At 39.5% G+C, this 110,000-nt stretch overlaps 4 protein-coding genes across 5 annotated transcripts in view; 3 read left to right on the plus strand and 1 right to left on the minus strand.

Moving 5' to 3' along the window:
- cspg4 (chondroitin sulfate proteoglycan 4) overlaps positions 1–25,092 on the plus strand; it is an 82,464-nt gene extending 57,372 nt beyond the window's left edge. The window contains exons 2-11 of the mRNA XM_008119175.3: positions 3,276–3,439; positions 4,068–4,700; positions 5,465–8,395; positions 8,946–9,425; positions 9,724–9,900; positions 15,901–16,099; positions 17,009–17,143; positions 17,332–17,498; positions 18,210–18,393; positions 19,306–25,092. Of these exons, the coding sequence (XP_008117382.2) occupies positions 3,276–3,439; positions 4,068–4,700; positions 5,465–8,395; positions 8,946–9,425; positions 9,724–9,900; positions 15,901–16,099; positions 17,009–17,143; positions 17,332–17,498; positions 18,210–18,393; positions 19,306–21,272 (7,037 nt within the window). The 3' untranslated portion in view covers positions 21,273–25,092. The remainder of the gene's footprint in view (positions 1–3,275; positions 3,440–4,067; positions 4,701–5,464; positions 8,396–8,945; positions 9,426–9,723; positions 9,901–15,900; positions 16,100–17,008; positions 17,144–17,331; positions 17,499–18,209; positions 18,394–19,305) is intronic.
- Positions 25,093–46,617: 21,525 nt separating this feature from the next.
- On the minus strand, positions 46,618–67,824 carry snx33 (sorting nexin 33). The gene is made up of 3 exons (XM_008119174.3): positions 67,608–67,824; positions 61,356–63,319; positions 46,618–47,536 (listed from the first exon to the last, which is right to left on the minus strand). Exons 2-3 carry the CDS (start codon positions 62,797–62,799, stop codon positions 47,283–47,285), a joined length of 1,698 nt encoding a protein of 565 aa, XP_008117381.2. The 5' UTR covers positions 62,800–63,319; positions 67,608–67,824; the 3' UTR covers positions 46,618–47,282.
- A 2,392-nt stretch (positions 67,825–70,216) lies between these two features.
- snupn (snurportin 1) lies at positions 70,217–94,253 on the plus strand. Of its 2 annotated transcripts, XM_062963632.1 has the most exons (9): positions 70,217–70,373; positions 72,065–72,230; positions 75,255–75,408; positions 80,213–80,317; positions 81,668–81,764; positions 83,697–83,794; positions 84,060–84,137; positions 84,783–84,863; positions 92,472–94,253. In XM_062963632.1, exons 2-9 carry the CDS (start codon positions 72,073–72,075, stop codon positions 92,784–92,786), a joined length of 1,086 nt encoding a protein of 361 aa, XP_062819702.1. In that variant the 5' UTR covers positions 70,217–70,373; positions 72,065–72,072; the 3' UTR covers positions 92,787–94,253. The 2 variants fall into 2 exon arrangements, with proteins under 2 accessions (XP_062819702.1, XP_062819703.1); XM_062963633.1 differs by lacking the exon at positions 70,217–70,373 and having other exon boundaries at positions 72,091–72,230; positions 75,259–75,408.
- Positions 94,254–97,968: 3,715 nt separating this feature from the next.
- The window catches only part of ptpn9 (protein tyrosine phosphatase non-receptor type 9), a 26,794-nt gene continuing 14,762 nt past the window's right edge, over positions 97,969–110,000 (plus strand). The window contains exons 1-3 of the mRNA XM_062963631.1: positions 97,969–98,764; positions 107,111–107,254; positions 107,465–107,554. Of these exons, the coding sequence (XP_062819701.1) occupies positions 98,732–98,764; positions 107,111–107,254; positions 107,465–107,554 (267 nt within the window). The 5' untranslated portion in view covers positions 97,969–98,731. The remainder of the gene's footprint in view (positions 98,765–107,110; positions 107,255–107,464; positions 107,555–110,000) is intronic.

Consider the following 110,000-nt stretch of genomic DNA (forward strand, 5'->3'; position numbering starts at 1 on the left):
GGTTGTGAGGTATGGATAAACTAAGTAAGGAAAGGAAAGAATATATATCTGTGGTGAGTCCAGGGTGTGGCAAGAGTCCTTTGTCACTGGGAAGCCAGCATTAATGTTTCAGTTAATCACCCAAATTAGCATTGGAAAGGTTTTGTCTCTTGCCTGGGGGCATCCTTTGTTCAGTCATTAGCTGTCCTCTGCCCTCAGAGTGTTGGTTCCCATCTACTGTTTTTTAATAGTGGGAGCCGGATTTTGTTCATTTTCATGGTTTCTTCCTTTCTGTTGAAGTTGTCCACATACTTGTGGATTTCAATGGCTTCTCTGTGTAGTCTGACATGATAGTTATTGGAATGGTCGAGCATTTCTGTGTTCTCAAATAATATCCTGTGTCCAGGCTGGTTAGACTTTGCCACAGCAACGTGTGGCCGGGCACAGCTAGTGTAATATATAGTCTGATGGAGACTGGGAGAGTTTGGGTTGTATGTTTTTACAAAGCAGAAGAGGGATGGACTAGATGGCCTTTGGGGGCCTCTTCTGAGTCTTGTTTCAAAGCCAAGCTGGTGAAGAAACCCTCCCAGTTGGCATGCCAGTATGCAGACCCGCCCGGCTCTTTGTGTCATGGGGAGATTAGTTGCAAATTGCTGCTGCTTTTATCTGCGAAGGACGTGAAAGGTTTGGGTACAGAGACAGCTGTTGCCATGCAAAGTCTCCCAGGACTGGCATTTCCCAAAGAGGACCGGGATGGGTTTTCTGTTCTATTTTATTATTATTACGAATACATTTATTATTTCACTCTGATCTTATTATTTTTATTTATTTATTTATTTATTTATTTATTTATTTTTCAAACTTATATGCCGCCACTCCCCTAGGGCTCGGAGCGGCTTACAAGAACCGGCTAAAATCAACAATTTAAAAAACATTTTAAAAACATCATTTAAAAAAAAATCTTTAAAACATCCTAAAAGCACCTTTTAAACATCAGCAACAGAACTCAAAAGCCTGCCGAAACAGGTGTGTCTTACATGCAATTATTATTGCATATATATTTTACTCTATTATTGTTGCTACTATTACATTTATTTTACATTATTATTATTATTACATTTATTATTTCACTCTGATGTTATTATGATTGCATTTATTATTTTACTCTATTTATTATTAAATGTATTATTTTCCTGTATTTATTATTATTACAGTAGAGTCTCACTTATCCAACATAAATGGGCCGGCAGAATGTTGGATAAGCGAATATGTTGGATAATAAGGAGGCATTAAGGAAAAGCCTATTAAACATCAAATTAGGTTATGATTTTACAAATGAAGCACCAAAACATCATGTTAGACAACAAATTTGGCAGAAAAAAATAGTTCAATACACAGTAATGCTATGTCGCAATTACTGTATTTACGAATTTAGCACCAAAATATCATGCTATATTGAAAACATTGACTACAAAAATGCGTTGGATAATCCAGAACGTTGGATAAGCGAGACTCTACTGTATTATTATTACATGTATTATTTTACTCTATTATTATTAAAAGGATACATAAGCACATTGACATTGAAGAAGATGAGAGTCATGGTTTGATCAGAGCTGGACAGTCTTATCTTAAATTTGAGCTTAATGTAAATATTCAAAAACATTTAAACCTACTGATGCCTCAATTAATGTAATTTTATTGGTATCTGTTTTTATTTCTGAAATTTACCACCCTCGGCTTATACTGGAGTCAACGTTTTCCCAGTTTTTTTTTTGTGGTAAAATTAGGTTCCTCGGCTTATATTCAGGTCGGCTTATACTCGAGTATATACGGTATCTGCTTTGGACTGTGCTGTATGAGTCTCTAGTGGCGCAATGGGTGAAACCCTTGTGCCGGCAGGACTGCTGACCAACAGGTTGGCGGTTCGAATCTGGGGAGATCGGGTGAGCTCCCTCTGTCAGCTCCAGCTTCCCATGCGGGGACAGGAGAGAAGCCTACATCCATGTTGCAATTTATTTTGTTAGACCGGGCTCTGGCACCGATTAAGCCAATGCTGTGTTTGGCAATGCACAAATATATCCAGCTCATAAATACATTTCATCACCAGCTGAACTGCTCCTGGAGATGATACAGGTGGTGGCTGCAAAAAATAGTTTTCTGTATAGAGAGTTAATTTCCCCATCTAGTGTTAGTGACTGGTATCGCAAACATTTGGGATCTTTTAAATTTCTGTTCCTTTTTTAAAAAAATCTCCAACCCATAAGGAGACTTAATAAAGAGTCAGAATGGGATAAATTATTATTATTATTATTATTATTATTATTATTGACACAAAGACATAGTATGACACAGCAAACGAGATCTAGATGCTGGATTTCGTATTATAAAATCACAAGTAGAACACTTCCCAAGTGTTTAGGACTGTGTGATGTATTATTATTTATTATTATGACACAGCAAACAAGATGGATATGCTGGATTTATTATTATTATTATTATTATTATTGACACAATGACATAGTATGACACAGCAAACAAGAAAGATATCACAAGTAGAACACTTCCCAAGTGTTTAGGATTGTGTGATTATTATTATTATTATTATTATTATTATTATTATTATTAAACTTTATTTATATACCGCCCTATCTCCCGGATGGGACTCAGGGCGGTTTACAGTCATAAAAGCAACACAAACATTACATAACAACATAATACACATTATTAAACAAAGTAAAATAATACAATTATAACAATAAACAATAAATAATAATTATTATTATATTGATGTTGGTTGTGTGCCTTCAAGTCATTTCCAATTTATGGAGAACCTATCACAAGGTTTTCTCGACCAAATTTGTGCAAAGCAGGTTTGCCTCCCACTTACCTGAGTGTGACTTACCTAAGGTCACTCAATGTGTTTCTATGGCTGAGTGGGGATTTGGACCCTGGTCTCCAGAATTGTAGGCCCATTGTTCCAACCATGATGTTGTACTGTCTCTATAGATGTAAATTTAGCCCAGTATCAGCCATCCATAGGACCCCTGGTGTAGAGTCACCTAGGCAATCATGCCTAGTGGTTTGTACATCAACAGGGCTTTGAATACACTCATAATCTGAACCAAACTGAGCTGGCTAATGCTATGTTGCTGAATTCTCTTTCTGAACTAGGTTCAGCACCAAGGAAAGCTCCTTCAAAGTTCAAGCACATGGGTTCACTACTATGGGATTCACCAGTCACTATTTACCGGAAGGGTCTTGATATGTCTAACCTGTGGACCTCTTCCTTTCAGCATCCTTCTTTGGAGATGGCTACCTAGAAATGCCCTTGGCAAGCACCTACAACACTGTCCAGCTTCACATCCAGTTCTACACCAGTCAGCGCAATGGACTTCTTTTCCTGGCTGCAGGGCAAACCAATTATCTCCTGCTGGAGCTCAGTGCTGGCGTCCTACAGGTTGGTCAGATGTTATAAGTCCATTGATCCAATTTGTTGAACAACTATATGCAATCATTCCCAAAAACAGTGAGAGTTAATTCCAAATAGAGGGTGTATGAACTCTCCCAGTTTGGGTTAACTTGGGGTGCTGAATTCCATTTCCAAATTTGGGGACTTTGTTGTCATTACATGCCTTTGAGACATTCTCAATGTATTGCAATCCTAGAGTAAATCTGCAATTGAGTTTCATGGCTGAGTGAGGATTCCAACCCTGGTCTCCATAATCCTGATCCTGGTTCTTGTTGGGTGCTTTCAAATGGACACCCAAAGGCAGAACTCTATGGGGTTTTATAGGGATGAGAATATATGATTCGCCCATAGTAGTGCCGTGGTTTTCCATGTCCACGTTGAAGGTACCCAACAGCAACTGATTTAGATGGGTGGGATCCATGCGCTCTGCTTCAGGCAACAAAACGTTTTAGGAGTGAAACTGGTTCCAACTGGGCCTCCACAGGGCACCATAATGGAGAAGGCCCTGAACCCATGTCCTCATATAGTGTGGTGGGATAGAGATAACAAAATGGGAACCTTCAGAACTTGCTCCATAAATGGTTGCTCCAACAATGATGATGGTTTGACTTTTCAGGCCAGAATGGACCTGGGCTCAGAAGAACTGACCATCAAGTCTCCAGCAGGTCCTTATCTCAACGACCTTGTGATCCATGATGCCGACCTCTTGGTGGCAGACAGGCAGATGACCCTGATGGTGGACGGCCTCTTCAATGCATCCGTAGAAATCCCTGGACCTCTGCAAGAGCTGGACGTTGAGTATGGTCTCTATGTGGGTGGAACTGGGAGCCTGGAGCTTCCATACCTTGTAGGTGTAAGCACGCCATTCAGAGGATGTCTCCACGCGGTGACCTTCAATGACCGCGATGTCCTCTCTGCACTTGGGTCTGCTGCCCAGAAATCCCGTGGCGTCCAAGAAGGTTGCAGCGTTGAGTTCTCCGCCGGCCCTGATGACCCGCTTGGCTTTCTTGGACCAAACTCTTACATTGCATTCCCTGGTTGGAGTGCGAGAAACGAAGGGTCCATTGAGTTTGTGATCACCACGAGCGTCAAGCAAGCCCCGCTGATCTACCAGTCAGGCCTGGAGAATGACTTCTTCTACCTGGATATCGTTGACGGGCGTCTCAGAGGGATCGTGGAGAAAGGCAACGGCCAAGTGGTGCTCCACAACAATGTCTACCTCAGCAACGAGCAGGACCACTATGTCAAGGTCAGTGTTAGGAAGGAACAAAAGTCAACGAAGTTGGCTAGTAATCTGTATCAGCTATGAGTTGAGTAGAGTTGATCCTCTACATTTGTGGGTTTAACTTCTGCAGATTTGATCATTCACAGATTTGGTTAATTAATATGCTTTTGGTAATGTTGGGATTTTTTAGTTAACATTTCCCCCTACTTCTACTATAAATGTAATTGGTTTGGATCAGGGGTCCCCAAACTACGGCCCGCGGGCCACATGCAGCCCATCAAAGCCATTTATCCGGCCCCCACGGCAGCAGCTCCCGCCTTCTCTTCCGAGGAAGGCGCATGTGGTGCAAAGGATGCGTGCATTCCAAAGCTTTGCTTGTGTTTATAATGGTATTTTAATTATTATTTAATTATTAATTAATTATTAAGGGGTGCTTTGCTAGTGCTTTTGGTGCACAAAGGCCAGGAGGGAGTTGGACTAAATGGCCCAAAGGGTCTCTTCCAATTATTATTATTATTATTATTATTATTATTATTATTATTATTATTATTATTAACATTGAGGCTGTATTTGTTCCGGTTTTGTTTTTTTACTTCAAAATTAAACATGTGCAGTGTGCATAGGAATTTGTTCATAGTTTTTTTTTTAAATGATAGTCCGGCCCTCCAACCGTCTGAGGGATGGTTTAAAAAGTTTGGGGACTCCTGGTTTGGATGTTTTTGCTAGGATATGAATGATGACTTCAATGCATTAACTCTTTTCTACTAACGTGCCTCTCTTTGGTCAAGGTCTACATGGATGTCCGGAAGTTTGAGATCCTTGTCGACTACTACGCCTCCCAGACCTCCAACAAGGGGATTCACAGCCACCTCAATCTCCAAGGACCCCTCTTTGTTGGAGGTCTGAACGAGAAGGCCGCTGCCCGGATGAGAGAGCGTGGGTTGGCACGTATGTCTGGAAACAACTTCTCCAACAGCTCTTTCGTTGGCTGCATTGAAGACTTGAGGGTCAACCAGGAGAAGAGAAGCCTTCAAGATGCTCTCGTCACGAGGAACATAACCGCTGGATGTGGGAAGCTAGAGGAATATTCGGACTACAGTGATAGCTATGAGCAGGATGAGGCCACCACAAGTTCCCCTCTGGACGACTGGCAGGGCCCAGTCATGGAGCCCTGCCACCCTGACCCAAATCTTCCCCCCATCTTTGCCAACTTCACCAAACTTCTCCATGTCAGTCCTTTGGTGGTTGCCGAAGGTGGGACGGCTTTTCTGGAGTGGCGTCATGCCCAACCGACGATTGATCTAAGCAGCGCCAACATCCGTCAGTCTCAGGTCCTCTTCAGCGTGACCACTGACCCCCGGCATGGAGAGCTTCAACTGGACATCTCCCGGGCCAGAAACAGAAGGAAGTTCACTCTGTTGGACATCGTGAACCGGAAAGTCAAGTATGTCCATGACGGTTCAGAGAGTCCGATGGATCAGCTGCTTCTGGAGGTCACTGTCACCGCTCGAGGAGAAATCCCAGAGTGTTTGTGGCAAGGGCAGATATATCTGCTGCCTATCAAGGTCAACCCGGTCAACGATGCTCCGGAAATCATCTTCCCACATGGAGACCGCATAGTCATCCTGGAGCACACGCGGAAGCAACTCAACCCTGACATTCTCCAAGCCCTTGATGATGATACCCCCTGTGACAGCTTGAGGTTCCAGCTCCTTGGTGGGAAAAGAGTGGAAGAAGGTTTCGTGGAAAATGATTTCCACCCTGGAGTTCCCATTGAGGAATTTTCCTGCAGGGATCTGGAAGCAGGTCACGTGGCCTACATCCACCAGAATGGACCAACGTCATCACTCATGATCCAAGTCAATGACGGCATGGTCATGAGCCCAGTGGCTACCTTGAGGATCGTTGCTGTGGAGCCAGATATCCAGGTTCGAAACAACACAGGGCTCCATGTTGCTCAGGGAGGTGTGGTTCCGATCACCACGGCCAACCTCTCTGTGGAGACCAACGCAGTCCAGCAAAAGGTGCCCGTCCTGTATCGCTTGACTATGCCCCTCCAGTATGGAGAAATCCAAAAGCAAAGTGGAGAATGGAAGAAAGTAGAGTCTTTCCACCAGCAAGATGTGGAGCAAGGTCGCATTCAATACGTCAGCACCGATGAGGAGCAGCATACAGAAGACATGATTGATAAGCTGGAGTTCATTGTCCAAGTTGGCCAGAAGATACTGAGAAACAACACCTTCCTCATCAGGATCACGAGAGCCACCATCAAGATGAAGACCATGGTCCCTCTCCAGATGAAACATGAGAAAGAGATGAACATCACCACGGTGGAAATGGAGGCAGCTTTGGAAGAGCCAAGTTCTAGCCTGGAGTCCTACCACTACACAATCATTCAGCCACCCAAAAAGGGCAACCTCGAGCTATGTGGTATGAGGCTGGTGGAAGGCTTTGGCTTTACACAGGAGGATCTCCAAAATCACCAGCTGAGATACAGTGTGACCATCAGAGACTCCAAGGAGACTGAAGATTCCTTCCAGTTCCGCATCATGTCTGGAGCCCACTATTCTCCCATCTATACCTACAAGATACAGATCGGGGGAGATCCAGAAGCTCCAGTTCTGACCAATACCCTGTTGTCCATTCTAGAAGGAGGACAGGCCATCATTTCCAAGGACCACTTGTTCATCAAGAGTGCCAACAATGCCAATTACCTGTATGAAGTGATAGATGGTCCAACCAATGGGAAGCTGATGTGGAGAACGTCAAAGAGTTCACCATCCAGTGAAGAAGTGATCACAAAATTTACCAATGAAGATATCCTCCAGGGCCGTCTTGTGTACCAACATGATGATTCAGAGACTCTGGAGGACGATATCCCATTTGTGGCCATCAAGCAGATGGAAGGAAGTTCTGACTTGGATGCAGAGGACGTGAGAGGCGTCTTCCGGGTCTCCATCCAGCCTGTCAATGACCACACCCCGGTCCAGGCGGTCAACAAGGTCTTCAATGTGGTGCGGAATGGGCAGCGTCTGATGACCACCAATGACATTGCCTTTCTTGATGAGGATTCGGGCTTCTCAGACACACAGCTGGTGTTTGTAAGGAAGGACATCCTCTTTGGTAGCATCATCGCTGCTGATGACAGAAGTCGACAGGTCTACCGCTTCACCCAAGATGACCTAAGGATGAAAAGGATCCTCTTTGTCCACTCTGGAGCTGACCGAGGCTGGATCCAGTTCCAGGTTTCTGACGGCCTGCACCAGGTTGCCACCCTTCTGGAAGTCCAAGCTTCAGACCCTTACATCAAAATCCATAATCGCAGTGACCTAATCGTTCACCAAGGTAGTCAAGCAACCCTTGACTCTTCCATCCTCAGCTTGGAAACCAACATGGACATCAGGAACGATGAAGACATCCTCTTCCGCATCATAGCCCCACCCAAGTGGGGCGTGGTGTTGCGAGATGGACAGGAAGTGTCTTCTTTCACCCAGAAGGACCTGCTTGCGGGAGATGTTCTTTACCATCACCATAATGGGAGCAAGAATCCCCAGGATAAAATCCACGTCTCTGTCGAGGCAAACCAGGTGACCGTGGAGGAGGTACTTGAAATCACAGTCCATCCCAATTCTCAACCAGACCCTTTGAAGATCGTTCACAATGAAAGGATCCACATCCTCCAAGGAGAAGCTGTGGAAATCAAGAGCGACTACTTGCTGGTAAGTCACGCCAAGGCGTTAGTTTTCTTGCAGATGGGCGGCCAGGACTGGGATGGGTGGAGTTACGAGCTCTGAGGCAGGGCTGAGCTTCTATCCCTGTCCTACAGCACCTTCCAGGGCACAGGAGGCGGGGCTAGAGGAGAGGGCGGGGCCTCTTCCCGAGTGCCTGACAGGGCTGAACCTCTATACCCCACCCCTGTGTTCTAACGAGCACCTCAGGGGAGGTATAGAGGCTCAGCCCTGTCTCCGGCTCTTGGAAAGAGACCCCGCCCCCTTCCCTAGCTCCGCCCTTTAGTCCTAAAAGGCCTCTCAGGAGAGGTATAGAGGCTCAGCCCTGTCTCAGGCTCTTGGAAGGAGGCCCCGCCCCCTTCCCTTGCTCCGCCCTTTAGTCCTAAAAAGGCCTCTCAGGAGAGGTATAGAGGCTCAGCCCTGTCTCGGGCTCTTGGGAAGAATCACTGCATTATATCCACAACACATTGATAGTCTCATTTGTTCCTCTCTTGTTGCCTGCTGTGACTCTCTTTGCTGTCCTCCCACATGTGTCTTCCAGGTGGAGCATGAAGATATACCTCCCCATGAGATCCTCTACACTGTCACCATTCCTCCCCTCTCGGGGTTCTTGGTGGCCTTGTCTCAGGGCCACACTCCAGATGAACCCATCACCTTGGACCCGATCCAGACGTTCACCCAAGAAGACATCAACGAAGGCAAGGTCCTCTACTTGCAATCCAGCCCAGAGATAGATGGCGACCAGTTCACCGTGGACATCACAGCCAACGGAGTGGATGCTCTGGACGGGGTCGTGGTGGGCCTGGACATCCTTCCGATCTCCATCCCATTGGAGGTTCACAACTTCACCGTGACTGAAGGGAGCAGCCAGGTGCTCTCCATGGATGTCCTAAATATACCCGGCACTTATTTTACAACTCTTCATGTGGAGTTTGTCGTCCTTGAAGCACCGGAGCATGGCGTTTTCCAGAATGTAGAGAGACCAGACGAAGATGACTTGAATGTCTTCTCCTGGTACGAGGTAGGAATCAACCCACCACATTTGCTAATTAGATTATTCATGGATTTGATAGATATGTTCATTCTAGGGTTAAGGTATAAGTCCTCGAACACGATTCTGTGGTCAATGTCTACTGGAAATTGACGATGGTGTCATGTTGGAGGATCTAGAGATTCCTAGATAGCTCCTTTAAAGTTCAGAGCTTATTCAGTGCACCCTTAGATGGTACAATTTGGTGGTTTCATGTGAGCGACAACTGGTAGTAGCAATGTCTTTTTCGAAAGAGAGGCCCTTATGGTGATCTTCTCCTGACCTTCAGGTGGAGCATCAGCTTATCCGATACATCCATGATGGGAGCGAATCCTTGACTGACCGCTTCACAGTGGTGGCCAACATCTCCAAGGTCAACCAGCAGAGCCGACCCAAGACGGTCAACATCAACATCATCCCAACCAACGACGAAGCCCCAATTCTGGTGGTCAACTTGGGACTACAGGTACTTCCTTCTCCCTGGTGTGGTGATGGGGATGCTGGGAGGGATAGACAGAAGGAGGACACAAGAGGAATCATTCCAGTTGGATTCAGGGCTTGATGTTTTCCATCATCATTCAGTTTGGTGTTGACTTCAAAATTGAGTGATGATGGAGAACCTCAAGTCTTGAACCCAACAAGGCCTCGCTTGGAATAATTCTTATGGTGTCCTTGTTTTGTCCCAGAAATGATATCCTCAGACAGAAGGAGGACACAAGAGGAATCATTCCAGTTAGAATCAGGGCTTGATGTTCTCCATCATCATTCAGTTTGGTGTTGACTTCAAAATTGGGTGATGATGGAGAACCTCAAGTCGTTTTTGTCCCAGAAATGATATCCTTAGACAGAAGGAGGACACAAGAGGAATCATTCCAGTTGGATTCAGGGCTTGATGTTCTCCATCATCATTCAGTTTGGTGTTGACTTCAAAATTGGGTGATGATGGAGAACCTCAAGTTGTTTTTGTCCCAGAAAAGATATCCTCAGACAGAAGGAGGACACAAGAGGAATCATTCCAGTTGGATTCAGGGCTTGATGTTCTCCATCATCATTCAGTTTGGTGTTGACTTCAAAATTGAGTGATGATGGAGAACCTCAAGTCGTTTTTGTCCCAGAAATGATATCCTCAGACAGAAGGAGGACACAAGAGGAATCATTCCAGTTGGATTCAGGGCTTGATGTTCTCCATCATCATTCAGTTTGGTGTTGACTTCAAAATTGGGTGATGATGGAGAACCTCAAGTCGTTTTTGTCCCAGAAAAGATATCCTCAGACAGAAGGAGGACACGAGGAATCATTCCAGTTGGATTCAGGGCTTGATGTTCTCCATCGTCATTCAGTTTGGTGTTGACTTCATAATTGGGTGATGATGGAGAAACTCAAGTTGTTTTTGTCCCAGAAAAGATATCCTCAGACAGAAGGAGGACACGAGGAATCATACCAGTTGGATTCAGGGCTTGATGTTCTCCATCATCATTCAGTTTGGTGTTGACTTCAAAATTGGGTGATGATGGAGAACCTCAAGTTGTTTTTGTCCCAGAAAAGATATCCTCAGACAGAAGGAGGACACGAGGAATCATACCAGTTGGATTCAGGGCTTGATGTTCTTCATCATCATTCAGTTTGGTGTTGACTTCAAAATTGAGTGATGATGGAGAACCTCAAGTCGTGAACCCAACAAGGCCTTTAGCCTCACTTGGAATAATTCTTAATGTGTCCTTGTTTTTGTCCCAGAAACGATGCTGTGATAGTCCGAACCCCAGCTGCTATCGCCATCAGCGGCTGGCAGTGCCAAAGATGAACGAAAAGTGAGGCCAAATGAGAGCAGAACATGCCATATTTGTGTGTGTTTTTCCACACAGAAGGTGGAAAGAAACACCATCTGTGTTGACTGGTCCCATCTTCTGCCTTGCTATGGCGTGACAGAGCCACAGGGTGGCGGTATATCCCCATACTACAATTTCCAGGTTGTCGGAAGAGAAGCTGTGAAAAAAAATAATAATAATAGACTTTTTATGTAACACAGAAATGTGAATGAGATTGCCATCTTAACACGCTCTGTTTTCCTCATTCCGCCTCATTCCGCTGTCAATCTGTATTTCAAAATACAGATCCTCAATTTTCTATTAAATATTGCTGCTGTGGTTCCCAAGCTCTGATCCTTCAAAGAACTACAAATCCCAGCTTGGCCAACAATGAATTAGAGTCTCACTTATCCAACATTCGCTTATCCAACATTCTGGATTATCCAACACAGTTTGCCTTTTAGTAATCAGTGTTTTTTGTAGTCAATGTTCTCAATACATTGCGATGTTTTGGTGCTAAATTTGTAAATACAATAATTAAAGTAGAGTCTTACTTATCCAACATTCTGGATTATCCAACACAGTTTGCCTTTTAGTAATCAGTGTTTTTTTGTAGTCAATGTTCTCAATATATTGCGATGTTTTGGTGCTAAATTTGTAAATACAATAATTAAGTAGAGTCTCGCTCATCCTACATTCGCTTATCCTACATTCTGGATTATCCAACGCAGTTTGCCTTTCAGTAATCCATGTTTTTTTTTGTAGTCAATGTTCTCAATACATTGCGATGTTTGGGTGCTAAATTTGTAAATACAATAATTAAGTAGAGTCTCGCTCATCCTACATTCGCTTATCCTACATTCTGGATTATCCAACGCAGTTTGCCTTTCAGTAATCCATGTTTTTTTTTGTAGTCAATGTTCTCAATACATTGCGATGTTTGGGTGCTAAATTTGTAAATACAATAATTAAGTAGAGTCTCGCTCATCCTACATTCGCTTATCCTACATTCTGGATTATCCAACGCAGTTTGCCTTTCAGTAATCCATGTTTTTTTTGTAGTCAATGTTCTCAATATATTGCGATGTTTTGGTGCTAAATTTGTAAATACAATAATTAAAGTAGAGTCTCGCTCATCCTACATTCGCTTATCCTACATTCTGGATTATCCAACGCAGTTTGCCTTTCAGTAATCCATGTTTTTTTTTTTTGTAGTCAATGTTCTCAATACATTGCGATGTTTGGGTGCTAATTTCGTAAATACATTAATTACGACATCCCTCCTTATTATCCAACATTTTCGCTTATCCAACATTCTACCGGCCCGTTTATGTTGGATAAGCGAGACTCTACTGTAGTTGTAGTAGTAGTAGTACAGTATTATTATTATTACTAGTAGTAGTAGTAGTAGTAGTATATCACAGCAACCCAGAATTATTATTATTATTATTATTATTATTATTATTGACACAATTATGTATGACACAGCAAACAAGATAGATATGCTGGATTTCGTATCACAAAATCACAAGTTGAACACTATTGTTATTATTATTATTGTGTTGTTGAAGACTTTCATGGCCGGAATCACGGGGTTGCTGTGAGTTTTCTGGGCTGTATGGCCATGTTCCAGAAGCATTCTCTCCTGACGTTTTGCCCACATCTATGGCAGGCATCCTCAGGGGTTGTGCGGTCACAGCAACTCAGTGATTCCGGCCATGAAAACCTTCGACAACACAATCAAAGCTATGAGAACTTCCATGACTCTGGTTCTTGTCCTCATCCTGCAAGGTCGAAATTATTCTTCCAAAACTAAAAAAAAAAACATACAGCAAAATGGGAAAGTTCTTTGGCATTTCCATTCAGCTTTACCATCCCAAGGGATCCAGTTAATTCATCCCATCTGGCTGACCGTTTATCAGGGACACATCAATCCAAAGGGCAGCTGAAAGACGGGGATGATGGAGATGTTTCAAGAGGAAAGAGCCGAATCCCACGTGCAAACTGGACAAAAACAAAGCAAAGGCAAAACACGATGATGAAAGACCAGGATCCACAGCAACAAGCTGAGCCAATGTCCTCATCACCCATGATCTCACTTGTTTAACAGATGCGCCTCGGGATCACATCGGGTTCAGGGTTTTGTGACTTTCGGGAAGTTTTGGTGTCCTCGTTCAAGGACTTGTTTAAAAAAAATAACAAGATATACAGCATTCCCAGTTTGGGAGACGAGAAGATATTTATTTGGAGGACAGAGAGCCAACAATGCTTTTCATCTTGCTAAATTATATACAGTAGAGTCTCACTTATCCAAGCTAAACGGGCCAGCAGAAGCTTGGATAAGCAAATATCTTGGATAATACGGAGGGATTAAGGGAAAGACTATTAAACATCAAATCAGGTTATGATTTTACAAATTAAGCACCAAAACATCATGTTATACAACAAATTTGACAGAAAAAAGTAGTTCAATACGCAGTAATGTTATGCTGTAATTACTGTATTTATGAATTTAGCACCAAAATATCACGATATATTGAAAACATTGACTACAAAAATGGCTTGGATAATCCAGAAGCTTGGATAAGTAAGGCTTGGATAAGTGAGAATCTACTGTAATGACATTCACTGCTACTTAGGTTTTTTTTTTTTTTTGGACTAGCCAGCTCTTTGGACTACAAAGCCCATCATCCTTGACCTTTGGCCACATTTCTAGGACTGAGGTGACTAACTGTGTAAGTCAAAGGGAAGGCATTAGCTCTCTAAGACATCTTGAAGAACCATATAGTATATAAAGAAGAACACTCAGAAAATGGGAATTCCAGACAAGAAACAATCTGGGCTAGCTAACACCTCCCAACAAAGGATTTCCCCCTGGTAGAAAGCAGCCAGGCTTTGAAGCTGCAAGGCTTTTCAGTGCTAATCAAGATGATTAATTGCAACATTCACACTTGTTTCCAACAGACAAAAGTTCTTTCTCCCACTCTGGACATTATTCCACAGATATATAAACCCCACTTGCCTAGTTTCCAACAGACCTCACAACCTCTGAGGATGCCTGCCATAGATGTGGGTGAAACGTCAGGAGAGAATGCTTCTGGAACATGGCCAGACAGCCCAAAACACTCACAGCAAACCAGTGATTCTGGTCATGAAAGCCTTCAAAAACACATAATCATCATCATCACTATGTAATAAAAGTTGAAAATAAATCTGGTTTGAAAGTATTATTTCCTGTTTCATTGTGCGATCCTTACTTTGTAAGTAGTTGTTCTACTCCAGAAACTTCGTTTTTGTGGCTGCCACAAACTCTGTTGAATTGGTTGAGACTCGATGAGCTATTCATTGAAAAACTGTAGCAAAACGTGTTGTAGTTTGTCCCTCAAAAGGAAAGTTTTGACAGTTTGATGAACTTTTCCTATGTTTTCATGATAGAAGCAATTAGGAAATGCCGTATATAACCCAGGAACAAAAATCACATTACATAGCGATAGAATGCAATCCGGTTTGGTGTTTTGGACACCGAAGACACCAGCCCCAGGGCGTTGGCATGTAAGGGATTAAAAGGAAATATGAGAAATAAAGCAAAGGATAATCCAACACATCAACACTTGTTTCCAGCACGACATGGAAGCAATTTCTGGCCGAGCGAGGCAGAAGGAGCCGTCGCCGTGTCCCAAGATCACAGGCGGCACGGAGCATGGGCAAACATAATAAAAACCAACATCTAAGAGCAGAGATGAAGCATAAAGCTTGAATAATTCAGCGCCGGCGTGGGCTACAGAAAAAGCAACGCTCTAGCCCCTCCCTTGGAGGATATGCTTTTGCAACCAAAACAGTGCCTTTGCTTTTATTTTACTCTATTATTATTAAAAGGATACATAAGCACATTTACATTGAAGAAGATGAGAATCATGATTGGATCAGAGTTGGACAGTCTTATCTTAAATTTGAGCTTTATGTAAATATTCAAAAACATTTAACCTACTGATGCCTCAATTAATGTAATATTATTGGTAATTATTTTTATTTCTGAAATTTACCACCCTCGGCTTATACTGGAGTCAATGTTTTCCCAGTTTTTTGTGTTAAAATTAGGTGCCTCGGCTTATATTCGGATCAGCTTATACTCAAGTATATACAGTACCTATAATCTATATATAGCACTGAATAGCCATGCAGCATCACAATCTGGCTGCCTCCTGCCAAGGGAATCCTTTACTGGCCAACTAGAATAGCACAAAACAGCCTTGCAGCATCAAAGCCTGACTGCTTCCTACCTAGGGGAATCCTTTGTTGACCAGCATGAATACCACTGCTATTCCACCTGGCCAACAAAGGATTCCCATAAGCCACGGCAACGCGTGGCCGGGCACAGCTAGTCCTCTCTAAAGATTTGCTTTAGATAGATAGCTTCTGGTGGAAGCACACCATAGAATTACCTGGGATGTCTATATCTAAACCAGTCGTTCTGAACCTGTGGGTCTCCAGGTGTTTTGGCCTACAACTCCCAGAAATCCCAGCCCGTTGAAGGCCAAAACACCTGGGACCCAGAGGTTGAGAACCACTGGTCTAAGCCTTCAGCAAGATAAGAAGAGCAGTGAGAAGGTGGATGCAAACCTGGTGGTGAACCTCTTTGGTTTCTTGACTCTTCCCTCCAGATCCAAGAAGATGCCATGGCAGAGATTACTCCTGAGCTCCTTCTGAGCAAAGATGAAGACAGTCCTCCCGAGGAAGTGGTCTACTCCATCAGGAGACCCATCAATGGGAAGGTGGTGTTGAAGTCGTCGCCCAACGACACAACCCAGCGCTTCACCCAGGCCCAGATCAACAGCCGACTTGTTGAGTTTGTCCACAAAGGTCTGTAGCCGAAAGAAGGAGAACGTGAATGGTAGAATGGGTGGGCAGAGTTTAGGTAGGATCTCATTTCCTGCAATTTGAATCCATGTCTCCATTGTGTCCTAGTATCCAGAGCAGAAGAACAACAAGCTGGGTCCATCTACAATATGTTCTCCTTTCAAACATGTCCCCTCTTGATCTTCTCTTCTCCAAGATAGACATACCCAGCTCCTTAAGCTGCTCCTCAGAGAGATTCATGGTTTCCAAAGCTTTAACCATTTTGGTTGTCCTTCTCTGGACACCATCTGGTCCATATTCTTCTTGAATCTAGGTGAGATCTGTTAATGTGGCCAAAACAAAATACAATTGGACTATGACTTCCGTTGATCTATACCAGGCATGGACAAACTTAGGTTCTCCTGGTGTTTTGGACTTCAACTCCTGGGAGGCTGTTAGGAATCGTTGGAGTTGAAGTCCAAAACACCAGGTGGACCTAAGTTTGTCCATGCCTGGTATAGATCAACGGAAGTCATCATCCAATTGTATTTCGTTTTGGTCAGATCTCACCTAGATTCAAGAAGGATATGGACCAGATATTGTCCAGAGAAGGACAACCAAGATGATTCAAGGTTTGGAAACCATGAATCTCTCTGAGGAGCATCTTAAGGAGCTGGGTATGTCTAGCTTGGAGAAGAGAAGATCAAGAGAGGACATGTTTGAAAGGAGACCATATTGTAGATGGAGCCAGCTTGTTGTTCTTCTGCTCTGGAGACTAGGACACAATGGAGACATGGGTTCAAATTGCAGGAAACGAGATCCCACCTAAACTCTGATCACTGCCATTTAAGAGGAGGATATGTGGACTCCGTGATGGTCATGTTCATCCAGATAGTCCTATGCTTCACCCTCTTTTCTCAACCTCTTCCTTAGGAGCCCTGGATGGAGGATTCTCCTTTGATCTATCGGATGGAGAGAACATGTCTCCAGGGCATTTCTTCGCTGTGAGGGCCCAAAAGAAGCTGACTCTCATTCTGGAAAATAAGGAAGATCTGGCCGTCTGTCCAGGTATTTATTTGATTATTTGATTAGTTGATTTACTTTAAAATATATACAGTGGGCGCTCAGTATCCTCTGGGGACACAAAACGGACCACAAAATTATACCAAACTCCCCAGAATTAAGTAAAACCCTGGGCCAGATATGTTCCATCTCCAACCCAAGTCAGTGACCCTTGCAAACCATTTCTTTTTAAGGTACTTTTCAGCCAATAAGAAGCCAGAATCTGAAAGCGGTGACCAACGATGACAAAGGAACCCAGTCTTGGTTATATATCGTAGACCAGCCCCCACAATTTGGCCGGTTGCTCAACAACCAGAAGGACAACAACGGAGAGCAGTTGAGGAATTTCACCCAATCTGAGGTAAGTCAACAGCTCCAGTAGTTGTGGTCCCAAAAGTAACATTCCCGGTCTCCAAGATGGGCCATTCCAGAAGGAGGTACTGCATATCTCCTTACGCAATGCCTGAGAAAGTACCGTATATACTTAAGCCGAGTTTTTCAGCCCTTATTTATGAGCGGAAAAAGCCTCCCCGGCTTATAATTGGATCAAAGTCAAGGCCGGCAACGGAGCCTGGAGGCTATTGGTTGCAAAATGTGATCTATTTCTCTCTTCTCTTCCCTTATCAGTGTGTTTTCTTTTGCAAAGCCTCCCTCGCTCTTAATCAAGATAATGTTTTGAAAAGAGAAAGACGCCCTTGCAAGTCAGGAAGAAGAAATATAGAACTAGTTTATTGTTTTTCTTTGAAATACGGTAAATATTCAAAAACATTTAACCTACTGATGCCTCAATTAATGAACATTTATTGGTATCTATTTTTGTTTTGAAATTTACCCGTAGCTGCTGCATTTCCCACCCTCGGCTTATACTTGAGTCAATAAGTTATTCCAATTTTTTGTGGTAAAATTAGGTGCCTCGACTTATATTTGGGACGGCTTATACTCAAGTATATATGGTAGTTATGTTAGCATTGTATTCCATAATGGCCAGACAAGCCACCGACAGGATTCTGAGAATGGGTAGTTTTTTTCATCCGGACTAACCCAACCCTCCTCTTTCCACACATCCATCCAGGTAGACAATGGAGTGATATCGTACCATCACGAAATGCCGTCTGAGCCTTTTTGGAGCCTTGAAGATGCCTTCCACTTCCGCCTTTCTTCTCCATCCACAACAACGGATCCATACGTCCTCGGCGTGTCGGTATCATTCGAGAACGGTTGTCCCCAGGGCTCCACTCGGTTGTGGAGGAACAAAGGTAAAGCCAATGTCCACATTCACAACATATAGACCTTTTGAGCATAGAATAGGGCACAGAAATGACTTGAAGGCACATAACACCAATCTCACAATCCTGTGAGATTGCTGCTGTGTGCCTTCAAGTCATTTCTGACCAGGGGCGGTTCAACCATTAGGCGAAGTAAGCAGTTGCTGAAGGCACCTGTAACGAATTTGTAACGACTGCCACCAATTTGGGGCGATGCAACCACCAAAGACGTAGGGAGATGTTTACTTTTGCTTTAAAAGGTAGCGTAACTTATCTTAGAATGTATGTAACAGAGGCTTGGATGTTGAAAAACAGTAACAAGTTTATTCAGGGACATAAGCTTAGTGGTTTCAATGTTGCTTCTCACTTAGAGGTACACTTCTTCAGCAGTTACAATGATAACATGTAATGAAACAACTCTCAAAAGGATTATTTCTTCCCTTGAGCAGTTTAAACTTTTTTCTTCTAACTGACGTTCTTAATTTAACTGATCACTACAGATCTAACTGGGATTTCTTCTCTTTATCACTCAGACTTCACTACTAACTCAAATAAGTAATTTGACCTATCCAAAATGATTCAAACTAGAGATCTGAACTTCCCTGGTTCTCAGTTCCTTAGAACCAGTCTTTCCCTGTGATTCCTTGATCACAGACTGAGATTTGAACTTCCCTGTGATTCCCCTGATCACAGACTGAACTCTTTTTCAAAATCTCTTTTTTACCAAACGGCAGTTGGCTCCGCCTATGTTTTTATGGTTTTGGGGTGGCAAAATTCTGTTCGCTTACACTTAAAAATTACCTAGGGCCAGCCCTGCTTCCGACCTATGACTGACCACAAGGTTGTGAAGGCATATACTGAGATAGATCATACCATGACCTATCCCTTCCTCCTCTTTTTCAGGTCTTACTCTTCCAGAAGCTCAAAGCAAAGTGATAGACATCTCATTGTTGGATGCTTCCAACCTCCTAGTCTTTAAAGAACCGGGTGCCAAGAGACGGTCCTATGATGTGTTGTTTCTGGTCACCCAACTACCTGCTCATGGAACCCTGTCTGTACCAGATGGTCCGGTCAATAGGGAGCACCCCTATTTCCTGCAATCTGACCTTGCTGCAGGTGGGTTGGAGTATGCTCACCATGGACCCGGCACCATGGATGACCATTTCCGGTTTAGCGCCTGGCTCCGGCCTCTTGGTGTGAAATCAATCCAGCCTCCACAAAAGGAAGAAGGGCCTGTCATTTCTGGAATATTCAACATCACGGTGAAGGATAGTAATGAGGTCCCTCCACGGCTGGTCAGCCAAGAACACGTTCTGCGAGTCCTTCACGGCTCGTCTTTGGTGATCTCCCAAGACCACTTGAATGTCAAGGATCCTGACAGCTCCCCAGAGGAAATCAAATACGACATCCTTTCTGGATCATCCAGTGGGTTTGTGACCCATGTCCACAATAAGCAGGTGCCTGTTTCCCAGTTTACTCAAGCAGACATCAACACAGGGCGCATAATGTTCATCGCCAATGGAACTAGCTCTTCTGGGACCTTAGACTTTGCCATCTCCGATGGACATAATCCAACCATTTTTACTTCCTTGGAAATTATGGTTGTTCCAGCAATCACCTGGGCAACCAATCAGACACTCTTGGAGATTCCACAGGACATTAACGTGGCCCCGTTGTCCCATGACCATCTTCTAGGGACTTTGGATGAAGGGGAGCACAATGCTCTCTATAGAATCATCGGAGACCCACAGTTTGGCCAAATCGAGGTCAACCAAAAACCCGTGAAGGAATTTTCACAGAAGCAAGTGGATGATGGAGAAGTGTTGTTTACTTTCACTGATTTTGTCTCCTCCGAGGATGGTTTCCAGTTCCTTGCCACTTCAGGAGAGGTCAACATATCAGGTGTGGTGAGCGTCGCAGTGAAGGCCTTGGTCAAAACTCAACAAGACGCCCTCTGGCCAAGAGGAACCACGATCCAGCTTGACACCAGCATCCTTGACGCAAGTGAGCTGGCCAACAGGACCAAGAGTAATCCCGAATTCAAAATCCTTCAAGGTCCCCAAAGAAGCCAGTTTGTGAAGGTCTCCAGAGATCCTACAAACCAAATTGTCCCCATCGATACCTTCACTCAGCATGATCTTGAGCAAGGTCTGGTCGGCTTAGAAATCTGGGAGGTGGGAGACCCTGAGGAAAGGCAAGAACAAGACAGTTTCCAGTTTGAGTTGGCTGCTGAGGGAGTTCCTCCAGCTCTGGAGTCTTTGGGGTACATCACCGAGGCCTTCAACTCCACAAAGCCCTATGGAGTGACGCTTTTGAAGGTGCCCAGTTTACGAGAGAAGGACTCCAGCTCCACCCACCAAGACAGGACCTCTTCTCCCCAAACATTCACCAACAGTCCCTTTGAGTCCAAACCGTCCAGCCCGAATCCCAGTGAGCAACCAGTCCATCCGACAGCATTGCTGGACCAAGGGATATTAACCACCGTGTCCTCTCCAGGAGAAAGGGGCACGCTTCTCAGTTTCATTGAAGCCAACATGTTCAGCATCATCCTGCCCATCTGCCTCATCCTTCTTCTCCTGGCCTTGATCCTGCCCTTGCTCTTCTACCTCCACAAGCGGAACAAGACGGGCAAGCACAACGTCCAAGGGACGCCCCCCAAATACAAGAACGGGACCGTGGTTGACCAAGAGACCTTCCGGAAGACCGAGCCCAACCAAGGCATTCCTTTATCAACAGTCAGCACACTGGAGGCCAAAGAAGCGGGACTCAACTCTAAAGGTTTAGGGCCAGGTGGACAACAGGAGCCTGAACTTCTACAGTATTGTAGGACATCTAATCCAGCCTTAAAGAACAGCCAATACTGGGTCTGAGGGTTGGGAACAAAGACTTAACAGTGTCACTGTCTCCAAGTAGAGGTCCTCCTGCCTCTTCCTTCTTCTCCTTGTCCTCCTCTTTGTTGATACATACAAGAGACATGAATTCCATGCTTGGCCCAAAACCTTCTAGGATTGTCCTCAAGGACGTTCGTTGCCTTCATCATGGGAAATTTCCAAGGAAAACAAGCAAAACTCTTTAATTTCAGAGGGCGTATTGAAAAGCACAATTGATCTTCTAGAGAACCAAAGATTCCTTCTTTTTTTCAAAGAGCCGAGGACTCTGAATTTTCAAGACCATGCTCGTAGAACTAAAAGAAGGACATTATTCAGATGTTCGGAGTGGTGGGGTTGCAATGCCTTGCTCTGCCGTATGACGAGCAAAAAGTCCAAAGGACGATAAAGCACAATAATAGGAACCAATTGTACAAATGCATGTCTGGTGGTCTAACTTATGCAGGTTGCAGAATTTTTTGTTGCAGAATAGAAAGTGAGCCTGGTGCTGAATTTTGACCCGATTTAGAAGCTAAATGAAGCAACTTCTGAACATGAGTCAGACATGCTGGGCAATGCTTACAAAATGCCATTTTGCCTTGTAGGTTTTGGGTTTTTTTAAATATAATTTTCCAGGCAAATGTTTGGGGCATCGAAGCGATGAAACGGTCTGGTGACGTTGAGGCGGAAAGGCTGAGATTCGGGTAGGTTTTGTTTCGACAAGCCAAACGTTGAGCTGTCCTTGGGATCATTCTGAATCATCCGTTTCCAGCCCTCGGAGTAAAGATTTCTCCAAAGTCGGGACGACGAGGATGAACTTGCATTATGTTCCAGTGGGAGATGCAATGTCTTCTCTAAGGTTGGGCAACCCAGCAAAAAAAAAGAGAGAAAAACTGGGCCCAAAAACATACAAGAAAGCATTCCTTGGTCTTCTCTCCACAAGGAATGAACTCATGGGACCAGAATGTCAACAAACCAGGGAAGACATCTCATAAAGTGTTTGAATCGGGTCCATATCTCCTAAAAATGGGTCTGGAAAGGGACGAGGTTGCATCAACGTTGTAGAAAGAATGCAGTTTGATACCACTTGAATTGACAAGTCATCGCTGTAGAGCAGGCATGAGCAAACTCCAGCCCTCTGGGTGTTTTGGACTCCAACTCCCATCATCCCTAGCAGTCTCAGGCCCCTTCCTTTTTCCCCTCAGCCACTTAAGCGGAGTGAAGAATAGATTAAGCAGATGTTCAGAAAGATTCTGTGAGAAGTTGGTGAAACCCAGGTGTGTGTGACATGATTTCATGGCTTCTTGGTCGGGCCTGGGTTTAAATTAAGTGATGTTTACTTGGTGCATACATAACTTTTTTTTAATATATATATTTTATTGAAGTTTTACCTTATAAGATAGAGTAAATTAACTTTATTACGGTCTATGGACCCACAGCTGTTAAGTGAATAACATACAAGAGTTTACAGAACAGTCAAACCGGGGAAATTGCTTAACAAACACAAACTACACAAAGTCAGGTAATTCCCTAGGCTCATCCACCATGGATCAGAGCTTAATTCTCCTACATCTAGCGGAGAAATACCATAAAATACTAAATTCTTCGTGGCCTTCATGGATTGAAAAGCAGCATTTGATTCCGTCTCCAGACCCAAATTATGGTCTAAGCTAGATAAGTGAAACGCAAAAAGGAAAGTATGGTATGTAATGTGTGAGTACTACGTTAGTAATGTAATACTATCTTCTATATCAAGAGAGCAGTAGATTCTGCTTGTTTTTCATTTATTTGATTGGACAAGATTGTAACCAATCTACAGACTACAACAGTTTTATGTTAAGACTTATGTGAAGGGTTGTCTTGTTGTACATATATATGTTAAGAACTGTTTATTTACCTCGATTCAACGCTGCGACAACTATTTTGATTGTTATTAAGTCAACAATAAGACTTTATCTGGTTTTGATTTCTATTTGAGAGAACTGACACTGAAACTATAAAGAGGAATAGTTTTTCCTTAATACCTTTGTAAGTGTTGCTGAGTATATTCCTTTATGTTAAGAACCATACTAATGTAGTTAAAGTGAATACAGGTAGTGGATACCTAAAGTAAAGTATTCATTGTAATATATACTATTAGTAAATGTAAGAGATTCTAGAGGGCTCTGATCTACCACTGTTTCTAATCGAATCCAATTTTGGTTGATGTTAATAAGATACCATAATCCCCTTCTTTGGCAGCTTGCATAACAAGTGCCACTAAAAGTTGTTTATATAGAAGATAGTATTACATTACTAACATAGTACTCACACATTACATACCATACTTTCCTTTTTACGTTTCACTGTAGATTATAGACATCTGCGTTTTGAGTTACTAAACTAGATAAGTGTCTAACCGACAGAAGACTATTCTTCCTCATCAAAGAGCTATACAGGGACACTCTTTTACAGGTGTCCTCAGGGCCAAATTTCAAAGCCAATTCAAATGATCAGAGGAGTCAGGCAGGGTTGTATCTTAGCCCTGACCCTGTTTAACATATTTTAAAATGACCTAGAAGAAATCATCATGATGGACACCTTCCCAGTTTGGGCACGAGGAGAGTCCCCATTCTGCTTTATGCAGACGACACAGCCATCCTGTCCAGATCCAGACCAGGGCTCCTACATCAACTCAAGATACAGTAGAGTCTCACTTATCCAAGCTAAACGGGCCGGCAGAAGCTTGGATAAGCGAATAACTTGGATAACAAGGAGGGATTAAGGAAAAGCCTATTAAACATCAAATTAGGTTATGAGTTTACAAATTAAGCACCAAAACGTCATGTTATACAACAAATTTGACAGAAAAAGTAGTTCAATACACGGTAATATTATGTTGTAATTACTGTATTTACGAATTTGGCACCAAAATATCACGATATATTGAAAACATTGACTACAAAAAATGGCTTGGATTATCCAGAGGCTTGGATAAGCGAGGCTTGGATTAGTGAGACTCTACTGTATTTACAGACTATTGCAAAACAAATGAGCTAATTATCCATTTTAGCAAATCAAAAGTCCTTGTTTTTGAACGCAAATACACAAAATACAAATGTGTTGTCGAAGGCTTTCATGGCCGGGATCACAGGGTTGTTGTATGTCTTTCGGGCTGTGTGGCCATGTTCCAGAAGCATTCTCTCCTGACGTTTCGCGTCACAACCTCTGAGGATGCCTGCCATAGATGTGGGCGAAACGTCAGGAGAGAATGCTTCTGGAACATGGCCACACAGCCCGAAAGACATACAACAACCCCAAAATACAAATGGTCTACTGGAAAATTCCCTTTAGAGCAGGTAAAAAGCTTCGAGTACCTGGGACTGACTTTCCACCATACATTATCATGGAAAGAACATAGAGAAACTGTGACCCAAAAAGCCGAGACTAAGATTTTACTACTTGGTGTCTCAAGTCTATGTCACTTAAGCAGCGGAGGGGGGAAAGGAAGGAGCCCGAGGCTGTTAGGAATGGTGGGAGTTGGAGTCCAAAACACCTGGAAGGAGGGCCCAAGTTTGCCCATGCCTACTCTAACTACAACTCCCAAGATCCCACAACATTGAGCCAGGACAGTGAACGTGCTGCCAAACTGCATCCATTCAACAGAGTTGATGCTCCCCAAGGTGTCAATTAAAGGTCTATGTCCAAAGTAACCCAAACGAGGTGTAAACCCAGGCCTGAATATTTAGAAGAGTTTTTTTAAATGTCTATCTGATTGAATAATTTATAACAGAGATGGCCAACTTTGTCAAGATGGTTGAAATAAAGCAGGTTATTTTTCACAGACGTCGTCCTTTGAGAAATTCTTACCGAGGTGGGCCGACATTTTCAGAGAATTGAAACAAGGAATGCATCTCCAAACACATTTTGGCATTCCTTATCTGGGGTGTTTCTGCAAATGTGAGTAGATCAATAGGTACTGCTCTAGTGGGAAGGTAACAGTGCTCCATGGAGTCATGCTGGCCACATAACCTAGGAGGTGTCTACGGACAACGCCGGCTCCTCAATGCTATGGGATCTATATAATGCAATTTCTGTGCTGTCGAAAGCTTTCGTGGCAGTAATTGCTGGTTTGCTGTGAGTTTTCTGGGCTATACGGCCATGTTCCAGAAGCATTCTCTCCTGAAGTTTCGCCCACATCTATGGCAGGCATCCTCAGAGGTTGTGAGGTATATGTCAGGAGAGAATGCTTCTGGAACATGGGCATACAGACCAGAAAATAAACAACAACCCAGTTGGGAGGTCTGTTGGAAACTAGGCAGCCAGGCTTTGATGCTGCAAGGCTAGTCGATGCTAATGCTTCTGGAACAAGGCCATACAGCCCAGAAAACTCACAGCAACCCAATCCAATTTCTGAACCCATATTTGCACTGGATTATATTGCAATCTGAGATTATAATCTGAGATTATATTGAATTATAATTCAAGATAATCTGGGATCAGATACTGGATTATACGGCAGTGTAGATCCAGCCTGGGAGAAAAGATGAAATACCTTGGGAAACTATAAATCCCAGGAATCTACAGCAATGAGCCATAGCTGTTAAAGTGTATTCAAACTACAATTTAGATCAGGGGTCCCCAAACTAAGGCCCGGGGGCCGGATGCGGCCCATCGAAGCCATTTATCCGGCCCCCACGGCACAAGGTCATAAGGGGGTTGGGCTAAATGACCCAAGGGGTCTCTTCTTCTCTTACAACCATTATTATTATTATTATTATTATTATTATTATTATTATTATTATTATTATTATTATTAAGGCTGGGTGGCCATCTGTCAGGGGTGCTTTGCTTGTGCTTTTGGTGTGCAGAGGCAGAAGGGGGTTGGACTCTGGCCCAAGAGGTCTCTTCCAATTCTCCTTATTATTATTATTATTATTATTATTATTATTAACATTGAAGCTGGGTGGCCATCTGTCAGCGGTGCTTTGCTTGTGCTTTTGGTGCCAGAGGCAAAAGGGGGTTGGACTTAATGGCCCAAGGGGTCTCTTCCAACCCTCTTTTTTTATTATTGCTGTTATTATTATTATTATTAATATTGAGGCTGGGTGGCCATCTGTCAGGGGTGCTTTGCTTGTGTTTTCAGTGCACAAAGGCAGAAGGGGATTGGACTCAATGGCCCAAAGGGTCTCTTCCAACCCTCTTTTTATTATTATTTCTATTATTATTAATTATTATTGCTCAGTGGCTAACTATAGTCCGGCCCTCCAACGGTCTGAAGGATTGTGAACTGGCCCCCTGTTTAAAAAGTTTGGGGACCCCTGATTTAGATGAACCCAAAGAAAGCATACAAGAAAGCCTGTTTGCCCCCCTCCGTGTTTTTGCATGAGATCTTTGGTTAAAATGATTGTTTTCTGTGCTTGATGAGTTTATTTAGAGGCTGGATTTTTCCTCTGCTCGAAGCCCGGGGCTGGAGTGGGTGGGTGGGCATGCAAACATGGCAGGGATAAATGCAAAACAACAAGCCACGGCTCTCTCTCTCTTTCGAAAGGCCTTCCCAAGGTTACTGGAGCATAGCTCGCATTCCTGCTGCCGGCCGGCCGGAGCCAAGAGCAGAGATGCAGCACCGGCGTCAGGCACGAAATGAGTGATGGGAGGGCTGGAAGTCTCCAGAAAGGAAATAATCCCCTAATGATTTCTTCAAGATGCATCCGCCGGATCCAGAGGGACAACATGCTTTTGCCAGAGGCTGGGTCTGCATTATATGGTTGGGATAGATCCATATAGTGCACTTTATGGGTCTACGCTGACCATATAATACATCCCCTCTCCCATGTTGATTCCGACATATAATGCAGTTTGGAACTGCACTAGATGTTCAATGTAGCACCATATAATGCAGTTTAGTAAACATCAAGGTTTTCCCCTGACATTAAGTCCCGTCGTGTCCGACTCTGTGTGTTGGTGCTCATCTCCATTTCTAAGCCGAAGAGCCGGCGTTGTCCGTAGACACCTCTAAGGTTATGATTGCATGGAGTGCCGTTACCTTCCCACCAGAGCGGTACTTATTGATCTACTCACATTTGCATGTTTTCAAACTGCTAGGTTGGCAGAAGGAGCCCTGGTGGCTCAGTGTGTTAAAGCACTAGTGAAAAACTCGGGGCTATGTCTGTTTTTATTGTTGTTTTTATTGTTATTTTAAAGCTAAGTGTATTGTTTTAATCTATTTCTGTAAACCGCTCCAAGCCAAACTGGGAGTAGCGGTATACAAGTCTAATAAATAAATAAACAAACAAACTTGCAGACCAAAAGGTCGCAGGTTCAAATCCCGGGAGCGGAATGAGCGCCCGCTGTCAGCTCCAGCTTCTGCCAACCTAGTAGTTCGAAAACATGCCAATGTGAGTAGATCAATAGGTACCACTCCAGCAGGAAGGTAACGGCGCTCCATGCAGTCATGCCTATGGCCACATGACCTTGGAGGTGTCTATGGACAACGCAGGCTCTTCGGCTTAGAAATTGAGATGAGCCCCAACCCCCAGAGTCTGGATTTAACGTCAGGGGAAACCTTTACCTTTACCTTATGTTGGAAGAAGCTGGGGCTAACAGAGGGAGCTCACCCCACTCCCCGGATTCGAACCTGGCAACCTTTCGGTCAGCAAGTTCAGCAGCAGTTTAACCCACTGCGCCACCGAGGACTCCTAGGATTGCTGGAATTTATTGCCATTCCTGTCCATTTGGCACTCACCCAGTTGGCAGAAGCTGGGGCTAATAGTGGGAGCTCACCCTGCTCCCAGGATTTGAACCAGTGACCTATCTGTCGGCAAGTTCAGCAGCTCAGCGATTTAATCCGCTGCGCCACCGAGGCCTCCAAATAATGCAGTTTAAGAACTGAGTTATATGGGTCTGGTGCGGATTCAAAGACACTCAGTCCAAAGGTGTGTCTACACTGCAGAATAAATGCAGTTTGCTCTCCCTTGAACAGCCATGGCCTTTTTATAAGGTCTTCACTTATAAGTGAACTCCAAGGGCACCATAGCATTCAGCCAGGGTGGTTAAAATGGCACCAAACTGCATTAATCCCATAGTGTAGATGGACACTTCATGTGCTTTCTTCTCACCACGGTAGCACCTTTTGCCATAGACCTGCCAACTTGACCTGATTTGAACCCAAAGCCACGTGGAAGGAGAGGAAAGCCGGAGAGAATGAATAGCCACAGCCAGGTGTCTTTTGTTCTGCCCAAGTTCCCTTGGCGGGTTCTAATGAATGCGTTTTTAATTATCTTGCGAGTTCCCTTGTCAAGGCAACCACCTGTCGGTAACCCAGGAAGGGGTGTTATTTGGCGGCTCCAGGCTGCAAGGTGTGGCCTGGCCTATGGGAGAAGCCAGCACAGGTAACCAGACACCTGGTTTCATAACCTGCCTTGGAATAGCAAAGGTCGCTTGTAATTTGCTTCCTGATCCAGGTAATACATCAACCGTGTGTTTTCTCAGTTCAGCTCCCTTCCATTGCAGCCAGAGTTTGCAAAGGGCCCTTTGGGGGACTACAACTTCCTCCAAATAATAATAGTAATCATCATCACCATCATCATCACCATCATCATCATCATCATCATCCAGCATATATATCTCATTTGCTGTGCCATCTATATATATAAAAGAGTGATGGCATCACGGCGACCCACAAAACAACAAAACTACAGGCCCCCCAACCTCGAAATTTGACAACACAACCCATCATCCACGCCTCTAGGTTGATACAACAAAAAGAAAAGAAAAATAAAGTCCTAATTAGAGAGAGAGGAATAATTGCTTTTATCCAATTGCTGCCAGTTAGAAGGCTAAGCTCCTCCAACTTGGTCTCCTAGCAACCCAATAAAAAATAATTAAAAACACTAAAAAATAATTAAAAACACTAAAAAAATTAATACAATAAAATACTATAATAACAGAAAATAACTAAAAATAATACAAGAAAATAATAAAATATAATAAATAAAAATATAACTTACAATAAAAATAATTTAAAAATACAAATAACGTCAAATAAAAATTACACAACCATTTTTAACCAATACCACCACCACTTTGCCACAGCAACGCGTGGCCGGGCACAGCTAGTACTATACTATAATGATAATAATAAGTACTATTCTTTGAGGAGATAGGGTGGTATATAAATAAAATATTATTATTATTTTATTTTATGAAACAGCAAACAAGATAGATATGCTGGATTTCGTGTCACAAAACCACAAGTCGAACACTTCCCAAGTGTCTAGGACTGTGTGATGTATTATTATTATTATTATTATTATTATTATTTTATTATGACACAGCAAACAAGATAGACATGCTGGATTTCGTGTCACAAAATCACAAGTCGAACACTTCCCAAGTGTCTAGGACTGTGTGATGTATTATTATTATTATTATTATTATTATTATTATTGTTATTATTATATGACACAGCAAACAAGATCGATATGCTGGATTTCGTGTCACAAAATCACAAGTCGAACACTTCCCAAGTGTCTAGGACTGTGTGATGTATTTTCGGATGATGCGTGCAGATCCCAGCAGGGTGGCCTTTTGCAGTTGGCAGATCGCGACTTTGTCAATGTCTATAATAATAATAATAATAATAATCCAGCATATATATCTCATTTGCTGTGTCATACTATACTATAATAATACTAAGTACTATTCTTTGAGGAGATATGGCGGTATATAAATAAAATATTATTATTATTATTATTATTATTATTATTATTATTATTATTATTATTATTATTGACACAAAGACAGTATGACACAGCAAACAAGATATATATGCTGGATTATTATTATTATATTATGACACAGCAAGCAAGATAGATATGCTGGATTTCGTATCACAAAATCACAAGTCGAACACTTCCCAAGTGTTTTTGTCAATGTCTATTGTTTCCAAATGCCGGCTGAGATCTTTTGTCACGGCACCCAGTGTGCCCATCACCACCGGGACCACCTGCACTGGTTTCTGCCAGAGTCTTTGAAGTTCAATCTTGAGGTCCTGAGAGCGGCTGAGTTTTTCCTGTTGTTTTTCGTCAATGCGACTGTCACCTGGGATGGCGACATCAATGATCCAAACCTTGTTCTTTTCCACAACTGTGATGTCTGGTGTGTTGTGTTCCAGAACTTTGTCAGCCTGGATCCGGAAGTCCCACAGTATCTTTGTGTGCTCATTTTCCAATACTTTTGCAGGTTTGTGATCCCACCAGTTCCAGCCATACAGCCTGGAATACATACCACAACCCTGTGATCCCGGCCATGAAAGCCTTCGACAACACATTCCAAATTAATGCTCTTTCGGGGCTTTCGGTCTGGTGTGTTGTGCCAAACCTGGGCATTCGTTGCTCCACTTTCCTGTTTTGGCTCTTTGCTTCTGGAGCCATGACTCATCTCCAGGCAGCGGGATCGTGTCAAAGCCCAGAGGCGCCACATCAGAGCCGGCCTGCGCAAGTTGCCCCAGCCGGGAGGATGTGGAAGGCATGGTTTTTGCATCACGGCATTCATAGACTCATCACATCTTTCCCTCCTCCTTCCCCGGCTCAGGCCAGTTCCACGGTCCCATTCCTCTTGAGATTCGAGTCCAAGAATGCACCCCCTCCTGAGATGCTTTTCTTGCCTGGAATCGGAGGAATGTGATCTCTCACCCCGGGGAGATGTTTCAAAACACACAGAGCCGTGGCACAAAGCATGTGGACAACTTCAACAGAAAGGAGGAAACCATGAAAAATGAACAAAATCTGGCTACCAGTATTAAAAAAAACCTCAAAAATCAGAACAGTAAATAAGAAGCAACACTCTGAAAACAGAGGAGTTCCAGGGACAGCTAATGACTCTGAACAAAGGATGCCCCCAGGCAGGAAAAGCCAGGAGATAAACCTTTCCAATGCTAATTAAGGTGACGTTCACACTGGCCTCCAACTGACAAAAAACTCAAAAATCAGAACAGTAAATAAGAAGCAACACTCTGAAGACAGAGGAGTTCCAGACATGGGAACCAGGGGCAGCTAATGACTCTGAACAAAGGATGCCCCCAGGCAGGAAAAGCCAGGAGATAAACCTTTCCAATGCTAATTAAGGTGACGTTCACACTGGCTTCCAACTGACAAAAAAACCTCAAAAATCAGAACAGTAAATAAGAAGCAACACTCTGAAAACAGAGGAGTTCCAGGGACAGCTAATGACTCTGAACAAAGGATGCCCCCAGGCAGGAAAAGCCAGGAGATAAACCTTTCCAATGCTAATTAAGGTGACGTTCACACTGGCTTCCAACTGACAAAAAAACCTCAAAAATCAGAACAGTAAATAAGAAGCAACACTCTGAAGACAGAGGAGTTCCAGACATGGGAACCAGGGGCAAGCTAACGACTCTGAACAAAGGATGCCCCCAGGCAGAAAGAGCCAGGAGATGAAGCTTGTCAATGCTAATCAAGGTGATTAACTACAACATTCACACTGGCCTCCAACTGACAAAAGAGTTCTTCTCTCACCCTGGACTTTCCACAGATATATATAAATGTTCCTTGCTTAGTTTCTCCATCCCTCACAACCTCTGAGGATGCCTGCCATAGATGTGGGCGAAATGTCAGGAGAGAATGCTTCTGGAACATGGCCGTACAGACATGAAAAAAAAAATCTGGGCCTTTCTGAATCTGGCTCCCACCATTAAAAAAAAAACCTCCAAAACCAGGACAGTAAATAAAGAACAACACTCTGAAAACAGGGGAAGTCCAGACAGGAAACAATCAGGCCCAGCTAACACCTCCCAACAAAGGATTTTTCCAGGGAGGAATCAAGCCACAAGGCCATTAAATGCTAATCAAGGTGGCCAATTGACTACACCACAGCAACACGTGGCCGGTTGGTATAGTGCTATGCATTAGTTGCATTATAATGCTATGGAATCCTCCTTGTTGATAATTTAGCCCCCTAATTTTTGTATCTTGCAGTCTTCTCGCACACTGATATCGTAGTTATCCATACATTTCTCCAAGCACTGGAAACCTGGAAAACTGGAACTCTTTTCCTCTACATTGGAGGAAAGTTAATACCCTAAATAAACTACCGACCCAAGCGAACATTTGGTTGGCTGTGTTCGGGAGGAACACAACACCGCAACCCATGCCATCAATGATTTATAACCAAAGAGGAAAGCAGATCCTGCAAGGTCTGATACACGTTCCTCTGTGTTTGTCTGTGTTTGCCTCTCTGCGTTTGGTCCGATACACGTTCCTCTGTGTTTGTCTGTGTTTGCCTCTCTGCGTTTGGTCCGATACACGTTCCTCTGTGTTTGTCTGTGTTTGCCTCTCTGCGTTTGGTCCGATACACGTTCCTCTGTGTTTGTCTGTGTTTGCCTCTCTGCGTTTGGTCCGATACACGTTCCTCTGTGTTTGTCTGTGTTTGCCTCTCTGCGTTTGGTCCGATACACGTTCCTCTGTGTTTGTCTGTGTTTGCCTCTCTGCGTTTGGTCCGATACACGTTCCTCTGTGTTTGTCTGTGTTTGCCTCTCTGCGTTTGGTCCGATACACGTTCCTCTGTGTTTGTCTGTGTTTGCCTCTCTGCGCTTTGAGCTATAACTGAAGGATAGGCTCTTTGCACATGCTCAGAGGCAACGTTTCTCCTGGCAAATGAGTTCAACGGCACATATTTCTCTCTAGGGAGATTTTACAAGGTCTGTTGATGTTTTTCTCATTCCGAGATTGGGCTCGAGATTGGGTCCCAATCTGGTAATGTGGAATCTGGGCCCAGATATGAAACGGGGAGGGGAGAGGACATTCCTGCGCGTGTTGTGGAGATCATGCATTCCCCCGTGTGGGTTTTGGTGTGGCTGGAGCCGAGACCGCATGCCGTTTTCATATTCTCAGAGCCTTTGTATTTCGCAGACCCGAGCTGACGCTTCACACTAAAAGAGATAACAGATGTTGCATTCGCCGAGCGACAAAAACATCTCGAGTAACATGATACATGTGCCATCAAAAGCTTTCATGGCTGGAATCACTGTAAGTTTTCCGTGCACTATGGCTGTGCAGTATGTCCATGAGACAGGGTGAGCTCCTGTCTATTAGCTCTAGCTTGTGGGGACACGAAAGAATCCTCCCAACAGGAGAATCCACCCAACCCGGGTGTCCCACTGGGCAACGTCTCTGCAGATGGCCAATTCTCTCACGCCAGAAGCAACTTGCAGCAGAGCTGGTCCAACAATGAAGCGAATTAAGCCGTTGCTTGGGGCGCAAAACGTATGGGGGCGCAGTAGAGACTGCTTTTTCTGTACATAATAATACATGTAATAATAATAATAATATATACAGGAAAATAATACAAGTAATAATAAATAGAGTAAAATAATAAATGCAATAATAATAATAAAAATAGAGTAAAATAAATGTAAAAGTAGCAACAATAATAGAGAAAAATAATAAATGTAATACAGTAGGGCCTCACTTATCCAACACTCGCTTATTCAATGATCTGGATTATCCAACACATTTTTGTAGTCAATGTTTTCAATACATCATGATATTTTGGTGCTAAATTCACAAATACAGTAATTACTACATAGTATTACTGTGTATTGAACTACTTTTTCTGTCAAATTTGTTGTATAACATGTTTTGGTGCTAAATTTGTAAAATCTTAATGTAATTTGGTGTTTAATAGGCTTTTCCTTAATCCCTCCTTATTATCCAACATTTTCGCTTATCCGACACTTTTATTTTTCAGTGATTGGTTTGGTGGGGGGGGGGGTGCCAAAATTCTGTTCGCCTACACTTGAAAATTACCTAGCGCCGGCTCTGACTTGCAGTATGGGTTGTTGTACATTTTCCAGGCTGTCTGGCCATGTTCCAGAAGCATTCTCTCCTGACGTTTCTCGCCCACATCCACGGCAAGCATCCTTAGAGGTTTGTCAGGTCTGTTATTTATCTCAATCCCAGGCGAAAGGAGGCCTGCTGCTAGGGATGTCAACAACATCTACGCAACACATCAGGTTTCCCAATCAAATGCAATTTTTATGAACTTCTCCTTCAGCTTTGGCACAGAGGGGAAGGCAAGGGAAAGGGAGGAAACGGAGGAAAGTCGGAGCAGAAATTCCAGGAAGGTGGCCAAGCCTCGGGCCCGGGATTCGGGCCGGAAACAATCAGCCGGAGCAACAGGGCTTGTGTTATACCCGGTCGATAACGCTAATGGAGACCAGGTGCGGAGGATATATTCCTTTTATTGCAGAAGGCGATATTATCCTGTTCCTGAAAGAGGAATGTCTATGGTTAATGCAAGGGAAAACAGAGGATTGAAAGGATGGAAAGAAAAAAGGTTGCATTGACTTGTTCCGTAAGAGAAAGAGGCCCCTTTTGCACTGCAATATATACAATCCAGATTATCGGCTTTGAAGTGGACTATATGGCAGTGTAGACTCATATCTGCTTTGAAGTGGATTATATGGCAGTGTAAGACTCATATAATCCAGTTCCAAGCAGATCTGGAGTTGGGCCGAAATACCCCCAAAGGAGCCTAATCTCGGATGCTAAGCAGGGCCAGCTTTGGTTAGGAATTGGATGGGAGACCGGGTTATATTTTGGAGGACAGAACTGGCCAAACCACCTCTGGGTATTCCTGGGTTGGCCTAAAGATAGCCACAAATAGGGCTGAAATATCCCAAAGGAGCCTAATCTCGGATGCTAAGCAGGGACAGCCTGGGTTAGTCCTTGGATGGGAGACCAGGATATATTTCCGAGGACAGAACTGGCCAAACCACCTCTGAGTGTTTCTTGCCTATGAAAATCAACACAATAAATTGATGCACAAACATATATAAATACCCAGCTCCCTGTTTTACCCCCATGACTCTGAAAGCAACAATCTGCTTTTATTCGAGTCCTTTCTCTCCCTTTCTTTTCAAGCGGTTGCATGTCTCAGCTTGTGGCTCTGTGCAGTTTTCTTGCTGGGTCACATATCTTCTTCCTGATGTCATTCAGGCCTGGAGAGATTTGCACTGAGCGCCTTTCTTTCTTTCTTTCTTTCGTATGTATCTTTCTTTGCTTTCTGTGCTAATGACAAAGAGAGGCCAGGCTGCCCTGACGTTCTGCGTCCTTGATTTTTTCCCCCTTTTATTTGAAAACCTTCCTTCGGGCAGATTCATTATAGAGAGAAACACAACGAAGCTTGACCGAGTGAGTGCCTAATGGACAGGATTTGCAATGAATTCCAGCAATCCTAGGAATTAAACCGCTGCTGAACTTGCAGACCGAAAGGTTGCCCGGTTCGAATCCGGGGAGTGGGGCGAGCTCCCACTATTAGCCCCAGTTTCTGTCAACCTAACAGTTCAAAAACATGTTAATGTGAGTAGATCAATAGGTACAGCTCGGGCGGGAAGGTAACGGCGCTCCATGCAGTCATGCCATTAGCCACATGACCCTGGAGGTGTCTATGAACAACGCCGGCTCTTTGGCTTAGAAATGGAGATGAGCACCAACCCCCAAAGTTGGACACGACTGGACTTAATATCAGGAGAAAACCTTTACCTTTACCTATTCTATGTGTATGTTGATTTGCTAGTGTAACTACCTCTTTGGTTTGGGAAGGGTAACAGACATTTGATTGTACTGAGCATGTGCAGGCACAGGACTCCGTTTTGTATTTAGTCTTGCATCAGACCTCAGTGGAAGTGGGTCCATGGTAGGCTGGGTTCAGGGTGCTCTTGGATTGTAGGTGAACTATAAATCCCTTTCCATTTCCCTCTTTCATCCTCCCACGGTACCTTTGATTAGATGCTTATCAAAACAGTTCAGGAAAGTACAATTTCCCAATTAATGTACAGCCATTCAATAGATCAATATAGCATCTGGGCCTTTTTGAAGCTTCATTTTGGCCCAGGCTTAATGTTTACTTTTGCAGTTTGCAAACTCCCCTCACTCTTGTCCAAAATGCTTGAGACCAGATTGTTTGGGATACTGGGTATTTTCAGATTTTGGAATAACTATTTTTTCATGAGAGAGAAAGAGATGTTGGGAAATAGGATCCTAGTCTATACATGACATTCATACATCCATAGACACCTTCTATGCAAAGTCCAAATGTCATGTTTTGCACAAGATTTTCAATAATTTTGTGCAGTTTGAGAGTGCCCGATCTACACTGTAGAATGAATATAGTCTGGCATCACTTGAAACACCGAAGCAAATTGCTATGGAATTTTGGATGTTGTAGTTATTGTGACACCAGTACTCTTTGGCAAAGGATAATAAATTGTAAAACTACAGCTCCCAGCATTGCATGGCATTGAGCCATGATTCTTCAACTCTTATGTTTTTCACTGCTTTCGAGCTGCTGTTTTTTCTGGTTCGGAATGACCTTCTGGACCAAGTCCAAGCCTGGTTTCCTTTCTGCGCTTTCAATTGATTCCCAACGTTTCCCTGTGAAAACAAACCCCACACTCTCGGCCCATTTATGACCCAGAGGGTGTTGACAGCAACGGCTCCTTTCTCCCCATCAAGGCTGAAAACAATTCATGTTAAAGGACGTGGCCTTGCTCCGGACGCCTTTCCAAAAATTCCTTCCTTTGGTTAAGGAGCTCGAAGAAACAAAACAACAGAAGGAAAGACATTATGCTCCACACACTTACTTCTCTCCAAAAGTGCCTTCCTGAACTGCAACCTGGAGAGCATACACAAATATACACACACACATATCTATATATATAAAAGAGTGATGGAATCCTGGCGACCGCCAAAACAACAAAACTAAACACCCCACAACCTTGAAAATTGACAACACAACCCACCATCCATGCCTCTAGGTTGATACAACAAAAAGAAAAGAAAAATAAAGTCCTAATTAGAGGGAGAGGAATAATTGTTTTTATCCAATTGCTGTCAGTTAGAAGGCTAAGCTCCACCCACTTGGTCTCCTAGCAACCCACTCAGTCCAGGGGACTGTACATAAAAACGTAATGTGATGTTTTACTATGGAGTACACAACAAAACCACTGAACCAAATCACACCAAATTTGGCCACAAAAGTCATCCAATCTATGTCTTTCAATCAAAAAACCTAGAAAAATAAAGTCCAAATAAAAGAAAACCCCCAATTGCTTACCAACTTGAATACCACTAAACAGCCTTGCAGCTTCAAAGCCAGGCTGCTTCCTAACCAGAGGGATCCTAAACACCAGACTATGCCACAGCAACACGTGGCCGGACACAGTTAGTGTATATATAATGGGTTGTGTTTATATATATATATATAAAGGTAACGGTTAAGGTTTCCCCTCGACATTAAGTCCAGTCGTGTCCGACTCTGGCGGTTGGTGCTCGTCTCCATTTCTAAGCCAAAGAGCCGGCGTTGTCCATAGACACCGTCACATGGCCATAGGCATGAATGCATGGAGCACCATTACCTTCCCGCCAGAGCAGTACCTATTAATCTACTCACATTGGTATGTTTTCGAACTGCTAGGTTGGCAGAAGCTGGGGCTAACAGCAGGAGCTCCCTGGACTCAAACCATCGTCCTTTCGGTCAGCCAATTCAGCTGACAAGCAGTCAAAAATCAGAAATTCCTCAAAGCATAGCAGACAAAAAAACCAGTACAAGAAAACCGCACTACAAACTAGAGCTGACAGCTGGCACAACAAAACATTGCATGGAAAGTGGTTTAACCCGTTGCGCCACCAAGGGCTCCCAAATTTCAAAAAGGCACATGTTATTGCTTTGGACAACTTTAAAGTTCGGACTGAAACTCAAAACAGATTAAAATCTCCATCAATTTTGGAGTATTGTTTGCTGCGGCCAAAATAATAGAACCAACTCAAGGACACGGGACACTGATTCCAAATGACCCCCGAAACAAACAGAACAATCAATAGAGGAATCGGTGTGAGCTTGTATTGCGAGTCCATCGACTCGGCAGAAACGTCTGCTCAAACTGTTCCCTTTAATAAGCAAGGCAAGGCAATGTGACCGGAGCGATCATGCTCAAATCCAGCCTGCCGCGAATCGATGGAGTTTAACCCCGGATAACGGACAAAGAAAATACAGGTTGGCATCCCTTCTCCGAAATACTCTTTCAGAAAGCATATAGGGAAGAGCTACAAGCCCAGCTGGCCTCCGAAAGCCGAAAATAGGAGCGCAAAGTGTGGTGCACAAGCCTGTTTCTATTTAACATTCCTTCCAGCGCCCTGTTATTTGTGGCCTGGCTTTTGGAGAGAATTTGGGTTGCTGTCCTGCCTGAAAAAAGCCTGTGCTTGGAGGAAAATGAAGGCAGCAATTCAAGGATGGAAAACAGGGTGCATCTCGAAGCAGTGAGGTTTGGAACCACTTTCACTGCCAAATGCTCAATGCAATGGGTTCCTGGGAGTTGTAGTTTTACAACTACAAAGAGTGCTGGTGCCTCACCAAACTATAATTCCCAGGATTATATTGCACCGAGTCATGGCAGTTAAAGTGTCAAACTTCATTCATTTAACAGTATAGGTGCACCTTGGGTTAGAAACGACTCCGGAGACCAGGTGCCGAATCCCTGCTTGGGCATGGAAGTCGGGCAAGTCACACTCTCTCAGCCTCAGAGGAATCATCATCATCATCATCAACATCATCATCCGAAAATATATCCCAAGTCCTAGACACTTGGGAAGTGTTCGACTTGTGATTTTGTGAAACGAAATCCAGCATATCTATCTTGTTTGCTGTGTCATAAAATAATAATAATAATAATAATAATAATAATAATAATAATAATAATAATAATAATAAAAGCCAGTACAAGAAAACCGCACTACAAACTAGAGCTGACAGCTGGCACAACAAAACATTGACAAAATTGACAAAATTGAAGAAAAAGCTGATAAGGAGAAGACCTGGCTCTGGCTCACGAATGGGACCCTGAAGAAGGAGACAGAAGGCCTGATCCTTGCAGCCCAGGAGCAAGACATCAGGACAAAGGCAATCAAGGCCAAGATCGAAAAATCAGCCGATAATCCAAAATGGAGATTGTGCAAGGAAGCTGACAAAACCATTGATCATATCCTCAGCTGCTGTAAGAAAATCGCACAGACAGACTACAAACAGAGGCACAACTATGTGGCCCAAATGATCCATTGGAACTTATGCCTCAAGTATCACCACTGGTGGGATCACAAACCTGCAAAAGTATTGGAAAATGAGCACGCAAAGATACTGTGGGACTTCTGAATCCAGACTGACAAAGTTTTGGAACACAACACACCAGACATCACAGTTGTGGAAAAGAAAAAGTTTTGGATCATTGATGTTGCCATCCCAGGTGACAGTCGCATTGACGAAAAACAACAGGAAAAACTCAGCCGCTATCAGGACCTCAAGAGTGAACTGCAAAGACTCTGGCAGAAACCAGTGCAGGTGGTCCCGGTGGTGATGGGCACACTGGGTGCCGTGCCAAAAGATCTCAGCTGGCATTTGGAAACAATAGACATTGACAAAATCACGATCTGCCAACTGCAAAAGGCCACCCGGCTGGGATCTGCACGCATCATCCGAAAATACTCTCACACAGTCCTAGACACTTAGAAAGTGTTCGACTTGTGATTTTGTGATACGAAATCCAGCATATAGATCTTGTTTGCTGTGTCATAATAAAATAATAATAATGCCGAGTCCGCTTAGAATCCATCTCACCAAGAAAACCCCGGGATAATCTCTCCTTTGGGTCACCGTAGTTCGGAAACATGTCGAAGGCACACAACAACCCCAAATGCTTGTTTTGACTGGCCATTTGGGAAATAAAGCAATGTTTCCAGCAAGCAAATAAAACAAATTGATAATGTGCGCTTTTATGTATTCGTTGGCCGTTGCATCATGATCTCAAGGGCCCAGAAGTGAGCTAAGCTGAAAGACATCTTAGCTGATGAGTTGTTTTGCTGGCCTTTTCCATATTGGATTAGTATGTTAACCTTGGATAGTCCAGATAGGGTAATTTTACATCACTGCAGTTTTACAAGCTCTTAAAAAACCCAACAAAGGGTGCGTCTACACTGTCGGGTTAATTCAGTGTGACGCCACTTGAATTGCCATGAGCCAGAGCCAGGTCTTCTCCTTATCAGCTTTTCCTTCAATTTTTGTCAAGGAACTTTCCATGCAATGTTTTGTTGTGCCAGCTGTCAGCTCTAGTTTGTAGTGCGGTTTTCTTGTACTGGTTATTATTATTATTCCTCTGAGGCTGAGAGAGTGTGACTTGCCCGGGTGTGTTACCATCCTGTTGGGAGGATTCTCTCGTGTCCCCACAAGCTAGAGCTAACAGACGGGAGCTCACCCCTGAAACTGCACGAGATGGGTCTACACCAGGCATGGGCAAACTTCTGGCACTTCATTCCTGATGGATTATATTGATTGGGTCCATTTTAACACAATTGTTTTAGTTCCTGTCCAATGATGTTTTATTTGTATGATGTTTTTGATAATTGACTGTTTTTGTACGCTTGCTGGAAACCGCTCTGAGTCCTCTCGAGGAAATGGAGCGGTATATAAATAAAGTTTTATTTATCTTCTCTCTCTCTCTCGATAGATAGATAGATATGTATGTAATGTGCATTTTTCCCATGGAGTAAACAACAAAACTACTGAACCAAAACACACCAAATTTGGCCACAAAAGACAGTCATCCAATCTATGTCTTCCAAACAAAAAACCTAGAAAAATAAAAATCCAAATTAGAGGAGAGGGCCATTTTCCTCCTGGCTGCCCGTCAACGTTTTCCCAGTTTTTTTGTGGTAAAATTAGGTGCCTCGTCTTATATTCAGGTTGGCTTATACTCGAATATATACGGTATATATAAATGTAATATTCAGTTTTCCCATGGAGTAAACAACAAAACCACTGAACCAAATCACACCAAATTTGGCAACAAAAGACATAGTCATCCAATCTGTGTCTTTCAATAAAAAACCCTAGAAAAATAAAGTCTAAATTACAGAGGATGAGGAAGAGCTGTTCTCCCCCTGGCTGCCAGTCAGAAGGGTAGCTCATGTCATAGCAACCCCATCAGCCACAATGGCACCCCCAGGGGACAGGCAGGGTTCACTTAGGCCTCTTTCACACTGCCTATAAAATACAGATTATCTGATTTGAACTGGATTATATGACAGTGTAGACTCAAGCCCCTCCAGGTGTTTTGGACTCCAACTCCCAACACCCGGAGGGCCAAAGTTTGCCCATATAATGCAATTTACAAGCAGTGTAGATCTGTCCGTAGCAAGGGAATAGTAAGACCGTTTGTGCCGGAAGAGCTGGAATTTTGTTTGCATCCGAACCCAGGCGGGTGTCGAGAGGAAGGATGCAATCCATCAGGCCTGGACGCTTCTCCTTCCTCGCTGACCTTTCCTGATCCTGGAAGATTTTGTTCTAGCAGAGAATATTTTGCCGAAGGGTTGAAGGACCTCCGGGACGGAAGAGCCAGAAAAATGGGTCAAAGAGGACACAACATGTTGTACTTCGTGGCCACTTCCTATTGAAGAAAAGCTGAGTGAAGGGTGCGTCTACATTGTGGAGGTTAATGCAGTTTGACGCCACTTTAATTGCCATGGTTCGATGTGTTAGGCTCACGGGAGCTATAAATCTACAAGAATTGCAAGAATTATGGTGCCTTGCCAAACTACAGATGCCATGATTGCATATCATTTAAAGTAAGGTCAAACTGCATTAATTCTACAGCGTAGATCAGGGGTCCCCAAACTAAGGCCCGGTGGCCGGATGCGGCCCTCCGAGGTCATTGACCTGGCCCCCGCCCTCAGTTTTATAATATAATATATTGTATATACATATAATATTGATAATAATATTATAATGTAAAGCAATAAAACATTCATAATAATACCATATAATAATATTAATTATATATTCTATATTACATATAATATTACTAATAATATTACAGTATAGTGATATAGTTCAATATAGTAATATATAATGCTAATATTGTGCTATGCTAATAATATAATATGTTGTATGTACGTATAATTTGTAAGCCACTCTGAGTCCCCTTCGGGGTGAGAAGGGTGTGATACAAATGTAGTAAATAAATAATAAATAAATTTTAGACTTAGGCTCACCCAAAGTCTGAAATGACTTGAAGGCACACAACAACAACAACAACAACCCTAATTAACCTGACTATCTCATTGGCCAGAAGCAGGACCACACTTTCCATTGAAATCCTGATAAATGTATGTTGGTTAAAATTGTTTTTATTTTTAAATATTGTATTGTTCTTTCATTGTTGTAGTTGTTGTTTTTGCACTACAAATAAGACATATGCAGTGTGCATCGGAATTTGTATTTTTTTTCCAAATGATAATCCGGCCCCTCAACAGTCTAAAGGATTGTGGACCGGCCCTCGGCTTAAAAAGTTTGAGGACCCCTGGCGTAGATGCACTCTTAAGGCTTCAGCTTCTAGCAAAATCTCTGCCTTGTCCTCCCATCCTATGTAAAAATAGCTTTATTTTGCATTCCACGCGTCGAGAACCTGGAAAAAGAGTTGAGCTGCCTGGCTAGACCTCAAAGGAAGCAATATTTGGCCAGAAAATTGAATGGACCAGTGCAATGGAACAAGTGAAAGGCTCCGTCTAAAAGAAGAGCTTAAGTGGTGTTTGTATTTTAGGGATGAGCCATCCTTTTCCCGGCCATGTCCTAACAAAAGAGAGTTCCTGCAACCTTATTCATGCATCTTGCTTTTCACTTCCTTGAACATCCTTTCAGGTATTTCTTTAGAATCCAAAGGGTGCGTCTACACTGCAGAATTAATGCACTTTGACACCACTTTTAACCGCCGTGCCTCAAAGCTATGCAATCGTGGGATTTGTCGTTTGGCGCGGCCCCAGCCCTCTTTGGTAATAACTCATAACCTCGTTGTTTTAATTCCATGTTTTATTAAGTGTGTTTTATATCTAGAGGTAAAATTTAAATTTTATAATTTGTGTATGTTCTTGCTCATTGATGTATTGTATATCATTATTGTTTTTATCTGGTATTATCTGTGAGCCACCCCGAGTCCCCTTCGGGGAGATGGAGGCGGGATATAAATAAACTTCTTCTTATTATTCTTATTCTTATTGGCACAGAAGATCAAAGACCTTGCAAAACTACATCTCCCATGGGTTGCTGTGAGTTTTCCGGGCTGTCCGGCCGCTTTCCAGAAGCATTCTCTCCTGACGTATGCAGTATGTTCTCAAGTCGCTTCTGACATAACAATAATAATAGGGTTGTTGTATATCTTTCGGGCTGTGTGGCCATGTTCCAGAAGTATTCTCTCCTGACGTTTCGCCCACATCTATGGCAGGCATCCTCAGAGGTTGTGAGGTATGGAGAAACTAAGTAAGGAAAGGAAAGAATATATATCTGTGGTGAGTCCAGGGTGTGGCAAGAGTCCTTTGTCACTGGGAAGCCAGCATTAATGTTTCAGTTAATCACCCTAATTAGCACTGGAAATGTTTTGTCTCTTGCCTGGGGGCATCCTTTGTTCAGTCAAGCCCTCAAAGTGTTGGTTCCCATCTACTGTTTTGATTTTGGAGTTTTGTAATACTGGTAGCCAGATTTTGTTCATTTTCATGGCTTCTTCCTTTCTGTTGAAGTTGTTCACATGCCTGTGGATTTCAATGGCTTCTCTGTGTAGTCTGACATAATGGTTGTTGGAATGGTCCAGCATTTTTGTGTTCTCAAATAATATCCTGTGTCCAGGCTGGTTCATCAAATGCCCTGCTATGGCTGATTTCTCCTTACTTAGTTTATCCATACCTCACAACCTCTGAGGATGCCTGCCATAGATGTGGGCGAAACGTCAGGAGAGAATACTTCTGGAACACGGCCACACAGCCCGAAAGACATACAACAACCCTGTGATCCCGGCCATGAAAGCCTTCGACAACACAATAATAATAATAATAATAATAATAATAATAATAATAACATTCCCTGGCAGAATATGTAAAGCAAAGTGAAGAACCTGCTTTGATTGAAGTCAAAAATCAGAAACTCCTCAAAACACAGCAGACAAAAAACCAGTACAAGAAAACCGCACTACAAACTAGAGCTGACAGCTGGCACCACAAAACATTGCATGGAAAGTTCCTTGACAAAATTGAAGGAAAAGCTGATAAGGAGACGACCTGGCTCTGGCTCACGAATGGGACCCTGAAGAAGGAGACAGAAGGCCTGATCCTTGCAGCCCAGGAGCAAGACATCAGGACAAAGGCAATTAAGGCCAAGATCGAAAAATCAGCTGATGACCCAAAATCTGCCAACTTCAAAAGGCCACCCTGCTGGGATCTGCGCGCATCATCCGAAAATACATCACACAGTCCTAGACACTTGGGAAGTGTTCGACTTGTGATTTTGTGATATGAAATCCAGCATATCTATCTTGTTTGCTGTGTCATAATAATAATAATAATAATAATAATAATAATAATAATAATAATAATAATAATAATACATCACACAGTCCTAGACACTTGGGAAGGGTTCGACTTGTGATTTTGTGATATGAAATCCAGCATATCTATCTTGTTTGCTGTGTCATAATAATAATAATAATAATAATAATAATAATAATAATAATAATAATAATACATCACGCAGTCCTAGACACTTGGGAAGTGTTCGACTTGTGATTTTGTGATATGAAATCCAGCATATCTATCTTGTTTGCTGTGTCATAATAATAATAATAATAATAATATCCTGCAACTGAACCCCAGAAAATGAAATAAGGAACATATACAACGGCCATTTCCAAGTGTTCTTTTTTTTAAACTCAGGATACAAAAAAAAAAAAAAATAACAATTCCACAGTGACCTCCATGTACAAAGATGTGGGACGGTTCTCAAAAAAAGATAAATTTTTGGCGTGCCAAAATAGAAATCCAGAAGTCTTCTTGCTCTCAAAGTGTGCAAAGCAATCCCGATTCCATCGATTTGGGGGGGAAAGGAAAATGGGAATATTATAATCTCTTTTGTTGGTGTCAATCTGGATAAAATCAAGCCTGAGAAGAAACAGCGGGGAATAAAAATGTCCCGATTCGGAAGTTTCCGACAAGAAGTCGTTTTGAGGTCTCTCCTTGTAAACAGTGAAGCCGGAAGACCCTGTCTTGACGTGGAAGGAAGTCCTGATCCTTGGGATCCCATGTGTCCTCCTCCAAGAAGTGGGGACCATTGTTTGATGCTCCAATTTCGGAGCGAGAACTCCGTGAGCTTCTGTTTTTGGAATCACATTCGTGTCCTATTTCTCCATTATGTCCTCCTCTCGTTGGTTGAAACCATTGGTGGTGTCACATCAACCTCTAGAGCAGATATGGGCAACCTTCGGCCCTCCGGGTGTTTTGGACTCCAACTCCCACCATTCCTAACAGCCGGTAGGCTGTTAGGAATGGTGGGAGTTGGAGTCCAAAACACCCGGAGGGCCGAAGGTTGCCCATGTCTGCTCTAGAGCAAGAACTTCTTGGAAGAGCAGTAGATGGGTCTACACCAGGCATGGGCAACCTTCTGCCTTCCAAGTGTTTTGGACTCCCAACTCCCACAGGAAGTTCTTACTCTAGAAGAACAGCAAGAACTTCTTGCTCTTCCATGAAGTTCTCGCTCTAGAGCAACTCCCACAATTCGTCCACGTTTTGGCTCCAGAGCAAGAACTTCTTGGAAGAGCAGTAGATGGATCTACACCAGGCATGGGCAACCTTCTGCCTTCCAAGTGTTTTGGACTCCCAACTCCCACAGGAAGTTCTTACTCTAGAAGAACAGCAAGAACTTCTTGCTCTTCCATGAAGTTCTCGCTCTAGAGCAACTCCCACAATTCCTCCACATTTTTGCTCCAGAGCAAGAACTTCTTGGAAGAACAGTAGATGGGTCTACACCAGGCATGGGCCACCTTCTGCCGTCCAAGAGTTTTGGACTCGCAACTCCCACAGTTAGTTCTTACTCTAGAGCAAGAACTTCTTGCTCTTCCAGGAAGTTCTCGCTCTAGAGCAATTCCCACAATTCCTCCACGTTTTGGCTCCAGAGCAAGATCTTCTTCGAAGAGCAGTAGATGGGTCTACACCAGACATGGGCAACCTTCTGCCCTCCAAGTGTTTTGGACTCTCAACTCCCACAGGAAGTTCTTACTCTAGAGCAAGAACTTCTTGCTCTTCCAGGAAGTTCTCGCTCTAGAGCAATTCCCACAATTCCTCCACGTTTTGGCTCCAGAGCAAGAACTTCTTGGAAGAGCAGTAGATGGGTCTACACCAGACATGGGCAACCTTCTGCCCTCCAAGTGTTTTGGACTCCCAACTCCCACAGGAAGTTCTTACTCTAGAGGAAGAGTAAGAGGAAGTTTTTGCACTCAAGCAACTCCCAAATTCCTCCACGCCTTTGCTCCAAGTGTCGCCTTCAAACGAAACCCTGGAAGCTCAAACCAACATTAGGAGCAATGCTCTAGAGCAAGAGCTTCTTGGAAGAGCAGCAGATGGGTCTACACCAGGCATGGACAACCTTCTGCTCTCCAGGTATTTTGGACTCCCAAATCCCACAGAAAGTTCTTACTCTTGAGGAACAGCAAGACCTTCTTGCTCTTCTAGGAAGTTCTCGCTCTAGAGCAACTCCCACAATTCCTCCACGTTTTTGCTCCACGTTGTCGCCTTCGAACGAAACCCTGGAAGCTCAAACCAACGTTGGGAGCAAGGTACCCGTTTCAGAAGCCCATCAACTGCCAAAATCGATTACCAACATTGCGAGCAAGATATCCGTTTTGGAAGCCCATCAACTGTGGAAACCGGTTCTCATTCCACTTTGGGTTTTACTCGGAAGCGGTGCATCCTCTTCTCAGATTTACTCTGGACTTCCAAGCAACTATCTTGTGCAGATTATAACCCAGAGTGGATCCAATGGAAGATATAATCCTGGTTGTGGAAGGTAAGTTTGGAGGTGCAAATATCCCCGACTCGTAATTTTTGGGACTCGTTTCGAAGAGAAAAGGGAAGGCCAGGCCACCTGGGGATGCTAGAGGTTGTCGTACATGCGCAAGGTCTTCTCCAGCTGCTGGCTGACCCTCTGGTAGAAGAGGATCTGCTGCCTGAGGTACGACTGCATCATCTTCTTGAAGTCCGAGACCCGCCGCTCGTGGAAGTGGGTCATCTCGGCCTGGAGGGCGAAGCCCACCACGCGGCACCGCTTCCGGATCCCGTCGGCCTCGTCCTGCTCCATCCGGCCTTCGTCGCTCATCCGCTGGCTCTCCTTCACCTTGGCAAAGGCCCCTGGGAAAGGACAACAGAGAAGTCAATGCAAGTTGTGTATCCCCAAAAGAGCCATACAGGTTGAGTGTCCCTTATCCAAAATCCTCGCAGCATCTTGGAATATTTGCATCCGCCTTAGGACTCAAAATATAAACATGGAATTTACTATAATGTTCCATAGATGCATAGCCAAAAGGTAATATTTATATACAACTATATATATAAGGTGTTGTTCGGGTGTCGTTGGGATCACTGCCTGTCTACTTTCTCCCTTCTCCAGCTTTGAAAAGATTTATCTCACAATGTCTCCGTAGCAATATGGCTATTCCTTCATACTCATGTCACCTTTCTTTCCCAGTGATATCACATATGGCCACTTCACCTAGCGACAGCCAATCATTTACCTATCAGAAGCCAACCCAGTCACATCAGAGGGCCACTTCACCTAGTGACAGCCAAATCTTTACCTAGCGACAGCCAATCCAATGATACCAGGCCACTTCACCTAGTGACAGCCAATCCTTTAAGTAGCAACAGCTAGTTTAGTGACATCAGAGGGCCACTTCACCTGGTGACAGTCAATCCTTTACCTAGCGACAGCCAGTCCAGTCATATCAGAGGGCCACTTCACCTAGCGGCAGCAATCCAGTGACATCAGAAGGCCACTTCACCTAAGTGACAGCCAAATCTTTACCTAGCAATGGCCAATCCAATGATACCAGGCCACTTCACCTAGTGACAGCCAATCCTTTAATTAGCAACAGCTTGTCTAGTGACATCAGAGGGCCACTTCACCTAATGACAGCCAAATCTTTACCTAATGACAGCTAATCCAATGATACCAGAAGGCCACTTCACCTACTCACAGCCAATCCTTTACCTAGCAACATCTAGTTCAGTGACATCAGAGGGCCACTTCACCTAGTGACGGCCAAATCTTTACCTAGCGACAGCCAATCCAATGATAACAGAAGGCCACTTCACCTAGTGACAGCCAATCCTTTAACTAGCAACATCTAGTTCAGTGACATCAGAGGGCCACTTCACCTAGTGACAGCCAAATCTTTACCTAATGACAGCCAATCCAATGATACCAGAAGGCCACTTCACCTAGTGACAGCCAAATCCTTACCTAGTGACAGCCAATGAAATGACATCAGAGGACCACTTCACCTAGTGACAGCCAATCCTTTATTTAGCAACAGCTTGTCTAGTGACATCAGAGGGCCACTTCACCTAGTGACAGCCGATCCTTTACCTAGCAACAGTAATCCAGTGACATCAGAGGGCCACTTCACCTAGCAACAGCAATCCAGTCACATCAGAGGGCCACTTCACCCAGTGATAGCCAATCATTTGCCTAGCAGCAGCCAGTCCAGTAACACCAGAGTGACAGCCACTTCTTTACCTAGCAACAGTCAATCAAGTGTCATTACAGAAGGCCTGGGAATCTTAGGGCTTGGAAATCTAGCTGCAGATCCCAAAGACTCAGATGACATCCCCAAGAAAGCAAAACGAAAGAACAGCTTGTTTTTCCCTTCTTCTAAGAGCCATAAATAATGCAGGTAGATTCCTTAATGCACGGAGCTGTCAGTGCAAACAGGGAGAGGACATCGCCAGTGTCGGAAATCCAGGTCACCTGCTCGTGAGACCAGCCTCAGCTGAACATGCATTTCTATAATTAATTGGGTGCCTGTTTTCTCGCTTCGTGCTCATTCTGGATCGCTGTGGCTTCCAAACATAGGCTGGATCAACACGAACATGATAATGATGCCCTTTGAAATGGCTAATATATATAGTCAGAGTAGAACCCCCGATAACACTATGTAAACAAATTTGGAAAAAAAATTCTGTTCCTGGTTTGAAAGTGTTATTTCCTGTTTAATTCTGTTGTATTTATTTTGAAAATAGTTGTTATACTCCAGAAACTTTATTTTTGTGGCTGCCACGAACTATGCTGAATTGATTGAGTGTCAGTTTGAGATTCAATGAAAAGCTAGAGCAAAATGTGCTCCACGATGTCTTGCGAAAATGAAAAATAAACTTTTTTTCCCATGTTTTTATGATACAATCAATTAGGAAATGGCATGTATAACTCAGGAACAAAAAAAATGTGTTGCACAATGTATTATTATTATTATTATTAATAATAATAATAATAATAACAACGATAATAATTTGTTGCTGTGGACTCATCTTGTTGTGTTTCAAATAATAATAACAATTTGTTATTACAGTAGAGTCTCACTTATCCAACAGTCACTTATCCACTGTTCTGGATTATCCAACGCATTTTTGTAGTCAATGTTTTCAATACATCATGATATTTTGGTGCTAAATTCATAAATACAGTAATTACTATGTAACATTACTGCGTATTGAACTACTTTTTCTGTCAAATTTGTTGTAAAACATGATGTTTTGGTGCTTAATTTGTAAAATCATAACCTAATTTGATGTTTAATAGGCTTTTCCTTAATCCCTCCTTATTATCCAAGATATTCGCTTATCCAAACTTCTGCCAGCCAGTTTAGCTTGGATAAGTGAGACTCTACTGTAATAATAATAATAATAATAATAATAATAATTTGTTGCTGTGGACTCATCTTGTTGTGTTTCAAATAATAATAATTTGTTATTATTATTAATATTATTATTACATAATTACATATGTAATATTACATAATAATAATAATAATAATAATAATAATAATAAGAAGAAGAAGAAGAAGAAGAAGAAGAAGAAGAAGAAGAAGTCCATTGAGTCCTAGTCTCCAAGGCAGGAGAAAACAAGCTTGCACCCAATTCCTTATGACAGCCTGCTAAATTGGTGTCAAACTGCATTAAATCCACAGTGTAGATGTAGTTTTTCTGATCTGTTTGCAGCCGTTACCTGCCGCCGTTAAAGGATTATAGAATCAGCTCAGCTGCAAAAGGAGATAAACTCTCAGATCCTGTTTACATGCCAGGCGAGGCTAAAAGAAGAGAAAATACAGAGCAGAGAAGACTTAAGCTTCAGATGCATCTATACTGTAGAATTAATGCAGATTGATGCCACTTTAACTGCCATGGCTCAATGCTATGGCATCCTAGGAGCTGTAGTTTGGATTCTTTAGCAGAGAAGGCTTTGCAGAATGACAGCTCCCAAGAATCCACAGCAATATAATATAATATAATATAATATAATATAATATACCGTATATACTCGCGTATAAGCTGACCCGAATCTAAGCCGAGGTACCTAATTTTATCACAAAAAAACTGGGAAAACATTGACTCCAGTATAAGCCGAGGGTGGTAAATTTCAGAAATAAAAATAGATACCAAAAATTACATTAATTGAGGCATCAGTAGGTTAAATGTTTTTGAATATTTACATCAAGCTCAAATTTAAGATAAGACTGTCCAACTCTGATCCAATCATGATTCTCATCTTCTTCAATGTAAATGTGCTTATGTATCCTTTTAATAATAACAGAGTAAAATAATACATGTAATAACAATAATAATAAATACAGGAAAATAATACAAGTAATAATAGAGTAAAATAATAACTGCAATAATAATAATAAGATCAGAGTGAAATAATAAATTTATTATTAATAATAATAAAAATAGAGTAAAATAAATGTAACAGTAGCAACAATAGAGAAAAATAATAAATGTAATAATACCAATAATAATAGAGAAAAATAACAAATGTACCATATATTTTCGAGTATAAGCTGACCCAAATATAAGCCAACCAGGACCCTCACCTGAGTATAAGCTGAGGGGGGCTTTTTCAGTCTTAAAAAAAGGGCTGAAAACCTAGGCTTATATTCGAGTATATACAGTAATATAAATCTATATATATAAGAGTGATGGCATCAGGGCAGCAGACAAAACAACAAAACTACAGGCCCCCCAACCTCGAAATTTGACAACACAACCCATCATCCATGCCTCTAGGTTGATACAACAAAAAGAAAAGAAAAATAAAGTCCTAATTAGAAGGAGAGCAATAATTGTTTTTATCCAATTGCTGCCAGTTAGAGGGCTAAGCTCCGCCCACTTGGTCTCCTAGCAACCCAATAAAAAATAATAAAAACACTAAAAATAATTAAAAACACTAAAAAATTAATACAATAAATACTATCATAACAGAAAATAACTAAAAATAATACAAGAAAATAATAAAATATAATAAAAAGATAACTTACAATAAAATTAATTAAAAAATACAAATAACATCAAATAAAAAATCCACAACAATTTTAACCAATACCACCACCACTTTGCCACAGCAACGCGTGGCTGGGCACAGCTAGTATATATATAAAATGTAATGTGCATTTTTCCCATGGAGTAAACAGTAAAACCACTGGACCAAATCACACCAAATTTGGCCACAAAAGACATAGTCATCCAATCTGTGTCTTTCAATAAAAAAAACTTAGAATAATACAGTCTAAATTACAGAGGATGAGGAAGAGCCGTTCTCCCCCTGGCTGCCAGTCAGAAGGGTAGGTCCCACCCCCTTCATGTCATAGCAACCCTATCAGCCACAACATATACTACCTACCACCAGTTCCTCAATACTTTATTTCCCATACCACTACACTTCACCACAGCAACACGTGGCCGGGCACAGCTAGTAATATAAATTTTTATTATTATTATTATTATTATTATTATTATTATTATTATTTATTAGCAATGAGTATATTGGTTCAAGTGGTGTCAAATTGCATTCGTGACACTGTGTGGATCAGGCATGGGCAAACTTGAGCCCTCCAGGTGTTTTGGACTGCAACTCCCACAATTCCTAACAGCCTACCGGCTGTTAGGAATTGTGGGAGTTGCAGTCCAAAACACCTGGAGGGCTGGAGTTTGCCCATACCTGATGTAAATGCATTCTCTTACCCTGAAAAAAAATGTCAACAAAGCCCAGGGCTTTGCAAAAATCTTGCTCAATCCCTTGTCTGTCTAGACATTTTATTTTTGACATTCTCCACCGTTTATTTTGGAATAAGTCTCCTTTTTTTACCCCGCCAAGGCGGATTTCGGAAACAAATTAAGGTCGTCTACATGGGGGACGGACGGACGCAAACGTCTTCCGACTATTCGCCTGTTATTCATTAAAGTAAAACCTATGGCTTCAAGAAGTCAAGGAAAGAAAACATCCCTGCGGTCACTGGAAGATTAGGCTTTTATTAGCTCCAAAACATAACATATTTTGGCTTTGCTGGCCTTCCTTATAAAAACATTGCAAGAGGACAATCCATAGATACATGGGATCCAAGTAGCAAAAGATATTTAATATATTGGAATACACAGCATATTATTATTATTATTATTATTATTATTATTATTATTATTATTATTGTATGACACAGCAAACAAGATAGACATGCTGGATTTCGTATCACAAAATCACAAGTCGAACACTTAACAAGTGTCTATTATTATTATTATTATTATTATTATTATTATTATTATTATTATTGTATGACACAGCAAACAAGATAGATATGCTGGATTTCGTATCACAAAATCACAAGTCGAACACTTCCCAAGTGTCTATTATTATTATTATTATTATTATTATTATTATTATTATTATTATATTGTATGACACAGCAAACAAGATAGATATGCTGGATTTCGTATCACAAAATCACAAGTCGAACACTTCCCAAGTGTCTATTATTATTATTATTATTATTATTATTATTATTATTATTGAGTTATACGTGGCATCCTGGTAGCCAAGGAAATTTATTATACTGGAATACACAGCATATTATTATTATTATTATTATTATTATTATTATTATTGAGTTATGCATGGAATCAGGGTAGCAAAGGAAATTTATTATACTGTAATAAACAGCATATTATTATTATTATTATTATTATTATTATTGAGTTATACATGGCATCAGGGTAGCAAAGGAAATTTATTATACTGGAATAAACAGCATATTATTATTATTATTATTATTATTATTATTATTATTATTATTGAGTTATACATGGCATCCTGGTAGTCAAGGAAATTTATTATACTGGAATACACAGCATATTATTATTATTATTATTATTATTATTATTGAGTTATGCATGGCATCAGGGTAGCAAAGGAAATTTATTATACTGGAATACACAGCATATTATTATTATTATTATTATTATTATTATTATTATTGAGTTATACATGGCATCCTGGTAGCAAAGGAAATTTATTATACTGGAATAAACAGCATATTATTATTATTATTGAGTTATACATGGAATCAGGGTAGCAAAGGAAATTTATTATACTGTAATAAACAGCATATTATTATTATTATTATTATTATTATTATTATTATTGTTGTTATTGAGTTATACATGGCATCAGGGTAGCAAAGGACATTTATTATACTGGAATACATAGCATATTATTATTATTATTATTGTTATTGAGTTATACATGGCATCAGGGTAGCAAAGGACATTTATTATACTGGAATACACAGCATATTATTATTATTATTATTATTATTATTATTATTGAGTTATACATGGCATTAAGGTAGCAAAGGACATTTATTATACTGGAATACACAGATTATTATTACTATTATTATTATTGTTGTTGTTGCTGAGTTATACATGGGATCCAAGTAGCAAAGGAAATTTATTATACTGGAATACACAGATTATTATTATTATTATTATTATTATTATTATTATTATTATTATTATTGAGTTATACACGGCATCAGGGTAGCAAAGGACATTTATTATACTGGAATACACAGATTATTATTATTATTATTATTATTATTATTATTGAGTTATACACGGCATCAGGGTAGCAAAGGACATTTATTATACTGGAATACACAGAATCCTATTATTATTATTATTATTATTATTATTATTTGCAGGTTTTGATTTTAAATGGGTTATAGCATTATTATTATATCATCATCATCGCTATTCTATTTAAAATCAAACCCAAGTGCTCCATAAACAACAACAACAACAACATCAACACAGCGTGCCAGCTAGAAGATTCTGGGAGCTACAGTCCAGAAAAGGAACTTTGGAAAAAGGAAAAATCAGAACTTGGGAAAAGTTTGTTTTCTAGACTATATCCCTTGTAGAATCCTGTAGACAAGACGCTCTGTTAATATGATGCTAATGATTATAATGACGACAACGTTGCCGCAGCCCTGTCTTCTGTTTATTTAAAAGCCAAGCTGGTTATTCGGGTTAAAAAGGTATGTTCTCAAGACGCCACTGAATATTCTTGGAGGGCATAATGTCTGCGCTATACTTAACTTCTGAGCATCCGCATTCCTGGCAAATAAATCCCATAATTGTGATGCTAAAAGGAAGACGAATAAATGGGAATATGTGGCTGAAATGAGCAGGTATCTTAGATCCACTTAGAATGCATTGTCACTGTAGAACGAGTGCATTTTGAAGCATGGGAGTTGTAGTTTGGCAAGGCCTTTCGCCTCCTCTCCCAAAGAGTGCAAAGTACAAGTCTTATATAGCAACATGCTATACTAATTTTTATATATATATATAATTTATCAACATATAATATATTGTATCTATATATATAAAAGAGTGATGGCATCACGGCAGCGGACAAAACAACAAAACTAAACACCCCACAACCTCAAAAATTGACAGCACAACCCCTCATCCACGCCTCTAGGTTGATACAACAAAACGAAAAGAAAAATAAAGTCCTAATTAGAGGGAGAGGAATAATTGTTTTTATCCAATTGCTGCCAGTTAGAAGACTAAGCTCCGCCCACTTGGTCTCCTAGCAACCCACTCACCCAGGGACAGGCAGTTAGGCCTCACTTAGGCCTCTTCCACACTGCCTATAAAATACAGATTATCAGATTTTAACTGGATTATATGGCAGTGTAGACTCAAGGCCCTTCCACAAAGCTATATAACCCATATAATCTTATATTATCTGCTTTAACTGTATTATCTGGACTCCACACCTTTACCCTTTACCTTAACTACCACCAATTCCTCAATACTTTATTTCCCATACCACCAGACTTCGCCACAGCAACGCGTGGCCGGGCACAGCTAGTACACATATAATATTGATAATAATATTATAATGTAATACAATATTATACTAATACAATAGAGTCTCACTTATCCAACATATACGGGCCGGCAGAACGTTGGATAAGCGAACATGTTGGATAATAAGGACGGATTAAGGAGAAGCCTATTAAACATCAAATTAGGTTATGATTTTACAAATTAAGCACCAAAACATCATGTTATACAACAAGTAGTTCAATACGCAGTAATGTTATGCAGTAATTACTGTATTTACAAATTTAGCACCAAAGTATCACGATGTATTGAAAACATAGACTACAAAAATGTGTTGGATAATCCAGAACGTTGGATAAGCGAGTGTTAGATAAGTGAGACTCTACTGTATTAGTAATATTACATGTAATATAAATATACAATTATAATAGTGAGACTCTACTGTATTATTATTATTATTATTATATTGATGTGATAAGTCATAAGTGATACTCTATTGTATTATTAGTAATATTACATGTAATATAAATATTACAATTATAATAGTGAGACTCTACTGTATTATTATTATTATCATTATCATTATTATATTGATGTGATAAGTGATAGGTGAGACTCTACTGTGTGTGTGTGTATAATTTATAATAATGTATCAATATATATTGTATACACATATAATATTGATAATAATATTATAATGTCATACAATATTATACTAATAATACAATTTAATAATATTAATTATTTATTATATATCAAATGTAATGTTATGAATAATATTACCATATAATGATATCGTGCGATATGGTAGTTTAATGCTGATATTGTGCTTTGCTAATAATATATAATAATATATAATTACAGTAGAGTCTCACTAATCCAAGCTAAACGGGCCGGCAGAAGCTTGGATAAGCGAATATCTTGGATTATAAGGACTGATCAAGGAAAAGCCTATTAAACATCAAATTAGGTTATGATTTTACAAATTAAGCATCAAAACTTCATGTTATACAACAAATTTGACAGAAAAAGTAGTTCAATACGCAGTAATGTTATGTTGTAATTACTGTATTTATGAATTTAGCACTAAAATATCACGATATATTGGAAACATTGACTACAAAAATGGCTTGGATTATCCAGAGGCTTGGATAAGCGAGGCTTGGATTAGTGAGACTCTACTGTAACTGAGTATTCATGCGGCCCGCCCTGTTATATTGCTTTTTGGATTTTGTGTAGTACTGTATATGATCCTTTATTGTATTGTTGTAATTGTATTATGATATGTTGTTTTTATATTTTGTTATATTGTATTTTTCCCGGGCATGGCCCCATGTAAGCCGCCCCGAGTCCCCATTGGGGAGATGGTGGCGGGGTATAAATAAAGTTTTATTATTATTATTATTATTATTATTATTATTATTATTATTATTATTATATTGTATGTTCATTTGATCAGCAAGCCGCTCTGAGTCCCCTTCGGGGTGAGAAGAGCGGGATATAAATGTAGTAAATACATAAATAAATATGCTTCCATAGCACGGAGCCGTGGCAGTTCAAATGGTACCAAACTGCATTAATTCTACAATGTAGATGCACCACTGCAAAGAGAGAGCATCAGTTTGCGCCAAGTCCCACCTTGAATCCACAGGTGTGGCTTGGGTTTGTATGCGTCACTCCGTCACCACAGGGATAGGCAAACAATACAGCCATACAAAGTTGTGGCAGGTCAGACAAAGTCCATTTTAAAACAAAAAATGTACTATGCCGGTGTGGAATAGAAAGGATTCCTAGTTTGAATCCTGCAAGAGGTCTGGAAGGGGTGCATCTACACTGTGGACAGCACATAAGCATATAAACAACAACATACTGTATATACTCGAGTATAAGCCAACCCGAATATAAGCCGAGGCCCCTAATTTTACCACAAAAAAATTGAGAAAACATTGACTCCAGTATAAGCCAAGGGTGGTAAATTTCAGATATAAAAATAGATACCAATAAAATTACATTAATTGAGGCCTCAGTGGGTTAAATGTTTTTGAATATTTACATCAAGCTCAAATTTAAGATAAGACTGTCCAACTCTGATCACATCATGATTCTCATCTTCTGCAATGTCAATGTGCTTATGTATCCTTTTAATAATAATAATAGAGCAAAATAATACATGTAATAATAATATAAATATAGGAAAATAATACATGTAATAATAAATAGAGTAGAATAATAAATGTAATACAGTAGAGTCTCACTTATCCAACATAAATGGGCCAGCAGAACGTTGGATAAGTGAATATGTTGGATAATAAGGAGGGATTAAGGAAAAGCCTATTACACATCAAATTAGGTTATGATTGTACAAATTAAGCACCAAAACATCATGTTAGACAACAAATTTGGCAGAAAAAGTAGGTCAATACGCAGTAATGCTATGTAGTAATTACTGTATTTACGAATTTAGCACCAAAATATCACGATATATTGAAAACATTGACTACAAAAATGCGTTGGATAATCCAGAACGTTGGATAAGCGAGTGTTGGATAAGTGAGACTCTACTGTACCAATACAATTACATTAATTGAGGAGTCAGTGGGTTAAATGTTTTTGAATATTTACATCAAGCTCAAATTTAAGATAAGACTGTCTAACTCTGATCACATCATGATTCTCATCTTCTTCAATGTCAATGTGCTTATGTATCCTTTTAATAATAATAATAGAGCAAAATAATACATGTAATAATAATATAAATACAGGAAAATAATACATGTAATAATAAATAGAGTAGAATAATAAATGTAATAATAATAATAATAATAATAAGATCGGAGTGAAATAATAAATGTATTAATAATAATAATAAAAATAGAGTAAAATAAGAGTAGCAACAATAATAGAGAAAAATAATAAATGTAATAATACCAATAATAATAGAGGAAAAATAATAAATGTATCATATATTCTTGAGTATAAGCTGACCCCAATATAAGCCAACCAGGACCCTCACCCAAGTATAAGCCAAGGGGGGCTTTTTTAGTCCTAAAAAAAGAGCTGAAAAACTAAGCTTATATTCGAGTATATACAGTATCTATCTATCTATCTACAGATATAAATACAGATATAGGATCTATCGATCTAGAATCTGTACCCTTGTACATATAGAATCTATTTATAGATATAAACAAAAGAGTGGATAATAGCAAACCTTATTGAAATATATGATTTCTAGGTAAGAAATACCATAGCAACCCACTGGAGGACCTAGTAAATACCTAGAGGAGGCCTATATCCTTTAGATATAGGGTTCCATATTATACTCATAAATAAGAGTGTCATCCAATTCCAGAAATCTTAACCTTGCAAAGTCCAGTAGAGTCTCACTTATCCAACATTCGCTTATCCAACGTTCTGGATTATCCAATGCAGTCTGCCTCCCACCCAGATCCACAGCTGCTTCTCTAGGCAGCAAGGACTGAACTTTTTATGCATTTAATTTCAGACAATGTGGTTACTGTAAGTTCATTATATGCAATTCTATATTTGTAGTCTGTTTGTTTTTGTAGTCAATGTTTTCAATACATTGCAACGTTTTGGTGCTAAATTCGTGAATACAGTATAGTCATTATTACATAACGTTACCATGTATTGAACTGCTTTTTCGGCCGATTTGTTGTAAAACACAAAGTTTTGGTGCTGAATTTATAAAATCATAATGTAATTTGACGTTGAATAGGCTGTTCCTTGATCCCACCTTATTATCCAACATTTTTGCTCATCCAATGTTCTGCCGGCCCGTTTATGTTGGATGAGTGAGACTCTACTATCATGCACATTTACTGAGAGATACATCCTACAATGAGACATAAGAGTATCTATCTACACTGCAGAATGAATGTAGTTTGAACCCTGGGAGCTGTAGTTTGGCACAGAAAGCTAATGATACCATGCCATGGCAGTTCAAGTGGTGCCAAACCGCATGGATTCGACAGTGCAGACGCACCCTGGTTTCCCAAACTGGCTTCTCTTCTGCATTCTCTGCAAAGCCCGGAGAGATGAGCTCACGCTTGTTCCGTGTCCTCACCAGGCCTTGGCACCGGGTCCAAGCGTGACGCCGGCTGTGTTCTTTGTGGCCGGCACTCAACCCGTCCCCGCCGTCCCCATGAACGGCCCGTCTCTCTCTGCAAAAACTTTGGGGTCTTTCTCTCGACAGCTGGGCAAGGCGCCAGCCAGGAGGAGAAAAGGGATGGAAAAAGAACGAGGGCAGCTCCAAGGACCCCCCAATAGCCCCACCACTTTCTCTAAGTCTTCTGATGTTATAACTGTATTAAATCCACTAACTGTACTCTTTTCTGACTGCGAACTGCCAATAACAGATGGTAAGCCAACTGTGGGTTTTTGAAACACTCGCTGATTTGTTAACATCCGCGCAGTCCTATAAATAGTCTTTGAATGATCTTGCGTCTCTGCAAGGCAGTAAGAACAAATTCACTATTTACATCAGTGGGATTCACACAACTCTCTGTATGTGGGTGGACTACAACTCCCATCATCCTCTGCCCATCGTCTTGAAACCCCACCCATATTTTACATTGGTCATGATGTGTATGTGTGACAAGTTACAGCCAGATCCATCATAGGTGAGATTCACAGGGCTCTCTGGGTGCGGGTGGACTACAACTCCCATCATCCTCTGCCAATTGTCTTGAAACCCCACCAGTATTTTAAGTTGGCCATGGTGGGTATGTGTGCCAAGTTGCGGCCAGATTCATCATTATTGGGATTCACAGGCCTCTCTGGATGCGGGTGGACTACAACTCCCATCATCCTCTGCCAATCATCTTGAAACCCCACCAGTATTTTAAGTTGGTCACGATGGGTATGTGTGCCAGGTTTCGGCCAGATTCATCATTATTGGGATTCACAGGGCTCTCTGGATGTAAGTGGACTACAACTCCCATCATCCTCTGCCAGTTGTCTTGAAACCCCACCAGTATTTTAAGTTGGTCATGATGGGTATGTGTGCCAGGTTTCAGCCAGATTCATCATTGGTGGGATTCACAGGGCTCTCCGGATGCAGGTGGACTACAACTCCCATCATCCTCTGCCCTTTGTCTTGAAACACCACCTGTATTTTAAGTTGGCCATGATGCGTATGTGTGCCAGGTTTCGGCCAGATTCATCATTGGTGGGATTCACAGGGCTCTCCGGATGCTGGTGGACTACAACTCCCATCATCCGCTGCCCATCGTCTTGAAACCCAACCAGTATTTTAAGCTGGTCATGATGGGTATGTGTGCCAGGTTTCGGCCAGATTCATCATTATTAGGATTCATAGGGCTCTCTGGATGCGGGTGGACTACAACTCCCATCATCCTCTGCCAATCGTCTTGAAACCCCACCAATATTATGATGGGTATGTGTGCCAGGTTGCAGCCAGATTTATCATTATTGGGATTCACGGGGCTCTCCAGATGCAGGTGGACTACAACTCCCATCATCCTTAATCACACACACATACACACCCAACCCTTCAATTTGTTAAAGTCAGACCATGGCATGCATGTCAAGTTTGGTCCAGATCCATCGTCGGATTTAAGTTTAAGTTGACTCATAATGGGTATGTCTGGTCCAGATCCATTGTTGGATTTAGGTTGGATCATAATGGATATGTTTGGTCCAGATCCACCAAACCATGTAAGAACCTTTGTGGATCCAGACATAAATAAACATTGGGTCTTATAGAGAGAGTGATAGGGTTTCTTACCTTTCTGCAGGTGGATAATATCCGGGAAGTTGGAGAGGAGTCCTTGGTACAAGGAAAGCGTGTCCAACATGAGGAACAAGTCGTTCTTGGGTTGTTCGGCAAACATTTCGCCCACCGTCTCGTAAGTCTTGCCGGTGTGAGAGATGGCACCGTTGAGGGCATCCAAGCTGTAGGGTGGGTCCATCTGGAAGGACTGGCTGATGGCTTGGAAGGCGTTCCCCAACTTCTGGAACTCTTTCCGGAAACCTCCAACGTGCTTCCTCACCAGCTCCGAAGCCACGTTGGTCAGCTGGAGGACGCTGTCGTCCATCTTCTTGCTGAAGGCCTTGAAGGTGTCCACCCTGTCCTCCACGTCTTGGAGATCTTGGTGCTCGGTGGGGATCTGGAGGGTCAGGAGGAAGCTAGCGCCCACCATCTCGTCCTTCTCCGCCCGGCGCTTGCCCATCTTCCACTGTTTGTCGTCCCGGCAGGTCAAGAAGTGTTGGAAGCCCTCGTACTGGGAGAGGGTTGGGTGGCTGGTCATGTGGTCCATCCACAAAATCAGCCTCCGCTTCCGCTTCTCGATGAAGTCCTCCTCGAAGCGCCCCGTGGCTTGCTTCTCGGGCAAGTGCGGCACCGAGATGACGGTGAACTTGTGCAGCAACCGGTTGTAAAGCCAATCGAAGTGCTTGTACCGCCGGTAGACGGGCGAGTGGGTGTTGCTGGGGGTCAGTCGGTAGGAGATGTAGCTCTTGATGCCCTTGAACTTGGTCTGCTTGGTGGGGTCCTCCACCGAACACACCAAAGGGTGCGGGCTGGGCCTCCACTGGGGACCTTTGGGCCCCATGTCGACGTAATACACCTCGGCGATCTTGGAGATCATGGGGACGTCGCCCAAGATGAAGGCCTCCACGCCAGAGCGGACGAAGGAGGAGAAGCGGTTGAGGTTGCGTCCCACCACGCTGCCCCGTTTTGAAGACCCAATGCTGTCCTGCCGTTCCAGAGACGGTTTCGGGCGGTAGCCTTGATGGTTCGGATAGGAGTACGGCCTCGGGTAGGACGAGTTCGGAGACGGGTGGCCGTTGGTACCCGGCCCGCTCCGGGGCTCCTCCACCACCGTGCAACCATCATCCCAATCGTCCCAGTCGTCGTCGTCGTCGTCATCTTCAAAGCTACCTTGGTGGGAGACGCTGGTGTTGGACGGAGGGACGGAAAAGGACGAGTGATTCCCAGGAGAACCCGAAAGACTGTTGGAGTAATCCGTATACGCCGAGGCCGAACGCGGACGAAGCACCGACACGTAGGAAGCGGGGAAGAGACCCGTTTCTCCGCGACTGTTGGTCCCTTGTAACCAACCATCCAAGGAGTTCTCGTTGAAGATCACCAACTCCTCGTTCTCTCGGATGCTGATCTCCTCCTTATTTTCGCTCTGGAAGTCGTAGAGTGCCCTCGCTTTCAAAGCCATGGCCAGGACTATAAATCCCCAGTACGTGTGTTTCTTCCAGATGACTAGAAAAATAAAAACTCCGCAGGTCCGTCACACTTCAATATCTACAAGAAGCATCTGCACAAAGTTTCTGTGAGTTGGAAGGAATCCAATCTGCAGGTCCATTACACCTTGGTGCCGATATAGGAACTGTATGTTAAAAAGGTGGGTTGCACAGACTTTCCTGGAACTGAGATTTCTCACAGTCTGGATGTATCTGGAATGACGTGCTTAGGGCCAGACGAACAACATTTTTTGGCCCTGCGCTATTGCATTTATTTCATTTTTTCATGTTATATAGGCCTCCGCGGAGAGCACAAGCACTGTCATGTCTATGTCACTTTTATCTTGCAAACAGGTTATTCCTGAACCATTTTTAGTAAAATTATTACGCACTCCGGTTAACGATCTTCATCCAAAGAGATACATCCACATGTCGGGACTTCTATTGGCTTCTCTTACATATCGTATAATCCGGCACATTGGGTGCACAATGGTGCTGTTTTTCCAAGCCGAGAAGTGGAGAAAGGAAAAAAAGAGAGAAGAAAATGCTATGTTATTACAGATCTGAAATGTTTTGCAAGCCTGGAAAATCCCTCCGGGGCCAGAGACAAAACCCGACGCAGGCCAGAAGGGTGGAGGGATTTGCTTTCTTTTCAAATAGAACATGTCAAAGCTGCAAACCAATCCAAACAAGAACGGGTCACGCCTTGGGAGTCTGGGGCACAACGCAAACACTCCTCCCGGTTCAATGGGGAGAGGCAAAGTTCACGTCCACTTAACGTTTTGCAGCAAATAAATAATAATAAGAATTCAATACAGTCCCAGAATTCTCAAAATTAGAAAAAATAATACTACTTTGCATGTTGCATTCACAAAGTTGTTTTCATAACACAGTAAAAGTGAGTTACATTAAGTTTGCCTTTGTTCGTCTAATTTGCTTTTAACGACTGTATTTCAATAACAAATCAATACAGTTTATGGTATGGTACAGCAATGGGCTATAGTATTACTTAGGCCTGTTTTTAACAGTAACTCTCAAGCAACCAGAAACTACATCTATCTGGCGTCTGCCAATCCTCATGGATCCCATAAGTTACTGAAGATAATAATAATAATAACAACAACAACAACAACAACAATAATACATTTCCAATTCTCAAGGCTGGAGGTGGTGTGCAACATGAATGTACAATATCTAATAATAATAATAATATTAATATTCCTAACCGGCTGTTAGGAATTGTGGGAGTTGAAGTCCAAAACACCTGGAGGGTCGAAGTTTGCCCATGCCTAGTATAACATAAAGGTACAATCTGATCTCTGAAAATGATAATAATGATGATAATAATATTTCTCTTAAAAGCTGGAGGCAGGGTTACAACATAAAGGTACAATCTGATTCCTAATAATATTAATAAAAATACCTTTACTTAAAGGCTGGAGAAAGAGTTACAAAATACAGTTACAATCTGATTTCTGCTAACAACAACAACAATTTTATTTCTCTTAAAGATTGGAGGCAGGCTTACAACATAAATGTACAATCTGATTCCCAATAATAATAATAATAATAATAATTTTACTTAAAGGCTGGAGGAAGAGTTACAACATAAAGTTACAATCTGATTTCTGCAAATCAATAATAATAATAATAATAATAATAATAATAATTCTCAAGGCTAGAGGAAGGGTACAACACAAGCGTACAATCCTATCTCTGCAAATCAATAATAATAATAATAATAATAATTCTCAAGGTTAGAGGAAAGGTACAACATAAATGTACAATCCTATCTCTGCAAATCAATAATAATAATAATAATAATAATAATAATAGGTTGCAGATCTATAATAATAATAATAATAATTCTCAAGGCTAGAGGAAGGGTACAACACAAACGTCCAATCCTATCTCTGCAAATCAATAATAATAATAATAATAATAATAATAATAATAATGGGTTGCAAATCTATAATAATAATAATAATAATTCTCAAGGATAGAGGAAGGGTACAACACAAACGTACAATCCTATTTCTACAAATCAATAATAATAATAATGGGTTGCTGTGAGTTTTCTAGGCTGTATGGCCATGTTCTAGAAGCATTCTCTCCTGACGTTTCACCCACATCTATGGCAGGCATCCTCGGAGGTTGTGAGGTCTGTTGGAAACTGGGCAAATGGCATTTATCTATCTGTGGAATAATATCCAGGGTGGGAGAAAGAATTCTTGTTTGTTTGAGGAAAGTGTGAATGTTGCAATTAATCACCTTGACTATTATATTTAATATATAATATATAATAATATATTGAATATTATATAAATAATATTATATTTAAGATTTCTTTTTCAAGGCTAGAGGCAGGGCCCAACACAAATGTACCATCTGATCTCCGCAAATAATACTAATAATAACAATAACAACAGAAGAAGAAGTCTGTCTAGGATGGAAAATGTGAATCTAAAGTTCCATCTAAACCTCTCAACCCTACAAAGTGATTCAGATCCACCAACGGAGCGTAAAATCCTATTCTGAGAAAGGATGGCCAAGCGAATGGAGTCTTTTCAGTCGGGAGAAAAAAGTCCAAACAACTCAAATGGCAGAAAGGAAGAAGAAAAAAGAGAGAAGAAGGCAAAGTCCATTCCCAAGTCTCCACTTCATGCTTTTTGCACAAGGAAAAAAGGGAATAAAAAATGTACAGACCAAGCTAATAATAGGAGAGAGAAAAAGACAAGGAGAGAGAAGAAGGAAGCCAAGCATTCCTGTGTCTTACCGCACGTCAGGGGAAAATGTATAATGTAAGCTGCTTTTTTGAAGGGAAGAAGGAAAAATATGCAAGGAAAAATGACAATATTATTATTAATTATAATAATACAATAGATTGCTTTCCTTGCAAATTGAGACACAGGAATGAAGATTTGGGAGAGAGATGGGGAAAAAAACAAATTAGTTTCTCTTTGTTTTGGGTTCAAGATGGGATTTTACAAATAATAATAATAATAATAGTTGAGTTGGGAAAAAAGCAAATTAGTTTCTCTCTTTTCTCCCCTTTGTTTTGGGTTCAAGATAGGATCTTGCAAATAACAATAATAACAATAATAATAATAATAATAATAATAATAATAATAATAATAATAATGATGATAGGGTTGATGTGAGTTTTCTGGACTGTCCTTGCCATGTTCCAGAAGCACTCTCTCCTGATGTTTCGCCCACATCTCAGAGGTTGTGAGGTCTGTTCGAAACTAGGTGAATGTGTGTGTAGTGTGCTTATATGTATGTATGTTATATATATATCTATGATTTATTTATTAGCTATATTTATATCCCGCCCTTCTCACCCTTCTCACTCAGGGCGGTTTACATGTATATATACATACAATATATTATATTATATTATATTATATTATATTATATTATATTATATTATATATACAGATATTGCTGTGGAATGATGTCCAGGGTGGGAGAAAAATCTCTTGTCTGTTGGAGGCAAGTGTGAATGTTGCCATTGGCTACCCTGATTGGCATTGAATAGCCTTGCAGCTTCAAAGCCTGGCTGCTTCCTGCCTGGGGGAATCAAACTTTGTCAGGAGGTGTTTCTTTATTTATTTCGTGTCAAAAGCATTGCATGATAAGTAAGTTTAAAAGTGAACGAAATATAGGAATCACAAGCATCTCGAGAAGGTGTTAGCTTGCCCTGATTGTTTCCTACCTGGAATTCCCCTTGTTTTCTGAGTGTTGTTTTGTGTTTATTGTCCTGATTTTGGAGATTTTTTAAAAAAAATTCTAGGAGCCAGATTTTTGTTTTATTTTTATGGTTTCCTCCTTTCTGTTGAAATGGTCCACTTGCATGTGGATTTTTCAACGGTTGCGGAATTCAAATCCAAGCAGGGGACAATCAGGGCCAGATAACACTCTTCCAACCAAGAATTCCCCCCAGGCAGGAAGCAGCAAGGCTTTGGAGCAGCAAGGCGAGCCAGATTTTGTTTATTTTCATGGTCCACATGCTTGTGGATTTTTCGACGGTTCCGAGTTTCCATTCCGGGCAGGGAACAATCAGGGCCAGCTAACACACTTCCAACAAAGGATTCCCCCCAGGCAGGAGGCAGACAGGCTTTGGAGCTGCAAGGCTATTCAATGCTAATCAAGGAGGCCAATTGCAACAAGCAGACCAGAGTTCTTCCTTTCTCCCACCCTGGATATATATACAGTAGAGTCTCACTTATCCAACACTCGCTTATCCAACGTTCTGGATTATCCAACGCATTTTTGTAGACAATGTTTTCAATACATCATGATATTTTGGTACTAAATTCGTAAATACAGTAATTACTACATAGCATTACCATGTATTGAACTACTTTTTCTGTCAAATTTGTTGTGAAACGTGATGTTTTGGTGCTTAATTTGTAAAATCATAACCTAATTTGATGTTTAATAGGCTTTTCCTTAATCCTTCCTTGTTATCCAACATATTCGCTTATCCAACGTTCTGCCGGCCCGTTTCTGTTGGATAAGTGAGACTCTATACTGTATATATATATATATAAACCCCACTGGCCTAGTTTCCAACAGAGGGAGCCTGCCACAGATGCAGGCGGAACGTCAGGAGAGAATGCTTCTGGAGCATGGCCAGGCAGCCCGGAAAACTCACAGCCATGAATGCCTTACAACACAATAATAACAAGTAAATAATAATAATAATAATAATAATAATAATAATAATAATAATAATAATAATAAATAAATAATAGAGGGCTTGCTCCTCCTGCTTTACCTGCAAGCACAGGTTGTCCTCGTTTGCCCTCCTTGGGCTCCCCAAATTCCTCTCCTTGCAGAGCTCTCTCTCCTTTCTCTCCTTCTTCTCCTTTCCCCTTCTTCTTCCCTTCTGTCTTTCTTATTCCTTCCTTCCTTCCTTCCTTCTCTTCTTCTGGATGCGTGCGTCGGCTCCAAAGTTTTCCCACCAGCAAAGCCAAGGAGGAAAAAAAGAGGCCGCTGCTGCCCTCTACAGTTCACCCAAAGTATCGCCTCTCCTCATTTCCCCCCCCCTTCTTAACCATTTGGTTTAGTCCAGGTTCTGCAGCGCTGTGCGCCTCATTGGGCTGAACCATTGCAACTTAGGGGGGGAATGACATTCCTGCTGATGGAATGGAGGAAAAAGAGGCGGTCTAAACCGCATGGGAATGAATACAGAGCCGGGAGGGAACCCCAAAGGGCATCCAGACTGACCTCTTTATTATTATAGAAGAGTTGGAAGACAGCTTCAAAGGTGATCCAAACGAATCCATCCAAACTATATAAGAATCCTAGAATTATAGAGTTGGGAGGGATCCCTAAAGGTCATCCAGACTAACCCAATAGGAATCAATTGGAAGAGATTATTAATATTATATACATATACTAATCCAATACTAATCAAACAATTGGCAGAGAGTCCCAAAGGTCACCCCATTCTGTCATTGAAATTATATCTATATAGATATAGTTTATACCTATATATTGTAATATTATTACAATATATAGATCTAAACTATATCTATATATTGTAATATTATTAATAATATACATATAAATAAATACATTTATATGTATACTATAAATTATATCTATATAGATATAAACTATATATAATCTATATATTGTAATATTATTACAAAAATAGATCTAAACTATATCTATATATTGTAATATTATTAATAATATACATATAAATAAATACATTATACATATAATATACATATAAATAAATAATATATATGTATATTATAAATTATATCTATATAGATATAAACTATGTATAATCTATATATTGTAATATTATTACAAAAAATAGATCTAAACTATATCTATATATTGTAATATTATTAATAATATACATATAAATAAATACATTTATATGTATATTATAAATTATATCTATATAGATATAAACTATGTATAATCTATATATTGTAATATTATTACAAAAAATAGATCTAAACTATATCTATATATTGTAATATTATTAATAATATACATATAAATAAATACATTTATATGTATACTATAAATTATATCTATATAGATATAAACTATGTATAATCTATATATTGTAATATTATTACAAAAAATAGATCTAAACTATATCTATATATTGTAATATTATTAATAATATACATATAAATAAATACATTTATATGTATATTATAAATTATATCTATATAGATATAAACTATATATAGATATAAACTATATCTATATATTGTAATATTATTAATATTACATGTAATATATAATTAATATTATTATAGTTTATATCTATATATTGTAATAATATTACAATATTATTACATTATACTATTATTACATTATACAATATAATATTATTATATTATACAATATAATATTATTATATTATACTATATATTGTAATAATATTACAATATATAGATATGGTTTATATCTATATATTATAATATTACTAATAATATTACATGTAATATATAAGATATAATTAATATTATTATATTGTATTATTAGTATTATATTGTATTACAAAATAATATTATTAATATTATATACATATACTAATCCAATACTAATCAATCAATTGGCAGAGAGTCCCAAAGGTCACCCCATTCTGTCATATTAAAATTATATCTACATAGATATAGTTTATATCTATATATTGTAATATTATTAATAATATTACATGTAATATATAAATAATATTATTATATTGTATTATTATTATTATATTGTATTACAAAATAATATTATTAATATTTTATGCATATACTAATCCAATACTAATCAAACAATTGGAAGAGAGTCCCAAAGGTCACCCCATTCTGTTATATAGAAATTATATCTATATAGATATAATTTATATCTATATATTGTAATAATATTACAATATATAGATATAAACTATATCTATATATTATAATATTATTAATAATATTACATGTAAGATATAATTAATATTATTATATTGTATTACAAAATAATATTATTAATATTTTATGGATATACTAATCCAATACTAATCAAACAATTGGAAGAGAGTCACAAAGGTCATCCATTCAAACCCCATTCTGTCATATAGAAATTATAGAAATTAAGAAATCCCCAAAAGTTTCATCAACTGAATGGGAGAACAACCCAACGCGCATGCGCTTTCCTAAGGGTGGGAGGCGAAGAGTGAGGAAAGGAAGTACGCATGCGCTGATTCAAAGAAGCTACGACATGAGGGAATGAGAAAAAGAGAGGCTGCGCATGCGCATGCATCTTTCCAAGGGCGGGGGAGGAAGTCGAATAAGCAACTGTGGCAATGATATGCGCATGCGCTCGCTCAAGCGACGGGGAGGAGAGTGACGGCATGGCTTGCGCATGCGCTTTGCAAGGAAACAAGGGGAGCAAACGTAAACAAAGGCGGGCTGTTTTCCGCTTACGTCACTCCGAGCGACGAAAGAGGCGGGCCGGCGCCGTTGTGACGTAATCAAGGGAACGTTTCCATTGTGATTACGGTTCCTTTCGGTCGCGGGTTCGAATCCAGCCTGAGGTAATTAATTTTTTTTTGAAATGCCGTTTAATTTAACATTTCAAGGCTAGCATTGCAAATAGGAAGGACTGAGTAATTGATTGGTTCAGCCATCTATTCTGTTTAACGTGATGTCAATATAAATAAAGCTGTTGATTGCTTTAGTAATAGATTGAGAGGCCTGAGGGAAAATGCGTTATTATTATCCAGGGAAATAGTGCCTCTGAGCATGTGCAGAGTGTAAACACACAACACTGACCTATATATAGAATGTGGGGTCAGGAAGACATCTTTCCATCATGTCTCCTGTATCAATTTAGCAATATAATAATATATAATACTTACATTATACTATTCTAATATTATAATATATTGTATATACATATAATATTAATAATAATATTATGATGTAATACAATGTAATAATAATACATTATTATAATTATATATTTATATTATATGTAATATTACTAATAATATTGCAATATAGTCTTATAGTACAATATAATAATATATAATGCTTATGTAGTGCTTATATTATACTATACTAATATTATAATATATTGTATATTCATATAATATTAATATTATGATGTAATACAATGTAATAATAATAATACACTATTATAATTGTGGATTTATATTACATATAATATTACTAATAATATTGCAATATAGTCGTATAGTACAATATAATAATATATAATGCTTATATAGTGCTTATATTATACTATACTAATATTATAATATATTGTATATTCATATAATATTAATATTATGATGTAATACAATGTAATAATAATAATACACTATTATAATTGTGGATTTATATTACATATAATATTACTAATAATATTGCAATATAGTCATATAGTACAATATAATAATATATAGTGCTTATATTGTGCTATACCAATAATGTAATATATTGTATACAAGTAAGTAAAAACAATATCGACGTAACATTCAGATATAATAAACAAATTAAACCACAAAATACTAAAACACCGTAGTGACCAGATAAGGAAGGTAATAAAAAAAAAACGAATATCACCATCAATTGATAAAATGGGGGCAATTAATATATATGTTGCTGTTATGTTTATTTATATTTGTCTTTCTCTGCAAAGGAGACTCATATTAGTTCATTGGATCCTCGTACAGACTGTATAAGCATTTCTTTTTTCTAGAAGGATGCTCAGGCTATATTGTCTTCAGTCAACGTTGTGTTTTTTACACACAGATCAGTGTGTACAACTCTGCATATGCTCAGAGGCACCCTTTCATACATTTCTTTTTTCAAAATAAGATTTTTTAAATTGTTAATGAGCCAATTTATTCATGTTTTTTATTGCATTATTTAAATTATTTAGTTAGGAGACAGAGCTTTAGAGCCCATCAAAGTAGGGTTAGGGGTTGTATATGGCTTCTGGTCCGATGCAGTAGGCATTGGGTGCATCTGCACTGTGGAATTGATGCAGTTTGATACTACTTTAAGTGCCGTGAAATATTTGGGGTTATTGTTAAGAAGATTTTTGCTTTCTCTGCCCAAGAGTGCCAGAGCTTCACCGAATTATGACTCCCAGGATTCTATAGCATTGAGCCAGGGAAATTCAAGTGGCATCAAATTGCATTACTTATACAGTGTAGATGGACCCAGAGTTACAGCCAATGTCTTACTCTGCCTAACACTTTGCTTGCCTTTTGCTAAGGGGTCGAAATGGAAGAACTGAGCCAAGCCCTCGCCTCCAGCTTTGCCGTCTCCCAAGACCTCAACAGCACCGCAGCACCGCATCCCCGTTTGGCCCAATACAAGTATAAATACAGCTCCTTGGAACAGTCAGAGAGGAGGAGGCGGCTCCTGGAGCTTCAGAAGAGGTAAGGAGAGAGCAGGGAGATTGTTCAATAATAACAACAACAACAACTACTACTACTACTTTATTACCCTCCTTATCTCCCCGAGGGGACTCAAGGCGGTTTCCATCAAAGGATGGCAAACATTCAGTGCCATAAAACATTACAAAATAAACAAACAGTCCCATGATTAAAGCATCTGTAACAATTTGTAACAAGTACTCACAAAGTTTAAATAATTAAATAAAACATAAAAATCTATTAAACCTACAAAGTATCAAAATGAATCAGTTTAAAAACAATAACAAACAGTTAAAATAACCATTGTTATATAATGTATCTCTCAGTGTCACTAATGTTTATGGCACTGAAGGCAAAACCAAAACAACACAATGCTAAGTCAACACTTACATTGTTTCAATGGGACTGGGGTTATCCCTTGGCTTTCCCCAAAGAGGACCTCAAATGCATCTACAATCTTTGGCCCTCCAGGTATTTTGGACTTTAACTCTCACAATTCCTAACAGCCGGTAGTTTGGCTGCTAAGGGAATAATAATAATAGTACTGTAATAATAATAATAATAATAATAATAATAATAATAATAATACCACCACCAACTTTCAGCTATTATAGGAATAATAATAACACCATCAAAGTTCAGCTACCAAGGGAATAATAATAATATTAATAATAATAATACAAATAATATTTTTTATTGGTCACCCACCTCTCCTCAAACAATTTGAGGCAGAGTAAAACCTAGTCAAAACACATCAACATGCAATACATACAACAAAATCCATATTTCAAAATAGACCAATATGAAAGACATAAATCAATATGCGTTATATTATGGGAATTGTAGTCCAAAACAGCTGGAAGGTGAAAGATATCCCATCTATGCCTTAAAACTTTTCTAAGGGTGGTTTACACTGAATTGATGCAGTTTGCAATCTCTTTAGCTGCCATGTCTCAGTGCTATGGGATCCTGGGAGGTGTAGTTTGCTCTCTTTGGCCAAGAAAGCTAAGGATCTTGTAAATCTACAACTGTTATAATTCCATAGCATTGAGCCATGGCAGAGTCATTTTGTACCTGTTCTGCATAATTGGCTGTAATCTGAAAAGAGGAAAAAGAAAACCTTATCCTCATAAAAGATGACCAGTTAGTTCTCTTTGGCCTTCGTTTGTATATCAGAATCTACCCAAGCGGATATGAAAAACAAAACATTACATTTCATTTCTTCGGGGCTTTGCAGATTACAGCTCAGGGAAACAGCGTTCTTCTTTCTCAAACAAAGTTATTCATTTAGCGTCAGGATTTTCCAAGGAGTGTGGGAGAGAGGAAGTCATTTCGTTCACTCCCAAGCCAGTTTGTTCTAGGAAAAATGCTTCAGTCCTGTCCTTTTTAATATCAGTAGCCATTTGAAGGTCATTCATTCTGACCTTTTAACTATTCCCATATTTTAGATAATTATTCCATTTAAAGAAAATGATATCTTACAGCTGAGACAACACGTTTCATTATCCAAAGAAACAAAGCAGGAGCTTGTTCCTTGGATAGAGAAACATATTGTGTGTGCCACAAAAGCTTATACTGAAATAAACAGTTTTGAGTTGCTGTGAGTTCTCTGGGCTATCTGGCCATGTTCCAGAAGCATTCTGTCCTGATGTTTTGCCAACATCTATGGCAGGCATCCTCAGAGGTTGTGAGGTCTGTTGGAAACTAGGCAAGTGGTGTTTATATAATAATAATAATAATAATAATAATAATAATAATAATAATGACAAGAATTAACATTGACAAAATTACGATCTGCCAACTGCAAAAGGCCACCCTACTGGGATCTTTGCACATCAACCGAAAATACATCACACAGTCCTAGACACTTGGGAAGTGTTTGACTTGTGATTTTGTAATATGAAATCCAGCATATATATCTCTTTTGTTGTGTCATACTATATCTTTGTGTCAATAATAATAATACTTTATTTGTATTCCATTCTATCTGTGGAATGTCCAGGTTAGGAGAAAGAATTCTTTTCTGCCTGAGGCAAGTGTGAATGTTGCAATTGGACACTTTGATTAGCATCGAATAGCCTGGCAGCTTCAAAGCCTGGCTGCTTCCTGCCTGGGGGAATCCTCTGTTGGGAGGTGTTACCTGGCCCTGATTGTTTCATGCCTGGAATTCCCCTGTTTTCAGAGTATTGTTCTTTATTTATTGTCCTGATTTTAGAGTTTTTTAATACTGGTAGCCAAGTTTTGTTCATTTTCATTGTTGAAATTATCCAGCTGCTTGTGGATTTCAGTGGCTTCTCTGTGTAGCCTGACATGGTGGTTGCGAGAGTGGTCCAGCATTTCTATGTTTTCAAATAATATGCTGTGTCCAGGTTGGTTCATCAAGTGGCTGACTTCTCTGGTTGAATGAGTCAGCAGTGCCTTTCATGTTCCTTAATTCGTGTTTGGGCAATGCCACGTTTGGTGGTCCCTATGTAGACTTATCCACAGCTGTGTGGTATATGGTAGACTCCTGCATAGGTGAGAGGATTCTCTCACAGTTTTGATTTTCCATTAGATCACTTCTCCTGCCTTTTTGTTAAAATAGATTAGCAAAGAGGATTATCAACATCAATATAAATATGAAATATAATAATAATAATGATAATAATTTATTTATATACCGTCCTATCTCCCTGAAGGGACTCATTTCAAATGAAATGGATAAAAAATAAAGCCAATAGTATCAAATGATGGGCAGCAAGCTGTCCAAAGGGGGGGGGGGGAACTAAACCTTTTAAAAAATCAGGCAAAAACTATATTTTATTATAGACAGCACTTGCCATAACACTATGTAACATGATTTTTGTTCCTGGGTTATAAATGTCATTTCTTAAAATCATTCCTGATTGAAGGATGAAATATCATCTCATTGTATGTCAGAGACATTCCTGCAAATTGGCCCTTCTTCATCCCACATCCTTTCCTTTTTGGGTTTGAAAGGTAGGGAGGGACGTAATCATTATTTTCCTTTCTCCCCCACATGTCAAGAAAGCGATTAGATTATATAAACCATGCTCGGAGATTGGCTGAGGATGACTGGACAGGAATGGACGAAGAGGAGGAAAAGGAGAAAGCAGAGGAAGAGAAGGAAGACATGGAGGTCGAGCTCACGAGGAAGCTGCCAAAGCGATACGCCAACCAGGTGAGTCCAAAACACCTGGAGGGCCCAAGTTCGCCCATGCCTGATAGACACAAATGGGTGGGTCTTCATTATAGAATGAATGTGGTTTCACACCACTTTAACTGCTATGGCTCAGTGCTGTGGAACCATAGGAGTTGTAGTTTTACAAAGCCTTGGGCCTTCTTGGCCAAAGAGTGCTGGTGCCTTAATAAACTACATTATTTGTTCTGAACTGGATTATATGATGTATGTTTTCCTGTTATGCTGGAAACCGCTTTGAGTCCCTTGAGGAGATAGGGCGGTATATAAATAAAGATTATTATTATTATTATTATTATTATTATTATTATTATTGACACAAAGACATAGTATGACACAGCAAACGAGATAGACATGCTGGATTATTATTATTATTTGAGGAGATAGGGCGGTATATACATAAAGATTATTATTATTATTATTATTGACACAAAGACATAGTATGACACAGCAAACGAGATAGATATGCTGGATTATTATTATTATTATTGACACAAAGACATAGTATGACACAGCAAACGAGATAAATATGCTGGATGATGATGATGATGATTATTTGAGGAGATAGAGCGGTATATAAATAAAGATTATTATTATTATTATTATTGACACAAAGACATAGTATGACACAGCAAACGAGATAGATATGCTGGATTATTATTATTATTATTATTATTTTTAGAGGAGATAGGGCGGTATATACATTAAAGATTATTATTATTATTATTATTATTATTATTATTGACTCAAAGACATAGTATGACACAGCAAATGAGATAGATATGCTGGATTATTATTATTATTATTATTATTATTATTATTATTATTATTATTATTAAGGAGATAGGGCGGTATTATTATTATTATATGAGGCTACACTGCCATTAAGGCCCCTTCTATACTGCCATATAATCCAGATTATCAAAGCGTATAATCCATATTATCTGCCTTGAACTGGATTATATGAGTCTACACTGCCATATAATCCAGTTCAAAGCAGACAATCTGGATTTTATTTGGAGTGTAGACGGGAACTACAACTCCCAGGATTTCGTACCATTGAGCCATGGCAATTCAATTAAAGTAGTGTCAAACTGCATCAGTTTTACAGTGTAGATTCATATTTCAATTCACAACTTGTTTTTTTTAATTCTGGTAAAAAACAGAGGCACAGGTCAATGACCTCTTACTCCTTCCCAAACGTATACAAACATAATTATTTTTAATTGAGACCTGAAAGGAAACCAAATGGGCTTTCCTGGAACTTGGTGGGTCATGAGCCTCAACGTGATGTTGTTTTGGAAACATGATAAAAATAAATAGTTGTGTTTATGGGATTTTTGTTGTGTGTTGACATATTCAACAAGGCTGTATTTGATACTGCTACACAAAGGCAGACATTTGCGTTTGTGGCAGAAATAATTCAGAGTTGTACCCAGTCAGCCACAGAAACCCACTGGGAAAGTAGTTGCTCTGCTCCAGTAACTTCTTTTTTGTGGCTGCCACGAACTCTGTTGAATTGCTCAAGACTCTGTGAGATCATTGAAAAACTAGAGTAAAATGTGCCGTAGCAGAATGTCCCACAAAAACAAAAGTTTTTTCACTTTGATAAACTTTTCCCATGCTTATAGGATGGAACTAATTAGGAAATGACATTTATAACCCAGGAACAAAAATCATGTTACATAGTATTATGATTAGTCTGTGTTATCAGGAGAAAAGTGGAATAAGAATAACTAAGATGATAGTGGTAGTGATAGTAGAAGTAATTATAAATAATAATAATAATTATTATTATTATAATAGAAAATAAGTAACATACTCAGATCAAGAAAATAGAGGGATTGATCACGTTTTTACTCACAGTTTCTTCCAGCAGTTTCAGAGAATCTTCAGCTTCTTCTAAGCAATGAAACCTTTTTAGGTTTAGAAGAAATCTATTTATTTTATTTATTTATTAGCAACATTTATATCCCGCCCTTCTCACCCCGAAGGGGACTCAGGGCGGTTTACAAGTTATATTTACATACAATATATTTTATTATTATATTGTATAATATATATGTTATTATACAATATATAATATTATATATTATATTGTATTACAGTAGAGTCTCACTTAGCCAAGCTAAACGGGCCGGCAGAAGCTTGGATAAGCGAATATCTTGGATAATAAGGAGGGATTAAGGAAAAGCCTATTAAACATCAAATTAGGTTATGATTTTACAAATTAAGCACCAAAACATCATGTTATACAACAAATTTGACAGAAAAGGTAGTTCAATATGCAGTAATGTTATGTTGTAATTACTGTATTTACGAATTTAGCACCAAAATATCACGATATATTGAAAACATTGACTACAAAAATGGCTTGGATTATCCAGAGGCTTGGATAAGCGAGGCTTGGATAAGTGAGACTCTACTGTATTAGCATAGCACAATATAAGCATTATATATTACCATGTTGTATTATACCACCATACTGCAATATTATTAGTAATATTACACGTAATATATAATATACAATTATAATAGTGTATTATTATTATATTGTATTACATTATAACATTATCAATATTATATGTATGTACAATATATTATATTATTAGTATAGTAAAATATTAGGATTATATTGTATAAATCTACAGTTCTCCAAGGGCAGAAGCTGCTTTTAATTTGTCAGTAATGTCAGAGGCCAGTGAAACCCTTTCTGGATTTCTTAAATTGATCAGACACAGGACTAAAGTTTCGCGATCTTTTGTGGTTTTCGTTCCCACTTTCCTGAGAGAGTTCCCCATCTGTGTTTCCATTCCTTTTGAAACATGCATTTCATATTGTCTCTGAAACAGGTGCAGATTCATTATTGTGATAATTATTATTTTGGCTGCAAGCAGACCCGAAACAAGGCTGCCCTTATCAGTTCACCCAGACTTATCATCCTTTCTTGGGGACGATTACCAAGCGCCAAGGTCATTTGCAAAGCAGTGTCTCGGCTTCTGCAAATGATTGCCCACAGCTGTCTTTCTCCTTTTCTTTTCCATTTCATTTCATCATAGATTCCCTTGTCTGTCAGATCATTTGCTAAGGCAGAATATTCATACAAAGGGAAAAAAGGAAGGGGTCTGAGGCTGTTAGGAATTGTGGGAGTTGAAGTCCAAAACACCTGGAGGGCCGAAGTTTGCCCATGCCTCATCTAGAGTCATGGAAAAGCTTAAGAAGCCCCAATCTAAAGGAAAAGAACCAGATTTTATTTTACTTTTATTTATTTACTATTTATATCCCACCCTTCTCACACTCAGAGCAGCTTACAAATTATATCTACATACAATATATTATATTATTAGCATAGCACAATATTAGCATTATACATTACTATATTGAACTATATCACTATACTGTAATATCATTAGTGATATTACATGTAATACAGTAGAGTCTCACTTATCCAACATAAACGGGCCGGCAGAAGCTTGGATAAGCGAATCTTGGATAAGTGAGGATCTACTGTATATAATTTATATTATTATATTGTATTATTATTAGTATTATATTGTATTACATTATAATATCATTATCAATATGATATGTATATACAATATATTATATTATTAGCAATATTACATGTAATATATATATATATATAATTTATATTATTATATTGTATTATTAGTATTATATTGTATTATGTTATAATATTATTATCAGTAAGGAGGGGTTAAGGAAAAGCCTATTAAACATCAAATTACATTATGATTTTACAAATTAAGCACCAAAACATCATGTTTTACAACAAATTTGTCAGAAAAAGCAGTTCAATACATAGCAGTGTTATGTAATAACAATTGTATTTATGAATTTAGCACCAAAACATCACAATGTATTGAAAAGATTGACTACAAAAACATTGACTACTAAAAGGCAAACTGCGTTGGATAATACAGAACATTGGATAAGTGAAGGTTGGATAAGTGAAACTCTATTAGCATTACTACATCTATATATATAAAAGAGTGATGGCATCAGGGCAGCGGTCAAAACAACAAAACTACAGGCCCCCCAACCTCGAAATTTGATAGCACAATCCATCATCCACGCCTCTAGGTTGATACAACAAAAAGAAAAGAAAAATAAAGTCCTAATTACAGGGAGAGGAATAATTGTTTTTATCCAATTGCTGCCATTTAGAAGGCTAAGCTCCGCCCACTTGGTCTCCTAGCAACCTACTCAGCCCAGGGGACAGGCACAGTTAGGCCTCACTTAGGCCTCTTCCACAGATTATCAGATTTTAACTGGATTATATGGCAGTGTAGACTCAAGGCCCTTCCAAACATCTATATAACCCATTTAGAATCTTATATTATCTGCTTTGAACTGGATTATCTTGACTCCACACTGCCAGGTAATTCACTTCAGTGTGCATACTAAACATAAAGACAACCATACAACAGACATTCAATACCACCACTACCTCAACAATTTCTCACCAACACCACCAGACAACGCCACAGCAACGCGTGGCTGGGCACAGCTAGTATAATATATATATATATAATTTATATTATTATATTGTATTGTGTTATATTATTATTATTATCAGTATTATATGTATATACAATATTTTATATTATTATATATTATGTATATTATTTGTTTATATATATATATATATATATATATATATATATATATATATAGTCACTTATGGCCTTTAGAAGGTACAAGGCGCCTTTGCATTTTCCAAAGAGTAACATGTATATACGTATATCTTGGTCTTCCCCTACAGCTGATGCTTTCCGAATGGCTGATCGACGTCCCGCAGGATTTGGTGCAAGACTGGATCCTGGTGGTGTGTCCCATGGGCAAGCGGGCCCTGATTGTGGCATCGAAGGTAAAGAGTCCGCGGTCTGGGCCTCCTCCTTGCAAGATCCTTATCCGATCCTCCGCTTGTCAGCCGGCTTCCTGCAGCTTTCTGAGAATTAGCCACCTTCTCTAGAAAGAGCCGGCCTTTTAACCACAAGCCGTTCAGCCTCCTTGGGTTTGAGAGGCCTTTGCAAATTTCTGCCGCGTGTGTTTCGTTTCGCTGACAGTTGAGAGATTTCCTTAAAAAAATCTTTATTAATATTTGTTCCTGAGTTTAAAATGTCAATTCCTGGTTGGTTCTATTACAAAAACACTCGGAAAGTTTATTAAACGGCCAAAACTTTGGCAGATTTTTCTCTAGTTCTTCAATGAAAATCTCATCGAATCTCAACCAATTCAACATAAGTTGTTCATGGCCAGAATCACTGGGTTGCTGTGCATTTTCCGAGCTAATGGCCATGTTCTAGAAGCATTCTCCCCTGACGTTTTGCCCACATCTGTGGCCGGCATCCTTAGAGGTTGTGAGGTCTGTTGGAAGCTAGGCAAGGGAGATTTATATATACAGTAGAGTCTCGCTTATCCAAGCCTCGCTTATCCAAGTTTCTGGATTATCCAAGGCATTTTTGTAGTCAATGTTTTCAATATATTGTGATATTTTGGTGCTAAATTCGTAAATACAGTAATTACAACATAACATTACTGAGAAAACATGCAAATGTGAGGAGAGCAATAGGTACCGCTCCTATTGGCGGGAAGGTAATGGCGCTCCATGCAGTCATGCCAGCTACACGACCTTGGAGGTGTCTATGGACAACACCGGCTCTTTGGCTTAGAAATGGAGATGAGCTCCAACCCTCAGAGTCGGACACGACTGGACTTAATATTTACCTAATACAGTAGAGTCTCACTTATCCAACATTCTGGATTATCCAATGCATTTTTTTCAATGCACTGTGATATTTTGGTGCTAAATTCATAAATATAGTAATTACAACATAGCATTAATGTGTAACGAACTGCCTTTTCTGTCAAATTTGTTGTATAACATGATGTTTTGGTGCTTAATTTGTAAAATCATAACCTAATTTGATGTTTAATAGGCTTTTCCTTAATCCCTCCTTATTATCCAAGTTATTTGCTTATCCAAGCTTCTTCCGGCCCGTTTATGTTGGATAAGTGAGACTCTACTGTATATATATATATATATATATATACTCTACTGTATCTCTGTGGAATGATGTCCAAGGTGGGAGAAAGAGCTCTTGTCTGTTTGAGGCAAGTGTGAATGTTGCCATTGGCCAGCTTGATCAGCATGGAATGGCCTTGCAGCTTCAAAGCCTGGCTGCTTCCTTCCTCTAATGCATCTCTCCTCTTCCAGGGTTCCACTGCTGCTTACACCAAGAGCGGTTTCTGTGTCAATCGATTCCCGTCTCTCTTGCCAGGAGGGAACCGTCGCAATTCCGCCGCTGGGAAAGGTCTGAATGAAATGGGAGGGAGGGAATCAATCAATACACTGATTTCTGTGGTTCAGAGAGAGAAATGTGCATTCCTCTCAATTAGTTACAGAGGTTAAGGCCGCTGTCAGTCCAGCCACATCTGGAAAGAGAAAGACATATTTTGCACAACCCTTGCTCTCCATCAGTTGCGTGAAACGTCTTTATTTATTAATTTATTATTTATTTACTATATTTATATGCCACCCTTCTCACCCCAAAGGGGACTCAGAGCGGCTTACAAATTACATTCCCATACAATACATTATATTATTAGCATAGTACAATACTAGCATTAAATTGCTATATTGTACTATATTATTACATGTCTTTTACTTCCAAGGGATGTTTTAAGCATGAATTTTCAACTCGTGCCTTGTGTTTCATCTCTCTTCTGTGTATTTTAATATGTATTTTATAGAAATACATTTTGATAGGTATCTTTCCATAGAAATACCTATATTTTTAGAATTTTTACAATGCTCATGTATTTATGAGCCACGAGGAGAGGTGAGTAAGAAAAAAATGTATTACAGTAGAGTCTCACTTATCCAACGTTCTGGATTATCCAATGCATTTTTGTAGTCAATGTTTTCAATGCATTGTGATATTTTGGTGCTAAATTTATAAATACAGTAATTACTACATAGCATTAATGTGTAATGAAATACTTTTTCTGTCAAATTTGTTGTATAACATGCTGTTTTGGTGCTTAATTTGTAAAATCATAACCTAATTTGATGTTTAATAGGCTTTTTCTTAATCTCTCCTTATTATCCAACATATTCGTTTATCCAACGTTCTGCCGGCCCGTTTATGTTGGATAAGTGAGACTCTACTGTATTACGTTGTAGTGAGTGCTGAGCAATGGGAGATAAAGGCTTGGATCCCAGTTTGGTTTTTAGAACTCACTGGGTTACCTTGAGTAGGTCACACACTCTCAGCCTCGAGGGAATTATTATTATTATTATTATTATTATTACAGTAGAGTCTCACTTATCCAACACTCGCTTATCCAATGTTCTGGATTATCCAACGCATTTTTGTAGTCAATATTTTCAATGCATTGTGATATTTTGGTGCTAAATTTATAAATACAGTAATTACTACATAGCATTAATGTGTAATGAACTACTTTTTCTGTCAAATTTGTTGTATAACATGCTGTTTTGGTGCTTAATTTGTAAAATCATAACCTATTTTGATGTCTAATAGGCTTTTCCTTAATCTCTCCTTATTATCCAACATATTCGCTTATCCAACATTCTGCCGGCCCGTTTAGCTTGGATAAGTGAGACTCTACTGTATTTATAGAATTTTTACAATGCTCATATATTTATGAGCCACAAGGAGAGGCGGGCAAGAAAAAAAAAATATTACATTGTAGTAAGTGCTGAGCTATGGGAGATAAAGGCTTGGATCCCAGCTTGGTTTTTAGAACTCACTGGGTTACCTTGAGGTCACACACTCTCAGCCTCGGGGGAATTATTATTATTATTATTATTTATTATGACACAGCAAACAAGATAGATATGCTGGATTTCGTATAATTATAATTATGTATTATTATTATTATTATTATTATTATTATTATTATTATTATTTCTTACCTGCCTCTCCTTGTGGCTTGAGGCAGGTCCCATCACAATCAAAAGACACAAACATTGCAAAATTCTATAAATACATGTATCAAAATGAAGTTGCATAAAAGATACAGTTACGTATTGAAATGGAAGGAAGGCATTGGCAGTTGCTCTCTGAACAATTCTTGCTAAGGCTGTCAGAAGTAGCAACAAACAATGATTTTGGGTTTCTAGAACTGAGCAAACCTCGAGCATAAGACTGGGGAGGAATAGGAGACATGCTTGGAGCCAAATATGTGGATTAATTCTTTTTCCTCTTGGCTGCATTCAGACTATACCATCCTGGACTGCATCTTCAATGAGGCCAAGCAGACTTACTACATCCTGGACGTCATGTGCTGGCGAGGGCATCCTGTGTACGACTGCCAGGTGAGGATATTTCACATTTCACATATACGGATAAATCTACGGATTCCATATCCATAGCAATAATAATAATTATAATAATATAATAAAATAATAATAAAACTTTATTTATATACTGCCCTATCTCCTCAGGGGACTCAGGGTGGTTTCCAGCATGATAAAAACAATACAATACAATATACATAATAAACATAGAAATGACTGAGATGGCAACACTTTTGCTTTCTGTTTATTTATTTACTTACTGTGTCTCCTCTTCCTCCTGCAGACCGATTTCCGGTTCTACTGGCTCCAGTCGAAAATGCAAGAGGAAGAGGGTCTGGCAGAGAAGAGTCGGCTGAATCCCGTAAGTAACCCCCTTGGTATCCAAAACAAGCACTATTTCTATCTTAGGAACCCGACAATGCCCAGGTTAAGAAATATTCGTTGTTGGGTTTTGGATTTTATCCATGGACCCATTAGAAAATGCATAAGGATGTGGGTGCACTACAACTCCCAGCAGCCCCGAGTCCCCTTGGCGAGATGGGGTGAGATGTAAATAAAGCATTATTATTATTATTATTATTATTATTATTATTATTATTATTATTATTATTTAATATATTATTATATATATTATAAATAATAATATATTATTATTTAATATATAATATGTATAAAATATAATATATATAATAATAAAATAATATATACTGTAGAGTCTCACTTATCCAACATAAATGGGCCGGCAGACCATTGGATAAGTGAAAATGTTGGATAATGAGGGATTATGGAAAAGCCTATTAAATGTTTGGATTCGAACCCACAACCTTCAGGTCAGCAATCCAACCTTCAAAGACAGCACAAGGGTTTAACCCACTGCACCACCAAGGGCTCCAAAAACCAAGTAAATTTCAAGGCAAATTTGGATATAAGCAACCACACAATCCCAGGCACACAACTTCTAACTCTGACCCCATTTTTTTCTTTTTTTTCCTCCTCCCTCCTTTAGTATAAATTTGTGGGCCTGCAGAGTTATTCCTGTGCGCCGGACAGTCTGCGCGACGTTTTGAGCACCGACTTCCCCTTCGAGGTAAGCGTTAATATCCACACTAATTTTAATTGGGTTTTTAAAGTATGAATTGCTTTTAAAAAGGAATAGAAAAGAAGAAAGGAAAAAATAGGATGTGAATAAGAGCCAGGGATATAAAGCTGTCTTGAGTGGAAGACAGGATAAAAGTAGAGCAAATACACCAAATATAAAGTTCTCGTGATTCAAGAACACTGCAGTGGATAAAATATACATTTATGCATAGCGGGAGCAGTGAGATCTCGGCCTCGCCAGCCACCGAATCTGTTGCCAGGGCAATGGTGTCGCCGAGCAACGGGGCACAACGGGCTTCCTGCGCATGGATGGTGACGCAAACAAGAGGAGAGAGGCTTCTGCATATGCGCAAGGCTGGCCTTTTTGCCTCGCCAGGAAAGTTTTCAATGGAGGCAATGAATGGAAGGGACAAAGAAAGACTCCTCCCGCAATGTGTTGTCAAAGGCTTTCATGGCCGGAATCACTGAGTTGCTTTGAGTTTGCTGGGCTGTATGGCCATGTTCTAGATTACAATGATGGGCAACCTTTTGCACTCGGTGTGTCAAAATTCACCAAAAAACCTAGCATGACTTGGGTGGTGTGTCACTTCGAGAAAAAAAAAAACCACACAATTTCACAATACAGTAGAGTCTCACTTATCCAAGCTAAATGGGCCGGCAGAAGCTTGGATAAGCGAATATCTTGGATAATAAGGAGGGATTAAGGAAAAGCCTATTAAACATCAAATTAGGTTATGATTTTACAAATTAAGCACCAAAACATCATGTTTTACAACAAATTTGACAGAAAAAGTAGTTCAATATGCAGTAATGCCATGCAGTAATTACTATATTTACGAATTTAGCACCAAAATATCACGATATATTGAAAACATTGACTACAAAAATGGCTTGGATTATCCAGAGGCTTGGATAAGTGAGGCTTGGATTAGTGAGACTCTACTGTATATATAGTTTAAATAACAAAAATATATAATTCTAATATAAAACTGTATTTAATAAATCATAACTATTTACTACCATTATTCCCATGTACAACAATCTATATGGTACCTCTTGCAGTTTCCACGCTGATTTCTCTCTATTGTAGTTTCTGTGTAGTCATGAATAATGAATAATATAATATAATAATAATATAATAGTAATAATATAATAATATACTACAATAATAATAATAATATAATAATAATAATAACAACTTTATTTTTATATCCCGCCCCATCTTACATGGGCCCATGCCCGACAACAATACAATAACAGCAATAAAACAATAAAACAAGATCAGCAATAAAACAATGTCATATCAATAAAAACATAACATCAATAAACAGTTATAAAAGTCAGTTATAAAAGATATATGTGTGTGTGTGTGTGTGTGTGTGTGTGTGTATAAATATATAAAAATATAAATGTAATGTGTATAATTCCCATGGAGTAAACAACAAAACCACTGGACCAAATCACACCAAATTTGGCCACAAAAGGCATTAGTCATCCAATCAATCTGCATGCGGCAACGTGTCAGCAAAAATGGCTAGACGTGTCAGTGCTGACACGCATGTCATAGGTTGGCCATCACTGTTCTAGAAGCATTCCCTCCTGACATTTCGCCTGCATCTATGGCAGGCATCCTCAGATTGTGAGTTCTGATGCACTGCTGGCGGTTTCTCGTTCGAAACTCCCAGCTTGCAAGCAGACAGTGACTCGAGGCTTCCTTTCCCGATTGGGAGCATGACTCAGTTTGCAATGAGGCAGCCGGATGCATTAAATTAAGAGACCATCCCTGGAGAAAAGGGAGTCATTGGGACTGCGGAACGTCGCTTTTCTTTCCCAGCTTTTGTGGACACACAGCCCTTATTTTTCTTTCCCAGAAGGATGTGGGTTTATTATCCATGAAGGCCTATCTATTACAAAACTGAAAATATGCATGTATATATAATGTATGGAGCCCCCCGTTGCACATATATAATATAATATTTTATATGATATTAATAATTAATAATATACTTGAGTATAAGCCTAGTTTTTCAGCCCTTTTTTAGGACTTAAAAAAACATCCTTGGCTTATACTCGAGTGAGGGTCCTGGTGGGCTTATATTCAGGTTGGCTTATACTCAAGTCTATATGGTATATTTATTATTTTTCTCTATTACTATTGGTATTGTTACATTTATTATTTTACTCTATTAATTATTATTATTACATTTATTATTTTACTCTATTATTGTTACTTTAACATTTATTTTACTCTATTTTTATTATTAATAATACACTTATTATTTTACTCTATTTATTATTACATTTATTATTTCACTCTATGATTATTAAAAGGATACATAAGCACATTTACATTGAAGAAGATGAGAATAATGATTTAATCAGAGTTGGACAATCTCATCTTAAATTAGAGCTTGATGTAAATATTCAAAAACATTTAACCTACTGATGCCTCAGTGTAATTTTATTGGTGTCTATTTTTATTTCTGAAATTTACCATCTTTGGCTTATACTGGAGTCAATGTTTTCCCAGTTTTTTTGTGGTAAAATTAGGTGCCTCAGCTTATATTTGGGTCGGCTTATACTCGAGTATATACGGGGTAATTTATTTACACCAGGAACCCCTAGTGGCACAGCATGTTAAAGCGCTAAGCTGCTGAGCTTGTGGACTGAATGATCACAAGTTTGAATCCGGGGAGCGGAGTGAGCGCCCGCTGTTAGCCCCAGCTTCTGCCCACCTAACAGTTCGAAAACATGCAAATGTGAGTAGAGAAATAGGTACTGCTCCTATTGGTGGAAAGGTAACGGCGCTCCATGCAGTCATGCCGGCTACATGACCTTGGAGGTGTCTATGGACAACACCGGCTCTTCGGCTTAGAAATGGAGATGAGCACCAACACCCAGAGTCGGACACGACTGGACTTAATGTTTACCGAATGTATGTACAGTAGAGTCTCACTTACCCAAGACTCGCTTATCCAAGGTTCTGGATTATCCAAGGCATTTTTATAGTCAATGTTTTCAATATATCGTGATATTTTGGTGCTAAATTCGTAAATACAGTAATTACAACATAGCATTCCTGCGTATTGAACTACTTTTCCTGTCAAATTTTTTGTATAACATGATGTTTTGGTGCTTAATTTGTAAAACCATAACCTAATTTGATGTTTAATAGGCTTTTCCTTAATCCCTCCTTATTATCCAAGATATTTGCTTATCCAAGGTTTAGCTTGGATAAGTGAGACTCTCCTGTATCGACATGGCTTGATATATCTGGATCATGATAGGCATGTTTAACACATCTCTTGAGCACAGCAAAATTGGGCAGTCTCATGCATTACATCAGAAAGGTTTTGCATGCAGAAAAACTCCATATTCAGCGCTGGGAGAGGCTTTATTTATTTTTGGCTGTTCCTGGGCTTCCAGGTATCGACCCAGACCCACCGAAGCGGCTCCTTTTCTTTCCATTCAAGGCCTTTCTTGTCTGCTCAGTGCTTTTAAAGAAAGCGGATGCCGCCTGCAGGGCAACAAGCCGAGAAAGAAAGCGGTGCTCTTACCTGAGCCAGAAAGAAAGAGACTGGCAGAGGGTTGTGCCATTTTCGGGATTGTTGTAGGTTTTCCGGGCTGTCTGGCCATGTTCCAGAAGCATTCTCTCCTGATGTTTCGCCCACACCTATGGCAGGCATCCTCAGAGGTTGTGAGGTCTGTTGGAAACTAGGCAAGGGAGGTTTATATATTAATTATACAGTATGCTCAACCAAAATCTGATATTATGGCCACATTTCCAGAAAAACAACAACAATTAGACCATCATCTTCAAACTATAAATACCAATAGTATACACTCAGGGACTTAAAGGGAAATAAAAAATAAGAGTGGGAAGGTTGACCGAATAGACCTTTTCAGACTGAAGAGGAAATACAGTAGTCTCACTTATCCAACATAAACGGGCCGGCAGAACGTTGGATAAGCGAATATGTTGGATAATAAGGAGAGATTAAGAAAAAACCCATTAAACATCAAATTAGGTTATGATTTTACAAATGAAGCACCAAAACATCATGTTTACAACAAATTTGACAGAAAAAGTAGTTCAATACGCAGTAATGCTATGTAGTAATTACTGTATTTACGAATTTAGCACCAAAATATCATGATATATTGAAAACATTGTCTACAAAAATGCGTTGGATAATCCAGAACGTTGGATAAACGAGTGTTGGATATGTGAGACTCTACTGTATGAGCTATTTATTGTTAGTGGGTTGCTGTGGGTTTTCCGGGCTGTATGACCATGTTCCAGAAGCATTTTCTCCTGACGTTTCGCCCACATCTATGGCAGGCATCCTCAGAGGTCTGTTAGAAACTAGGCAAGTGAGGTTTATATGTAATACACTTCCCTTTTAGGAGCCAACCCAGGATTTTACCAAAGTATGTTTATTGTTTATTGGTATATGTGATTTTATCTGTTTATGATTTGTTTTTATTGTTGAGTTTTATATTGTTTTGTTGCCTGGCCCTGGCCCCATGTAAGCCGCCCCGAGTCACCTTGGGGAGATGGGGCGGGGTATAAAAATAAAATTATTATTATTATTATTACAATATAATAATAATACTGTGATAATACCATATAATAATATTAATCATATATTATATATTATGTGTAATATGACTAGTAATATTTCAGTATAGTGGTATAGTACAATCTAGTAATATAGAATGCTTATATTGTGCTTTGCTAATCATATAATATATTGTATGTAAATATAACTTGTAAGTCGCCCTGAGTCCCCTTTCGGGTGAGAAAGAAGGGCGGGATATAAATGTTGCAAATAAATAAATATCTGTGGAATAATGTCCAGGGTGGGAGAAAGAACTCTTGTCTGTGTGAGGCAAGTGTGAACGTTGCAATTGATCACCTTGATTAGCATTGAAAAGCCTTGCAGCTTCAAAGCCTGGCTGTTTCCTGCCTGGGGAAATCCTTTGTTGGGAGGTGTTAGCTGGTCCTGATTGTTTCCTGTCTGGAATTCTCCTGTTTTTGAGTGTTGTTTTTTATTCACTGTCCTGATTTTAGAGTTGTTTTATTTTAAGTAGTGGTAGCCAGATTGTGTTCATTTTCATGGTTGTGGATGTCAGTGGCTTCTCTGTGTCGTCTGACAACACGCATAGAGAAAAATCTTTATTTTACTGCATGTATGTTGGGGGAAGGCATCTAGCCCTGGGGGTGAATGATAAGAATCAATTGGAGAGAGGAAGTGATGTCATAGACGGAGTGGCCTCAATTCCCATTGATCCCCATTGATCGTTGGCAATGGCTGTGCTTCTGGGATCCATAAAGAAGTTCTGTTTTCTCTCCCGCTTCCCATTGAAGAGAAGGACTCTTCCCAGTTTACAGAACGAGGAACATTTTAATCTCGTCTCACCGTTACCTTCAAGCCAAACAGGAAGCTCGTCTCGGAAATAATGTTATCTTTTTTAATTAGAATCCTTGTAAATAATTGACGATCGGCCCATCCGATAGCATCCTCTTCCTTAACATCATTTCCATCAGAGCCTGGAAGCATTACTTTGAAAGCTTAATGCATTAGAGCAAAATGTAGTTTGCTGTCACGGCTCGATTTTTATGTTTACGCGCATCCAGGTCGTTGGAAAACAATGATGCATCGTTGTGTTTGTTCCTCGGCAGTACACTGATTTCCAATTTTTTTTAATGCCATCTAAAAATGGTCTCAGATCATCAGTATCCCACTCAAATCGTATGAAGAAGTAGTGGAAATTTTGCATGCAATTGAGAAATACCACACCATAATAATAATAATCATCATCATCATCATCATCATCTGCTGTGGACTCATCTTGATGTGTTTCTAATAATAATAATAATAATAATAATAATAATAATAATAATAATAATAATAATAGTTTATTTTTATATCCCGCCCCATCTCCCTCACCATCCTTCCACATTTGCGGATTTAGCTTTTGCGAATTGGGATTCTTCATAGATTTGATTAAAAAATGTCCACCATTGATTTGCGCTGGAGGGCCTAGAGATTTCTAGAGAGGACACTTGTAGAGCCTTGAATCCCTATATTGGGGGGGGGGGGGGGGGGAAATAAGTAAATCAACTGTCAGTCCTCCAGTGCAATTATATGGTCATCTTCAGAACCTAGAAATGCTAGAGATGCTCTCTCTAAGCATTTTTCAGGTCCTCCAGCACATTTCTATGAGATACCACTACAGGAAGTTCACAGGAAGACTTAGAAGTGCTAGAGGTGTTCTCTCTAGGCATTTTCTGAGTTTTCCAGAGCACTTCTATGACATGCTACTACAGGAATCTGACACTGGAGGACTTAGAAGTGCTGGAGATATTCTCTGTAGGCATTTCCCTGGTCCTCCAGTCCTACTACTATAGGAAGTTGATACTAGAGAACTTAGAAGTGCTGTGTTCTCCCTAGCCATTTTCTAGGTCCTCCAGTCCATTTCTATGATATGTTACTCCAGGAAGTTGACACTATAGAGCTTAGAAATACTAAAGATGTTCTCTGTAGGCATTTCCAAGGTCCTCCAGCACACATGCTACAACAGGAAGCTGACACTGGAGGACTTAGAAACGCTAAAGATGTTCTCCTTAAGCATTTTCTAGGTCCTCCACTGCATGTCTATGACCTGCTACTACTGGAAGATGACCCTGGAGGACTTAGAAGTGCTAGAGATGTTCTCCAGGTGCATTTCCTAGGTCCTCCAGTCCATTTCTATGACATGCTACTACAGGAAGTTCACTGGAGGGCTTAGAAGCGCTAGAGATGTGTTCCCTAAGTATTTTCTAGGTCCTCCACTGCATGTCTATGACCTGCTACTACTGGAAGCTGACCCTGGAGGACTTAGAAGTGCTAGAGATGTTCTCCCTAGGCATTTCCTAGGTCCTCTAGTCCATTTCTATGACCTACTACTATAGGAAGTTGATACTAGAGAACTAAGAAGTGCTATGTTCTCCCTAGGCATTTTCTAGGTCCTCCAGTCCATTTCTATGACCTACCACTATTGGAAGTTGATACTAGAGAACTTAGAAGTGCTGTGTTCTCCCTAGGCATTGTCTAGGTCCTCCAGTCCATTTCTATGATATGTTCTCTTTAGGCATTTCCTAAGTCCTCCAGTACATTTCTATAACCTAGTACTATTGGAAGTTGATACTAGAGAATTTAGAAGTGCTGTGTTCTCCCGGTCCTCCAGTCCATTTCTATGATATGTTACTCCAGGAAGTTGACACTGGAGAGCTTAGACATGCTAGAGATGTTCTCTGTAGGCATTATCTAGGTCATCTAGTACCCTTCTATGGTATGATACCACTCGAAGTCCACCATAGAAGCATACTGGAGAGCTTAGAGAGGTGTTGTGTCTAGGTCAGGCATGGGCCAACTTCGGCCTTCCCTCCAGGTGTTTTGGACTTCAACTCCCACCATTCCTAACCGCCTACCGGCGGTTAGGAATGGTGGGAGTTGAAGTCCAAAACACCTGGAGGGAAGGCCGAAGTTGGCCCATGCCTGACCTAGACATAAGGCTTATCCAGCTGTTGCTTTGCTTATTTCTTTCGCAGGTCGACGGGCTTCTCTTCTATCACAAGGAGAGCCACTACAACCCCGGCAGCACCCCGTTGGTGGGCTGGCTGCGTCCGTACATGGTTTCCGACATCCTGGGCCTGCCGGTGCCGTCGTGCCCGCTGACCGCCAAGCCCGAATACGCCCAGCACCAACTCCAGCAGATCATCCAACACAAGAAGAGCCCGAAGAAGGTCGGCACGGACGCCCAGAACGGGCGCTACGAACTGGAACACCTCTCCACCCCAAAGCCCGACAAACGTCCCTCCGTCTCGGAAAACACCGCCAGCGAGATGGAGAATTTGGAAATATGACGTTCTTCACGCCGAGAAGACAATCTCCAGGTACGGAGACCAAGCTAAAGGTGACGGCGGATCCGTTTTAAAGTGATTTTTTTTGCAGGGAACGGTGTGTTTTCATACCACACTCCGGTGGCTGGGTTTCATCACATACAAAAGGTAAATCGACCAGCGGAAACTTTTGGCGATGCTATTTTTCACGGGACACGAAAGCGCCTCGATCTCGAGAGACATCACAATCCTTATTTCAAAAGCTTTTTGGGGATGTTATTTTTTTTTAATTTTTTTTGCGGGACACGAAAGCACCGCGATCTTGAGAGACATCACAATCCTTATTTCAAAATATGTTTTGATCTCAAGAGACATCACAATCCTTATTTCTAAAGCTTTTTGGGGATGCTATTTTTTTTTTTTTTTTGCGGGACACGAAAGCACCGCGATCTCGAGAGACATCACAATCCTTATTTCAAAATATGTTTTGATCTCAAGAGACATCACAATCCTTATTTTAAAAGCTTTTGCCGATGCTATTTTTTTTTTTTTTTGCGGGACACGAAAGCACCGCGATCTCGAGAGACATCACAATCCTTATTTCAAAATATGTTTTGATCTCAAGAGACATCACAATCCTTATTTCAAAAGCTTTTTGGGGATGCTATTTTTTTTTTTTTTTTTTTGCGGGACACGAAAGCACCGCGATCTCGAGAGACATCACAATCCTTATTTCAAAATATGTTTTGATCTCAAGAGACATCACAATCCTTATTTTAAAAGCTTTTGCCGATGCTATTTTTTTTTTTTTTTTGCGGGACACGAAAGCACCGCGATCTCGAGAGACATCACAATCCTTATTTCAAAATATGTTTTGATCTCAAGAGACATCACAATCCTTATTTCAAAAGCTTTTTGGGGATGCTATTTTTTTTTATTTTTTTTTGCGGGACACGAAAGCACCGCGATCTTGAGAGACATCACAATCCTTATTTCAAAATATGTTTTGATCTCAAGAGACATCACAATCCTTATTTCAAAAGCTTTTTGGGGATGCTATTTTTTTTTTATTTTGCGGGACACGAAAGCACCGCGATCTTGAGAGACATCACAATCCTTATTTCAAAATATGTTTTGATCTCAAGAGACATCACAATCCTTATTTCAAAAGCTTTTGCCGATGCTATTTTTTTTTTTTGCGGGACACGAAAGCGCCTCGATTTCAATAGACATCACAATCCTTATTTCAAAATATGTCAGACACATTCATTTGAGTAACCGGGGCTTCTCACAACTTCCCACCATATTTAGATCACGCTCACATTTAAAAATAAAATTAAAAATAAAATAAAATTAAAAAATAAGATATATAAAATATTGGAAAAGGGAAGCTTTTGCCTTCGATCTACCATCCGCACATATTGGTTGTTTCCTAATGTATAGGTTTGAGCTGCACTGAAAACAATAAAGGACTTTGGAGAGATTTGCAAAGATTTTATATTTTTTTTTAGTTGTCCATAAAGTATTTTTTTCTTCCTCTCCTCCTGTTTTTTCGCCCTTCCTTCCAGCAGTAGCCCATAAAACCAAACGTACAGTAGAGTCTCACTTATCCAACATTTATTTATTTATTTATTACAACATTTATATCCCACCCTTCTCACCCAACAGGGGATTCAGGGCGGCTTACAATAAAACACACATATAAAACCTGTACAATACACTATAAATCAGTTGAAAATTAACTTACATAAAACATTCATAAAACGCATTATAAAATGTTGGATAAACGAAAATGTTGGATAATAAGGAGGGATTAAGGAAAAGCCTATTAAACATCAAATTGGGTTATGGTTTTACAAATTAAGCACCGAAACATCATGTTATACAACAAATTTGACAGAAAAAGTAGTTCAATACGCAGTAATGCTATGTAGCAGTAGCACCAAAATATCACAATGTATTGAAAACATTGACTACAAAAATGCGTTGGAGAACCCAGAACGTTGGATAAGTGAGACTCTACTGTATTGTCATTTAAGAGAACTTGGAAGAGGAAGGGATTCCAGACAGGAGACAATCAGGGCCGGCTAACACCTCCCAACAAAGGATTCCTCCATTTTCATACTCATTTTCATGCTTTCCTCCTATCTGTTGAAATTGTCCAGGTGCTTGTGGATTTCAGTGGCTTCTCTGTGAAGTCTGACATAGCGGTTGCCGGAGTGGTCCAGCATTTCGGGACAGGAAAACAATCAGGGCCAGCTAGCACCTCCCAACGAAGGATTCCCCCAGGCAGGAAGCAGCCAGGCTTTGAAGCTGCAAGGCTATTCAGTGCTGATCAAGGTGGCCAATTGCAACATCCACCCTGGACATTATTCCACAGATATCTAAACCCCACTTGCCTCGTTTCCAACAGACCTCACAACCTCTGAGGATGCCTGCCATAGATGTGGGTGAAACGTCAGGAGAGAATGCTTCCGGAACATATCCACCCTGGACATTATTCCACAGATATCTCAACCCCACTTGCCTCGCGTCCAACAGACCTCACAACCTCTGAGGATGCCTGCCATAGATGTGGGTGAAACGTCAGGAGAGAATGCTTCCGGAACATATCCACCCTGGACATTATTCCACAGATATCTCAACCCCACTTGCTTAGTTTCCTCTGAGGATGCCTGCCATAGATGTGGGTGAAACGTCAGGAGAGAATGCTTCTGGAACATATCCACCCTGGACATTATTCCACAGATATCTCAACCCCACTCGCCTCGTTTCCAACAGACCTCACAACCTCTGAGGATTCCTGCCATAGATGTGGGTGAAACATCAGGAGAGAATGCTTCCGGAACATATCCGCCCTGGACATTATTCCACAGATATCTCAACCCCACTCGCCTCGTTTCCAACAGACCTCACAACCTCTGAGGATGCCTGCCATAGATGTGGGTGAAACGTCAGGAGAGAATGCTTCCGGAACATATCCGCCCTGGACATTATTCCACAGATATCTCAACCCCACTCGCCTCGTTTCCAACAGACCTCACAACCTCTGAGGATGCCTGCCATAGATGTGGGAGGAACGTCAGGAGAGAATGCTTCCGGAACATGGCCATACAGCCCGGAAAGCTCACAGCAACCCTTGGCTTGTGTTTCGTTACAAATACCAGCTCTCAAACCACCGGAAAGGCCCAAATGCCAAGTAAATGTCAAATTACCCATGACTTTGAGGATGGATTATGGTGGCGCATTGTTTTGAGCTTATCTTTGCCATCATAAGGACTAGAAACTTGAGCCCGTGAGCAAAGCAATGCCAGGCTGAATGGAGGGTTCTGCAAGCCACTTTCGGTGGTTTTGGGGTTTTCCTGTTCCTCCTTTCAGTCCTCAAAGATCCAGAGCACATATTGATCTTTTGTGGCCTGAGTGGCTGCCGGTTTTGTGCCGCCAGTCATAGACGTTGCTGGCTTGTGTTATCAGGAATCAAATGGCCACATTCTTGGCAGAGAGAACCAGGTTTTCTGAGAAGGACGGAAGGGGGGAAAGGAGGGATTTAAATGGCTCTTCTGTCTGTGGACGGAAGAAAGAAAAAAACAAAACATATTCCTGCTTATCAGGAACTCTGAGCATTGGACATGATGCAATTTCTCTTCAAAACCACTCAGAGTCATTCAGAGAAATGGAGGCAGTATTTATGGCTACTGGCAATGGATGGAGTAAGGAAGGAAGGAAGGAAAATAATAATAATAATAATAATAATAATAATAATAATAATAATAATAATTTATGACACAGCAAACAAGATAGATGATATGCTGGATTTCGAATCACAAAATCACACTTGTCGAACACTTGTGAAAAGTCAGGAGAGAGTGCTACTTGAACATGGCCAGACAGACCCACAGATAGATAGATAGATAGACAGATAGATAGATAGATAGATAGATAGATAGATGAACCCTACTTGTCTCCTTTCCAACAGACCTCATAACCTCTGGGGATGCCTGCCACACATGCAGGCGAAACGTCAGGAGAGAGTGCTACTTGAACATGGCCAGACAGACCCACCCTGGACATCATTCCACAGATAGATAGATTGATAGCTAGATAGATTGATAGCTAGCTAGATAGATTGATAGCTAGCTAGATAGATTGATAGCTAGATAGATAGATAGCTAGATAGATTGATTGATAGCTAGTTAGATAGATTGATAGCTAGCTAGATAGATTGATAGCTAGCTAGATTGACTGATAGCTAGCTAGATAGATTGATAGTTAGCTAGATTGATTGATAGCTAGCTAGATAGATTGATAGCTAGATAGATGGATAGATTGATTGATAGCTAGATAGCTAACTAGATTGATTGATTGATAACTAGATAGATAGATAGATAGACTGATTGATAGCTAGTTAGCTAGATTGATAGATAGCTTGATAGATTGATAGCTAGATAGATAGATTAATAGCTAGATAGATAGATAGATTGATTGATAGCTGGATAGATCGATTGATTGATTGATAGCTGGATAGATAGGATAGACAGATAGCTGGATTGATAGCTCGCTAGCTAGCTAACTAGCTAGGTAGATAGATTGATAGCTAGCTAGATTGATTGATTGCTAGATAGATAAATAACTAGATAGATTGATAGATAGCTATATAGATTGATAATTTGATAGATAGATAGATAGATAGATAGATAGCTGTATTGATAGATAGCTAACTAGCTAGATAGATAGATTGATAGCTAGCTAGCTAGATAGACTGATTGATAGATAGCTGTATTGATAGCTAGCTAACTAGCTAAATAGATAGATTGATAGCTAGCTAGCTAGATAGACTGATAGATAGATAGATAGATAGCTAACTAACTAGCTAGATAGATTAATAGCTATAGATAAATCGATAGCTTGATTGATAGCTAGATAGATAAATAGATAGCTAGATAGATTGATAATTTGATAGATAGATAGATAGATAGATAGATAGATAGACCCTACTTATCTTGACCTTACAGTCTCTGGGAATGCCTGCCATAAATGCAGGCGAAATGTCAGGAGAGAGTGCTACCTGAACATGGCCAGCTCAGCCCAGCAAGCCAGTCCCTCTCTCTCTCTCCGCTCTTTTTCCTTCCCTTCCCTCCCCCCCCTCCTGCTTCCTGTCCCCCCCCTTTCCCTCCCCCTCCCCTCTTCTCTTCCTGCCCCTCCCCCTCCCCTTCCTCCTTGAATGAGTCTCCCAGTTGTGAATGGAGGCAGGCGGAGGGGGGCGTGGCTTGGGCGCGGAGGGGGGCGTGGCCTAATGCCCGGGCCTGGCGTCGCCCTGCTTTGCAGGAATTTGCACAAAAAAAAAAAACCAGGGGAGCCAGGAATTTGCAAAGAGGGCTGGCTTCCTGTCGCCCCCTCGGAAGGGGGAAAAAGGCCAGGGGAAGATTATGCTCGCCTGGATCCATCCCTGGGGGACACTCTCTGGCCCTTTTTGGCCTCCAAAGCGGGAAAGTGGGGGGATTTCCCACCCTTTTCCTATTCTTTTGCAATATTTCAGCAGATTCCTCTGATTTGCAGCATGCCTTGGGCAGATTTTGCATTTTATTTTATTGCAAAAACACCCAAAACTTTGGGAGAAAGAACCTTAATCCTTAATAATAATAATAATTTTTATTAATAATAATTTGCAAAAAATTTTAAATATTTTTGCAATTTTTATTTCCCCCTCCTCTTGTCTTTCTTTATATAGATTATTTATTCGTTTTTTTTTTTAAAAAAAAGAATATCCTCAAGAAATGTTTTTTTTTCCCCCACCCCAATGTAAAGATTTAAAGGGACAGTGTTTTGTTTTGTTTTTCTGAAAAGAAGCGTTTAAGGCTTGGTTTTGGCTCCTGCAGAAAGTGGGAAGAAGAATTAGAAGCAACTCAAAAAAAGAGAATATTTTGGGTTCAAAGTGTTTGGGAAACTTCAATCCGGATTGAAGGGGAGAAATGGCTGCAGAATTGAGCCCAGAGGAAGAGCAGGTAAGACCCAAAAAAAATTGGATTTAATTTAATTTAATGTTGTTGTTCTGGGCCTGCAGATTTGAAATGCCTTTCTCTTCTTCTCTTGTAGGCTTTATTTTTTTGCATTGTATGTTGCATCAAGCCCCATTTCCTAAACATGTGTACATATATGTGTATGTATATGTGGGTGGGTGTGAGAGAGATATATTTATGTTCATATTCATGTATATCAAATATGCTTGCAAAATTTAGGAAATGGGAAGGATCTTTTTTAAATGGTATGTGATCCTTTGCAAAGGCATTTTCCAGGTCAGTTTTCTAAAAATGTGTACTTCATGTGTGTGTGGATATATAGAATATAAATATAAAATAAATAAATATAAATATAAGTCCAAGTTCCTAAATGCATGTGTGAATATATATATATATATACTTTATATTTCTATTATAGGTATTATGATATCACTTATATGTATTATTATAACATTTATTAATATATATAACATTTATTATGATATCACTTGCATTATATATAATATAAATAAAAGTCCAAGTTCCTAAATGCATGTGTGAATATATATATATATATATATATATATATATACTTTATATTTCTATTATAGGTATTATGATATCTCTTATATGTATTATTATAACATTTATTAATATATATAACATTTATTATGATATCACTTGCATTATATATAATATAAATAAAAGTCCAAGTTCCTAAATGCATGTGTGTATATATTATATATACTTATATTTACTTTATATTTCTATTATAGGTATTATGATATCACTTACATGTATTATTATATCATTTATTATATATATATATATATATAAAAAACATTTATTATGATATCACTTACATTATATATAATATAAATATAAAATAAATATAAATAAAAGTCCAAGTTCCTAAATGCATGTGTGTATATTATATATATATATATATATATATATATATATATATATATATTTACTTTATATTTCTATTATAGGTATTATGATATCACTTACATGTATTATTACATCTATATATATATATATATATATATATTACATTTATTATGATATCACTTACATTATATATAATATAAATATAAAATAAATATAAATAAAAGTCCAAGTCCAAGTTCCTAAATGCATGTGTGAATATATTTGTATTATACATATATATATATATATATATATTTATAAAATAAATATAAATAATACAATATATATACAGTAATATAAATAAGAATACATATAAGTGATATCATAATACTTATAATAGAAATATAAAATAAATATAAATAATACAATATATATACAGTAATATAAATGATATCATAATACATATAAGTGATATCATAATACCTATAATATAAATATAAAATAAATATAAATAATGCAATATATGTACAGTAATATAAATGATATAATTATACATATAAGTGATATCATAATACCTATAATATAAATATAAAATAAATATAAACAATATCTTAATATATATAACATAAATAATATAATTATATAAGTGATATAATATATATAATATAAGTGATATAATATATATAATATAAATAATACAATATATATACAGTAATATAAATGATACAATTATACATATAAGTGATATCATAATCCCTATAATATAAATATAAAATAAATATAAATTTATATATATAAAAACTATATTCACACATGCATTTAGGAACTTGGACTTTAGAAGAACTTTTGCCTTTTTGCATTGGCCAAGCCTTTCTTCCTAAATATGTATTTGTGTATATGTTTGTGTGTGTATATATAGATATAGATACACAGAAATGTCTGTGAATATATGTAATATATGCCTCTGTGTCTATATCGCTAGATAGATAGACATACAGAGATATATACAGACAGAGAAATATACATTCTTAGGAAATCTAGCTGTAATCTAAACCTTGCAAAGCATCATATGATTCTCTTCATTTCTCTCTGCAAAGAAAAACAAGCGAGGATTCCTCATATCCCTTCCAAAAAATATAAATGTTATTTTTTTCCAAAACCTTGGGGGAATTTGGGACGAACGGAGGAGGCCGAAGAAGGGGGAAATGTGCAAAGTTGGGGTCTTCCAGGAATGGAGTTCTCCGAAAAGGCAGCACGGGTTGCACGTATCCTTTTGTATTCACGGATTCCAGGAAAGACCCTCGCCGACTCCTTAATTAAATGCATCCAACATTATCAATGCAATCTCTATTTTATATATTTTTATTTTATTTTTTGCATTGGAGGAAAGGGGCAGACCAGGCCCTCGGAGCAGGAAAAACCAGAAGGAAATGCAGGCCCAACTGGGAGCTTGCCCCAAAATTAAAAAGACCCCCCGCCCCCAAAAAATTTGCAAAACGCCTTTAGGATTTATATACTATATATACTTGATTATAAGCGAAGTTTTTCAGCCTTTTTTTTAAGACTGAAAAAGCCCCCCTCGGCTTATACTCGGGTGAGGGTCCTGGTTGGCTTATATTTGGGTCAGCTTATACTCGAGAATATATGGTACATTTATTATTTTTCTCTAATATAATTGGTATTATTACATTTATTATTTTTCTCTATTATTGTTGCTACTATTACATTTATTATTTTTCTCTATTATTATTGCTACTATTACATTTATTTTACTCTATTATTATTACAGTAGAGTCTCACTTATCCAAGCTAAACGGGCCGGCAGAAGCTTGGATAAGCGAATATCTTGGATAATAAGGAGGGATTAAGGAAAAGCCTATTAAACATCAAATTAGGTTATGATTTTACAAATTAAGCGCCAAAACATCATGTTATACAACAAATTTGGCAGAAAAAGTAGTTCAATACACAGTAATGCTATGTAGTAATTACTGTATTCACGAATTTCGCACCAAAATATCACGATATATTGAAAACATTGACTACAAAAATGCGTTGGATAATCCAGAATGTTGGATAAGTGAGACTCTACTGTATTATTTTTCTCTATTATTGTTGCTACTATTACATTTATTATTTTTCTCCATTATTATTGCTATTACATTTATTTCACTCTATTATTATTATTATTATTATTATTATTATTAATATTAATACATTTATTATTTCACTCTGATCTTATTATTATTGCATTTATTTTTTTACTCTTTTTATCATTACTTGTATTATTTTCCTGTATTTATTATTTATTATTACATGTATTATTTTACTCTATTATTATTAAAAGGATAGTATAGTATTTCCCTTTAGGGTGGGATTTGTTGCCTTGCCTTCCGACTTCGCATCCTTTTTTAAATTATTATTATTATTATTATTATTATTATTATTATTATTATTATTATTTTGCAAACCTTTCCATCTTTTCCTGTTCTCCATTTTCGAGCCTTGCTCTTCTTTTCCTTTGGGAAAGATCCGGTTCTCTTTTTTTTTTCTTGAGTCATTCAAGGAGGAGGTTAGAAATCTATGAGAAAAAATAAAAATAAAGCTCTCCCTAAAAAGTTGTATAAGAAAAGGCCAATTGGGTCATTGCCAAGCCTAGAAGGTTTCTTTGGTCTCCGCAGGCATTTAAGTAAATATTCATAATTTTTTAAAATACAATAAATATATATTTAATCAATAAGGAGAAAGGAGATAAAATTGTTGGATGAAGATATGTATACATCCATCCTACTATATATATATATGCATGGGTATGGGTGTGCATCCATCTATCTATCTATATAGTGTAGATAATGTATCAATCCTACAACACAGTCATATATGTATATATACATATTCATATAGTGTGTATGTAGTGTAGATATATATCAATCCTACAATGTATATGTATTAGTCCATCCTATACTATATACATATATACATACATAGAATGAGAGTGTGTGTATATATAGTGTAGATATATAGATATACACACAGTCATATATGTATGTATACATATTCATATAGTGTGTGTGTATGTAGTGTAGATATATATCAATCCTACAATGTATATGTATTAGTCCATCCTATACTATATACATATATACATACATAGAATGAGAGTGTGTGTATATATAGTGTAGATATATAGATATACACACAGTCATATATGTATGTATACATATTCATATAGTGTGTGTGTATGTAGTGTAGATATATATCAATCCTACAATGTATATGTATTAGTCCATCCTATACTATATACATATATACATACATAGAATGAGAGTGTGTGTATATATAGTGTAGATATATAGATATACACACAGTCATATATGTATGTATACATATTCATATAGTGTGTGTGTATGTAGTGTAGATATATATCAATCCTACAATGTATATGTATTAGTCCATCCTATACTATATACATATATACATACATAGAATGAGAGTGTGTGTATATATAGTGTAGATAAATAGATATACACACAGTCATATATGTATGTATACATATTCATATAGTGTGTGTGTGTGTGTATATATATATATATATATATATACACACACACGCACTCAATCCTACAACATATGTGTATTAATCCATCCTACACTATATACATATATATATGTGGTGTGTATGTGTGTATATAGTGTAGATATATATCAATCCTACAGCATATGTGTATTAGTCCATCCTATACTATATGTGTGTATATATATATAGAGAGAGAGTATATAGTGTGTGTGTGTGTGTGTATATAAATCCTACAGCAAATGTGTATTAGTCCATCCTATACTATATGTGTGTATATATATATATATATATAGAGAGAGAGAGAGAGAGAGAGAGAGAGAGTGTGTATATAGTGTACATATATCTATATCAATCCTACAACAAATGTGTATTAGTCCATCCTATACTATATGCATATATGTATATATATCCTGCAACAAATGTGTATTAGTCTATCCTACTCTATACACATATAGAGAAAATGTGTGTATGTATAGTGTAGATATATATCAATCCTACAACATATATGTATTAGTCCATCATATACTATATGCATATATGTATGTATATAGTGTGTGTGTGTGTGTGTATGTATATATATATATATATATCCTACAACATATGTGTATTAGTCCATCGTATACTATATGCTATATGTATGTATATAGTGTGTGTGTATGTGTGTGTGTGTGTGTGTGTGTGTGTATATATATATATATATATATATATATATATATATATATACTGCAACATATGTGTATTCCGTCCTACACTATGCGCACATATAGAGAGAGTGTATATATATTTATGTATAGCATAGATATATGTCAATCCTACACTATATATATACACACACATATATATATAGAGAGAGAGAGGGGTGTGTATATAGTGTAGATATATATATATATATATATATATATATATCTCCTATAATAATAATAATTTTATTGTATGACACAGCAAACAAGATAGATATGCTGGATTTCGTATCACAAAATCACAAGTCGAACACTTCCCAAGTGTCTAGGACTGTGTGATGCATTTTCGGATGATGCACGCAGATCCCAGCAGGGTGGCCTTTTGCAGTTGGCAGATCGTAATGTTGTCAATGTCTATTATTATTATTATTATTATTATTATTATTGACACAACGACGTTGTATGACACAGCAAACAAGATAGACATGCTGGATTTCGTTTCACAAAACCACAAGTCGAACACTTCCCAAGTGTCTAGGACTGTGTGATGTATTTTCGGATGATGTGTGCAGATCCCAGCAGGGTGGCCTTTTGCAGTTGACAGATCGTGATTTTGTCAATGCCTATTGTTTCCAAATGCCGGCTGAGATCTTTTGGCACGGCACCCAGTGTGCCCATCACCACCGGGACCACCTGCACTGGTTTCTGCCAGAGTCTTTGAAGTTCAATCTTGAGGTCCTGATAGCGGCTGAGTTTTTCCTGTTGTTTTTCTTCAATGCGACTGTCACCTGGGATGGCGACATCAATGATCCAAACCTTGTTCTTTTCCACAACTGTGATGTCTGGTGTGTTGTGTTCCAGAACTTTGTCAGTCTGGATTCGGAAGTCCCACAGTATCTTTGCGTGTTCATTTTCCACAACCTTTGCAGGTTTGTGACCCCACCAGTTCTTAACTGCAGGGAGGTGATACTTGAGGCATAGGTTCCAATGAATCATTTGGGCCACGTAGTTGTGCCTCTGTTTGTAGTCTGTCTGTGCAATTTTCTTACAGCAGCTGGGGATATGATCAATGGTTTCATCGGTTTCCTTGCACAGTCTGCATTTTGGGTCATCAGCTGATTTTTCGATCTTGGCCTTAATTGCATTTGTTCTGATGTCTTGCTCCTGGGCTGCAAGGATCAGGCCTTCAGTCTCCTTCTTCTGGGTCCCATTCATGAGCCAGAGCCAGGTCTTCTATTATTATTATTATTATTATTATTATTATTATTATTATTAATTCCCTTTGTCCTGATGGCTTGCTCCTGGGCTGCAAGGATCAGGCCTTCAGTCTCCTTCTTCTGGGTCCCATTCATGAGCCAGAGCCAGGTCTTCTATTATTATTATTATTATTATTATTATTATTATTATTATTAATTCCCTTTGTCCTGATGTCTTGCTCCTGGGCTGCAAGGATCAGGCCTTCTGTCTCCTTCTTCAGGGTCCCATTCGTGAGCCAGAGCCAGGTCTTCTCTTTATCAGCTTTTCCTTCAATTTTGTCAAGGAACTTTCCATGCAGTGTTTTGTTGTGCCAGCTGTCAGCTCTAGTTTGTAGTGCGGTTTTCTTGTACTGGTTTTTTGTCTGCTGTGCTTTGAGGAGTTTCTGATTTTTATATTATTATTATATGGGGAATAATAATAACAACAACAACATAGTGCTGTCCTCAATCAACTACCCTGTGCTGCCTTTCTTGGCAAGCCTGGCAAGCCAGGAAACTTCCTGGGAGAAATCCAATTGCACTGCTTTGGGGAAAGTGTGTGTTTTTGTGCCCGAAAGCTACATTTCCTTTTTCCTGCCTGCCTTCTTCTCCTTCTGACCCACCCGGCTGGACCGCCTGCCTTCTGCTCCTGCAAAACCGGATGCGCCTGCCTTGTTCGACACTTTCGACACCTGTTTTGGCACAAAGCCCCGGGGATTGTTGTGGAAGAGTGGGTTCGTTAATGTAGTTTGAACTGCCGGTGGTGTCCTGGGAGTTGTAGTTTCCCCAACGCCTTTAATTTGGGGGCTCTCCAAACTACAATGCCCAGTATCCCATATCCATGGAAGTTCAAGTGTGCTCGAACCGCATCCGTTTGACAGTGTAGATGCATGCACCCGTTGAGGCATTGAGCAGATTTTCCTTTGCCAAAAGAGATGTGTGTTGCAAAGGGAGCACAAACCCGGCTTGTTTTCCATGAGTCACGTCTGAAATATGTTTGTCCTTTTAAAGCCCAGAAGGACTCAAGCTGCCTGAAAGGCTCTGGAATCCAGTTCCCCCAATTTTCCTGGAAAAGACCTGGAACGGACCAAAAAATTTCAAGTCAGATCTTACTTACCATAGAGTCTCACTTATCCAAGCTAAACGAGCCGGCAGAACCTTGGATAAGCGAATATCCTGGATAATAAGGATTAACATCAAATTAAACATCAAATTAGGTTATGATTTTAGAATTTAAGCACCAAAACATCATATTATACAACAAATTTGATAGAAAAAGTAGTTCAATACGCAATAATGTTATGTTGCAATTACTGTATTTACAAATTTAGCACCAAAATATCACGATGTATTGAAAACATTGACTACAAAAGGGCATTGGATAATTCAGAATGTTGTATAACCAAGTCTTGGATAAATGAGACTCTACTGTGTTTACGAATTTAGCACCAAAATATCACGATATATTGAAAACATTGATCACAAAAATGCGTTGGATAATCCAGAATGTTGGATAAGCAAGTGTTGGATAAGTTAGATTCTACTGTATTTATCATTTTTGGCCCATTTTCTTTGGCACCTCGAGGGGGTGATGGAGAATCCAGAACGTTGGATAAGCAAGAGTTGGATAAGGGAGACTCTACTGTACCTATAATAGAAATATAAAGTGTGTGTGTGTGTGTGTGTGTGTGTATATATATTTCTATATTCACACATGCATTTAGGAACTTTTGCCCTTTTGCATTGGCAAAGCTTTTCCTCTCCTCCCTAGTTATATTATGTATATTATATATTATTTATATTTATTTTATATTTATATTATATATATCCACACACACACAAAGTATACATATTTAGAAAACTGGACCTGGAAGATGGGAGGAAAGCCATTGCAAAGGGTCACAAAAATCCAATCCAATATATAATTGTCATTTCTTAAGGATGAAAATAAGCACTATATCACTTTCTCCTTTTCTCTCACAACAAGGCCACCAAGCAGTTTTTGGAGGAGATCAACAAGTGGACGGTGCAATACAATGTCTCTCCGCTCTCCTGGAACGTGGCCGTCAAGTTCCTCATGGCCCGGAAGTTCGACGTCCTCCGAGCCATCGAGCTTTTCCATTCCTATCGGGTACGCAGAGCATAGCAAGTGAAAAGATCCTTCGCTATTCTTTGTGTCCATCCCCGCAAAAGCCGGCTGGACCAGTTTGACCACAGGGCTCCTTCCCGAAAGGTTGTGGGAAATTCCCCAGCTGGCCATTTGGAGGACTGGGGAAAAAACCACGTTGGTGCGTCCCTTGGTTTCTCCGCTTTGCATGACGACGGTCTCCTTGTCACGCAGGAAACCCGGCTGAAGGAAGGGATCGTGAAGTTGAAGCCCCACGAGGAGCCCCTCCGGTCGGAGCTGCTGAGCGGCAAGTTCACCATCCTGGTGAGTCGGGCATCGCCAGTCGCGTGTCCTGGGCTCTTCCAGGCTGCCCAGCGCTTTGGTACCTTTAATTAAGTTTGCCATGATCAACATTGGAAAAGGCATTGGTGTCTTTCATTAAGCTTGTCGTGGTCAACATTGGAAGTGGCTTTGGTACCTTTAATTAAGTTTGCCATGATCAACATTGGAAAAGGCATTGGTGTCTTTCATTAAGCTTGTCGTGGTCAACATTGGAAGTGGCTTTGGTACCTTTAATTAAGTTTGCCATGATCAACATTGGAAAAGGCATTGGTGTCTTTCATTAAGCTTGTCGTGGTCAACATTGGAAGTGGCTTTGGTACCTTTAATTAAGTTTGCCATGATCAACATTGGAAAAGGCATTGGTGTCTTTCATTAAGCTTGTCGTGGTCAACATTGGAAGTGGCTTTGGTACCTTTAATTAAGTTTGCCATGATCAACATTGGAAAAGGCATTGGTGTCTTTCATTAAGCTTGTCGTGGTCAACATTGGAAGTGGCTTTGGTACCTTTAATTAAGTTTGCCATGATCAACATTGGAAAAGGCATTGGTGTCTTTCATTAAGCTTGTCGTGGTCAACATTGGAAGTGGCTTTGGTACCTTTAATTAAGTTTGCCATGATCAACGTTGGAAAAGGCATTGGTGTCTTTCATTAAGCTTGTCGTGGTCAACATTGGAAGTGGCTTTGGTACCTTTAATTAAGTTTGCCATGATCAACATTGGAAAAGGCATTGGTGTCTTTCATTAAGCTTGTCGTGGTCAACATTGGAAGTGGCTTTGGTACCTTTAATTAAGTTTGCCATGATCAACATTGGAAAAGGCATTGGTGTCTTTCATTAAGCTTGTCGTGGTCAACATTGGAAGTGGCTTTGGTACCTTTAATTAAGTTTGCCATGATCAACATTGGAAAAGGCATTGGTGTCTTTCATTAAGCTTGTCGTGGTCAACATTGGAAGTGGCTTTGGTACCTTTAATTAAGTTTGCCATGATCAACATTGGAAAAGGCATTGGTGTCTTTCATTAAGCTTGTCGTGGTCAACATTGGAAGTGGCTTTGGTACCTTTAATTAAGTTTGCCATGATCAACATTGGAAAAGGCATTGGTGTCTTTCATTAAGCTTGTCGTGGTCAACATTGGAAGTGGCTTTGGTACCTTTAATTAAGTTTACCATGGTCAGTATTGAAAAAGACTTCGGTACCTTTAATTAAATTTGTCATGGTCAACATTGGCTTTGGTACCTTTAATTAAGTTTACCATGATCAGTATTGAAAAAGACTTTGGTACCTTTAATTAAATTTGTCATGGTCAACATTGGCTTTGGTACCTTTAATTAAGTTTACCATGGTCAGTATTGAAAAAGTCTTTGGTACCTTTAATTAAATTTGTCATGGTCAACATTGGCTTTGGTACCTTTAATTAAGTTTACCATGGTCAGTATTGAAAAAGACTTCAGTACCTTTAATTAAATTTGTCATGGTCAACATTGGCTTTGGTACCTTTAATTAAGTTTACCATGGTCGGTATTGAAAAAGTCTTTGGTACCTTTAATTAAATTTGCCATGATCAACACTGGAGGTGGCTTTGGTACCTTTAATTACGTTTACCACGGTCAACATTGGAGGCGATGTTTGTACCTTTAATTAAGTTTACCATGGTCAACACTGGAAAAGGCATTGGTGTCTTTCATTAAGCTTGCCGTGGTCAACATTGGAGGTGGCTTTGGTACCTTTAATTAAGTTTGCTACGGTCAACATTGGAGGTGGCATTGGTACCTTTTGCCATGGTCAGTATTGAGAAAGGCTTTGGTGCCTTTAATTAAGTTTGCTACGGTCAACATTGGAGGTGGCATTGGTACCTTTTGCCATGGTCAGTATTGAGAAAGGCTTTGGTGCCTTTAATTAAGTTTGCTACGGTCAACATTGGAGGTGGCATTGGTACCTTTTGCCATGGTCAGTATTGAGAAAGGCTTTGGTGCCTTTAATTAAGTTTGCTACGGTCAACATTGGAGGTGGCATTGGTACCTTTTGCCATGGTCAGTATTGAGAAAGGCTTTGGTGCCTTTAATTAAGTTTGCTACGGTCAACATTGGAGGTGGCATTGGTACCTTTTGCCATGGTCAGTATTGAGAAAGGCTTTGGTGCCTTTAATTAAGTTTGCTACGGTCAACATTGGAGGTGGCATTGGTACCTTTTGCCATGGTCAGTATTGAGAAAGGCTTTGGTGCCTTTAATTAAGTTTGCTACGGTCAACATTGGAGGTGGCATTGGTACCTTTTGCCATGGTCAGTATTGAGAAAGGCTTTGGTGCCTTTAATTAAGTTTGCTACGGTCAACATTGGAGGTGGCATTGGTACCTTTTGCCATGGTCAGTATTGAGAAAGGCTTTGGTGCCTTTAATTAAGTTTGCTACGGTCAACATTGGAGGTGGCATTG

The sequence above is a fragment of the Anolis carolinensis genome, unplaced genomic scaffold (assembly GCF_035594765.1).
Source record: "Anolis carolinensis isolate JA03-04 unplaced genomic scaffold, rAnoCar3.1.pri scaffold_11, whole genome shotgun sequence".
In the NCBI taxonomy this organism is placed as follows: domain Eukaryota; kingdom Metazoa; phylum Chordata; class Lepidosauria; order Squamata; family Dactyloidae; genus Anolis; species Anolis carolinensis.

Bases quoted from the DNA above. Each gene is read 5' to 3' on its own strand.
- snx33 (XM_008119174.3), bottom strand. From the start codon at position 62,799: ATGGCTTTGAAAGCGAGGGCACTCTACGACTTCCAGAGCGAAAATAAG. The intron at 47,537-61,355 runs GTAAGAAACCCT...GTCCTTTCCCAG, and splicing joins TATTATCCACCTGCAGAAAG to GGGCCTTTGCCAAGGTGAAG.
- snupn (XM_062963632.1), top strand. From the start codon at position 72,073: ATGGAAGAACTGAGCCAAGCCCTCGCCTCCAGCTTTGCCGTCTCCCAA. The intron at 81,765-83,696 runs GTCTGAATGAAA...GGCTGCATTCAG, and splicing joins CAATTCCGCCGCTGGGAAAG to ACTATACCATCCTGGACTGC. The intron at 84,138-84,782 runs GTAAGTAACCCC...TCCCTCCTTTAG, and splicing joins AGAAGAGTCGGCTGAATCCC to TATAAATTTGTGGGCCTGCA.